A 144,179-nucleotide genomic window follows, 5' to 3' on the forward strand; every position below is an offset into this window, starting at 1 on the left:
TGCACAACAGGAAGAGGCGGGTCCTCTTTGTTAAAAGCATTTGTATGTTCTCACTCAAAATGCTGGACTTACCCTAGTTAGGAATCCTACCGAACCACACGGGAGGAGGAGGTAGCACGCCCCTGTAATCACACACTATAGGCGTTTGTCGTCAACACTTGAAAACTGTGTTGAAGAGGTACATCCTGATGAAGGGTGAAATCAATCAATCAATCAGGTGCTTGTGTAGCACCGCTAGTCACCCGTGAGGGTCTCAAGGCGCTGAATGAAAGGAGACAGTGGTTAGAGTGCGATAACCTCCAAAGGTATCCCTCCGCCATGAAATACCCCGGTATGGCAGGGCCGGACTCACTTCTTCAAGGGTAGCATGCTGTTGTTACCTATTCAGACTGCCTGCTGTCACCAGGCTTGCCATGCCTGTGGTTTACGGAGGGCTGATTATAATGCCATTCGCAGGGCTCTAGTCGGTGGTACACGCGGGTGGATGGCATCCACCCACTGTTTTCACAGGTTGGACGCCGTCCAAACGGCCAAGAAGTTGAGCCCTACTCTAAAATATGCTGAACTTGTCCCGGTGTAAGTTTGAGACACCGGCATTCATTCAGCAGCGCCTGCTCATCTGCTTTCCTTCTGAGCAGCAATGTGAAGAAGGGTAGGAGGATGTTATATCTCATGGTTATCATTATTCCCAGTAATATTTATGTGTGTATATATATATATATATATATATCAAAACAATTCCTCAAACCTCCACACTCCGTGGCGAAAGAAGGAGACAGACCCCACGGCTTCAGGCAAGATGTTTTTTTATTTTGAACCCTTCAAGCGACGTGTTTCGAGTAGCAAGTACTCACACACCTGATGTAACGGTCAGCTTGCTTTTTTAATGCTGTGTTTCCCTGACCCCTCCTATGGGCCACACCTCCTAAAGTGCATCACATGATCAAGTTCATGAACATAGAAATAGTGCTCAATGCAGTCGGAATTTGTTAAACAACCACATATGTTATGTTCCAGTTTACACAATTGCCCGTAAAAATACACATCTCTGTATGGAACAAATTGCACTGTAATCACGTAAAATAATTGTCCCATAAATTAATAGTGTTATATATCACATTAAAAAAATATTTTTTTCTTTTTTTGCAAAATTGCAAGAATTCCAATAACGTCCATCTTTTTATATTTATATATATATATGCTGTCATATGTGTTCACATTGTACATTGCCTAACATTCACGTTGTACCTTTTTGTGTGGGATTCTACATTCCACCTAGATGGTTGTAGTCTGCATTCCACCTGTTGGCTTCAGTTGCCACTGAAGTTCAACCTGAGCAGATGTGAAGCTGTGCTACCAATAAATCATCTTTCCTACTATTTGGACTATTTTGAATTCTTACAGAGGGTTTTGTCATTTGAGACCCCAGCTGGGCCATAACAAAGGCCGAACTCAAGGGCCCATCAGCCCTTCTTTGTCTGAGTATCCAGGCTGGGGGCTGCCTGTAGCCTCACACCTAGATGTAAATGCAGAGGAAGGGAAATAAAAGCAGCAGCTTGTTAACACTTCAAAGATTCATAAAAGAGACAAGATTTTGACTTTGTTCGGACCCCCATATATAATAGATATTCATGCACTGTAAGAATGTCAGATGTGTTACTCTGTCCCAGTGCAAAATGCCAAATTTAAATACCAGTATTTTTTATTTGTTTTACAGCACTATTCATCCCAATGTAGGGTGCCGGATCACTTTACAGCAAACATACGTATTATATTGTCAATAAATCACACAAGTTTGTGAATCATTGTACAGGATGTGTTACATAAGACAGTGAGGGTTACTAGGTGTAGGAGTCACATATCATCCTTCACAGCTCACTGCTATACTAGAAGGATTACAATGCAACTGTGTGTAACAAAGGGATCTCTGTGTTCAAAGCAGTAACCCACTTACCTATCAACATAAATTAAAACCTGCCATCTGCATGTTACATGATGTGCTTCGCAGGAGGCGCATTAACCCTGTATGCTACTTTAAGTCAAAACTGGGACTAGACAAAAACAGATCTTTCTATCAAATGTGTTAACCACCCGGCAGCTCAAGCAATCACATCTACATGGAAATGTGCTGCCTGGTGGGGTAGGCTGACAGCAGAATTGGTTTGTCAATCCTTGGGTAAAGGAACTGGTCACTTCCTGTGATGTCACTTCCTGTGATGTCACTTCTTCCAATGCCACACGCTGTGATGTCACTTCCTGTTATACTACCTAACATGGAGAGCCCCCCAACTTCTTTTTTTAGGACTTGCCCTGGCCATACGTATATACGGTGGGCTGTGTCACGCCCCCCCCAGTCGATGACGAAGTAATGTCTATCTTATTAAGTGGGCTTATGGGAATTGGAGTCCCGTCCCTGTCCGGGTCATCATCGGATGGTGTTTCATTACAAGTGCAACTTTTAAGATCCATGTGGCCGATGCGAGGACAGAGTGGATAAATGCGTGAGGATACTCCAGGAAAATAGAATCCCGTTGTCAACAGTGCAACCTTAAAGAATAGTGCAGCTATTATTGTTATCCAATGTGTAAAAACCAGAGGGTAATCCTGGGAAATTAGGGGTAGATTAACAAACATTTTGCACTGGGTTAGCATCACAAAAGTGACACTAACCAGCACAAAATGTTTTTTTCCAGTGCAAGGCTTGTTTTGTATTGGAAAGTACCCTGGAAGTAACGCAAAGCAGCGCGAAGCACTACGGGGACATTACATGGGTGGTACATGGGCGTTCCCATGCGCCCACCCATGCTTTTTGATGCAAAACCCTATCTACAAACAATAGTAGTGAGGCTTTGATGCCAAAAATTAGCACCATTTGAAAGGAGACGTTAAGAGGAGAAATGTTTTCATTTTCCTTTCTTTTCTGACTTTGCATGCCTGCTGCACTGTGCAGCAACAGACAAAGTATGAAAAGCCTTGAAGTGTGTCTAGGCCTAGTATTTTGTACAGGAATGGTACCCTTCTTGTACAAAGCCTATGGTAGACTCAGGCTAAGGTGTGTGCCTGGAGCACGACCGCTGAAATCAGCCCCCGCTAGTGGTGGTCGGGGGGGGGCGACAGTGCCACATCTCTGCGAATATGGAGCTCTCCGGCACCCTCCCTGTCACGCAACGCAGCGCTGAATTTTTGTCTGCTGCGTTCCGTGATACCTTTGAGAATCTGAGCCGAAGTCTCCTCCCGATCCAGATTGTGTGTAGGACAGTAATATGTTGTGGAAGCAGCCTCCAGAAGTAATGGGGCCAGACTTAACACAATGGGCAGACATAGAAGGATTCATGGGAAATGTAGTCCAGTCCTCATCCTGAGAGTGACAGGAAGTTATTATGCTATCAATGGTATGAGAAGTTGGCCTGGCACATGCTGTCCACTAGTTATAGTGGGCACCTTACACCAGTCAAAACGACCCTTATTGATGATTAGGTTAAAGACAACCTTTATTGAAAGCTATCCTAGTGGTAGCTGTGGAGAGCAGCCTTCAGGCTAAGTCTCGAAGGAATGTAAAGCAACATGTTTTACCAGACTGTAACCTCCTGAATGACCAAATGAAAGGAGAACCGCACAGGTGTTATTATAAAAATATGTATTTATTACTAGACACTCTCTCCTAATCTCTTTATGAGATTAGAGCACAATTATACTCAATATTAAATCACTAGAACAACAGTAAACAGCACAATATACAGTGGGCTCCAGGGGGAGACCAAACCATATACTAAGAAAGTGGTATAACAACCACGACTTGACTAGACACAGTGCCTAGGGCACGTAGAATCGCTGGGACCCCAAGGAACCACCCAGGGTAGTGGCACAGGGAACCATCAGCGCTTAGAGACCCCGGTGGTTATAACGCGCTATATAAATTAAATAAATAAATAAATAAAAATAAATAAATAAACCCACGGGGAACGTGTCCAGTGTGAGAACACAGCCGCGAGCTCTGTACAACTCTATGGGAAAGTCGCAGTTGGAATTTTAAAGTTTAAGGACACTTAAGAGAGGACTTTGATCAAACCCTTTTAAACATAGAAGGTTCTAAAGCCAGCACCCATGTGAGCACCGGAGTACTCGTGTTACCTAACCCAGGTAAGCCGGGTGCATAGGTGTTAAATGGTGTCGGGAATCTTCGTTGTTTTCAATGGCGTGATGCTGCAAAGTGCTGCTGCCGTGAAGAAGAAAAGTGTCCTGTATGATCCAATCCTGGATTGAAGCTGAGAAGAACCTGAAAGCAGAGGGGACAGAGTCTGGGTCACTTGCCAGTGACCAGTGGCACGATAGACGAATGCTCACCGATTTCGGGTGCTTCAGGTGAGAAGAGGTGAAGCTTGACTCTGCAGCCACGGGGACCAGAAGTTGAGGATGACCAAAGTTCACAGGTGAGCTGTGCCACATTGCGAGGGTGGGGGGGGCTAGGGGGGTCAGTGTCTGGATTGAACACCAACAAGCCTTGGCATCTGCAACCCAAGAGGTCAGAGAAAAGATGCTTCGGTGAGGACCAGCAAGGTCCTGAGGATTCCCCAAGTGATGGAGAGCCAGAGCACATCTGGAGCAACCAGAGAAGCCCACTGAAAGTTAAAGTTGCCTTCACAGGGACCCACAGGTCAACAGACCAGTGATCGCGTAGGGACCTCAAGAGGAATCACAAAATACTAGCCCACGGAAGACTCATGGAGTGTAGGCAGGTAATCTTTAGTGGAAACACTGCTCGGGGTCTGGACTACAAGTAGCCTAAAGCAGAGCTTCAGGTATTGCCGGAAAGCTCATGCTTCTGCAAATGGACACGGTGCCCAGGGGTTCGAGTGCACAGTCCCCACAAGGGATACGGGTCTCAGATTTGCTGAGCACACTAGTCGACCTCGGGGACACTTGGAAACCCGCCTCCTGTGTTGCAAAATTCTTCAGAGTCCTCAGGAGCTTTGGCGATGCAAACCAGTCAGAGGCGTCTTTGGTGCCTACTTAGCAGGGGAGTAACTCCTTTACTCCAAGGGAGATTCTTCAGTCATCTAGTGCAGTGTAGATCGTCGAAGTAATTGGTTTCTGTAGCAGAGTTTCGTCCAGGTAAATATAAAGTCCTGTAGTCAGGGGTTCCTACTTTATACCCAAGGAAGGGGTGGGATAAACTCTGGGGACCCACCTATGAGAGGGTCAGGACAGAGGGGTGGCTACAACCATGTCCTTTGTCCAGATTCACACCCGAGCTGGACTACGCACAGGGACACCAAATGTGCCCCCAGTGCAGACTTCAAAGCACTCTCAGAGTGCAGCCACCCAGCGCCAATACACCAAAGTGTGTCTGGGAGGTGGTTACACCTCCCTGTGTCAGGAAGCCTATTGCCAAGCCTTCCCCTGCTTAACCTTGACTCAGCAGCAGGAGGGCAGACTCAGGTCTGTGGCTGGCAGCATCCATCTTGTGATGCCAGCGTCAAGAAAGCTGGTACCGGGTAGACCGGTGCCGCACAGTAGTGGTTCTACAATGGAGGAATCATACCTCCCACACCAGTTACTGGTGTGAAGGTATGATTCCAAGGTGTTTGACATCAAACAGTACATGTTTCTGTGCAGCCATTTTAAAGTTAGCATTTACCGCGAGGTTATAATGCACTTAAGTATATATGGTATGGCTGCTTCACTAACAACCCCGGAGGATAGATTCCGAAGGCTGCAGAGGGGCTCTGCTCATGCGGGGCCCCCTCTCACACAAAACCCAGCCCCCTGCTTCAGGATTGATAAGGCCTGCCATAGGGGTGACTGATAGGTTTATATGTGTAGTGATATAAGGTAGATATAGTGAACCCATATCTAAGTAAGGGGTTCATGCACCACCATACACAGGTTGCACTAGCAGACCTGTGGTGTCAGTTTGAGTGGTCTCTCAAGGGTGGCACAATACATGCTGCAGCCCCTGAGAGGCCTCTGGGGTACCTATGACCTGGGTACATAGTATACCATATACTAGGGACTGATAAGGGTGCGCCAGAATCCAACCTGGAAGGTACCTAAAGTACATGCAATCAATTTAGAGGAGACAGCAGCTAGGTGGGGGTCCTGGATAGCAGGATCCCAGTCAGTCTTAGTCGAAAACAGTGAAACATCAGCAAAAAGTGGCAGTAACGATAAGAAGCAGATTCTACTCTCCTACAAATGCCCCTTGCAAGATATTGGGGCCCTTATTTTACCTCAATAGGTGAAAAATCATGAAAAGGGAACTACCAACATGGATATCCCAGAAAATCCTGTTTGCGTCTCGGTCTCTACAGCCTGCTGCAGGTGTTCCGGTGTCGGAAAGGGAGTCATTCATTTTCTAACCTCAGATAGCACACCCTAGGTCAAATGTACGCATGCATGTATCATTTTTTCTCAAGACTGGTCAGGTAGGCTGTGACATCTAAGAATTGGGTATTGTAGGAGAGTAGGGTCTGCTATCCTATGGTCACCCCAAATGTTTGCTTTTTGCTTCACTGGTTTTCGACTACTGAGGCTGTGGGCCTGCTGATCAGACCCCCAGCCTGCTGTTCTCTCACTAAATTACTGATACATGTGCTATAGGCACATACCACAATTGGAAATGGACTCCTTGTCAGCCCCTGTATAATGCACTATAGGGGCCCAGGGCATAGGGGCCACCAAGGCCTACCAGGGGCTGCAGCATATCTTTTGCCACCCCTGGCTGGTTCTTAAATTGACACAACTGGCTGATCACTCAGCTGGGGTAAGGTGGTGTAATCACCCCTTACTTAGATATAGTATACCTATATCTAAACCTATATCTGGACACATATAAACCTGTGAGCCACTCCTATGGAAGGCCTCATCAATCCTGGAGGCAGAGTGCGTGGTTTAATGTGAGATGGAGCTCTAGCATGAGCTGAGCCTGTCTGCAGCTGTCGGGAACAACTCCCTAAGCTGTTTCAGGATAATGCCATACCATATACTCTTAAGTGCCTTATAATCCTCGCGGTTATATAGCAACTTTGGTTTGGCTTTATCAAAACATGTCGTGTAAGGTGTCATACGATTTGGAATACTATCCCCTCGCCAGTTCTGGCGACGGGGATAGCATTCCACCCCTCTAGAGGGGTAAGACATGTTACTTTACTTAAATGCGGTTAATTTCTAAAAAGACCTTAGATCCACAAAATGGATGCCTCTGCCACAGACAAGAGTCTGGACCCCTGCAGCTGACCGAAACTCAGCCAAATGGGGCCTGGACAAAGGGTTTCCTGTCGCAGGAGGGTGTCACCACCCTCCAGACAGGAGATAGTGGATTGTAGCAGGGAGGTTTGAAAGAAACCAGACACTGCTTGGGGCGCACAAGGCTGCCCCTTGCATAATCCGGCCAAACCGGTTCTGGGGCACTCCAGCCCTCGTGCCAGGGCGGCCTGGATCAAAGTAAGGGGGTGTATCCACCCACTTCCTGGGTCCCACCCATAGGGGGGGACCTAGCAGGTAATCACGCCCCCCAGATTCGAATAAGAGTGGGAGCAGTGCCAATGTACTTTAGATTTCCTGACGAAACATAAGAAACGAAACTCTGGACCCTTGGACCTCCTACTCAATGTGGAAGCCCGAAGAATCTCCCTTGTGGTCAAGGAGTGACCACCCTGTGCAAACAGGCACCATCCAGCCCTCGACGTCTACTTTGTTGCAGTTCCCGCCGGAACTCGAGCGACAGAGATCGACGAGATCAAGCTTGCCAGCCTTCCAACAGCCCGATCCACAGTCCCTGCAGAGCTGAGACCCGTGGAGGCGACCGGAAGCGTGGGGCACGCCATCTTGAATTGACCACGAGACGCTGACCGTGCAGCCCACGAGTTGTGGTAAATAAATAATTAATTACCGGTACTATTTTTCATATAATCAATAAAACAGGTAGCTCAATAAATAAGAGTCAGGATTCGAGGTATCTTGAGTCGTCAGGCTTTAATCAGGCATAAAGGACAGGAACAGGACAGCCTGTAGGGGAAGGGAATGAAGGAAGAAAGGCAGCTGCCTGGGGACGGACAAGGGGGAATAATAGGGTAACTTTTAACATGGGTGCACAGTATATATATCAAAACAATTGCATTACATTCAATACAGTAGGCGTAGCAGTAGGCGTGACTCGTAGCAGTCGCGAAAGATAAGGGCAAAATGATGTAACAAGAAGGCGTGTACAGGGCGTATACATAGACATGTGATGTAAACGTAACAGAATATGTCATAAACGGGGCGGAAACATGGAGGGGGCTACCTGAGCAGCTGGGACCTCTAACCTAGTGGTGCGCGCAAACGGGCAATGACGTGTTACCAGGGAGAACTGGGGGCTACGACTTCTGCGCTAGAAGAGGAGACTAAAGTCTGGAGTGTCAGAGCGACATGTACCCAAGGCATATCTAGTATCTAGTGTTTAGAGTACATGTTGATAGAATCCAAAAGTTATCAGGGCAAAGGCTAATAGACTCTAAGACTGGTGCATGCATAATTCTACATGTATTGCGTGTGCAAGGAATATTCTATGAACATTAATACAGTATTTCTCTTACATGGAGACATAAAGGCTAGACCATGACGGAAACTATTGATGCGACTCAGTAGCTCAGGAATGCAGAGAAGGAGGGCTGGACTGATAACTAGAAACATAACATACTCTTGGCAGACTGGGAGGCAGAGCCAGGCCGGGCCGGGCACTGTGAGGCAGGAAGTAAGTGAAGGGTCAGGGATGCAGGTGGGGGCTGTATCGCTCCTCGGAGAGGGTTCAGGAGACAGGAACTGAATCTGAGTCCGGGCCCTTTCGAGGCCTAGAAACGGGGACAATTCAATGAATTAACGTGCACACTGTAAAATGTGGCAACGTAGGTTTACATAGGCCTAATATTCGTTGTTTTCACGAAGACTGGAAACTGGCATACTAGAGATGGACACAACTGTAATTGCGTCTTTAATCGATCAGAGGGGAATACATGCATATCGATCATGCACATATAACATAAGATGGGGAACACGTAGGCACATACAACATGGCAAAATTTACTTTTCCACATTCCCTCCTTGTGCCCTACGTTTCCATCAGGAAACATCAATATTCATGATACCATCTATCATTTCATATAGCATCATTTGCTCGTCTCGAATTGTCTTGGAACGGGATTTAGGACTAGGAATACAAGAGGTAGCACACATGCCGCAAATCGCAGGGCCACATTGTATACAGAGGCAGCAACTGAATATAATCATTACTGCAATACCTAGGAATGACAATACTTTCCATCCCCAGGCAGATATAATACTCCAGAGCCAACCGGACCATGTCCAGGTGCCTGGATTCTGGTGTAACTGATGGGCAATTTTATGAAGTCTGGTTATAGCTGAATAAACAGACGGCGCGTTATTAGGAATGAAAATGCAGCAACTAGATCCGATGACTCTACATGCTCCTCCTCTATCGGCCAGTATGACGTCAAGAACGAGACGATTTTGGAGCACGACAAATCTCATAGCAGATTGCTCTTCAGTTAAGTTACCTAGAGCAGAAGTAGTCTCATTCACTACTGCTTCAAGGGTTCTGGTTAACCTACGTATTAACTTACTATTCTGGACAGGTCCTATAAAGAAGAAGAAACCTTTATTAAAATCTTGATACTGTTCTAGAGTAGTTTCAGTTTGATCGACAATTGGGGACTCGATCTCCCTTCTAGGTCTGACGTGTACTAGATGTGTGTTTCTGTGATAATCAGATGGGGCTAGAAAAACTGGTGGCAGTAGGAAGGCAATGTAACATGTTCCATCCCAATCGAGGGGCAGACGAACATATGCGGTCTGACCACAAACAAAATAAGAATGACGTGAGGCTTTGAAAATAGATTTCCCACTGTCACTATACTCGACAGTAGTAGAACAATCACTATGTCCTACATGTGCGGAACCATTCTTTCTGACACATAATTCGCCTTTGACTGGTAGTACTGAAATAGCAGGCAAATCTGAAGTAGTATCAGACTGAACATTCAGGACCATGAAATTCGAAGAATAATTACCTAAATCATATACTTCATTTTCTAGATCTAACCCTGTTCTATGGGAGAGACCTTGCTTGTCTGGAAAACATGTTCTATTCAGAAGGGACATATCATTGGAGGATGACGTTAACGTGGACCATGCTCCACACGAACCATTATGTGAAAACGGATAAGGAAAGAGTGGCAGAACTCCCTTCGGTGTCTGGAAAGGGGGGAGTCGACCACACACCCAACAATTGGTGGCATTGCTGGTCTGGTGTGAATAATGTAACATTCTGATGAATGTATTATTTCGCATAGCAAGACGATAGGATAGCTCGTGAGGAGGCAGATCACTAAATGTGTGCTCTACTGTATCATTAGAAAACATATTTACATGTGAAACTGGAAAACATAAATGTAAAGCATAACTTGTGCAGGTAACCATTAGACTCAAAAATAGCAAAAAACTTAGAACAACGATACATCGTTTAGAGTTTTGACTAACTCTCTCACTATGGGGGTCTATCTCATACATGTCAGAAACCTGTCTAACCGTTTCACCCGAGAGGGACTTAGACAATTAAACTGGCTGACTTATTTTACTAGACCGAAGTTTCTCTTTATACTCCTGTTGCGGAGTTTTCTCTAACAGGGGAACTTTGAGTTCAGAGTCTGTTTTTAGGCAGTCTGTAGGAATGAGGTAGTCCTTAGAAAAAGTCTTTTCTGGTACTCCATGGAATTTCTTTATGTGGGACAGGTGGACCCATCCTTTCCTGCCCTCTAGTTTCACGGCGGTCCTTGTTGTAAGCAAGACGAGGCGGGGCTTCTTCCAGCGGGGCTCCAGCGAACTTGAACGATCAAAATTCCGCACCAACACCAGATCGCCTGGAATGACTTCATGCGGTTTAACCTCGGTGTTGTCTGGAAATGCGGCGGCAACCTGTGAACGACAAGAGTGTAGGGCAGACATCAAGGAAGCTAGGTAATCTGTCAGCATATTACTGGAAACATCTGTAATACTGCGGGGTCTAGGTGTACCCCACATGTTTGGGGGGCGGCCGAATACGACCTCATACGGGGACAGACCTGATCTGGAATGTGCAACCATCCTCATAAAAAACAAAGCAACTGGCAGGGCAACTAGCCAGTCTACACCTTTCTCTTTACATATTTTCGCAATGCGAATTTTCAGGGTCTGATTATGTCTCTCTACGAGACCGGCTGCTTCAGGATGGCGCACACAATGGAACTTCCACTGGTACCCTAACAGAAGGGAAACATGTTTCATAAGCTCGGATGAGAATGGCTGGCCGTTATCAGAATACACGACCCTAGGAAGTCCATAGCGGGGAAAGAACTCACGAACCAACTGCCTGGCAGTGGTCGCGGCTGTGTAATCTGGAACTGGATATGCTTCTGTCCACCTGGACAAAGCGCATACTACTACGAGGACATACTTGAAACCTCGACATCGCTCCATCTGAATATAATCCATCTGGAGGACTTCAAAAGGGTGGTCAGGAGGTTGGAATCCACCTTGTTCCACCGGGACACTTTTACCTGGATTGAACTGACAACATATCATACAGGTACGGACTTTCTGCTTGGCTGCAGCTCGTAAATGCTTGTTGAACCAAAGGTTCTGAATACTGTCTAACATAGCTTTTTCTCCTAGATGTGCTGGACTATGTGCGGTATTAATAATGACTTGAACCATAGAGTCGGGGAGAAACCATGTGGCTTTTCCCTTCGTCAACCATCCTTGATCTGTCTGGACCCCTCCTTGTTCGGACCATTTCTTGATTTCTTCGGGAGTAGCATGTAACTGTATGTCTATGACGTCTTGTGTAGGGTCCTTGACTGTCATACAAGTAGTCGGATCTGGAGTGAATGTCTGTGTCGTGTTAACTGGAATGTCTGTAGTCTGAGCTGTAAGCTTGGCTGTTCGATCTGCTAGATCGTTACCTTGGGAAATGATGTCAGTAACTTTCGTATGTGCCTTGCACTTCATGATAGCGATAGCTATCGGTAAATGTATTGCATCTAACAGAGCTTGAATGAGGAGACCATGCTGAATCTTGGTTCCATGAGAAGTCATGAAACCTCTCTCCTGCCAGAGCACTCCAAAGTCGTGTACGACTCCGAATGCGTAACGTGAATCTGTATATATGTTTACTTTCAGGTTCTTGGCACGTATGCAGGCTTGGGTCAGAGCAACTAGCTCTGCTGCTTGAGCAGACAGGGTGTCAATACGATGTGTTTGTATAACTTCAGTTTCAGTAGTCACTGCATACGCGGCTACCAGTTCTCCTGTACTTGTTCTCATACATGAACCATCCACATAAAGTGTCAGGTCGGGATTAGGTAATGCAATGTCTGTCAGGTCTTGTCTTGGCTTTGTCATAGTGTTAACAACTTCCACACAGTCATGTGTGGCAGGATTCGAAGTAACTGACGGTAACAGTGTAGCAGGATTTAGAATGTTGCAGCGTCTGATTTCTATGTGTGGCTGGAACAGTGTCAGTTCATAACCTGTTAAACGTGCAATGGTCAAGTGCTGAGTCTGTGTTCGGTTTAAAAGAACTTCCACGGAATGTGGAACTTGTACTGTCAGGGAATGTCCTAACACTATGGAATCACTCTGTCTGATAGCTAGAGCTGTGGCTGCAACTGACTTGAGGCACGCAGGCAGGGCCTGGGCTACTGGATCTAATGTGCTCGAGAAATAAGCACAGGGTTTGCACTGTCCTGCTTGATCTTGTGTGAGAACAGATAATGCAGTACCATCACGTTCTGTGACAAAAAGTGTAAAAGGCTTACTGTAGTTCGGTGTTGCTAGAACAGGTGCTTGACATAAGGCTTTCTTTAATTCATTAAAAACAAGTGTATGTTCCTGGGTCCAAGGGAGGACAGTCGATACGGCTGCCTCCTGTGTCGTTAACTGTATCAGTGGCTTGGCTAGATATGCATACTGAGGAATCCATTGTCTGCAATAAGAAGTGAGGCCAATAAAAGCTCGTACCTCCTTCTGTGTCTTGGGCTGTGGAAGACTCGCTATTAACTGGATACGGTCTGGTGTCAACTGCCTACCCCACTTGGACAGTAAGTGTCCTAAGTATACCACTTGCTGGACACAGAATTGTAATTTGGAAGGGGACACCTTGTGCCCCTGCTCGGCCAGAAAATACAGAACGGTAAGTGACGCACGCTCGCAGTCACGTTCAGAACGGGCTGTGATCAGTAGATCATCGACATACTGGAGCAGGGCAGTGTCAGTTGGCATGTGAATATTGTCTAGTTGTCTCTTAAGTGCTTGACTGTAAATACTAGGGCTTTCTGTGAAACCTTGAGGAGCTCGTGTGAATTTATTGCTCCTTCCATTTAAACAAAAACCAAAAAGGTACTGGCTGTCTGGATGAATGGGGACACTGAAAAATGCGTTCTTGAGATCGATGACTGTGAAAAATGTAGCTTCAGAATCAATGGCTGTCAATAGGGACGAAATATCTGGGACTACTGGATACTGGGGTATGATACATTTGTTAAGCTCTCGAAGGTCAATCACTAATCGATATACTGGAGGTGCATTTGGATCAGTACGTTTCAGGACCGGAATGATAGGAGAATTACATACATTGGAGTCAGTTTCTACAACCACTCCTTGAGTAATAAGCTCGTCAATAATTTTGGATAAGGCTGCTACAGCCTCAGGTGGCAATCTGTACTGTCTGATTCGTGGCAAAACTATACCTTGTTTGAGAGTCACACGATGGGGTGTGATGTGCATACAACCTACATCAGTTGGACCTTGCGCCCATAGATGCTGTGGTACATTCAGTAATCTTGGATCAAAATCACGTAATACATAATGACCTTTAAAGTCTCTGAGAAACAAACGGACTCCCTCTGGGGAGCAACAAATTACTGCACCTAATTCTTTTAACGTTTTAATGCCTAACAAATTTTCTGGACATGACTTCGTAAGTAACAAATCAGTAGTTCGGGACAATGGACCAACTTCTAGAGTAACTGGTTTCGAAATTTCATTAACAATCGGCTTTCCTGAAAATCCAAGGGAAACATTTTTAGAGCCTGAGAGCGGAGCCCCTGGAACCTCGTCATGACTGATAGTAGTCCTACTTGCCCCTGTATCAATCAGAAACTTTCTGTCTTTCCCTAATACTTGACTGTGTACGTAGGGACCCTCTTGATCTACAGGTATCTCGATGAGAGGCAAGCCTACCTCCCTCTCTAGGCTGTTTCATGAATACTGTTGATACTCTGGATACTCTGTCTGGGCATACTGGTACATTTGCTGTGTAACATGCTGTGTTGCAGCGATAGGCTGCAGTGCTGGAACTGTCTGTTGTACATTCTGGGGTGGCTGAGAAGTCTGTGAAACTTGTTCTTGTCTAGGCGGACGTGGTCTTTCTTTAGTCTTACCAGTAGCTATGTTGTGTTTCAGAACTGCACACTCGTTTATAAAATGACCTGGCTGTTTACAGTAATTGCAAGTCCCTTTAACGGGAGCTGCAGGATGACTGGCTTGATTCGGACCCCTCTTCTGACTGTCTTGTGGAACAGATTGTGCAACTAATACTTTCATTTTCGTGTCTTTCATACGTCTCCTTTCGTGTTCTTGCTCTTCCCTGATTCTATTCTGGTGATACTGGAGCATCTGTAACATTTGGGACGGAGTATTAGCTTGCCAACTACTTTCGACTTTCAATACTCGATTTTTAACTTGTGGACTTGAATTCTCGACTAGTTTGGTAACAAAAAGATGAGGGTACGATTCACTACTCGTCTTCAGACCACTGTTAATTATAAAACATTTTTCAAATCTAGAATAAAAATCACTAGTGTCTTCATCCTGTTTCTGTTTACATGCTGAGATTGCATCCCAATCTTCCTTTTTCGTGGCTAGTAACCGTGGCAAAACCTGTATCAATAACTCGGGCAATTCTTTAACTTTACCCCCTAGACAGGTACCTGGTACTCGTGAAGTATCTTCAGCTTCTAGAGCTGTCCAATCTATCTTTTTCTCTCCCACCTCCCATTCTTTTTCCTTGAGTTTTTCATATACCCCTGCGGGCAACAGGACTTTTAACATTTTAATGATATCAGGATACGTGTATTCTCCCATACGGAGCATGTCTTTTAATTCTCGATGGAACCCTGCTGGATCTTTGTCGTGACAGGGAATTAACTTTTTCATCTCTAAGAGTTCCATCTTTGTGATAGGGGTGTAAACAAATACTCGTTCTAGATCACCACCCGTTGTCCTAACTGGGTGTACTTCTCGTAACGGGTGCTGTCTATCTATGTAAAATGATTTACCTTCTGGAGGTGAGACATGAACAAAATGCGGATTCAGAAACGTTCTATATTTGTGGCGCTGTTCTAGAATGATACTAATTAAATCGGTACCTAGACCTCTCCATCTATACTGGAGTAACTCGTTCAGAACATCATGTAACGGACCTGGATCAGAATGCTGTCCCTCATACAGTGTGATGAGGTGCTGGATCATATACATACCCACCAGTCGCTGCTCGGCTGGGGGCAGTTTCAGAAACATTTGTGCCACTATTTCGTCTGGAAAAGTGGTAGAATCAGTAGTCCATCGGACTGCTGATCGGGCTAGTTCTTGTTCATGCATGGTACTAAGTTCACTATAACCAATTCGTGATTTCAGAATGTGATCGGTAACTTGAAATACTTGTTCAAGAGAACCTTGTTCTGGTGCTGGAGAAGGGAAAACTTTCTTCTTTTCTAGGCGTGAATGTCGGTCGGGAAGTCTAGTTCTACCTACATACGCTATTCTGGAGGTATTCTCGTCGTCTACCTCTTCGGTATCAGAGTTGTCTTCTTTCTCGTTTACTCGTACTGCTTCTCGTTTCTCGTGTAACTTTATTATTTCCTTACGGATTTTCTTGTACATACTGTCTATACAGTTCTGTGTCTTGTGTCTTCCCTCGGCTATATGGTCACTCCACCTGGTCAGGACTTTCATTTCTTCCGGATCTTTATCCGGATAATCTTGTTCTCGTATTAAACAATTAATTAGAAACTTTAAAAGCATGAGCTGAATCTCGACTTTTCTTTGAGCCATGGCCTCGCCAATACTTCCTGGATCTGCTCCTGTACGGATGAAACGATATATTCTGTCTAGATATTCTTTCATATTGGGTAGGGTGTCCAAATATTCGGTCACCCGTCTTACACGTAATGAATATATGACCATATCATCATCGCCTGGGACTGGATCATAACGGCATTCGGTAAGGGCTCGCTTGATATCGGCAACAGACTGGAGTTTGGGCGAACGCTGTAACGCTCGTTCATGTAGCTCGAGAAGTGTCAGACGTCTGTGTTGCGGCGGGGTTCCAGGAGGACTTCCCCCCGTGGCCCCTAGACTAGAAGCGTCGACGGGTACTGTACGTGCTGGGAGAGTGACTGATGTAGCTGGTACATGTACTGTAGGCTGGACCGGGGGTACCGTAACGGGTGCTGTAACGGGTGCCCCGGTGGCCAGGGGAACAGGAATTACATTATTTACGGGAGCTGGCGGAGCAGAATTTGCATATTCCGGGACTGTGTCGTCCAAATAGGACGAGAGGAAAATATCAGCTGCGGTCGGTTTGTGACGTAGCTTAATCGGAACTAGTGGCGGCGGAAAATTACATGGAGCTTCCGGGGTTGCTTTCGGCAGACCCTCGGCAAGAAGAGGATACATACCCTTAATAAGGGCATTTCTCTGTCTGTCTGACTGTTCGGCTTTAACTCGTTCACCTACTTCGATTAATTCCTTTTCTTGGGCTCTTTCTGAGGATTCCCTACTTAATTCTGTTTTTCTGATTTCTTTTTCGGTTCTTCTGTGAGATTCTTTGCGCCATAACTCGATGGCATCTTTCTGGGACTGTCTAGATTTCTTTTTCCATAATACTTCTTCTACTCGCATGATGCACTCGGCATCCCATGTACCTGACACGGGCCATCTATATTTCTCTTCTAATTCCTTGGTGTAATCCACCCATAAGTCTAGATATAATATGGCACTTAAGCCATGCTTATGATACATAAAATGACCTGGACTGTCCCTAGGCGGGACAGGAACTGCTTCCTCGAGCAGACCTTTTCTGGTTTTTAACTGACGTAGCCTCGAGAATAGAGGCATGGTTTAGGCTGGAGTCTGGACATAATACAATACACAATAAACACAATAATAACTGAAAAGACAAATCACTCATACCACGACATTGAAAACACATGAAATGACATTTAAAATAACAGTTCGAACAGAATATTACCTGGTATACTGAGAACAGAACACATGAATTTCTCGAGAACAGAACTTACTAGAATGACTAGATGTACTGCTAAAACAGCACGAAACTTACCGGTCCCATAAAGAGACACGTCAGGACCCGCGTCCACCTAGGTGAACACTTCGTGTTGGATTTGCGTACCCAAACCCACGGACCAGAGACAAATTAATTGACCCTGTCTAGATACTACCCCAGCAACGGTACTCACCGGGCAGCAAGAACAGAAGGCCTCGGACTGGACTGGACTGCTACGACGACGGACTACGAACTTCGGACTTCAGTTACAGGTGGGCCTCCGGATACCTCGGACCTTGGACTCTCGGCTTGGGCTCTGGTCGGGACTCGCCGCGTTCCTCACCGCCTCATCTGGACGCTGGACCGCAACCTCCGTCTCCTCCGTGGGCCTGAGGGATACTTGAAGCAGAAATATCTGCACGTGCACGGTATGGTTCCGTCACGGCTGCAGAGGATCAGGGGGCCTGCGTGGCTTCTCCGGCGCGTGGGGAAAGGGCAGGTCCCTGTTCGGGCGCCATTATGTGGTAAATAAATAATTAATTACCGGTACTATTTTTCATATAATCAATAAAACAGGTAGCTCAATAAATAAGAGTCAGGATTCGAGGTATCTTGAGTCGTCAGGCTTTAATCAGGCATAAAGGACAGGAACAGGACAGCCTGTAGGGGAAGGGAATGAAGGAAGAAAGGCAGCTGCCTGGGGACGGACAAGGGGGAATAATAGGGTAACTTTTAACATGGGTGCACAGTATATATATCAAAACAATTGCATTACATTCAATACAGTAGGCGTAGCAGTAGGCGTGACTCGTAGCAGTCGCGAAAGATAAGGGCAAAATGATGTAACAAGAAGGCGTGTACAGGGCGTATATATAGACATGTGATGTAAACGTAACAGAATATGTCATAAACGGGGCGGAAACATGGAGGGGGCTACCTGAGCAGCTGGGACCTCTAACCTAGTGGTGCGCGCAAACGGGCAATGACGTGTTACCAGGGAGAACTGGGGGCTACGACTTCTGCGCTAGAAGAGGAGACTAAAGTCTGGAGTGTCAGAGCGACATGTACCCAAGGCATATCTAGTATCTAGTGTTTAGAGTACATGTTGATAGAATCCAAAAGTTATCAGGGCAAAGGCTAATAGACTCTAAGACTGGTGCATGCATAATTCTACATGTATTGCGTGTGCAAGGAATATTCTATGAACATTAATACAGTATTTCTCTTACATGGAGACATAAAGGCTAGACCATGACGGAAACTATTGATGCGACTCAGTAGCTCAGGAATGCAGAGAAGGAGGGCTGGACTGATAACTAGAAACATAACATACTCTTGGCAGACTGGGAGGCAGAGCCAGGCCGGGCCGGGCACTGCGAGGCAGGAAGTAAGTGAAGGGTCAGGGATGCAGGTGGGGGCTGTATCGCTCCTCGGAGAGGGTTCAGGAGACAGGAACTGAATCTGAGTCCGGGCCCTTTCGAGGCCTAGAAACGGGGACAATTCAATGAATTAACGTGCACACTGTAAAATGTGGCAACGTAGGTTTACATAGGCCTAATATTCGTTGTTTTCACGAAGACTGGAAACTGGCATACTAGAGATGGACACAACTGTAATTGCGTCTTTAATCGATCAGAGGGGAATACATGCATATCGATCATGCACATATAACATAAGATGGGGAACACGTAGGCACATACAACATGGCAAAATTTACTTTTCCACAGAATGACCCTCGAAGCTGTGCACCGGGGTTTGAGAAGCCCCCACCCTGAGCCACTCTTGCAACGAAGTTCAGCCCTCCACACTCGACGAGTGCTGCGTGGGGCCCTTCTGCTCCATTTGGCTCAACGCGTTGGCCCGGTCACTTGCCAGCCGGCTAGTGGCCCCTGTGCCGATGAAACTACAAATACGACTTGTGAATCTGGTTGCTCCAGATCTACACCAGCTCCCCTGAAAAGGAGCCCCCACTCTGACCTTCCTGGTTCGAGTGAGAAGCAATCTCCCGGTTCCGCGTGGATTGCTTTTGCCAAGTGTTGTTTGCTCCAATATTGAAGCCGACAGCGCCGACGGCGAGAGCCTGCGTGGGACAGATCGTGACCTGCTCCTGGACGTTGCAGATGCCCCAGAGCCCACGTGACAGCGGAGAGAAGCTCCTCGACGACCACCTTATTGCGCCCGACATTGCCTGGTTCCGTCCTGGTTCCACCCTGGTCACTGCTGAGTGACCCAGACTCTGTCCCCTCTGCTTTCAGGTACTCTTCAACTTGAGTCCACCCTTGGACTCCACCGGACACTTCAATTTCACCCCGCCTGCAGCCCTTTCAGCTTCAAGCACCAAGAGCCTGCGTGACGAAACCCGACTCAACTTCGACCCTGTGCACCCGCTTCCTGTGGGTGAGGTAACTTTGCTCCGCCGGTGTTCCCACACTGGTACACATCTCTAGGGTCTGTGTCTTAAGTTTTGTTCCTCTAGGTTCAGCGGAAGTGTCCTTAAACTCTAACTTTACAACTTTTACGCACCATTGGTTAACATTGGTGCATGTGTGCGCTTTCCGCACTGCTCCCGAATCCCGTGGGCCGTTCCCGACTTCAGCATTGCTTGTCCCGACTGCTCCCAGTGATTCCCTAGGCCCTAGGCCTAACCACTGCTCGAGTGGCATCTCTTATACCACTTGTTTAGTATATGGTTTGAGTGGCCACCCGCCCTCATCCATAATTGTGCAACTTTGTATGTTTAAACTGTGCTTTTGATTTAACGCTTGTGCCCCTTTATTCATAAAGAATACTGGGGATTGTTTTTAGTAATAAATACATATATTTTTATAATATATACTTGTGTGGTGTCCTTTCATTTGATATTACAGGATTGTATGTGGTAAAACAGCTCGCTTAACACGACCTCTTAAGTTAAGCCTTTAGGCTGCTTAGTCCATGCTACCCCTAGGATAGCTTGTCTAATAAGGTTGACTTACAACCAGACACCATAAGGGATTGTTTGGTCTGATATCAGGTGGTTCCAGAATTGGAAACATCACCTATCAGGCCAACTTCTCACATTGGTGAGCAGCGGTGCGGATTTGAGCTTGCTGTTGTTTTACCATTGCAATCTTTTATCAAATTGAAAGATCACATCAAGTACCTCTAGGTACATATAAATCAAAAGCTTAGCATATTAAGTTCTACTGAACTTAATAGTTGTAGATTAAAGGGATTAGCACACCCTGACTACAACTCACTAGCAAGGTACAGTAGGAAAACACTTAGTGTAGGTAAGTGCACCACTTACACCTCACTAGTAGTCATGTCTGACACAGGAAAAGCCTCAGGGTCTACTCCTGTGACAGTTGACCTTACCCAGGCAACTCCCAGCTATGACAAACTAACCCGAAAGGACTTGATTGCCTTGTGCGTGTCAAGAGGGTTAAAAAGGGGCAGAAGTCCCACCTGTCCTATCCTGATAGCCATTCTAGAACAGGATGACTTAGAAAGGGCGAATGGAATTCCCCTAGAGTCAGGAGATGGAGAGAACCCACCTGTAACTGGTACCCCTGAGGAGGAAGAAGGAGAAGAAGGAGAAGAGGGGGATGAGGACTCAGATGTTGAGGACACAGAAGACCAGGATCAGAGGGGTAGCCAGGTCCAAGTTGCCAGGCTTAACCAGGCCAACTTAGACCTACTAGGGAATGGAGAGGGCCAGCACCTCCCCAGAACCTATAACATTCTCCCAGGCAACAGAAGAGTGAGATCTCCCTCAGGGGACTCTCATATTTCTAGTGCCTCAAGAGAATCTGAGAGAGGTATGACTGCCTCTCAGAAGACTGAGCATAGGGCCAGAATGAGGGCTGTCAAACTCCAAATAGAGAGGGAGGAGGTAGCCCTGGCTCAAGCTAAACTTACCTTGGCTCAAGCTAGACTTACCTTGGCAAGAGAGCAGAAATTGAGTGGCTTAGATGCCACTGGTGGCAGCAATCTTCCTAGAGAAAAAGACAGGGGCTATGATAATAGAAACCTGACAAAAATTGTGCCCCCCTACAAGGAAGGGGATGACATCCACAAATGGATGACTGCACTTGAGAGAGCCTGCATGGTACAGCAGGTTCCTCAGGATCAGTGGGCTGCAATTTTATGGTACTCCTTTTCTGAGAAAGGGAGGGATAGGCTCCTCACAGTTAGACCTGAGGATGCCAAAAACTACTCTGTCCTGAAGAGTGCTCTTATTGAAGGGTTTGGCCTAACCACTGAGCAATACAGGTTGTTGTTCAGAGACACCCAAAAAGCACAGACTCAAGACTGGACTGATTTCGTTGAGTGTGCCACTAAGGCTTTGGAGGGTTGGTTGCAGGAAAGTAAAGTTTCAGACTATACAGGATTGTACAATCTTATAATGAGAGAGCAGATCCTTAATAACTGTACAAACCAGCTGTTGCATCAATACCTTATTGACTCTGATCTGGCCTCTCCCCAAGAATTGGGAAAGAAGGCGGACAAATGGGTCAGAACAAGGATTAAGCAGAAACCCCAGAACCAAGGTGGTGACCAGAAGAAAACAGACCAGAAGGGTGGAAATCAGAAAGATAAAGAAAAAGACCAGAAGTCTTCAGGCCCCCAAACTAATAGTAAGGAGGGTGGTTCCCAAAATGGAAACAAGAAGAAGAAGAATAAAGGTCCAAAGACACCTTGGTGTAATACCTGCAAATCAGTTTCACACTGGGGCAGTGAATGCACTAAGGCAAATCCAGTCCCCACCACTCCAGCTCCTAAAGCAACTGCAACCCCTAGTCCAGTAAGCAGTGGTGGAACACAGTCCAAGGGTGTAGCTGGGTTGACCCTGGGTATTGAAGTAGGATCTGGCCTAGTCAGAACCCCTACTCAGGCAGTTCTCCTATATGATGTGGACATAGATTTGCCCACTGCAGTGAGTCCCAGTAACCTGGGCAAATATAGGCAGACGCCTTTAATTAATGAGAAACTGGCTCAGGCCTACAGGGACACATGTGCCAGTGTCACAATGGTGACACCTGACTTTGTGGACCCTGGACAGATGGTACTAGGTGAGAGTTACCTAGTGACCAATGCAAGCAACTCCATTACTTCCCATAGTGTGGCAGTTGTGAACTTCTCCTGGGGAGGGGTAAATGGCCTAAAGAAAGTTGTTGTGAGTGCAGACCTTCCAGTAGACTGTCTGTTAGGCAATGATCTTGAAAGCTCAGCTTGGTCAGAAGTGGAGTACAGGACTCATGCAGAAATGCTAGGGATTTCAGAGCATGTCCTTGCAGTGACAAGGTCTCAGGCTAAGAAGGGCCTTCCTGAACCAGTGGTGGATCTTGGAACAATAGACCAACCACAACCCAAGAGAAGGAGCAAGAGAGGAAAGGCTGAGCCTTCCACCTTGCCCCAGGTTGAGGATCAAGTTTCAGAGGAAACTGATTCTGCAGTCCAAGAGGAGACTGTCTCTGAGGAACTTGAACCTGACCAGGTTGAGTTTCTGGGGACAGGGGGACCCTCAAGGGCAGACCTGAGGCAGGCTCAATTAGATTGCCCTTCCCTTGAACCCCTCAGACAGCAGGCTGCTGCTGAGGCTGCTGGGGATGCCCAAGGTACCCATACTGTGTATTGGGATGATGGACTCCTTTACTCAGAGGCTAGAGACCCCAAGCCTGGCATGACCAGGAGGTTGGTCATACCTCTGCAGTTTAGGGGATTCCTTCTTACCTTGGCCCATGATATTCCCCTTGCAGGACACTTAGGCCAGAACAAGACGTGGGACAGGCTTGTTTCACACTTTCACTGGCCTCATATGTCAGAAAATGTCAAGGAGTTTTGTCGCTCCTGTGTCACTTGCCAAGCCAGTGGTAAGTCAGGTGGCACAACAAAGGCCCCCCTAATACCACTACCTGTGGTGGGGGTTCCCTTTGAAAGAGTTGGAATTGATATTGTGGGTCCAATGGACCCCCAAACAGCATCTGGGAACAGATTTATACTGGTGGTAGTGGATCATGCCACCAGGTATCCAGAGGCTATTCCCCTGAGGACCACCACAGCACCTGTGGTGGCAAAAGCCCTCATTGCAGTTTTCTCAAGAGTGGGCTTTCCAAAGGAGGTACTATCAGATAGAGGCACACATTTTATGTCTAGCTATCTGAAAGCAATGTGAAAGGAGTGTGGGGTAAACTACAAGTTTACCACCCCCTACCATCCACAGTGCAATGGGCTTGTGGAGAGATTTAACAAGACCCTTAAAGGCATGATAAAAGGATTACCAGAGAAGCTCAGGCGGAAATGGGACATTCTTTTACCTTGCCTGCTCTTTGCTTACAGAGAGGTCCCACAGAAGGGGGTTGGCTACAGCCCTTTTGAACTTTTGTTTGGCCACCCTGTGAGGGGTCCATTGTGTTTGGTGAAGGAAGGATGGGAGTTACCTCTCAAAAAGCCCAAACTAGACATAGTGGACTATGTACTTGGTCTCCGCTCCAGGATGGCTGAATACATGGAGAGAGCATCCAAAAACCTGGAAGCCAGCCAAGAATTACAAAAAGCTTGGCATGACCAAAAGGCTGTACTGGTAGAGTTCCAACCAGGACAGAAGGTGTGGGTACTGGAGCCAGTGGCCCCAGCAGCACTCCAGGACAAATGGAGTGGACCCTATCCTATCATTGAGAAAAAGGGAGAGGTCACCTACTTGGTTGACTTTGGAACACCCAGGAGCCCTCACAGGGTAATCCATGTGAATCGCTTGAAAGCATTTGTGGACAGGGAGGACATGAGCTTGCTCATGGCCACAGATGGGGATCAGGAGGAAGAGAGTGACCCTCTCCCAGACCTGCTTTCTCAGAACCCTGATGATGGTTCAGTTGATGGAGTAGCCTTGGCGGGCAGCCTCACTGACCAGCAACAGATGGACTGCAGACAAGTTTTGCAGGCCCACAGGCATTTGTTTTCACTCACACCCAGCCAGACTGACTGGTGTACCCATGTGGTGGACACTGGTGACAGTCTGCCTGTGAAGAATAAGATCTACAGGCAACCTGACCATGTCAGGGATTGCATCAAGGCTGAGGTGCAAAAGATGTTGGAGCTTGGAGTGATTGAGCAATCAGAGAGACCATGGGCCAGCCCAGTAGTCCTTGTGCCAAAACCTCATACCCAAGATGGAAAGAGAGAAATGAGATTTTGCGTGGACTACAGGGGTCTCAATGCTGTCACTAGGACAGATGCTCACCCCATTCCAAGAGCAGATGAGCTCATTGACAGATTGGCTTCTGCCAAGTTTCTGAGCACATTTGATTTGACAGCTGGCTACTGGCAAATCAGACTAGCTGAAGAGTCAAAAGCCAAAACAGCATTCTCTACCCCTAGTGGACATTATCAGTTTGTGGTAATGCCCTTTGGTTTGAAGAATGCACCTGCCACTTTCCAAAGGTTGGTGAACCAAGTCCTTGCTGGGTTGGATGACTTTTGTGCAGCATATCTAGATGATATTGCTGTCTTTAGCTCCACCTGGGAGGATCACCTGATCCACCTGAAGAAAGTTTTGGAGGCCCTGCAAAAGGCAGGCCTAACTATCAAGGCTACTAAGTGCCAGATAGGGCAGAGTAAGGTTGTATACCTGGGCCACCTAGTAGGTGGAGGCCAGGTTCAGCCACTGGAGAGCAAAATCCAGGCCCTACAGGACTGGGCTCCTCCAGTTACCCAGACACAAGTCAGAGCCTTCTTGGGCCTGACTGGGTATTACAGAAAGTTTGTGAAAAACTATGGGTCTATAGTGACACCATTAAATGACTTGACATCCAAGAAGATGCCAAAAAAAGGTTCAGTGGACAGTTAGCTGTCAAAAGGCATTTGATGACCTGAAGAAGGCCATGTGCTCTGCACCTATCCTGAAGAGTCCTGACTACTCCAAACAGTTCATTGTACAGACAGATGCTTCTGAGTTGGGGGTGGGAGCTGTGCTCTCACAACTTAATCAAGATGGTCAAGACCAGCCCATTGCTTTCATTAGCAGAAGGCTGACCCCTAGAGAGAAACGTTGGTCAGCCATTGAGAGGGAGGCCTTTGCTGTGGTTTGGGCCCTGAAGAAGTTGAGGTCCTACTTGTTTGGAACTCACTTCCTAGTTCAGACCGACCATAAGCCCCATAAGCCCCTCTTGTGGCTCAATCAGATGAAGGGTGAAAATCCCAAACTGCTCAGGTGGTCCATTTCCCTACAGGGGATGGACTTTACAGTGGAGCACCGCCCAGGGACTGACCATGGTAATGCAGATGGTCTCTCCAGGTACTTCCACTTAGAACATGAAGACTTATCTGGTCAAGGTTAGTTTAATGTCCCTGCGTTTGGGGGGGGGTTGTGTAGGAGAGTAGGGTCTGCTATCCTATGGTCACCCCAAATTTTTGCTTTTTGCTTCACTGGTTTTCGACTACTGAGGCTGTGGGCCTGCTGATCAGACCCCCAGCCTGCTGTTCTCTCACTAAATTACTGATACATGTGCTATAGGCACATACCACAATTGGAAATGGACTCCTTGTCAGCCCCTGTATAATGCACTATAGGGGCCCAGGGCATAGGGGCCACCAAGGCCTACCAGGGGCTGCAGCATATCTTTTGCCACCCCTGGCTGGTTCTTAAATTGACACAACTGGCTGATCACTCAGCTGGGGTAAGGTGGTGTAATCACCCCTTACTTAGATATAGTATACCTATATCTAAACCTATATCTGGACACATATAAACCTGTGAGCCACTCCTATGGAAGGCCTCATCAATCCTGGAGGCAGAGTGCGTGGTTTAAAGTGAGATGGAGCTCTAGCATGAGCTGAGCCTGTCTGCAGCTGTCGGGAACAACTCCCTAAGCTGTTTCAGGATAATGCCATACCATATACTCTTAAGTGCCTTATAATCCTCGCGGTTATATAGCAACTTTGGTTTGGCTTTATCAAAACATGTCGTGTAAGGTGTCATACGATTTGGAATACTATCCCCTCGCCAGTTCTGGCGACGGGGATAGCATTCCACCCCTCTAGAGGGGTAAGACATGTTACTTTACTTAAATGCGGTTAATTTCTAAAAAGACCTTAGATCCACAAAATGGATGCCTCTGCCACAGACAAGAGTCTGGACCCCTGCAGCTGACCGAAACTCAGCCAAATGGGGCCTGGACAAAGGGTTTCCTGTCGCAGGAGGGTGTCACCACCCTCCAGACAGGAGATAGTGGATTGTAGCAGGGAGGTTTGAAAGAAACCAGACACTGCTTGGGGCGCACAAGGCTGCCCCTTGCATAATCCGGCCAAACCGGTTCTGGGGCACTCCAGCCCTCGTGCCAGGGCGGCCTGGATCAAAGGAAGAGGGTGTATCCACCCACTTCCTGGGTCCCACCCATAGGGGGGGACCTAGCAGGTAATCACGCCCCCCAGATTCGAATAAGAGTGGGAGCAGTGCCAATGCACTTTAGATTTCCTGACGAAACATAAGAAACGAAACTCTGGACCCCTGGACCTCCTACTCAACGTGGAAGCCCGAAGAATCTCCCTTGTGGTCAAGGAGTGACCACCCTGTGCAAACAGGCACCATCCAGCCCTCGACGTCTACTTTGTTGCAGTTCCCGCCGGAACTCGAGCGACAGAGATCGACGAGATCAAGCTTGCCTGCCCTCCAACAGCCCGATCCACAGTCCCTGCAGAGCTGAGACCCGTGGAGGCGACCGGAAGCGTGGGGCACGCCTTCTTGAATTGACCACGAGACGCTGACCGTGCAGCCCACGAGTGACCCTCGAAGCTGTACACCGGGGTTTGAGAATCCCTCACCCTGAGCCACTCTTGCAACGAAGTTCAGCCCTCCACACTCGACGAGTGCTGCGTGGGGCCCTTCTGCTCCATTTGGCTCAACGCGTTGGCCCGGTCACTTGCCAGCCGGCTAGTGGCACCTGTGCCGACGAAACTACAAATACGACTTGTGAATCTGGTTGCTCTAGATCTACACCAGCTCCCCTGAAAAGGAGCCCCCACTCTGACCTTCCTGGTTCGAGTGAGAAGCAATCTCTCGGTTCCGCGTGGATTGCTTTTGCCAAGTGTTGTTTGCTCCAATCTTGAAGCCGACAGCGCCGACAGCGAGAGCCTGCGTGGGACAGATCGTGACCTGCTCCTGGACGTCGCAGAAGCCCCAGAGCCCACGTGACAGCGGAGAGAAGCTCCTTGACGACCACCTGATTGCGCCCGACATTGCCTGGTTCCGTCCTGGTTCCACCCTGGTCACTGCTGAGTGACCCAGACTCTGTCCCCTCTGCTTTCAGGTACTCTTCAACTTGAGTCCACCCTTGGACTCCACCGGACACTTCAATTTCACCCCGCCTGCAGCCCTTTCAGCTTCAAGCACCAAGAGCCTGCGTGACGAAACCCGACTCAAATTCGACCCTGTGCACCCGCTTCCTGTGGGTGAGGTAACTTTGCTCCGCCGGTGTTCCCACACTGGTACACATCTCTAGGGTCTGTGTCTTAAGTTTTGTTCCTCTAGGTTCAGCGGAAGTGTCCTTAAACTCTAACTTTACAACTTTTACGCACCATTGGTTAACATTGGTGCATGCGTGCGCTTTCCGCACTGCTCCCGAATCCCGTGGGCCGTTCCCGACTTCAGCATTGCTTGTCCCGACTGCTCCCAGCGATTCCCTAGGCCCTAGGCCTAACCACTGCTCGAGTGGCATCTCTTATACCACTTGTTTAGTATATGGTTTGAGTGGCCACCCGCCCTCATCCATAATTGTGCAACTTTGTATGTTTAAACTGTGCTTTTGATTTAACGCTTGTGCCCCTTTATTCATAAAGAATACTGGGGATTGGTTTTAGTAATAAATACATATATTTTTATAATATATACTTGTGTGGTGTCCTTTCATTTGATATTACAGGATTGTATGTGGTAAAACAGCTCGCTTAACACGACCTCTTAAGTTAAGCCTTTAGGCTGCTTAGTCCATGCTACCCCTAGGATAGCTTGTCTAATAAGGTTGACTTACAACCAGACACCATAAGGGATTGTTTGGTCTGATATCAGGTGGTTCCAGAATTGGAAACATCACCTATCAGGCCAACTTCTCACAGGTATTCTGGGAAACTCTAGCCGTAGCTCCTCAGACGTCCACGCTCCACCTCCGTCTCCCTTGCTAACACGCCACGTCCACCGGAGCAGGATCGGCGGCCGCGCCTCCTCATCCATGGCCGACAAGACCTGGAACGGCCCCCCTCCACCTGCGGACTTCCCACACCATGCAGCAATTCAGAAACGGTTTAAAGACCTGGCTGTTCAACTGACTTCACCCCGCAGCAGCAACCCCGAGCGCTTGGATACCCTCACGGGTGGTAAGCAGCGCTTTACAAATCCAATTTGATTGACTGATTGATAGTCTAGGACTTATATGGCATCAGAGTAGGAATTCATTCGTTACACAATAAGCAGAAGACATCACTTTCCTGTGTTTCATTTCTTTCAAAGAAGAAGCTTGAAATCATACAAGTAAAGAATTCAACTGCAAAACACACAAGATGATGGATGAAATGTTGCACATTGGCAAAACATTCACCCCCAGTCACAGATCTGGGTTCAATCCATCTTTATTTTACTCACCACGCCAATCCAGGTCAGACATGGCCATATGCAAATCAGCCTTGACCCTGTGCCTCATGGGAACAGTCCAGCCCGAACTGCCAAGCCATGTCTTCCCTGGACCGGAATCAAGCATCCTAGGACCGGTTTCTGGCTATCAGCCGTCATCAGCCAGGATAGCTTGACTCCAGTGGCGTAGTGAGCACGGGACCCACGTCTGGGCATACCCTTCCCACATAGGGCGAACAACAAAACAGACAAGATGATGGACGGAATGTTGCAAATTGGCAAAACATTCACCCCCAGTCACAGATCTGGGTTTAATCCATCGTTATTTTGCTCACCACGCCACCCCAGTTCAGACATGGCCATATGCAAATCAGCCTTGACCCTGTGCCTCATGGGAACAGTCCAGCCCGAAGTGCCAAGCCATGTCTTCCCTGGACCGGAATCAAGCATCCTAGGACCGATTTCTGGCTATCAGCCGTCATCAGCCAGGATAGCTTGACTCCAGTGGCGTAGTGAGCACGGGACCCACGTCTGGGCCCATTCTTCCCAGATAGGGCGAACTGCAAAACACACAAGATGATGGACGGAATGTTGCACAATGGCAAAACATTAACCCACAGTCACAGATCTGGGTTTAATCCATCGTTATTTTGCTCACCACGCCACCCCAGTTCAGACATGGCCATATGCAAATCAGCCTTGACCCTGTGCCTCATGGGAACAGTCCAGCCCGAACTGCCAAGCCATGTCTTCCCTGTACCGGAATCAAGCATCCTAGGACCGGATTCTGGCTATCAGCCGTCATCAGCCAGGATAGCTTGACTCCAGTGGCGTAGTGAGTACGGGACCCACGTCTGGGCATACCCTTCCCACATAGGGCGACCTGCAAAACACATATGGTGATGGGCGGAATGTTGCACAATGGCAAAACATTCACCCCCAGTCACAGATCTGGGTTTAATCCATCGTTATTTTGCTCACCTTGCCACCCCAGTTTAGACATGGCCATATGCAAATCAGTCTTGACCCTGTACCTCATGGGAACAGTCCAGCCCGAACTGCCAAGCCATGTCTTCCCTAGACCGGAATCAAGTATCCTAGGACCGGTTTCTGGCTATCAGCCGTCTTCAGCCAGGATAGCTTGACTCCAGTGGCTTAGTGAGCATGGGACCCACGTCTGGGCATACCCTACCCACATAGGGCAAACAGCAAAACATGCAAGATGATGGACGGAATCTTGCACAATGGCAAAACATTCACCCCAGTCACAGATCGGGGTTTAATCCATCGTTATTTTGTTCACCACGCCGCGCCAGTTCAGACATGGCCATTTCCAAATCAGACTTGAAGAATTCATCTGATTCCATGGGATTTCTTTATTGAATCCTACTTTGTGGGGTTTTAGTTTGTATATCCAAGGCTGTTCCTTCTCCAGTAGAGTCCTGATCCTATCATCACGATGCGTCACTTTTTCTTTTATGGTCCAGTGTATCTCACAATTCTTGTGTTCCTTGCCGGAGGGATACTTTAGGGGGACAGCGCACTCTCACTGATGTCTCATTTCACCTGGACTCTTCTTAAAGACATCCCTCCTCAAAATGGTTTCTCAGAGCTGACGACAAACGCCTACAGTGTGTGACTGCAGGGCGTGCCACCGCCTCCTCCCATGTGGTTGGGTAGGATTCCTAGGAAGGGTAAGTCCATCATTTTCAGTAAGAACGCACCTTTGCTTTTCTCAGAAAGTCTCCACCTCTTCCTGCTGTGTATGGTATGCTGGCTCTTTTTTAATTATCATTAATTATAATGGGGTGGCCCTGTGACCCTCAGAACCTGGGTTCCAAGTGTATATATGTAACAATGGTTCTGTTGGGAAGAAGAAATTGCTTCAATTGTCCTAATGACGGAAGGTATTTGCAATATCACTACAAAATTACAAATATCCAATTAAAAACTCAACAAACACACCATTCTTTGGATTTAATCCTATATATTTCATTCTTTTATAAATCGTTAGTTGTACAAATAACTCAGATATACATATATTTAGAAGGTTGTCCTAAAACAAAAAACAAACATTTGATTTACACGTGATTAAAGTGCATGTAAGTGAAAAAAGGGAAGTGACATATGCTGTGATTCACAAATAAACATATATTAAGACAATTAAAAACCAGTCCAAAATTCACTGTGCATTGGTTGCAACCCTATTGTAATTTTCTAATTGTGGTTGAAACTAAGTAGGGACTTTGGATTCCCGAAGAGAGACGTTCCTCTGACCGAAGAAATAGTGATCGAAAAGCGGCACTTATAAGAATAATACTTTTCAGATTCTCCACCGGCTGGTGGATGAATCATATGCATATACAGCATAAGATTTGGTGAAGAGAAAGACCTCAGAAGAGGGAATACCTTTGAGGAGTGAATATTGTCGGCTGACAGATCCTCCTTTCCCGCCTTAGAAATAGACGCAGGTCGTGGATCGCGAAAGGTTGTCCAGTCGTTTCTGTAGTCCTGATGAAGACCCGAGCTGGTTGCCAAAAACAAGCACCGTAACATAGGGTCGAAACGTCGACGTAACAAAATCTATCAGTCCCTACTTAGTTTCAACCACAATTAGAAAATTACAATAGGGTTGCAACCAATGTACAGTGAATTTTGGACTGGTTTTTAATTGTCTTAATATATGTTTATTTGTGAATCACAGCATATGTCACTTCCCTTGTTTTTCACTTACATGCACTTTAATCACGTGTAAATCAAATGTTTGTTTTTCTTTTTTAATTATGGCATCAAGAGAGCACAAAGTGCGACACAAATACCGTTCGCAAAAATGGGTTTGCGTGGATTTAGCGCGGTTGCATATTGGATGCATGTCAGTATCACCTTAGCATTCGCTCAACGTGAGAAATTTCGGGTGATGATCACCCATAATATCAAGAATACTGAAGGAACCGGGAAACCCATGATTCTTTGCGTTCCTGTGCGTCACCCCGCGGCTGACGTACAATTCTTCTTCCTACTGTAGGAATCAAGGTTTCACAGCCACTGAAAGGCGAGCAAACACTCACTGTGCACGCTAGTGAGCACTGCGTGCTTTCTCAAATGGAGTGATTGTGTATCCGGGGCAGTGTATGATTGAGGACCTGATGAAAGCCCTGGACCCATATGGAGGGGCTGAAACATGTTGATGATTATTTAGGGTTCTAGGACCCTACTATCCTTACCACAAACTTGATTTTTTTAACCATACCCAAACAATCTCCAATAAAGGAATCTGAGGTTAGTTTGAGGTATTTTTATATTTGATATTTTAGGTACCCTGGTCACGGATATATTCAAAGTGTTCCCTGGAATATGGCCGAGCCCATCCTGGTTTATAGGGACCGCGTGGAGCCCATCCTGGTTTTTAGGGACCGGGATGAGAGCTGATGATGAAGCATGACACTACTAGAGCGGGTGAGGGTCTAACATGAGAAAGGGAATCTCAACCTTTTCAGTCACTTCAGACAGGGGACTTCCTTGAAAAGTAAAGTTTTGTATGCAGGTACTTGTTTGTTTGTTTTTAGTTCATGTGCAATGGACATAACTTTAAAGAGTTGTTCTTAGGGAAGGGGCTCTTTTCGGTGCGTGACTTCGGAGGGAATGGAACCTCCTGGCCAGGTATTGTGAACACCTGGAGCATAGAAGGGCTCATTGTGTGATCGTCGGCAGCCCGGACCCGCCCTGGGGAAGGGACCGCTCCGTGCCCAGCCTGTGCGGGGTGGACTCCTGCGTGAAGGGCGTGGGGTATAAATGTCACCTCGGAGGGTTCACCTGAGCAGAGTCGAGGCAGCACCGGGAGGAGCGGAGGTACAGCGCCCCCCAAGGAAGGAACAGCGCCCCCTGCAGGAGAGTGAGGCCCTGGACCCTGCACAGCTGATGAAGGAGCATCTTTAAAAGGAGGTAAAACATCGCCGGACAGAAGGAGGGGAGACACACCCAGAGGAGGACCAGGGAGGGAATAACCGCGACTTTCATAAAAGAGAAGAAAAAACTACACCCTCCACGGAGGAGACGAAAGTACACTGTTCACCAAGGAGACAAAGCTACACCCTCCACAGGAGAAACTTACACCGTCCACGGAGGAGCGAACACTGCGCCGTCCACGGAGACAAAACGACACCCTCCAGAGGGAGAAAACTACATCGTCCATAGAGGAGAGAAGGCTGCACAGACGGGAAGGCACTTAGCAGCCGACAGGCGACCAAGGTGGGAACATCCGGGCAGTCTACACATTCTCACATCCTGGGGCAACTCACCCCACTTTTTTTTACTACTCTCTCCTCTCCCAGTGTGTATTCATTTTCTCACCCTTTCTTTACTCATCCCTCTTTCGTGTTAATGTTTAAATGTATGGTGTTGCTTATACATTCATTTCAATGGGTTAAGGTCTCGCTGCATAAATCCGGATGAGATAGCTCAGCGGGTTCAGCACTTGTTGCATAAATCCGGATGAGATAGCTCAGCGGGTTCAGCACTTGTTGCATAAATCCGGATGAGATAGCTCAGCGGGTTCAGCACTTGCTGCATAAATCAGGATGAGATAGCTCAGCGGATTAAGCACACGCTGCATAGGCAAGCTCGCAGGTCTCCCTGACGATAACTCCCTCTACAAATGCCTTGTTACATGTTCATCTTCGGGGCTTTAAGTGGGATGAAAAAATTGGGGGTCGCCCAAAGAGGCGTGGCCAATGTAATGCAGGGCGTGGCTTAAACACACATGAACTAAACATCTGTGCTTGGTATAGTGTGCTCTGCTCCCTGACTGCTATTTCGCTGCTTCTGTTATTGCGTCCAGATGTATAATGCAACTGGTAATATTGAAACGCTCGGTCTCTAGACCGCCCCCCTGGCAACAAGCGCTGCGTCTTTTAATTGGCCAAAATAAATGAATCCCGTGCCATAGCGCCTCGGGAGATCGGAGCCGAGATACGGCTGAGAGGCGCGCCTTGAAAAGGCGCCTTGTGATGTAGCGCTATTTACCTATGCGCTTCTTTTGAAATCATCTAAACACATGTATGGTGTCTCACCTAAACAAAATGGACTTGCTGCTGTCCACCCAGTTCCTTTTGAGTCCGCTCTATTCTTCCGCACTGACTGATGGTCACAAACATCCACCTGTATTTCTCGGTCTGTTATTCCTCATTATTTGTTTTCAGTGGTCCCCGCCGGTGCGCGCGCTGCCCTGCCCCCTACCGAGCCGCTTCAGTTCGCGTCAGTATGTCCATCAACCGATTTCGGAGGGCGTTTTCTTTCTAGTTCAATTAACTATTTTGCGTCTTCGTAAAAACGTCATTTTTTATGGTATTAAAATGAGAATATTAATGCTTCAAGTTTAATTTATTTGATTTAGTTCTCTACTGATAACATTTTTTTAAACACATTTGTTATTAAAGATTAATAAAATAATCGTTTCGATACCATTTTTTAAATGTTTTTAGTAATGCCGAGGCGTTCTGCATTTATATTTCCCCCCCAGTTATTTCATGATTGACACAAATGAGTCCCCGGTGGCTGTCACTGAAATAAAAGCCCCTCAATCAACGCGTCCCTCGCAGGCGCCTGTCTTCCATTGTCATGTTGATGCCGGGAGGCAGCGGGCACACCTCCAGACGGGCACTGCCACCTGCTTATATTTAGAGCCCTGAGGATGAGGGCAAAAATGGAGAGCCCGACGGGGACCCGACTATGCTCCTGCTTTTAAGGACTGTGAGGCTGAGCACCAGCAGGACCCGGCCCACTTAAAGCCCTGTTAGTATGTATTTCCTTCTCAGGGGTCTGTAGAGCGGTTCGTTAGGGCCGAGGTGTGGAAGGAGGGACCTGAGTTTGCCTTTCTTCGGCGCCCCACTGGTAGTCGCGCCCTGGGCGGGGGCCCAACTGGCACATGTAATGGCCGCATCTCTCTCTCTCTCTCTCTCGCTCTCTCGCTCTCTCGCTCTCTCTCTCTCTCTCTCTCCGCGTGATGTCTCAGGAGCAGTCAAAGAAATGTGCCTGCGAGGACTGAGCATCATTCCTCACTCGTCTTTTCCTCACGCACCAGGCGTGAGGATGTCTGGGAGCAGTCAAAGGGATGTTGCTATGAGCGTGAGACGCTTAAGGCCTCCCACCCAGTGCGACGAGCGACAGGGGCGTGGCTACCATTGGTGCAGCAGGTGCAGTGACACCGGGGTCCAGAGCCCCGAGGGGGCCATTGGAATCTAGTAATCGTTGTTTTTAATACCACAACAGTAGTGAAAGGGGTCGTTTCCTCGCTTACACCAGGACCCGTGACATCACTGCTAGGCTAGTGACAAGCCACTTCGTATCCAGCAAGGAGGATATGGAAAGGGTTGTAGAGAAAGAAAGAAAGGGGAGACGAAAAGGGGAGAATAAACAAATATATGCGCGGAGCTCCGGTGTCACCCCAGAAGAGTCACCGGTTCATTGGAGAAACAACTGGTAATGACGTGCACCTCTGGTCCTGAATTAAACCAAATATTGCCCTGGTGGGAACCCCCTAACTTGCCTTTAAAGTGGCGGTCCCGCTCATTGAGCATGGCCTTTGGCCCACCCAATCACGGCAGAGGAGGCCACGCAGAAGGCACCGGAAGTGCTCCCTCCACCGCGAACGCTCTCATGTTTTTTTCACAGTCTTTAAAAATGAAATTGGGCGCTGTGTTTTGGGGGCGCAGGTGGGAGAGGCAACACATTGAGAGGGAGAGCCCCAGAGCCAAGTTAAGGCTTTGGCTCGGCTCGGAGAGCCCAATCACGAGCCGAGCCCTGAAAACATTAACTATGTAAAATATACAACAAACATCACGTGTAATATGATAGGGTCCCCTCAAAATAAAAAATAAAGTGTATTTCTTAAACACATGGAAGCTTTGACATTAATTTGCCATAATATAGAAGTGCGATAGGAAGTACTTATTAAAAGTGATAGTTTTTAAACATGAGCCTAGAGTCATCCCTGCCCCTGACCTCACACTGGTGACAGCACCATTAAGTAAGTAAGTAGGTATTACTTTTATTTGATTTCGTTAAAAATCATAAACGCATGGGAAAAAAACACATATTACATAATAGGTATCAAAGATAAAAATCTATAAAATGCGAGAAAATAAAAACCTTATCCTATCATAAGCTTTGGTGGACTGTCAATACAGTTGTCATGTCGAGCCATCATCTTTTGCAAAATGGCAGCCAAAGAACTGGACAAAAAACATAATGGTCCACACGGCAAAGATATATGACTGGTCACTCCCTTCCTGCACTGACATTAAATATCGCTCTTTTCATATTGAACTGCGATGAAGTTCTTACAATTTGTATAGATCACATTATTGTTTTTAATTGTTGTTTGCGACCAAAGCTTCTTATGATAGGATAATGTTTTTATTTGCTCGCATTTTATAGATTTTTATCTTTGATACCTATTATGTAATATGTGTTTTTTTCCATGCTTTTATGATTTTTAACAAAATCAAATAAAAGTAATACTTACTTACTCACTTAGTGAACCTACAGGCAAGACAGGTCTCGTGCGAACCTCTTTGTGGCCCAGATTATTATAGAGCAACATTAGCCTATTAAATCAAACACAATAGGTTTTTGTATGGTTGTTTTTCTGATTCATATATTTGAACGTGCTTTTAAGCATAAATATGAAGAAAAAAAGAATTTTGGTGAAATAAAATATTTGCCCAAGATCACACAATTTAAGTGGGGAAACTGCAATTTATCCAGTTTTATGTTTTCACTTTGTAAAAATCAGCCACTAAATGGCTATCTGTTTGTACTCCTTTAAATGTTAATGATTTATTTTTCCTTCTTGGTGCCGTTTTCTTCAGTTTTATATAGTACAAACTCGACCTAGACTCGAGATATCGAAGCGCTTTACATGAGCAACAGATACTTTGCACAAGGTCACAGTCATTTCTTTTAGGTACTGGAGATTTGCCCAGAATCGCAGGATGTTGAGCCAACGCCGAGACTCAAACCTAGCTTGTTCACTTTTAAAGTTGGAAGCTCTTGCCACAATGCCACATCCTGTGTAGATTGAGGGCGGCTGCCAGAAGGTACATGAAAGCTCGGCTTGTTATGGGCTCGAAGCTCCAACAGCACCTAGAGCTGAGCTAGAGCCCGGCTTCCGGCACAAGCACGGATCAAGTTTCAGTGGCCCCATCTTTAGTTGGGAGGTGTGGGACAGAGGTTTACCTGCCAATGATGCAGCAGGTGCAGTGACACCAGGTTTGTCAGTCAGTCAGTCAATCCACTTTATTCGATTAATTAAAATCATTAAAGTACGAAGAACAAACAACAGCACAGAAAATATTACAAAACATGTAGACATAATATTTAGAACAATACCACAAATTAAAACTTCCTATCTAAATTTTCATAGATTAAAAAAATTCCAACCATCCTAAGATGTCTTGGTTAGGCAAAACTGAGTGTTTATGAATTTTAGCTTCTGTAAGATGCATGTAGTAATGTACTGTAAGATGTGGCATGCCCAGGGTTGGATTGCTATCAACAATCGGCCCAGCCACACCCAAAAAAACAGGCCCACATTTGCGTATTGCCTTTCCGCCAAAAAGTTCTTCAGCAAAGTTTTATGAAAAGAAAGGAGGTGGGGGCATGTTTTATTAACTTCACTAAGATTTTTTAAAAACTGCACAGATGAGTTCACACTGCTGAGCCCCACATGAATGCAAGTGAGACCGCTTCTGCTCCGGCCCCCGGCCCCCCACAATCAGCATACATTATTGGGCGGGCCCAGCGAGAGAAAGGGAGTGATACCTCCGCCCGTCTGCCTCTAGAAAGGCCCCTCAGGCACCCACTGGGCCGCTGGCGGAATCCTAACAGCACAGACAGCCCCCAGGCTGCCCAAAAAAGCAGCCCACAGCTGGAACTCAGCTACCGGCCCTTCGGCCATTTCCCGAGTGCCCGCGTTACCAATCCGACCCTGGGCATGCATTATACTATTCAGGTAGTAGCAGTGCAGTAACAATGCCTATAGAGAATGGGCCTCATTCACAAAGGTATGTACACTTTTGTGTAAGTTTACTATTTTTTTGTATTCTATATGCATGTGCTACAAGTTTATTTTTTACTAACAGTAATTTTTCAACTTCGGAGATGCCACAGTCGGGTGGAGAGCTCTGAACATAAAAAGATACGAAAGGCCTAACTTTTCATGTGTTGAGTCTCTGCCGCGAGTGCAGTCTCCACAGTTGTAAAATTACTATTCGTAAAATTAAAGTTGTAATTTATGTATACCCAAAAATGGTCGGATCGCCACAGCCAGGTGTTTGTCCGACAATGATTTGGCGTTTCCACCTGCTCGATTAGGAAAAGACCGCCAGCACAGCGGTCAAAATGTGTCTTTTTGTACTGCAGTTTGCGCAGAAGCCCAGGAAATGGGCACTTTTCAATCATCCATGCGCCGTGTGCCAGGCATCATGTGGTGCCTGGGACACGGTGCACGGATGTTTGGGGGGGCACCACATGTGCCCACCTGGCCACTTAGCAGTGACCCACAGGGGACATGGGCCCTGCTTGGGGCCCCCAAAGTCCTTTTCCGACAGCCTAGTTATGGCGGTGGGATTGCCATGAAAATGCTGTGGGAAATGGGTATCCTAATCCCTATGGCGGTGCCGACGCAGGCACCGCCCCCATTGTAGGGATTAGTGTCCGACCGCCGCCCCAATGTGCTCCTTGAGCCTGTTGGAGGTGGCAGTCTGTCCCCCAGGCCTCTGCGGTCCGACCGTCCGCATCATAATGCCATAGTCGGACCGATGGCCTTGATGTCAGGGGAACCACCACCGACGGCTTGTCGGTGGCAGTCCCACCAACATCAAAATGCGGCCAGGTGTTATCTCAAGTAGGGTACTGTGTTGGGCTGAATTTGTTCTCACCGGTATGGCAGAGTTACAAATATGAGCATTTCATATTCTGATATCTTGCTACGGTACATTGCACATCCCCAGGTTATAGTCAGCGCCACTGAAATTATCCAATGTTACGGCTGTGGTGTTTTCTGCAAAATTATGGATTTTCCGCATTTGTTCTATGTAATCTATCCTCTGCAACATAAACTGTAGATTAAAAAAAGAATTCTAGCTCAAAGGGATCTAAAGTTCAAAAAAATGCTACAATACATGTAGCACAGTCGAAGGCCCTTTGCAAAGGTCGACTGCTCTCCCTTCAGTTGCTTATTGCTATGTTTGTGTGTTAAACTTGTACTAATGAGATGCAACCTTAGTGTTAACAGGTGTAACAAAATAGGTATCAAGGAAACCTATGTATTTCCTAAATGGGAACCAAAGATGGAGTTTAGAAGCAGTGGTTATTTGCACACCTACGAAAATGTGGATACCCGTACGAGCATGCGAATGAGAGGATATTTTTCAAAGTAACATATTTTTTACACATTGTCTTACATTTGGAAGACACAAATGCATGAAAATACAATTGGTAATAAGACTTGTTCTACTGTTCTGTGTTGCCCCAAGTTTCCTGATAAAAATGGTACCTCACTTGTGTGGGTAGGCCTAGTGCCCACGACAGGAAACAGCCCAAAACGCAAAGTGGGCACATCACATTTTTCCATTAAAAACTGGCTATTTTTTTTTGCAATGTGCCTAGCTGTGGATTTTTTGTCCTAGCTCAGCTAGCAAACCTATACATGTTTGAAAACTAGACACCCAGGATAATCCAGGATGGGGTGACTTGTCTGGCTCTCACCAGGGTCTGTTACCCAGAATCCTTTGCACACCCCAAACTTTGTAAAAAAAACACATTTTTCTCACATTTCTGTTATGAAAAGTCCTGGAATCTGTGGGGTGCCGCGAAATTCCACCCACCCAGCATTCCCCAAGTCTCCCGATAAAAATGGTACCTCACTTATGTGGGTAGGCCTAGTGTCCGTGACAGGAAACTCAACGTAGGCACATCAGACTTTTCCAGTAAAAACTGACACTTTTTTCACAATGTGTCTAGCTGTGAATTTTGGACCAAGTTCTGCCGGCACCTAGGGAGACCTAGTAAACCTGCTCATTTTTTAAAACTAGATACCCAGGGAAATCCAGGATGGGGCGACTTGTGCGGCTCCCATCAGGTTTTGGTACCTAGAATCCCTTGAACGCCTCAAACTTTATTAAAAAAAAATCCTCACATTTCTGTGATGGGAAGTTCTGGAATCTGCAGGGAGCCACAAACATCCACCCACCCAGTGTTCCTCCAAGTCTCTCAATAAAAATGGTGCCTCACTTGTGTGGGTAGGCCTAGTGCCTGCGAAAGGAAACGCCCCAAAACGTACCGTGGAGACGTCAAAATTATTGATCACAAAAAGACTTGGTTTTGCCAGGAAAACCCTGAGTTTTTGGTCCCAGGCTTGGCAGGCATTCAGGGAAACCTACCAAACCCAGATATTTCTGAAAACTGGACACCCAGGGTAGTCCAAGGAAATGTGGCATGCGTGGATTCCCCAACATTTTCCTACCTAGAATCCCTTGCAAACCTCAAATTTAGCTAATAAAAATCACATTTTCCTCACTTTTCTGTGTGGGACAGTTGTGGAATCGCTGGGCCGCTACAAATTTCCTACCACCCAGTGTTCCCCCAGGTCTTCCAACAAAAATAATTCCTCACTTGTATGAGTTGGCCTAGTGTACGTGACAGGAAATGGCCCAAAACATACAGTGTAGACTTCAAAATTATTGATCGCAAAACTATCTGGTTTTGCGAGGGATTCTCCTGCATTTTTGGTCCCGGACTCGGCGGCCATCTAGGGAAACCTACCTAGCCCAGACATTTCTAAAAAGTAGACAGCCAGGGGAGTCCAGGGAGGCATGGCGTCTGAGGATCTTCTAACATTTTCCTGCCCAGAGTTCTCTGCAAATCTTAAATTTAAAGAAAATCAAATTTTCCTCCCTTTTCTATGTGGTACATTTGTGGGATAACTGGGCTGACACAAATGTCCTACCACCCAGTGTTCCCCTAGGTCTCCTGATAAAAATGGCACCTCACTTGTGTGGGTGGGCCAAGTACCCACAACAGTGAAGGGCCCAAAACATATTGTGGAGACATCAAAATTACCTATTACAAAACGACTTGGTTTTGCAAGGGTTACTTGCATTTTTGGTCCAGGGCTCAGCTGCCATCTAGGGAAACCTACCAAATCGAGAAAGTTCTGAAAACTAGACACTTGGGGGAGTCCAGGCAGGTGTGACTTGCGTGGATCCCACAATGTTTTCCAACCCAGAATCCCCTGCAAACCTCACATTTAGCTAAAAAGATCAAGGTTTTGTCACATTCTTGTATGAGATCACAGCACTGGCACAAATTTCCTACCACCCAGCGTTACCCTCGGTCTCCTGATAAAAATGGTACCATCCATGCACTCTGTCATCCAAGTCTCAGTCCTCGTACACCGCCAGCCAAGCGTCAGTCCACGCACGTCGCCAAGCAAGCGCCAGTCTGCACACACTGCTACCAAAGCACTAGTCCACACACATCACCAGCCAAGTGCGAGTCCACACACACCACCATTAAAATGCCAGTACACACACAGCCAACCAAACGCCAGTACACGCACACCGTCAACAGAACTCCAGCCACACACACACAGAAACTTTTCCTGGTATCTAGAGGCTTTAAGCCCCCCCTTGGGTTCAGATGTGCCTAAAAATATTGCTGATCTGCCCCCAAGAGGGGGTGGCAGAAGCAGCCAAAATGTGTCCCTAGAAAAGAAGGGGAGTGACCCTTGTCTATGGGGAAGCTCTCTGACATGCACATAAACATATCCCTGGTGTCTAGTGGGGCAGATTGGAGGGCCCCGAGGTTGCCAGAAATACTGTCCAATTTGTGTTTGGGGCCATTGGCATGTTCATTTTGGGCAGCCCTCACCTCAAAGTATAAGAAAAACATAGTCCCTGGTGCCTAGTTGGCTTTCTGCCCCCGCCAGATCAATGGTTATTGCCCCCATCTGCCTCCTGGGGGAGGAGGGGGGGCAGAAAGACTATGGCAATTATTTTAGGAGGTGGGAGGATTGGCATGCCCATTCTATGTTTATGCGCATATTTAAGATTATTCTTGTCCACTGATGAGCTTTATTGGTTCACTTCTGTTTTAGACCCCTGACGAAGGGCTCAATAGCCTGAAGGGCAAAGGGTAGATACCCACACGGTGTCCAAGGATATATAGTGGACTCTGACATGCTACAGCATAAGGCCTGGATTGGCATTTCTGTAGGAACACAAATATGGAATTAAACTATTGTCCTATTAACATCGAATAACTTCTGGTACAAATATGGATTACCATGGATTAAATGAGTTAAAATTTGGTTTGTTTTTGCTGAATTTTTGCAATTTTGCAATTGAATGTTTGCAGAGCTGTAGCGGCTTGCAACTGGGTGGTGATCACCTTCTAGTTGTTCATTCTAGCAAGCCCCTACCCCTGACCTAGAAAAAAAATAGTCCCTGGCTTCCTAGCCGGCATAGATCGGGGGCTATTTCCGCCATCTGCCCATAAAACGGACATAAAGACGGTCTAATTAGTTTTGGGGGTCGTGGGGGGACTGGAATGCCCATTTTGGGCAGCCCCCATCCCTACATATAAAAAAAATGATCCCATGTGCCTAGTGGGCTTTCTGCCCCCCTCAGGGGGGCAGATAAGGGACTATTGCTCCCATCTACCCCTGGGGGGGGGGGGGGCGCAGAAAAACGGTGGCAGTTTTTTTTAGGGGGGTGAGGGCATTGGCATGCACATTTTGGGCAGCTCCCACCCCTAAATGTACATAAGTTAATTAACCGGCGCCTAGGGTGCTTTTTGCAGAAAGACTGTTTCCAAACACATTTGGGTGGGGGCATGTTCATGCACATTGTGAACAGCCCCCCCTTTTATAACAAAAAAAATCCCTGGTATCTAGTGGACTTTCTTCCCCCCCCCGGGGGCAAGATCGGTAATAACAACCCCCATTTGCCCCTAAAAAGACTGTGGAGATTGTGTGGGAGCTGGGGGCATTGGCGTGCCCATTTTGAGCAGCCCCCACCCCTATATACAGAAATACAATTGATCCTTGGTGCCTCGTGGGCTTTCTCCCTCCCCCCAGGGGGAGGGCAGAAAGACTGACTGTATGCAAAAAAGTTTGGAGGGTGCAAAACCCCTTGCCCAAGGGGCTACCTGCCCCTCCCTGGTGCGTAGTGGGTGGATCTTTGCTTGGTGATGGCCCTGCTGCGGCAAACTCCAATTAGGGATCCACTAAGGAGTGGTAACATTGGAAAGGGGAGATTCTCCTCTTTCCAACAATACCTCTCCCATGTGTTTGGGTGCTTGGGGGGCTGAGATAGCCCCTCAAGCACTTAAACAGTGACACAGGCTTATTTCATTCTCAGTTTCAATGAAATGATGTCAGTGCGCCATATGCGTGATCGTCATTACGAATCACTAACAAAATATAAACTACAACAATATTGAGGTACAAAAATATCGTGAACAAAATATTGAAGTCAAGCATATCTACATCCTATCTACATTATGGTAAGTACAAAAATATCGAGAAAAAAATATTGATGTCAAAAATATCGTCGTAAAAAATATTGTTTTTTTTAAATGTTAAAAAAATAATGTAAACTAAAGAAAATAATGCATAGAATTAAAATGAACATAGTGAAAAATATTTAAAATGTTTAAAAATAATGACTAATACCTATAATGGTAAAATAAATAAACATATACATATACAATATGATATATATTCTTACTTAATAATATTCATAAATAGTTATTTTAATAACTTATACATTGTTAAAACATTTTTATAAATACATATATTCACATACAAAATATATAAATTAAAATATATATAACAAAATAAAAAACAACAATATTTTTTAATGTTTTTAAAATAAATGATACCCCAACATTAACTAAAACAATACAGAAAAATATTGGATAGCGGAGGAAAAAAAATTACTATTTCCACTTCAAAGAGCACAACAGTAGGGAAAATGTTGGATAGTGTAGGGGTAAAAATTACTATTCAAACTCCAGACAGTGCAACAGTATGGAAAGTGTTGGATAGCGTAGGGGTAAAAATTACTATTCCCACTTCAGAAAGTGCAACAGTAGGGAACATTTTGGATAGAGTAGAGATAAAAATAACTAGTGCCACTCCAGAGAGTGCAACAGCAGGAAAAGTGTTGGATAGCGAAAGGGTTAAAATTACTATTCCCACTCCAGTGAGTGCAACAGTAGGGAAAGTGTTGGATAGCGTAGGGGTACAAATTACTATTCCCACTCCAGGGAGTGCAACAGCAGGGAAAGTGTTGGATAGCGTAGGGGTTATAGTTGCTATTCCCATTCCAGAGAGTGCCAAAGTAGGAAAAGTGTTGGATAGTGTAGGGGTTAAAAATAACATATTTATCAATTAAATAATGTCTTTAATTAAATAATGATTTATTAATAAATTAATGATAGATTAATTATAAATACCAATAAAATAAAATTATTAATTACTTTAATAACATTAAATTACTTCCCACCCTATTCCCTAATAAACATGTTGGATAGTGTAGGGGTAAAAATTACTATTCCAACTCCAGACAGTGCAACAGTATGGAAAGTGTTGGATAGCGTAGAGGTACAAATTACTATTCCCACTCCAGTGAGCGCAACAGTAGGGAAAGTGTTGGATAGCCTAGGGGTTATAGTTGCTATTCCCACTCCAGAGAGTGCAACAGTAGGGAAAATGTTGGATAGCGTAGGGGTTAAAAATAACATATTTATCAATTACATAATTGTCTTCAATTAAATAATGATTTATTAATAAATGAACGATAGATTAACAACCCACTCTGCATAAAATTGAACACAATTGATATAATTATCAATTAATTTATACAAAATGAATTACCAATTAATAATTCATAAAGAATAAATTGATTATCAATACCAAAAAAGAAAAATTATTAATTAATATAAATAAATAATTTACTTTCCACCCTTTTCCCCTATAAACCCACAACCCACTCCAATAACAAATTAATACAATTAATATAATTATCAATTAATCCATTATTAAAAATGTATTACCAATTAATAATTATTTAACAATTCATTAATTATCAATAGCAATAAGTAAAAAACAATAATAACCTAATTACAATTAAATTACTTCCCGCCCTATTCCCCTATAAACCCACAACCCGCTACAGAACTAAAATGCACAATTTAATTAAAAATAATTCATAATTTCTAAAAATTATGAATGAATTTACTATAATTAAATTACTTCCCACCCTAGTACCCTATAAACCCACAACCCCCATACGGTACTAAAACGCAAAATTTAATTTAAAAAAAATTACTAACTTCTAAACAATTAATACACATATTTAAAAAAAATACAAAACATAACAAACATGTGGAACACATACATATAAAATACATACCACTAACATAAACATCGATATTATTAACATCAATATTTTTGCTATCGATATTAACAAAAACAATATTTCTTACCTTCAGTTCGATATTCTGGTCACCGATATTCTTGATGTCGATATTCTATCCCTACGATATTTAAAACTTGATATTAATGCAGGTCGAAATAAAAACCTCAATACTAATGTTGGTCGAAATAAAAACCTCGATATTATTAGGGGCTCATTAGGATTGCGGTTTTTCCGCATCCTCCGGGCCGGCGGAAGCCACCGCTGGCCCGGAGGATGCGGAAAAACCACAGCGGACCCACCAAAGACCCACCGCCACATTAGGATGGCTGGTGGGTCCTGGTTTCCGTCCACAGCTTTTCCGCCGCGGTTGGCTTACAACCGCGGCGGAAAAGCTGTAATATGGTGACGGTGTCTCTCAGACACCGTCCACCATATTAGGATGCACAGAAAGAAATGCTTTTACACGGCGGATATTCCGCCGTGTAAAAGCATACGGTGCTTCACTGCGGGGCCCGTTGCGGGCCCCCTGGGTGAAGGGGGGGTGGGGGGTGCACATGGGGGGTACCTATGGTACCCCCCTGCATATGTATGCAGCAAGCGGCAGGCACCGCGCGGTGCCTGCTGTTTGCTGCATACATATGCCATGTATGCTTTTTTAACATTGCGGCGGGTGCAGCTTGAAGCTGCACCCGCCGCAATGTTAAATATCCAGGATGTGACCGCCAGGGTGGCGGTCACATCCTAATTTGCACGGAGGGACCGCCGCAGCCCATGCGGACGGTCCCTCCTACTCTAGGGCGGCGGACGGACGCAAGTCCGTCCGCCATCCTAATGAGCCCCAAATGAAAAAAAATGCTTCGGGCATCTGGTGAATCTCTACCCCATGTCCCGAGGCAAAGAAAAGGGAGGGGTTTAGTGCTTGTGTGCACATGACGGAATGGTCCCGTCATGCGCACATGAGCAATGTGGCAAATGACGGCACAATTCTGGAGAGGGTTAAAGGTTTTACATTCCTCAGGCATAAAAACTGCTCTTAACTGTCAACCATACTGCTTTTTTTTCCAAATGTGTTGCTGTTTTTAAAACCTTTTCATCAATGAAAGTACACTCCAAAAGAACAATATAAAAATAAAAAGTTACAGAGCCCGATTCACAACTAACTTAAGACAAAATCCTAAACTTACTACCATTTTGGTATTCACAGAAGGCACTTACTCATTTCAGTATTCACAGAAGTTAGGAGTCCTAACTTTAGGACTCCTAAATGCCTTCTGTAAATACCGAAAGTCTTAAGGTTAGGATTTTTCTCAGTTTAGGAGTCGTAAAGTTAGGAGTCCTAACTTCTGTGAATATCGAAATGAGTAACAGGCACATGCATCAAAGGATTTTGCGATCGCAAACGGTGCGAATCGCAAAAATCGGCCGTTTGCGATCGCAAAATCTGCTTTTGGAATGCATGAAGGGTCAAGGCCCTCGCAATTTAAGAATTCGCAAATATTTGCGAATTCTCAAATTGCGATTGCATTTAAGGAATCGCATTTTGCGATTTCTTAAATGCAATGCATGAAACTTGAAAAAATTGCGATTTCGCAATTAAGGGGAGTAAATTACCATGAGGTTGAACCTCATGGTAATTTGCGAAAACTTTGAAAAATGCACTTTTGTGCATTTTTCAAAGTTTCATGTTGTGCACACACATGCCTTAAGGGCATGTGTGTGCACAACATTTGTGCACAGATTGATTTCAGGGGTGCAACAGGGTGTCCTTTGGACACCCCTGCACCCTTGAAATCGCATTCTCAATTTGCGATTCGCTAATTGCTAATCGCAAATTGAGAATGTCTTCCCATTCATTCCTAAGGGCCTCTAGGCCCATAGGAATGAATGGGGAGGTATTCCTTAATTGCGACTCGCAATTTGTGAGTCGCAATTAAGGAATATTAAGAAATCGCAATTTATTTTGCGTTTTCTTGATGCATTGCATTTTGCAATTCCTTATTTTTCGCAATTAAGGAATCGCAAAATGCAATATTGATGCATGTGCCTGTAAGTGCCTTCTGTGAATACCAAAATGGTAGTACGTTTAGGATTTTGTCCTAAGTTAGTTCTGTGAATAGGGCCCACAATGTGCACAGTATGCACAAACATAGGTGTTGGGCAAATTGTAAGGAGCAGTTAGACCGTCTTCCTAGTGTGAAATGCAAAAGGCTTAGTTATGTTAACAGGGTCCTCCTTAACCATGAACTATGGAAACAATCTGCTTGGGACCCAGGTGCTTGTGCTGAAACCTGGGCTGCTGGAAACTTTAAGGGTGGGGGCAGGGGTATAGACACCCGCTCTTACACTCAAATAACTCTCGAGATTCACGGTATGCCTTTTTGGAAGAATATATGATGCAATCTTGGCCTTATAGTCCGCCTCCAGAATTGACAAACATGGGCCCACACTGGGCCACCCAAACTTACCCTCGGCCCATCCAGATGAACACTCCTGGAACCGGTCCTGTCTCGGTACCCTGGATGTGGCTTTGGGGCCAGAGCTGTGGGGTATGGATCTGGGGAATCCAGTTTGAATCTTGGCGTCGGCTCAACGTCCTGTGATTCTGGGCACATCACTTCATTCCCCGTGCCAATAAGCAATGAATGGTGACCTTGTGTGATGTAACATGCGCGCTTGTAAAGCGCCCCAATGCCTTCGGGTTGACTCGGCGCTCTATACAAACAGCGGAAAGGTGCACAAAGAGGCCAAAACAAATCCTTAACCTGAGGAATGTCGCTCCACAATAATCTGGGCCAGTAAGTGGTTCACATGACAATTGTCTTACCTCTTAGTTCACCAAAGATTCTTGTTTAAAAATGATCACTTTTAATACAGTTCTTTCCCGTTTAGCGCTATAATGTGCCCTGTTAATGTCAAAGCTCCACATGTGAGACTTTATCACATTTCTCACGATGTTTGTTGCATGATTTACACAACATACACTTTCAGGGCTCGGCTCGTGCACGGGCTCTAAGATATGAGCCGGACCCTCGGCTCGGCTCCGGCTCGGCTCTCCCTGTTAGTTTGTTAGTTCACCCACCTCAAAGACTGGTGAGGCCTGGTGGGGAGCACCAGCTGGTCACACCTTGCCTGTAGGCACCGATGGGTCTCTCTGCTCATGCCCCCTCCAGCTCTTTACCATGTTGGCCCTGCAGCTGCCCCACCGTCCTGTGAACATCAGAGCTAGGGCCAACACCCACATCCACAGACCACACAGGAAATCTAGGGATCATCCTAGACTAGCTACAAGTTCAACATGACAGCTCAAGTCAGCGCAGTGGGCACCTGCAGCGTACAGACCGTCATCCAAGCACTCATCCTCTCCGCAAGAAGCTGAAGGCCGGGCTCTTTTGATAAGCACCTTGGGGACCACAAACATACACACCTGCCCAAGTGCCTAGATATAGTGAGTAATGAGCTATACTTTAGCCTTATAGCCCGTCGTAGAGGGCTATACCGGCTATTAAAGGCCCTCTCCAGCGTTAAAGGCCCGAGCCAAAGGCAAGGGCCTTTAACAAGGGAGAGGGACTTTCATAGCCGGTATAGCCCAGCTACGAAGGGCTATAAGGCTATTAGAACATTCTGCCACTAGAGGGCAGAATGTTCTAACAGAAAAGAACAAAGCCTTATGAGACCGTGAGGGGATTGGAATCCCCTCAGGGTCCTTGAAGCCTTTGTTCACAGCCTGAGCTGTGAACAAAGAGACATTGGAATGTTGGAGCTCCGGGCTTATACCAGCCATTATAAGCCCGGAGCACTCCATTGTCTTCAATGGAGCTCCCAACATTCCAATGTTCTAATAATCAATATAACATAACATATCATTCTGCATTGTGACCCTTGTAGGAGTGTCCCAATTAGGCGTTGGTTGTGGTTGTGTTGTTCCTGTCATTGGCAGCGCTGGCAGGGGCGGTGTGTGGTGCAGGCTGCAGCGGCCTCCTGAGAACGGCCGTGGCCTTTGGTGATTTTTAATACAAATTAAGCCATGATGATATTTCAGTTCTTGACAGGGTCACTGATGACAGTGGACACAAATGGCTGCTTTCTTTAAATACCGACAAGGACATGGAGTTTGGTAGATGAAGAGTTTTCCTCTTGAGCTGTGCAGATTGGGAGGAATGCTGATGTTAGTTGTGGGGTGACTGCACGTCTCAGAGGCAAGTGTTTAACTCACTGAGCCATCCTCCTGAGAGAAAGAGTGTTATCGGACATTATTTGGGTTGAGGCAACATGTTTTGAGACCTGGGCGGGGAAATTGGCTTTTGGGGGTGACCGGTGTTGGTGGAGATGGGGTCAGATGTGAGTCTGAGAGCCACATTGTGGCATTAAAACCTATCCGAGATTGTGGAGTGTGTTGACTCATCTTTAAGGACGGCCTTGGGACTGGTGCCCCTGCTCCCTCCTAGTTTGTCTGATTCTGAACCCTATAGGAGGAAGCCAGTCGATGACAGCCTGTGAAGCTGCACAGAGCCAGGAGTTAGTGATGCACAGAATCTCCACATTATGCTGGGAAATGAAGTTGAATAGTTCAGAAAGATGGGAACTGACTGATCCGACATTCACAGCATGAACCTTAGACAGGAGTTGCCGCCAGGGCTAAAAGTCTGGCCAGCAGGTGGCTCAGTGGGTCAATGCATCCATTAAAGAACTCTGCAATTAAACCCAAGGGTCACAAGCTTGAATCTCCGATGGTCCACTCAGCCTTTCATCATTCTGAGGTTGATAAAATGAAAACGCCTGGTTTATGAAACTATAAATAGATATTATTCTGTGCCAAGTTGTCCTTTAGGGTGGAGTGCAAAGACACACTTTATAATTTAGCCTTTAGCTGTGAGCCCCATTGAGTCTGATGGGGTTATTGTCTTGCCGTCTTTGGAGATATAGTCTTTGGGGCGAAGGTAGGAGTGGCCAATTGTAGGAACAGGGAAGTGAATGTGTTTGAGGAGTGAGTGGAACTGGAGAGTTAACTTGAGTGTGTGCTTCTGTTGTTTGTTTGTGGGTGCCACATGGGGCGCTTCGCTTCCCCTCTTTGTAGGTGTAGTGTGAAGTGGACTTCTTGGGTGGATGTGTGTGCTTCTGTGTGTTACTCAAGTTTGGTCCTAACTGTTTGGATGCTTGTGCATTGGGATACACTTCTTGTCTATCCTCTAGTCTAGACCCATGCACAAAAATACTTAACCTGCCATAAACCACCTTAGCCTTGCCTCATTGCCAGCATGTTATGTTACAGTTTTTACATGTATTGTCTGAGATTGCAATGCATGTCACATAATCGGGATGCTGAACACATTGAAAGAGCACAGGAGCAGTGTGAACAATCAGTACACAATATGCTGTTATTCACATCTCATGTGATTTTGTGTTATTTTTTAGCACAAAATACGTCCTCACATCCAAAATGGAGTTTTGCTCTACAGGCATTTTGTATTGTGTTGTATTTAGATTTATAAAGCGCATTAAGCCAGAAGGCGTTGGAGCGCTAGTGCGGTAAGAAACGACCAGAGTGAGACAAGAGCATCAGTAAGGTTGAGAGAATAACCAGGGGGCATATTAGCAACAACTTGCGAAAATTATCGCAAACCGCTCTTAGCGTATTTTTTTGTTATCGCCTCCTATTGCTGGGTTTTATCGCGGAGATAACGCAGTATTACCAACGTTTATCTCCACAGCGATAAAAAATCCAGCGAAAGCAGCGAATTCCATGTTTAACGCGAGATTTCCAGCTATAAAAATCCTTTTGCCACGGAAAATCTTGCTAATAGTCAGGTGGGGACTTAGCCGTAGAATCCACCTCCCATTGACTATTATGGCTAAGTCAGGTTCTTACCAGGTGTAAAATCCTGGCGCTAATCAGGGTTATCGAACGTTTTTTTATCGCGTCGCGGGTATTGCTAATAGGCGATAGCTGTGTTAGCGACTGCTTTCAGTCGCTACCAGTTTGGGTACGCTCACTTTGCATGTCATTAGCGATAAATATCGCTGACATGCAAAGCGGGCCCCAAACCTGTAGCTATCGCCTGGAAGCTGTCGCTAACTGCTGTTTTAGCGACAGCTTGGTAATTGGGCGATTTAAAAAAAAGATTTATCAGCAAAAAGTGCAGCTAAAGCGGCGATAACGCCCTTGCTAATATGCCCCCAGGTTTTGAGTTGCTGACAAAACACAGTGTAGGAATTCAGGCTCGCATTATGTATAGGTAACATATTCTATAACATAGGCACTACCACAGAAAAAGCGCAGCTCCCCCATCGAACCTTCCGGAACCTGAGAAGGGGGACCTTCCTCAGCCCTCAGATCGAAGCTGTCTCTTCGGAGAGTTCCGGTTGGAGGCGGGTCTGAGGTGCAACGGGCCCTGCTGGCGTAGCGCCTTGTAGAGCACGCAGAGAGCTTTGAAGGTCATGGGAGGCCAGTGCACTGAGCGCAAACCCTCCTGGGCAGAAAGATGCCCAGGACCACCCCGGACCACCCGGGACCACCAGGGACCACCGGGAGCACCCAGGACCACCAGGGACCACCGGGAGCACCCAGGACCACCCGGGACCACCAGGGACCACCGGGAGCACCCAGGACCACCCGGGACCTCCCGGGACCATGGTCCAGGACCTCCCGGGACCACCAGGGACCACCTGGGACCTCCCAGGACCACCAGGGACCACCCAGGACCACCCGGGCAGCCGCATTTGGATGACCTGAAGTTTGTTCCGAACTTGGCATCATTTATTGGCATTCCACATAGTTCCTGCAAAGGAAGCTACACAAATTCCTTCCAGACCTACTATTCTTTGTGACAATATGTCCATTTTGACAAAGCAGTTACACTTCTAAATTTCGTGTTATTCTTGTGTCCTCCTCTTACAGAATCCATCATGAGCCATCCAATCAGCAGCCAGCCTCAGAGCATGGGCTACAGCACACAGACCAGCCAGTGGCACTCAGAGGTGATGGACTGTTTTGACGACATGGGCATTTGTGAGTATTATGCACTGCACATGAACAACACATATGTGCACACACACACAGCATCTGTGAGCATTACAGACGGCACCCACATAATGCACACAGGAGCATGAGCACTTCAGCACAGGCACGGGCATCTACAAGTATCACCACTGCACATAAATGGCACACATAGGCACATGTGCACTCAGGCATGCACATATGGGCATCTGTGAGTATTACACACTGCACACAAATGGCACACACATGCACATGTGCACTCAGACACATACACATGCCACTGGGCATATCAAAGACTGCACGTGACACACACACAGGGGCATGTGCACTCGGCTCCATGCATGGACATCTGTGAGCACCAGACACTGCACATACACACAGGCATCTGGGAGAATCACACAGTGCAACACACATGACGAACACAGGTACCTGTGCACTCAGACATACACACAGGCATCTGTGAGCATCACAGACTACACATACATGACACGTACACAGGGACATGTGCACTCAGGCTCACACACATGGGCATCTGTTAGCACCAGAGACTGCACACGTATGACAAACAGACAGGTACATGTGCACAGAGAGACAGGCATCTGTGAGCATTACACACTGCACACAAACAACACACACAGATGCACGTGCACTGACTCACACACACATGGGCATCATGGAATATAACCCATTGCAACACACATAACACACAGACACACATGCACACATACATGTGTATCTGAGTGTTGCACACTGTGCACATATACACACAGATACATGCATTTAGGCACGCACAGAGGCATCTGTTCACACACATGACTAGCATGCACACACAGGTGCATGTTCACCAAGGCACATACACGGGCATCTATGAGTTTCACACCCTGCACACACACACCCACATTCACTCAGGAATTCACCCGTGCATCGGTAAGTATCACACCCTACACACACATGACTCACACACACACATGCACGTTCACTCAGGCACAAACACGGACATCTGTGAGTATCACACCCTGCACACACATGACGCGCACACCCAGGTGCATGTTCATTCCGGCACACACATGGGCATCTATGAGTATCACACCCTGCACACATATTATACACACACATGCACATTCACTCAGACACACACATGGGCATCTGTGAGTATCACACCCTTATGTGTAGTTGAGCTTATATAGCGCACAGCTACCCGCAGTGGGTTTCCCGGCGCTTGCTTAGGGAACCCTTCCTGGTATTCCCCTGTGAGATAGCAGGGTATCCACAAGGTGAAAGTCAGGCATCCCGCCGCGAGGGGCCGTAGTGGAGATTAAGCAAGCTTTTGCCCAGAGTCGCAGAGTGTGAACCCGTGAGTCGAGGAGGCCCCAGGGCGAGAAATATCGAGTCCGTGGAATTTTTAGCCCAAGACCCGCCGAGGCGGGGAATTGAACCCTGGTCCAGGACCGATCTCAGCTTCCGGGTCTGCTGCCTCTAACCCCTGAGCCACACTTCTCCACCCTAAACACACATGACGCGCACACCCGGGTGCGTGTTCACTCCATCACACACATGGGCATCTATGAATATCACACCTTGCACACAAATGACTCACACACTCACACACATGCACGTTACTTCAGGCACACACATGGGCATCTATGAGTATTAAACATTGAACACACATGAGGCGCACACCCAGGTGCATGTTCACTCTGGCACACACACGGGCATCTTTGAGTATATCACCCTGCACACATGACTCACACACACATGCACATTAATTCTGGAACACACATGTGCATCTGAATTATTTCACACCCTGCACACATATGATACACACACATGTACATTCACTCAGGCACACACACGGGCATCGGAGAGTATCACACCCTGCACACACATGACTGACACACACACACACACAAACAAATGCATGTTCATTCAGGCTCACACATGGGCAACTATGAGTTTCACACCCTGCACACATATGATACACACACACGTACATTCACTCAGGCACACACACAGGCATCGGAGAGTATCACACCCTGCACACACATGACTGACACACACACATACACACACACACAAACAAATGCATGTTCACTCAGGCACACACATGGGCATCTATGAGTATAAAACCTTGCACAAACATGTAGCGCACACACAGGTGCAGGTTCACTCAGGCTCACACACAGACACACCTCTGTTCTTGAGAATTGTGTCCACTCAGCTCTTCCCTTCCCTCCCTCACCCCCTCGGAGCCCCCGCTGCCCAGACACCAACACACGGCCAACCAGGAGGGGCTGTCTCAGTTTCCCAGTTTAGTTGGGATCCAAGGTCCAGTTGTGGTAAATACAATGCTTTTTCTTATTTACTAATTCTGTTTTGGTATTTGGAAAACTTTTTCAGACTCCTAAAATGGGATTCAGAAAGGATACTGATTCTGTGGGAGGCATCCCCCCCAAATACCGATATGTCCCAAATGAATCTATGTTTTGTGGCCAAAACCCATTTGCAAAACCTTGATGTTCTACCAACACTTCGAAGGAGGTGATAATCCATTTGCAACAGGGAAGGGGTCCCCCTTAAACACCCTTAAACACCCTTTGTGTATGTAAAAAAAAAAAAAAGTAAACAAGGAGGCTGTGGGCCACGTTACTGCTGTCTCCTTTTCAACAAAATAAAAGTTAGAAAAGAAGTTTGCCTTATTAAAAAAGACAATCACAGACATGGTGTTCTGCTGGCCCCAGCAGGCCCCCACCCCTGTGATGGCCTGTGTTGGCCTCCAATCGTAGTGAGTCGGAATTTGCAACCTGCCATATTAATATGAATTTTAAGAACTGACCTATTAGTACATAGATCGATTCTCTAAATTTAATTACTAGTCGCAGATTGCAACCAGTATTTTGCGACCGATAAATAGTGCACATGGCCCCTGCTTTGCTACTGGGGTGCGGGTGTTGGTGGCTCGGATTCAGTGGCAGCAGCATTGGCTCAGCCACTGCTCTACCTCTGATGACCACTGGACTTCACGCAAATCAGATGGGAAACAGAATTTGCAACGCAGTCTAGACCACGTAGTGCCTTTACCGCACAAGTAGTGCAACAAATGTGTTCCTTTAGCACGCAAGTCATTACAACAACTTGTCTTAGGGAACGCATTGTTGGACTGGTGTTGGATTTTAAGTCCAGCAGCTTCCTCACACAGACTGGAGTTGGAATAGAAAATTATACTATTCCAAAGTCCAGCGATTCCCGATCAATCAATCAACCAATCAGGTGACTTATAGAGCATGACTACTCACCCCAGTAAGGGTCTCAGGGTGCTGGGAGGGAGGGGACTGCTGGTCTGTCAAAGGCGCTGTGGTTCAGTCGTAGAGCCAGGTCCTGAGGTCCTTCCTCCGTTGAGGCAGTGACGGTGGGTGCCTGAGGTGCAGAGGCACGGTGTACCAGGTCTTTGCTACAAAGTAGGAGAAGGATCTTCATCTGGCCGTAGTCTTGCGGATATGTGGAACAGTAGCCAGGGGCAGGTGGGTAGAGCTGAGGTCTCTGGGGGGAACATCCTTTACGACGCGGATGTTACCCCGCGCTACCATTACGACGCGTCTCTTACAACGCAAGTCGTAACCACGACTTGCGCTGGAGGGCGCTCAAGGACAAGGAATAGTTAATTTACTATTCCAACACCTTCCCTACTATCCACGGGGACTGGTGTTGGAATAGTAAATTAAACTTTTCCTAAGTGCGCACCCTACAGCGCAAGTCGTGGTAACGACTTGCATCATAAAACACGCGTTGTAACGGTACGCGTGTTAATAGCCCGCGTCGTACCGTCATACATCCGTCTCTGGTGGGTGTGTGGAATGCGAAGTAGTGGTTGAGGTACACAGGTCCTGTGCCATGCAGGGCTTTGTAGGAGTGTGTGAGGAGCTTGAAGGTGATTCTTTTGTTGAATGGGAGCCAGTGAAGGTCTCTCGTGGCCGGTGACATGGCAGCAGCAGGGGATGTTGAGGATGAGTCTGGCGGAGGCGTTCCAAATGTTCTGCAGTTTCTTGAGGAATTTCTGTGCGATGCCGGCATAGTGCGTTGCCGTAGTCGATTCTGCTGCTGTTGAGCGCATGGTGACCGTCTTTCTCGACTCGATGGGGATCCAATTGACGATCTTTCAGAGCAGGAGTAGAGTGTGGAGGCAGGATTATGAGACTGTGTTGCTCTGGTGGCTCATGGTGAGCGATGAGTCGAGGATGATGCAGAGGTTCCGTACGTGGTCTGTGGGTGTGAGAGGGGTCCAAGTTCTGCAGGCCACCAGGAGTCGTCCCAGGCAGAGGGGGAGGAGCCCGGGAGGAGGACTTCGGTCTTCTCAGAGTTCAGCTTCAGGCAGCTGTTCTTCATCCAGGTGGTGACAGCCTTCATCCGGTCGTGAAAGTTGTTCTTGGCGACAGTGTATTCGTTGGTGAGGGAGAGAATCAGCTAGGTGTCATTGGCGTAGGAGACGATGTTGAGTCCATGGTTCCTGACGATCGCTGCGAGCGGGCCATGTAGATGTTGAAGAGAGTGTGGGTCAGGGAGGAGCCCTGAGGCCCTCAGCAGCTGATCTCTGTTGGTTCAGATAGGAATGGTGGAAGTCTGACTCTGTGTTCAGCCAGTGAGAAAGGAGCGGATCCATTCCAGGGCTTTGTCGTGGATGCCGGCATCATGGAGTCTTGTGCATAGGGTGTGGTAAAAACAGGTATCGAAGGCGGCCAAGACGTCCAGGAGGATGAGGGCTGCAGTTTCGCCTCGGTCGAGGAGGGTGCAGACGTCTAAGGCAAGTCGCTGTAATGACTTGGGAACTAATTGAATGCGTGGTAACGATGCGTTGGTTGTTTGCCCACGTTGTTACTGCATGCATGGTAAAGGCATGTGTGGTTCTGTCATACAACCGAATCACACTTCTTGAGTCCTTGAAGCAGGGACTGTCTTGAAGAGAAACTAGCCTGGTGCCCCCTGGAAAAGTCACAGGAGACATCTGTCTGTAAGTGGGTTGGGTAGAATGGAAGGAGGCCTAGAGGACTAGTGCAGGAAGCTACTTCTGTGCAGTGTACTGACCCCTCTCTCTTTCTAGGTCTCTGCGGCACCTTCGTACCCTGCATCCTGATGTGCCAGGTCTCCCAGGACTTCGGGGAGCACTTCTGCCTGCCATGTCTGCCTGGGACCTTCCTCGCCCTGCAGACTGCCATGAGGGAGCGCTGGCACATTCCGGTAAGCGGGCACCCTGACTGCTCCTCACCTCTCAGGGCCTGGTACTCTGTGGAACACTTGTGGTTCGACAACATGTGTTGGAGTATGTTGAGCCAGGAATACGTGAAGGGAGTGGGGGAGATGGGGTGAAAACAGAGTGATGAACCTGTGTGAATGTTTTTAGGTGTGTCAGTTATACTTGTATGTGTCACTAAGTGTTTGTGTGTGTTGAGTTATATCAGTGTGTTAGGGCATGTGTGTGTGCATGTGCGTGTGTGTTTGTGTGTGTGTGAGTGTCTGTGTGCTTCGTAAGGAGTGTCAGTATGTGTTTTGGTGTATATGTCTGCTTTTCTGTTTGTTCTAGGCTCTGAGTGGCATGCCTACACACTTACTCCGGGAGACCCTCTCCTTTACAACACATGGGCCCAGATGTAGGTAAATCTGTTTTACCGACTCTAGAATACCGAATTTTACCGATTCGGTATTCTAGATTCGGTAAATCAGATGTAGGTAAAAATTCGGTAATTTTTACCGAATCTGTATGAGTCGGTAATTACCGAATCGGTATTTACCGATTCGGTAATTGCCATTGATTCCTATGGGCCTACAGGCCCATAGGAATCAATGTCAATTACCGAATCGGTAAATACCGATTCGGTAAAATTACCGATTTTGCAAGGGGAACAGGGTGTCACTTTGACACCCTGTTGCACCCCTGATTTTTGCTTGTGTGCCATGTGACACAATGTGTGCCACATGGCACAGGTGTACATGCACAGATGTGCATGTACACAGAAATTTGTTATTTACCATGCAATTGTATTACATGGTAAATAACGAATCGGTAATGGCCTGTGGCACTATTTGAAGTGCCACCTACATCTGGCTTTACCGATTCGGTACATTTACAGATTCGGTATTTTACCGAATCGGTAAATTTACCGATTCGGTAAATTTGAAGGCCCCTACATCTCCATTTGCAAACACCGGTCAGTAACGGCCGAAATCGGCCGTTACTGACCGGTAATTGCCGACCTACATCTGGCCCATGGTGCTTTGGGGATCTGACAGGAGTGGGGGGTCTCATTCTCTTGGCTTCCCAAAGCTCACCCCTTGATAATGCACGTGGTGGTGTGGGGTTCACACTGGAGTTGGGGTCCCCTTCTCTTGGCCCTCCAAGCACCCCTCCTTTATCACGCACATGGTACTGTGGGGTTCGGACAGAAGTGGGGGTCTCATTTGTGTGGCCTCCTAAGGCCAAATTGACCTGAGCCGAATTTTGATAACATCAATCTAATCACTACCAGGGACTAAAGGGCTGGAGCAGTTCTGCTCCTCTCTCAGAACACCATAAAACGCACAGCGTAGTGGCTTGTGAGTTGGAGATGATGGGACCCTGTTGGTCCCTGAAGGGTTCTGTAGAACAGTAACATAAGTGCTTGGGTTTGGGGATGGAATTTATGCTGTGAAATGTTTCGTTTATGGTTACACGATGAGGAATAAAGATGTGTAGTTCCAAGCTCCACGTGTGGCGTGATCATTTACACGTACCCAGGCTGGGGATGAGATAGAGGATTACGTAAACCCTGACCCGAAGAACTGAGAGTGCTCTCCTGGAGAGTTTGCCGAAGTCCAGCAAAGTGTGCGTGCATGCCACGTGTGCCTCAGTCGAAGTGAAATCGGCAGTTGGCGTATATGGAGTCAAACGCGTCACTCCAGCCAGTGCATGGTCTGTGCCTGTGAAGAAAATAAAGGCCTTACAGAAAGTTTGTTTTTGTCGTCTAGAAATTTGCTGGTAAAATCGAGACCAGAGATACTCTGCCACAGCGTAACAGATCCATCATTCATACAGTACGACAACGCTAAAGACAGCGGCCACCAGGTACAGAAAAGCGCTAGAGGCAGTGATTGCCGATTGCAAGGAAGCACAAAAAAGCAGAAAACACTTTGAATATAACAGAATGCTAAAGGCTGTAGAAACCAGGTACAATGCAAAGAGGGGAGAGTGGGGAAGATCCCGTGCACAAAACGAAACCAACACTCACCGCCAAGGAAGAAGACAGTGCCTCACCACCAGAGAGTAGGTGCTATGACCCAAATGTTAGAGCACGGCTTGTGCTTAACCAAGGTGCCAGTCCAATTGGGTAACCAACCCTGTCGGAGTGGGCACCACTCGTGGCAGCAGAAAGTTCCACAGGGTATGATGCAGCCGCCTTCTTAAAACCACTGTTTCCCTTCGATACCACCAAACAGCAGAATATTGATGACAGGTGGACAGCCTGGATCGAAACCTTTGATGATTTCATTGTTGCGCTGGAAGAAGCAAATGACAAAAAGATTATTAAGTATCTAAAGAATTTGGCAGGGAAGGAGTCAAAGAAGCGATAAAGAAAATACCACCCAGTGGTGAAGTGATGAACTGTCAGATCAAGGAAGCGGTAAACACCAAGTTCCGTCCAATGTCAAATGTTGACTACGAAAGATACATTTCCAGTCAGGAAACGGGGAGAGAACTGGCGAAACGATGGATGAGTGTGTAGAAAGACTTGATTCACTCATCAAGCATTGTGAGAACAACGAGTTCAATGATGAAGAGGCCATGTGTCTCAGAGTGATAGAGGGTTGTCTCTCCGATTCTTTCAGACGATAAATGCTGAAAGAGGCACTCAGCTCGGAGTGAGGACTCGTGCCTGCGAGAGCGGAAGAACAAGCTGACAGACAAGCTGCTAACATGGAGGCTGGAACAGCCCAAATGAATCAGCGCTGAGTGTACAAGTAAGGTAAAATACAAGGTAAAAGGCCGGAGAGCAGTAGGGCAGATTTACAACCCCCATGCTCCACATTTATGTCGCTGTTGCGTCACTTCTGTGATGCAGCGGCGGCATAAACCATGCACCACCTTGCGCCTTATTTACAACGTGACACATTTAAGGAGATGCCTTACATTATAAAGCCCTGCGCCACAGGAAACCTGTGTTCGGTTTTATATGGGCGTTCTGGAACAGGGTGGGGGTTCCGTCGCAGGAACGCCTTGTAAAAGTGACACAGTGAAATCTACAAGATTTCACTAAGTCACTTTTGCGTCCATGCTACGTGAAAATCCTGCACCTGCTTGAAGCAGGTGTAAGGAGTGACGCAGCATGTTAGGCATAGGGTGCTCCAGACCATTGTTGAAGCTGCGTCACGCTTGCGACACAACTCCGGCAATGCGCCACCCTTACGCCACTGGATGGGACACGCATCGCCGTATCCTTGCGCAACGGTGTGCCGCATTGTAAATGCGACGCATTCGTGGTGGCGCAGGGAGGGAATTGCGTATTGCATCTTTTCTGGCGCATCCCTGCTGATTTGCAGAGATGCGCCAGAACTCGTACATCTGCCCCAGTGTCTCCAAAGAAAAAAATATTGTGTTTTCGATGTGGATTTTCTTGTCTGCATGAAGGTAAAAGTCCCGCTATTGGACAGATATGCAAAGGCTGCAGTAAAGAGAACTAAATTGTAATGGTTTTCAAAATAAGGGAAAGATCAAGTGCATCACGTCGAGGAAACAACATGGAGAAAAGATCAAGTGTGTCACTTTGAGAAAACAAAATGGATGCCAGATAGTTCCAGAATCGTTCCAATCACTTCCATAAGACCAAGCGCAACATCAAAAATGGCAAGCAGCAAGTAGAAACTGAACAACGTCGATTGTCATCAAATTCCTTGTCTAAAGTTAGTCACTGTCAGTGTTGAGCGACATTGAGGAAGATCAGTGCACAATTTCAATCTTGCCCACTGAACAACGTGAGCATGTAGGATTAGCTTCCTGCAAGAAAGAATACCGGTCGAAGCTAGATCGACTATTGAAAGTGCGAATTTAATTTGGACTTTGCCCCAAAATCACACTTAAAGTGAATGGGTGCTCCATACGTTTTACCATGGACCGTGGTGTGTTGATAAGCAGTATGCCAGTGGAAAAGTACAATGAATTGTTTCCAGTGCCCTGTTAAACCCAGATGACCATCAAAGTGTATACATGGGCAGCTCCGACGGCACTAAAAAGTCAAGGTTCATTTATAGCAACTGTGAAACATAAAAAGACGAAAGTACAAGCACCAACTCAGGTGCTGCAAGGCACTTTATCGAGTTCATGTTTAATCAGTTTCAGCACTGCTGCTGACATGGGGATGATTTCTGTAATCCACATAATCAGTGCCTTCCCTGAGATAGTGAATCAGTTTCCATCCTTGTTTCATGGACTGGGAAGCCTTCAGACAATGCAAGTACAGCTTAACATAAATGAAGACATCCGTCCTGTTGCCCAATGGCATTGTCAAATTGCATTTAATTTACAGGAGGCTGTTGAGAAAGAAATTGAGACATTATTGAAACATGACATCATTGAGTGGTCTACCGGTCTGATGTTATGGGTAACCCTGGGCGTAGTGGGCGTAGTGGGGCTTCGTGGAGCTACGTGAAGTGGGCGAGAAACTACGCCCACCTCCGCACTCCGCGTAGCCCCACTACGCACCGCAGGCCTCCCTCCCGCCCTCCCTAAATACTTTAAATTAAAAGTGTAAAAGAATTAAAAGGCACTTACCTTGCCCGCCGCTGCCCGCCGCGTCCCCGGGGCTCGCTATCTTCATGGCTTCCGTCTTGTGTATCTAATGCGCATGCGCGGCCGCTCGCGCATGCGCATTAGATACACAAGACGGAAGCCATGAAGATAGCGAGCCCCGGGGACGCGGCGGGCAGCGGCGGGCAAGGTAAGTGCCTTTTAATTCTTTTACACTTTTAATTTAAAGTATTTAGGGAGGGCGGGAGGGAGGCGGGTGGCGGCCAGCTACGCTCCGTCTGCGGAGCGTGCATAGTGCCGGATTCTACGCCTGCTACGCAAAATGCGTAGAAGCCGGCACTACGCACACTCCGTGCACGGAACGTAGCCGCCCGCCCAGGGTTAGTTATGGGTATCCCCCAGACGGGAAGTGCCCAAGAGGATAGTAGAGGTGCTGCGTGCATCTCTGTTGATATGCGCCAAGCGAACAAATCAATTGAAAGAGACTGACACCCATGTCCACACATTGCTGACATGATCAAGCAGCTGAATAGAGAATTTGTGGTATATTTATAAGGAAAAGTGCAGCTTGATGCTGCACGCAATTTAGCAGCGCTGTGTCATTTCAAAAACACAGGGATGTGCCGTATTTACGTAGTGCAATGGCGCCTGCATTGCCGGGATGATTCCCTGCAATGCAGGCGCCCTTGCATCATGGTGCAAAGGAGCCTCTGTTGCAGGGTTGATTGTTTATGTGCTGGAAAGGACACCTTCCCGCACATAAACAATATTTTAAGGTGATTTGCTCTTACTATGTGTACTGCAGAATGCAGCCCGCATAGAAAGAGAAAAAACAAGAAGAAATTAAAGTCTTTCTCCTCGTTGTGCCAAGCTAACGCCTGCTATTGAGCGGTGTTAGTTTTTGGTGCTGCATCAGATTTACATATCCTTGTAAATCTGGGGGAGTGTAAAAAAGCAATGGGTGTTGCGGTGGAACGCTCACAGCAACACCCATCGCACACCCCCTTCACACAGGTACCTGCGTGAAAGAGGGATGATATTTACAAAGCGGCGCTAAGCCATACAAAGTGGCTTAACGCCACTTTATAAATATGGAGCAGGGCATTGCGCCACGGAATGTTGGAAAGTAGACGTTCCAGTGGCGCAATGCCCTTGTAAATATGCCCCAAAGTATTTCCGATCTCGATTTGAGCAAAGAATATCACCAACTCGAACTGGAAGAAAATTGCAGGTACATTACTACCTTTAAGACGTCTGTTGGTTTTTTTAAACTTTTTTTATGAACTTTTACAAATGTATCATCCATGCATTATAACAAGGAATCATCATGTGCGTTGCATCAGAGCTTACGGTACATATCCGCGCAACTCAAAATAACAGAGCAAGTTATGGCGATTTGGATAGAGACCCCTCTACAGTTAATGATCCAGTGTACACATCAAAGATCATCAGCACATTCTCGAGTGCCAGATATGGACAGTGAATAGGGAACAAAGGGATGCCATACATCTTTCGGGCGCCAAGTCGCAGGTAATTCTTCCGCACACACCTGTAACTGTGCTTTACGATATACCATGTCCTCCATCGAGTGTTGCAGTTTAGGAGGTTGTTTACTCCCCCATTTCATAGCCGCTCTCCGTTTTTTTTTTTTTTTTTTTTTTTTTTTTTTTTATTTGCAAGACTTGTAATGTAAACAGATGAAAGAGAAGATTCACACTGCGTCACGCCAACAACCCGGAGGCAGGCCGCTATCAATAAGAGCATACATAAAAGTGCAAAGAAACAAACCAGGGGCCGACATCCGACCTGGTCAGTCAAGCAGATACAAACATGAATTACAATAAAATCTATAGTGTGCGCAGTGCAGTATCAGCAAGGAAATGGTCATGCTTTTCTCATAGTGCCTCAGACAATTAGAAGATAACAACAAATGGGGAGCCGCTCCTAAAGAAGCAGCGGTCAACTATCCGCTGCAGCGGCCCGTGGATAGGATATGTCTATCAGCACCATTGTTTCTCCCAACAGGACCCCCCCAACAAGTTAACCCAAAAAACCGTCTAAACATAGGTGCAAGTACTAAGAAACAGCATACATACAACACTTCAGTCCACAAAAGAGACGCGCGGGCCCACAACGGATCACTCAGAGAGAGGGCAGGTCACAGTCAGGGCGTGTGTGCAAGATCATCTCCTCTGTGCCCGTATTAGCAAAAGGGCGTGTGGGGGGAGGGGGGGAAGGGGCAATCAATAGGCTACAGGAGGGTCAGCGGGAGGGGGAGGTCAGGGACACGGTCGGGTCCAGTGGGGGCAGCAAATGATGTGCGCGCGCCAGGGTAGGACCTGACCACTACTGCGCCACCACATGGGACGGCAATCGACAACCCATTCAGCGCGCACCCTCAGCCCATGTCGTCTGAAACACTCGCAGCGCTTGGAGTACCTGAGGTGTCCGATCTCGCGCGCGCTGCAGTCCACTGCACAAACGGGCCCCATATGTCAGTGGGTCTGGAAGCGGTGGGCATGGTCTCCCAGTAGTGTGCCAATTGTGTGTGGCCATAAGTCACATCCCTAATCCAGCTCTCGAAGGAGGGGAGACCCGGCCTGCCCCAGTGTAGTGCAATCTGACGTTTGGCATATAGAAGAAGCAACGCATGCAGTTTCCTGTCGCAGGGTGCAGTGTCTTTAACATACCCCAGCAAACCCAGCAGTGGGGACGGGGAGTCATTTCTTTGTATGATGTGATTAATGGCAGTAAAAATTTCCAACCAGTACGCGCACAACTTGGGGCAGCTCCATGCCATGTGAATAAAGGTCGCATCCTCACCCCCACATCTCCAGCAAGAGGCGTTCTCCCGGAGACCCATACGGTGTAATAGTGTCGGAGTGCGGTAATATCGATGTAAAAATTTGAAGTGGATAAGCCTTAATCGATAATTAGGGGATAGGGCTGTTAGTTGTGCACAGCAATATTCCCATGTGGCGTCCGGTAGCTGATTCTCTAGGTCAGCAGTCCAAGCGTGTTTGGCCGTAGCCTCTGTCACCGGGGCCTGGTCCTGCATGCTGTTATACAGTCTGGACACCAGCTTTTTAGGGGAAGGTCGTGATAGCAAGTTTTGGAGGGCGGTTAGTGTGCAGGGTTCCTCCGGGAAGCTCGGTCCCATCTTCTTGCAAGATTCCCTAAGTGAGTGATGCAATAGTGTGTCAGCAAATGAGCAGGGCTGGTCCTCTCCACCAGCGGACACCTCGAGGAAAGTACCGTCCGGATATAAGTCAGCAAATGTTAGAAGGCGAGTGTCACGGATGGAGAGGACACCGCCCCGTGCCGTCAAACAAGGCAGCATCGGGTTACCCCTCAAGGGGATGGCTGGCGCATAAAGCAGGGGGAGACCGGCTCTCTTCTGGAGCTCTCGCCAGGACCAGCGGACCATTTCCACCGTGTCCACCTCACGCGACGGACATGTGACTTTACCATACAATGCCACCTGTAGGGGCAATGGGGCGACCACTGCTAGTTCCACCGCCACATGCGGCTGGTACGGGGTGGGGTAGGCCCAGAAATGCAGGAACTGGGCCTGCGCACAGAGGGAATACAGCTTCAGATCAGGGGCACCCAGGCCCCCTTGACGGAGTGGAAGCGTGAGTAAGTCCCAGGAGACTCTGGCCTGACCGCCGGCCCACACCAGCTTCAGCAGCAATGAGCGTACACGAGCATGGAAGGCCGCTGTCATAGGCAGTGGTACGTTGACAAACAAATATAAGAATTTGGGGAGAACCACCATTTTAGTCAGTGCAATCCTCGCGACCAGAGACAGCGGTAGTTTGTTCCAAACCTCGACCTTCCCTTCCAGCCAGTCCACCGCTCTCCCGAAATTCAGTGACCACAACTCCTGTATATCTCGGCTGATCCAGACACCCAGATATTTGACCGCCTCCGTCTCCCATCCGAGGGGGTAATCAGGAGCAGGGCGATCAGTGCTCTCCGTCAGTGGGAACGCCACCGACTTTGCCCAGTTGATGGAGATCCCCGCCAGGCCCTCAAATCTCACAAACTCGCGGAGTAGCGGATTTAGGTTATCTTTAGGATTCAGGACGTACAGGGTGACATCATCCGCGTATAGCGAAATCAGTAAGCTCCTAGCACTAAATCCAATGCCTCTGGCGGTGTGGTGTTGCCTTATACGGGCCGCAAGCGGCTCCATTGCTATCGCAAAGAGTAGCGGGGATAGAGGACATCCCTGCCTAGTACCTCTTGAGACATTGAACGGTTTGGAGATGAGACCATTAACGCTCACTCGGGCTCTGGGTTCTGTGTACAGGAGCTTGATCAGTGTCATGAAATTCTGGCTGAAGCCCATCCGTCCTAGGACACGGAAGAGGTAGGGCCATTCCAGGGAGTCAAAGGCCTTGGTGGCGTCAAGGAACACCACCGCCGCCTGTACAGATGGGTGTAAATAGTGAAGGACAGAGAAGATGGTTCTGAGATTATGTGATGTCGCGCGGCCAGGGATGAATCCCGATTGGTCTGGAAGCGCAATCATGGGCAACATCGGTTGTAACCGATCTGCAATGACCTTCGCGTAAATTTTAGCATCCACGTTTATAAGCGATAGGGGCCTGTAGGAGTCCAGCTGTCGCTCATCTTTATCCGGTTTGAGTAACGTGATAATCAGAGCTTCCCGCATGGAGTCCGGAAGGGTATTAGATTCAAGAGCCTCGACGAATACAGAGTGTAGTCTCGGCGCCAGTTCAGCTACATAGGTTTTATAGAAGGAGGTTGTCAGGCCATCCGGGCCAGGGGCTTTGTTGGCCGGCATGCTTTTAATTACCTGGGTGATGTCTTGGATTGTGACTGAGAGGTCCATGTACTGTCTGTGGTTATCGTTGAACCATACGAGCGCTATGGAATCAAGAAAGTCATTTAGTGAAGGCGGTGCTGTGGGTTGTCTTGAGGTGTACAGGGTAGCATAGAAGTCAGCGAAGGCGCCCAACACTGCTTCTTGGCCCGTCACTAAGTGTCCGGATGTATCATAAATAGTGTGTATGAAGTTTGAATTTGTGCGAGGAGTAATCAGCCTGGCAAGGGTCCTGCTTGGTCTATCCCCTTCCCCGTATCTGCGCGCCTCAGCCTGTTTCCCCAGAAATTTCACCTCCCGTTCCGCTTCCTCATTGAAAGCCAATAGTTTGGTTTTTAGAGCGCCAGCATTCTCCAACGACGGATCCGAGCTAAAAGCAGCATCAAGATCCTTCAGTTCCCCCTCAAGTTTAGCTAGCGTGTCCCTTATGGAGCGAAGGACCCCTGCTTTCCGTGCTATACACTGACCTCTGATTACAGCCTTGAAGGCATCCCAGACTATAGCCTCGGACGGGACAGATCCAGCATTCTCCTCAAAATATGCAGTGATGTCCTCTCTGATCTCCTCCACGAACACTGGGTCTGTGAGTACGTGAGGGGGAAGGCGCCATTGAAACGCCCTGTGGAGAGTGTCGGGAGGGCTCAGTTCTAACATACACGGAGCATGGTCCGACAGCGACCTAGCCATTATATCTACATTTGACACCCATGTCGCAACTTCAGGAGACACCAACCAGAAGTCAAGTCTAGACCAGGCAGCTTTGTGGCAGGTGTAGCAGGTCCCCACCCTGACCCCCGGATTCCTAGCTCTCCACACATCCAAAAGCAGACCCTCATTCATGACATCAAATATCGCCTGGCGCGCTCTAGCATGCTGTGGCCTGCTCACACCCTCACGATCCATGTCATCATTTAATGCAACGTTGAAATCTCCCCCCAGTACAATCGTCTGGCAATGTAGTAACTCAATCTTCGCCCAAACACTCCTGAAAAAATCAGGATCGTCCACGTTGGGGCCATAGATTGCAGCCAGGACAATGGGACGCCCCTGTAGAGACCCATGTAGCAAAACATACCTTCCCTCCGCATCACGTATCTGCGAGAACTCCCTCCAATCCAGCCCCCTGCGAATGAGTATGGCAACGCCCCTCGCATAACTGGAGTAGATGGAGGAATAGACATGTGCCCATCTGGAATTTTTCAATCGGGCCGAGGGGATCACATTTAAATGAGTTTCTTGTAGGAAGCAAATATCGACATTGTGTCTGGATAACATGCCATGCAGTAAACGGGCCTTCTTGTAGTCCCCAAGGCCTCTAATGTTCCAAGTCCAGAGTTTGATACCCCCCATTAGAGTGCAGTACAACAGAGGATTCCCCCTACGTATCCCCACGTACAGAGGCCAAACGAGTGCCCAGCCATCACATCTGCAGACCCAGCGCGCAAATATATAAGCATGTGTAGTAGTACATTGCACTTAATACGAACAAAAACTCGCAACTCGAGAAATCCCCCCCTCCACCCCCCTCCCGCAGCAACCCCCCAATTAGGTCGTGACATATCCCAGAAACTCACACGCGTAGCGTGGAAATACCCCTACATCCCTAAAACCAACAGCAAAAACAACGGGAGGCACCCCATGGGGCGTGGTGTGCCCAGCGTACACCCCCGTGTGAACAGGGTGGCTACAAATTAGGGATAAGGGTCCATGAGTTCCGCGAACCCCCCGCCCCGGGATCCCCCGGTCTTACCATATTTAAAATGTCCAGAGGAAGTAGGGCACCATTAAATGCAGCCGGAAGTCCGGGGACAAGACAGGGCCTTACCCAACCCGCATCCAGGTTGCACGCAACATCTGTGAACGGGAAGTGTCTGCACCAACCCATGTAATACACGAGGTGGTAAACCCACGACGTCTCAGTTCCGACACCAGAACAACATTCAGTCAATGTCACTTAGCTGGTCCGTCGTGTCTTCATGTCTGGGCGATCTTCTCCTAGTCCCCACTCCGCCGATGTGCTTGGCGAACTTGAGCGCCGATTTCGCATCCGTAAAGAAGTGGGTAGTGTTGTCATGTAGTACTTTCAATTTTGCCGGGTACAGCAGAGAGTACGGCACACCTGCCTGTAGGAATAGTTTTTTCGCCGGTAGGAATTCCTTACGGGCCGCTTGCACCAGGGGGGTGAAGTCTGGATAAAAGGAGATGTTGTTCCCTTTATGGGTGATTTTGCCCTTCTCTCTCGCCAGACGTAAGATCAAGTCCCTGTCCTGGTAATTGAGCAGTTTAGCTAGGATGGGCCGAGGTGTAGCCCCTGGTGGTGGTTTCTTCCCTAGCGATCTGTGCGCTCTCTCGACCGTGAAGACTGAAGACAGGTGTGGGTCAAAGAGTTCATGCAAAAGGTCCGCCACATATGTCTCCATCTTGTCGATGTTTGTCGTCTCCGGAATTCCCGTTATGCGTATATTAGATCTACGGGAACGTGCTTCCAAATCGTCTGACTTGGCTCGCAAAATGCCTATCTCTCGTTCCAGAGATGTGATATGTTGCTTGGTTTGCTGCTGGAATTCACAGCATTCAGTTTGTCTGTTTTCCAAGCAGTCTAGCCGAGTCTCATGCACGTCAACCTTGGATTTCACAGATTCCAGTTGCGCAGACATGGCGTCAAGCTTGGTATCGATACTTTTCAGACCGGATCTCACCTCCATGATAAGCGCACCAAAGTCTATATCGGCCGGCAACCCTTGCGACGATGCCACGCCGCCTCCCGCTTCTGTAGTAGGGTTCTTCGGAGGACGACCATTGTCAAAACTGATCCTGGACTGCCTGGCTTCATTTTTCCCCATCGCGGCGGTGGGACCCCAGCAGTGGTTGGCTTGGGAACACAGCGGCCCACTGAGTAAGTTGCGTCGATCTGTGTGGTGCAGGGATTATACAGGCAGTTTCGGGGGGTCTTGAAGTTGCAGCCTAGTGTCCAGGTCCCAGTGGAGTGTGTGAACCGTACACGCGGTGTCCGCAGCGTGCCAGGTAGACCCACCACAAGTCTCAAAATGGCGGGCTGATTGCGTAGTTTACTGCAGCGGCGCCGCGCTTAGTTAGGTGGCAGGGCAGGTGGCCGGCATATAATGACAGGGCTGGAGCCCCCCAGTCTCGCAGTAGTGTAGGTATTGCGCCAGTTACATTAGGTATGCACACCGGTACCACCGAAGCTTAGTTGTGAGGGCATGAGGGCGCCAGCGGGGGCTCCGCCACACGCACCGCTGTCCGCTGTACCCCGTCCGCCTCTGCCAGTGGTTGTAGCGGGGTGCTCACCTGTTTGCCCCAGTCACGGTCACCGTGCGTCTTCTCTGCGACAGTGACGGGCCGAGTCCCGCGTCTCAAATAGATCTGCCGACAAGCAGGGGATCCGGCCGACGTCCGTGTCCCAGCCGACCCCAGTGCCTATGACCTATCCAGGGCTCTGCAGGGGTCCGCCTAGGATCGTTCAAAGCTTCGGCGCCGCCGTCGGCAAGTTGTCCCTACTCCGGTCGCCGGGTAGCCAGAGGCCCGCAAAGCCGCGGGCTGTAGTGCGCCGCGTCGCCCAGGGCTGATCACTTCCGCCCAGTAGCAGGTCGGGCGTGCAGGTCGGCAAAAAGCGGAATGGCTCTAGTCCCCGTGTTGCTTCCACGGTGTGTCCCAAACTTTCACTCCGGGACTATGGAGGTGTCCGCTGTCGAACCCCGAGGCAGCGGGGGTCCGCAGTCGCCAGGAACAGGATTAGAGCAGGATTAATTATTGTAGCCGGCGGAGCTCACTCAACGAGCGGCCATCTCGCAGCACGGCTAGCCACGCCCCATAGCCGCTCTCCGTTTAGCAACCTTCAAGCTTGGGAGAGCCAATGGAACCAAGTTGCCACAATGGACCACTGAAAAATCTATTAACATTGATAAACTTTGTGCTACTGATTCATCTTACAGAGAATCAAGAAATCAAGATGCTGGTTGTTAGACGGGGACCTGGAGGGTCGGCCGAGCACAAGGGGAGAGGCCTCCGGTGAGGGCCGTCTCCAGCGATCGTACCGACAAGTAACTTCCCCCCCCCACAGATGGACACCACACGAAGATCAGATTAACACCTTTTATAGGCAGTTCTGGAAGTAAGGTAGTACGATACAAGGAGGTCAGGACACGATGATCCTCTCAATTCTAGTCTCTAGTAGGGAAAGGGGGTAGCGGGACAGTCTTGGTACCGACGGGTACTGAGGTGAAACGGCGGTAGCTCACAATCCTCGAGCTCGGTGTTCGGACGGGTCGGACCGCGGCAGCGCCAGCAGGTCCCGAAGAGGTCGTAGATGGCAACGGGCCACGGCAGCGCCAGCAGGTCCCAACATGGATGACGGTTACAACGGGCCGCGGCAGCGCCAGCAGGTCCCACGAGGATGAAGGTTGCAGAAGGCCGCGGCAGCGCCAGCAGGCAGGGCGATAGTTCACAAGGCAGGGCTGCGGCAGCGCCAGCAGTCCCCAACGATGAGTTCTGCTCGGTGTCTCTCGACTTCAGGATACAACTGCCCTCCTGCTCTGGGGCTGTCTCAGTTATAGGTCTGGCGCCCTTTGATGTCCGGACCCACGCACTGGGAGGTCGGGAGGTCCGGGATGAGGGAGTCCAGACACCCAGCAGGGGGGTGGAGCCAGCACCCGGGGAGGCTGGGGGCGATCGGCACCTGGCGGGGGAGAGCCATCGACACTTCTTTCTCCCATTAGCCTGCCAAGTGGTCCGTTCACCTCCTGGGTGGATGGTGGTGCCGGGATGGCGGGGCCTGGCCAGGTCCAGGGTTGGGGTCGAGCTGAGGCCACGCGGCCGCGTGGTGCAGTGTCCAAGATGGCGGCTGGGCCGGGCAATGGGGCTGACGGGGGCCCGGGCCCGTGACACAGAGACATCCGGGAGCAGGCGTCCCGGAGGGGACGGGTTGCGGGTTGGCTCTGTGGGTAGCACCCAGAGAGCCGGTGTCGGGGCCCTGTCATGCGGGGAGGGAGCGAGCCCTTCGTGGGGCCTGTCCAACATGCGTCCCCCCCAGCTGAAGGCGGGGAGAGTCACCCATCCTCTTGGGGACTCTCCTCGTCGAGGCGGACAAAGCGGGACAGGCCATCCGCGTTGGCGTGGTCTTGGCCAGGGCGATGCTCCACAGTGAAGTCCATCCCCTGCAGGGAGATGGACCATCACAATAGTTTGGGGTTCTCCCCCCGCATTTGCATTAGCCATTGCAGGGGCCGATGATCTGTTTGTACCCGGAAGTGGGTTCCGAAGAGGTAAGGCCGGAGCTTCTTGAGGGCCCATACTACCGCGAAGGCCTCTCGCTCAATGGTGCTCCAGCGCTGTTCTCGGGGCAGTAGGCGTCTGCTGATGAAGGCCACTGGTTGGTCGACTCCCTCGGGGTCCAGTTGGGAGAGGACGGCCCCGATGCCATGGTCTGATGCATCAGTCTGGACGATGAACTCACGGCTGTAGTCGGGGGCCTGGAGCACAGGAGCGGTGCACATGGCGGCCTTCAGCCTCTCGAAGGCCGCTTGACAGTCGGGAGTCCAGTTGACGGTTCTTGGGTTGGTCTTGGATGTGAGTTCCGTGAGGGGCCTCACAATGCTGCCATAGTCCTTTACGAACCGCCGATAGTACCCGGTGAGCCCCAGGAAGGCTCGGACCTCGGTTTGGGTTACGGGGGGGTGCCAGGATTGGATGGCAGCGATCTTGAGCTGGAGGGGGGCCACCAGACCGCTCCCCACTTGGTGTCCGAGGTAGGTCACGGACCCCTGGCCGATTTGGCACTTGCTGGCCTTGATGGTGAGGCCGGCCCGTTGGAGGGCCTGCAGGACCCCTCGGAGGTGGCGGAGGTGGTCTGACCAGTGGCGGCTGTACACCGCGATGTCGTCCAGGTATGCGGCGCTGAACTCTTCGAGGCCCGCCAATACCTGGTTCACCAGTCGTTGAAACGTGGCTGGAGCGTTTTTCATGCCGAATGGCATCACTCTGAAATGGTAGTGTCCGTCCGGGGTGGAGAAAGCGGATCGTTCTTGTGCCCTGGGGGTGAGGCCGATCTGCCAGTAGCCCGCCGTCAGGTCGAAGATGCTTAGGTAGCGGGCCGCCCCCATGCGGTCAACTAATTCGTCGGCTCGGGGGATGGGGTGAGCGTCGGTGCGGGTGACAGCGTTCAGACCCCGATAGTCGACGCAGAACCGGAGCTCGGGTGTGGTGCCCGGGGCCGCAGCTTTGGGGACCAGTACAACCGGGCTGTCCCAGGGGCTGTCCGAGGGTTCGATGACTCCGAGTGCGAGCATCTTGGAGACTTCTTCTTGGATGCAGGTGCATACCCGATCTGGTACTCGGTATGGCCGGTGTCGGATAGGAGGACTGTCGCCAGTGTCCACGTCGTGCAGGCACCAGGGGGTGACCCCGGGTATGAGGGAGAATAGGTTTGCAAATGGCAGCAGGAGGGCCCGACAGTCTTGGTGCTGCTCTGGGGTCAGAGCCTCGGAGAGTTGGACCCCGTCCACCGAACCATCTTTTTCCCCGGTCCCCAGTAAGTCAGGGAGGGGCTCGGAGTCCTCTTCCGCCCCACTGTCTGTAGCCATCAGCAGGCTGAGCTCTGAGCGCACGAAGTGGGGTTTGAGTCTGTTGGCGTGGAGGACCCGGAGGGGGTTCCGGGGGGATTCCATGTCGATGAGGTAGGTGACGGGGCTCTTACGCTCGATCACCTTGAAGGGCCCCGTCCACTTGTCCTGTAAGGCACAAGGTTCGATGGGGGACATCACCCATACCTGCTGGCCAGGCTCGAATTCGATGGAGGAGGCATGTTGATCGTACCACGTCTTCATGTCCTCCTGACTGGCTTCAAGATTGGCTTTGGCGATCTCTCTGAATCGCCGGGTCTGATTACGGAGGGTCAGGAGGTACTTGTAGACGTCTGGAGGGGTCTTCAGGGGGGCCATTTCCCACTCCTCTTTAACTAGGCTGAGAGGCCCGCGAACAGGGTGTCCGTACAGGAGTTCGAACGGGCTGAAGCCGAGGGACTTCTGGGGGACTTCTCGGTAGGCGAAGAGGAGGCACGGTAGTAGCACGTCCCACTGGCGGCGTAGGGGTTCTTCCAGCCCCATGATCATCCCCTTGAGAGTGCGGTTGAATCGCTCGACCAGTCCGTTTCCTTGCGGGTGATAGGGGGTTGTGAATCAGTAGGTGACTCCGCACTGTTGCCATAAGGATTTCATATATTTTGAAATAAAGTTCGTGCCCCTGTCGCTGACGACTTCCCTGGGGAAGCCCACCCGAGAGAAGATTCCCATTAAGGCTCGACCCACCACTGGTGCGGTTACAGTTCGAAGGGGAACCGCCTCAGGATAGCGGGTGGCGTGGTCCACCAGGACCAGGATGAATCGATGCCCTTGTGCTGTTCGGGGGTCCAGGGGCCCCACAATGTCTATTCCCACCCTTTCGAACGGGGTGGTCACAACGGGGAATGGTTTCAGGGGTGCCTTGAGTTTGCGGCCGCTCTTCCCGCTGGCCTGGCAGGTCGGGCAGGACCGGCAGTGGTTGGAGACGTCATTTCTCATTTTCGGCCAGTAAAAGTGAGTCACCAGGCGGTTGTATGTTTTGTCTTGCCCCAAGTGTCCAGCCAGGGGGACATCATGGGCCAAGTTCAAAAGGAAGTCTCTGAAGCGGAGGGGCACCACCAGCACTCGACTGGCCCCCAGCTCCGCTATTCTTTGTTCACTGTACAGTAAGTCATTGTCCCAATAGATCCAGTGGGCTCCTGCGGTGTCTCCTGCGCTCTGGGCGAGCGCTTGCTGTCGCAGTCCCTCGAGGGAGGAACATGTCTTTTGCTCCTGCCGGAATTGTTCTTGGGTGGGCCCCCCTTCCTGACGCCACTGAGCCAGGTCGGGAAGGTCTTGGGGCTGAGCGGCTTCTCCTTGGGTTTGTTCCGGGGGGTCGGTAGGGATGGAGCTTCCCTCTGGAGCGATCGGGGGAGGCGGTGCTGGCCATTCGGGTTCTTCAGTTCCAGGGATGGTGTCGACGGCCATGGACCGGGTTGTAACACACGCCCAGCCCGGGAGGCCCAACATCCCCAGGTGCTCTCTTCTTTCAACGGCTGCCCACGGGGAACTCTCGAGATCGTTCCCCAGGAGGCAGTCCACGGGGGCATCGTCGCGGACAGTCACTCTTAGCATACCGGACACTCCTCCCCATTCGAAGGGGACGCAGGCCATCCGACACAGGCTCTCCGAATTGTCGGCCGATCGGACGGGGCAAAGAACGTTTGGCAGGATTTGTTCTGGGGTCACCAGGTGACAACGGACGGCCGTCCCACTGGCCCCGGTGTCACGCAGGGCTTCGGCCTTACGCCCATTTATGTTCACCCACTGACTGTATTTCCTGGTGTTGGCTGGTAGGGGAGCCCGCGGGATCAGGTCTCTTCCCCCTAGGCAGGCCAGGGTCATGGCGGCGGGTTCCCACTCGGGCTGCTCCTGCTCGTACTCGTCAGGCTCTTCGGAGACTTGCTCTTCCCCTAGGGCGGCGGCAGTCATCTGGCGGGGCCCGGGGGTCTGGTTCTTTGGGCAGGTCGGGTCACTGGCATAGTGGCCGACTCGTTGGCATCGGTGACACGTAACATTGGCTCGGAACCCCGGGCGCATCGGGGGGTTGCCCCGGCCGGCCGGCGGCGGGGCGTTGTTTGCGGGAGCGGCCGGGACGGCGTCTCTGCCCCGGCCCTGTCCTCCTCCTCCTCCTCGGGGACGATGATGACCTTGGTTGGTTCTGTTCTGCTTGTTTGGCCCACTCCGGGTCACTCGGGTGCTCTCCCATCGGTCAGCCTCGGCGGCGAGCTGCCGTGGGTCAGTCAATTTGCTGTCGAGGAGGTGCTGCCTGAGCTCGACGAAGCAGTTGTTGGAGAGGTGCTCCCACACAATGAGGTTGAAGAGCTGCTCGTAGGTTGTTACATTGCTACCCTTGATCCACCCCTCGAAGGCTCGGCTGAAATAGTTCACATATTCTATCCAGGTTGTACCCGGGATCCGGGTGCAGTTGCGGAACCTCTGGCGGTACATCTCGGGCGTTAGCCCATATCGACTGAGGAGGGCGGCCTTCATGTGGTCATAGGACGTCATTTGATGGTCCGGAAGCTGCAGCAGGGCATCCCGGCCTTCATTGACGAATCTCCCCCATAGACCGGCTCCCCAGTCACTTCGAGCGATCCGGTGGGCAGTCATGGCGATCTCGTAGGCCTTGAACCACTGCTGTATGTCGTCGTTCTGATAATATTCACGGACCACATCTTTGGGGATGTGGACCTTCTGTTCGGTAGTCCCTGGGGGGCGCGGTTGCTCGGGCACCCCTAGGTCTTTGTTCTGTTTGCGCATTTCTATCTCCGCCAGCTTGCACTCGTGTTCGTATGCCAGTCTTTTTTCTTCGAGTTCTCTCTGTCTCTGCTTTTCCTCTCGCTCTTCTTGGAGCCGTAAGTGTTCTAAGTTCATCTTTTGTTCTGCCAGTTTCAATTCTCCGTCTAATTTGAGCCGTGCCAACTCTAACTCGTGTAGTCTATTTTTCTCTCGTTCTCGGATCTCTTCCCGGGAGAGATCCGTTCTCCTTTCTTCCGTCAGAGTGGTGTTTGTCTCCGGGGCTTCGGGGTCCCGGGGTCCGGCGATATTTGTCTCTGCCCAGGATTCTAGGGCGTGTTTGAAGTCCTCTTTCGTGCTCAGACCGGTGGTGGCAATGCCTAGTTCTATGCAAAATTGTTTTAGCTCTCGGTGGTTGTACTCTTCCAGTTTTTCCATCTGGAATTTCTCTGCAGATCCGCTCTCTCTGGTCGTCATTGTGGATTATTCGTAGGGTGAGTTACTCTCTTTACGGTTACGCGTTGGTTCGGATCGCGCCGCTGGCCACCAATGTTAGACGGGGACCTGGAGGGTCGGCCGAGCACAAGGGGAGAGGCCTCCGGTGAGGGCCGTCTCCAGCGATCGTACCGACAAGTAACTTCCCCCCCCACAGATGGACACCACACGAAGATCAGATTAACACCTTTTATAGGCAGTTCTGGAAGTAAGGTAGTACGATACAAGGAGGTCAGGACACGATGATCCTCTCAATTCTAGTCTCTAGTAGGGAAAGGGGGTAGCGGGACAGTCTTGGTACCGACGGGTACTGAGGTGAAACGGCGGTAGCTCACAATCCTCGAGCTCGGTGTTCGGACGGGTCGGACCGCGGCAGCGCCAGCAGGTCCCGAAGAGGTCGTAGATGGCAATGGGCCGCGGCAGCGCCAGCAGGTCCCAACGAGGATGACGGTTACAACGGGCCGCGGCAGCGCCAGCAGGTCCCACGAGGATGAAGGTTGCAGAAGGCCGCGGCAGCGCCAGCAGGCAGGGCGATAGTTCACAAGGCAGGGCTGCGGCAGCGCCAGCAGTCCCCAACGATGAGTTCTTCTCGGTGTCTCTCGACTCCAGGATACAACTGCCCTCCTGCTCTGGGGCTGTCTCAGTTATAGGTCTGGCGCCCTTTGATGTCCGGACCCTCGCACTGGGAGGTCGGGAGGTCCGGGATGAGGGAGTCCAGACACCCAGCAGGGGGGTGGAGCCAGCACCCGGGGAGGCTGGGGGCGATCGGCACCTGGCGGGGGAGAGCCATCGACACTTCTTTCTCCCATTAGCCTGCCAAGTGGTCCGTTCACCTCCTGGGTGGATGGTGGTGCCGGGATGGCGGGGCCTGGCCAGGTCCAGGGTTGGGGTCGAGCTGAGGCCACGCGGCCGCGTGGTGCAGTGTCCAAGATGGCGGCTGGGCCGGGCAATGGGGCTGACGGGGGCCCGGGCCCGTGACACAGAGACATCCGGGAGCAGGCGTCCCGGAGGGGACGGGTTGCAAGTTGGTTCTGTGGGTAGCACCCGGAGAGCCGGTGTCGGGGCCCTGTCATGCGGGGAGGGAGCGAGCCCTTCGTGGGGCCTGTCCAACACTGGTGTGCTAGGAGCAATGTGTTAACAAGAGGAGACCAGGTCATTGTGAGGCAGAAATGCAAATGCAAGTCTGATGCACAAGTGAGAGCTCACACTCCCTGGCCAGCACACCTGAGCACAAGTGTGAGCTCACATTCCATGGCCAGATCCCCAGAGCACAAGTGAGGAATTACACTCCCTGGACAACACCCCTGAGCACAAGTGAAAGCTCACACTCCCTGGACAGTACCCCTGAGCACAAGTGAGAACTCACACTCCCTGGCCAGTACCCCTGAGCACAAGTGAGAGCTCACACTCCCTGGCCAGTACCCCTGAGCACAAGTGAGAGCTCACACTCCCTGGCCAGTACCCCTGAGCACAAGTGAGCGCTCACACTCCCTGGCCAGTACCCCTGAGCACAAGTGAGAGCTCACACTCCCTGGACAGTACCCCTGAGCACAAGTGAGGAATTACACTCCCTGGCCAGTACCCCAGAGCACAAGTGTGAGCTCACACTCCCTGGCCAGTACCCCTGAGCACAAGTGAGGAATTACACTCCCTGGATAGTACCCCTGAGCACAAGTGAGAGCTCACACTCCCTGGCCAGTACCCCTGAGCACAAGTGAGAACTCACACTCCCTGGACAGCACCCCTGAGCACAAGTGAGGAATTACACTCCCTGGACAGCACCCCTGAGCACAAGTGAGAACTCACACTCCCTGGCCAGTACCCCTGGGCACAAGTAAATGTAAATGTGGGTGTACTTGTAAAGCGCACTGCGACTCCATGGAGTATCCTGGCGCTGAAGACCGCTGGGGAACCCGTCCTGGTTTTCCCTGTGAGATGGTCCCTTTCTGGGTATCTCCAAGGTGAAACCAGGCATCCCCGGTGTCTGTGGGGGGCCGTTGTAGAGATGAGGCAAGCTTAATGCCCAGAGTTGTCGAGTGTGTTCCCTGGTTAGAGTAGGCACCGAGGCGAGAATTATCGCGTCCATTTTTTGACCCTGGTCCACGACCCTGTTGTGTCGGGAATTGAACCCTGGTCCCGGGCCGTTCTCTGCTTATGGGTCTGCCGCCTCTAACCAGTGAGCCACACCACTCCAAGTGAGAGCTCACACCCCCTGGCCAGTACCCCTGGGCACATGTGAGAGCTCACACTCCCTGGCCAGTACCCCTGGGCACATGTGAGAGCTCACACTCCCTGGCCAGTACCCCTGAGCGACAGTGAGAGCTCACACTCCCTGGACAGTACCCCAGAGCACATGTGAGAGCTCACACTACCTAGCCAGAACCCCCGAGCACAAGTGAGAGCTCACACTCCCTGGACAGCACCCCTGAGCACATGTGAGAGCTCACACTCACTGGACAGAACCCCCGTGCACAAGTGAGAGCTCACACCCACTGGACTGAACCCCCGAGCACAGGTGAGAGCTCATACTCCCTGGCCAGTACCCCTGGGCACAAGTGAGAGCTCACACTCCCTGGACAGCACCCCTGAGCACATGTGAGAGCTCACACTCCCTAGCCAGAACCCCCGAGCACAAGTGAGAGCTCACACTCCCTGGCCAGTACCCCAGAGCACATGCGAGAGCTCACACTCCCTAGCCAGAACCCCCGAGCACAAGTGAGAGCTCACACTCCCTGGACAGCACCCCTGAGCACAAGTGAGAGCTCACACTTCCTGGCCAGTACCCCTGAGCACAAGTGAGAGCTCACACTCCCTGGCCAGCACCCCTGAGCACATGTGAGAGCTCACACTCCCTGGCCAGGACCCCTGAGCACAAGCGAGAGCTCACACACACTGGCCAGTACACCTGAGCACAAGTGAGAGCTCAGACCCACTGGACAGTACCCCTGAGCACAAGTGAGAACTCACACTCCCTGGCCAGTACCCCTGAGCACAAGTGAGAGCTCACACTCACTGGACAGAACCCCCATGCACAGGTGAGAGCTCACACCCACTGGACTGAACCCCCGAGCACAGGTGAGAGCTTATACTCCCTGGCCAGTACCCCTGAGCACAAGTGAGAGCTCACACTCCCTGGACAGCACCCCTGAGCACATGTGAGAGCTCACACTCCCTTGCCAGTACCCCTGAGCACATGTGAGAGCTCACACTCCCTAGCCAGACCCCCCGAGCACAAGTGAGAGCTCACACTCCCTGGCCAGTACCCCTGAGCACAAGTGAGAACTCACACTCCCTGGCCAGTACCCATGGGCACAAGTGAGAACTCACACTCCCTGGCCAGTACCCCTGAGCACAAGTGAGAACTCACACTCCCTGGCCAGTACCCATGGGCACAAGTGAGAACTCACACTCCCTGGCCAGTACCCCTGGGCACAAGTGAGAACTCACACTCCCTGGCCAGTACCCCTGAGCACAAGTGAGAGCTCTCACCCCCTGGCCAGTACCCCAGAGCACAAGTGAGAGCTCACACTCCCTGGCCAGTACCCCTGAGCACAAGTGTGAGCTCACACTCACTGGACAGAACCCTGAGCACAAGTGAGAGCTCACACTCCCTGGACAGCACCCCTGAGCACAAGTGAGAGCTTACACTCCCTGGCCAGTACCCCTGAGCACAAGTGAGAGCTCACACTCCCTGGCCAGTACCCCTGAGCACAAGTGAGAGCTCACACCCCCTGACCAGTACCCCTGAGCACAAGTGAGAGCTCACACCCCCTGGCCAGTACCCCTGAGCACAAGTGAGAGCTCACACCCCCTGGCCAGTACCCCTGAGCACAAGTGAGAGCTCACACCCCCTGGCCAGTACCCCTGAGCACAAGTGAGAGCTCACACCCCCTGGCCAGTACCCCTGAGCACAAGTGAGAGCTCACACCCCCTGGCCAGTACCCCTGAGCACAAGTGTGAGCTCACACCCCCTGGCCAGTACCCCTGAGCACAAGTGAGAGCTCACAATCCATGGCCAGTACCCCTGAGCACAAGTGAGAGCTCACACTCCCTGGCCAGTACCCCTGAGCACAAGTGAGAGCTCACACCCCCTGGCCAGTACCCCTGAGCACAAGTGTGAGCTCACACTCCCTGGCCAGTACCCCTGAGCACAAGTGAGAGCTCACACTCCCTGGCCAGTACCCCTGAGCACAAGTGAGAGCTCACACTCCCTGGCCAGTACCCCAGAGCACAAGTGAGAGCTCACACTCCCTGGCCAGTACCCCTGAGCACAAGTGAGGGCTCACACCCCCTGGCCAGTACCCCTGAGCACAAGTGACAGCTCACACCCCCTGGCCAGTACCCCTGAGCACAAGTGAGAGCTCACACCCCCTGGTCAGTACCCCTGAGCACAAGTGAAAGCTCACACCCCCTGGCCAGTACCCCTGAGCACAAGTGAGAGCTCACACCCCCTGGCCAGTACCCCTGAGCACAAGTGAGAGCTCACAATCCATGGCCAGTACCCCTGAGCACAAGTGAGAGCTCACACTCCCTGGCCAGTACCCCTGAGCACAAGTGAGAGCTCACACCCCCTGGCCAGTACCCCTGAGCACAAGTGAGAGCTCACACCCCCTGGCCAGTACCCCTGAGCACAAGTGAGAACTCACACTCCCTGGCCAGTACCCCTGAGCACAAGTGAGAGCTCACACCCCCTGGCCAGTACCCCTGAGCACAAGTGAGAGCTCACACTCCCTGGCCAGTACCCCTGAGCACAAGTGAGAGCTCACAATCCATGGCCAGTACCCCTGAGCACAAGTGAGAGCTCACACTCCCTGGCCAGTACCCCTGAGCACAAGTGAGAGCTCACACCCCCTGGCCAGTACCCCTGAGCACAAGTGAGAGCTCACACCCCCTGGCCAGTACCCCTGAGCACAATTGAGAGCTCACAATCCATGGCCAGTACCCCTGAGCACAAGTGAGAGCTCACAATCCCTGGCCAGTACCCCTGAGCACAAGTGAGAACTCACACTCCCTGGCCAGTACCCCTGAGCACAAGTGAGAGCTCACACCCCCTGGCCAGTACCCCTGAGCACAAGTGAGAGCTCACACCCCCTGGCCAGTACCCCTGAGCGCCAGTGAGAGCTCACACTCCCTGGCCAGTACCCCTGAGCACAAGTGTGAGCTCACACTCACTGGACAGAACCCTGAGCACAAGTGAGAGCTCACACTCCCTGGACAGCACCCCTGAGCACAAGTGAGAGCTCACACCCCCTGGCCAGTACCCCTGAGCACAAGTGAGAGCTCACACCCCCTGACCAGTACCCCTGAGCACAAGTGAGAGCTCACACCCCCTGGCCAGTACCCCTGAGCACAATTGAGAGCTCACACCCCCTGGCCAGTACCCCTGAGCACAAGTGAGAGCTCACACCCCCTGGCCAGTACCCCTGAGCACAAGTGAGAGCTCACACCCCCTGGCCAGTACCCCTGAGCACAAGTGAGAGCTCACACTCCCTGGACAGTACCCCTGAGCACAAGTGAGAGCTCACAATCCATGGCCAGTACCCCTGAGCACAAGTGAGAGCTCACACTCCCTGGCCAGTACCCCTGAGCACAAGTGAGAGCTCATACTCCCTGGACAGCACCCCTGAGCACAAGTGAGAGCTCACACCCCCTGGCCAGTACCCCTGAGCACAAGTGAGAGCTCACAATCCATGGTCAGTACCCCTGAGCACAAGTGAGAGCTTACACTCCCTGGCCAGTACCCCTGAGCACAAGTGAGAGCTCACACCCCCTGGCCAGTACCCCTGAGCACAAGTGAGAGCTCACACCCCCTGGCCAGTACCCCTGAGCACAAGTGAGAGCTCACACTCCCTGGACAACACCCCTGAGCACAAGTGAGAGATCACACTCCCTGGACAGTACCCCTGAGCACAAGTGAGAGCTCACACTCCCTGGACAGCACCCCTGAGCACATGTGAGAGCTCACACTCCCTAGCCAGTACCCCTGAGCACAAGTGAGAGCTCACACCCCCTGGCCAGTACCCCTGAGCACAAGTGAGAGCTCACACTCCCTGGACAGTACCCCTGAGCACAAGTGAGTAATTACACTCCCTGGACAGCACCCCTGAGCACATGTGAGAGCTCACACCCCCTGGCCAGTACCCCTGAGCACAAGTGAGAGCTCACAATCCATGGTCAGTACCCCTGAGCACAAGTGAGAGGTCACACTCCCTGGCCAGTACCCCTGAGCACAAGTGAGAGCTCACACCCCCTGGCCAGTACCCCTGAGCACAAGTGAGAGCTCATACTCCCTGGACAGCACCCCTGAGCACAAGTGAGAGCTCATACTCCCTGGACAGCACCCCTGAGCACAAGTGAGAGCTCACACCCCCTGGCCAGTACCCCTGAGCACAAGTGAGAGCTCACACTCCCTGGCCAGTACCCCTGAGCACAAGTGAGAGCACACACTCCCTGGCCAGTACCCCTGAGCACAAGTGAGAGCACACACTCCCTGGCCAGTACCCCTGAGCACAAGTGAGAGCTCACAATCCATGGTCAGTACCCCTGAGCACAAGTGAGAGCTCATACTCCCTGGACAGCACCCCTGAGCACAAGTGAGAGCTCACACCCCCTGGCCAGTACCCCTGAGCACAAGTGAGAGCTCACACCCCCTGGCCAGTACCCCTGAGCACAAGTGAGAGCTCACACTCCCTGGCCAGTACCCCTGAGCACAAGTGAGAGCTCACACTCCCTGGCCAGTACCCCTGAGCACAAGTGAGAGCTCACACCCCCTGGCCAGTACCCCTGAGCACAAGTGAGAGCTCACACTCCCTGGCCAGTACCCCTGAGCACAAGTGAGAGCTCACACTCCCTGGCCAGTACCCCTGAGCACAAGTGAGAGCACACACTCCCTGGCCAGTACCCCTGAGCACAGGTCTGTACAAATCTCGGTCTGTACACAACCTAAGAGCAGAGCAGAATCCTGCCACCGTGACACACTTACCAGGCGCTACGTATGTCACTGTGTGGGTTATGTTATGTTATGTTAATGCTTTTTGTATAGCGCTCGACTCGCCCAGGGGCATCTCGGCGCTGTCTAGCATTTTTCCTGCGACTGAAAGGGAGCAAATGAAACTAGAATAGGAAGGCTTTAAGCTGTTTCCTGAGTGTGCCGTAGGTGTCCATTTTTCGAAGGAAATTCGGTAATTCATTCCAGTGCCTTGGGGCTAGGTACGAGAAGGGTTTTCCTCCAGAGCGACACAGCCTTATGCGTGGAATTTGAAGGATCTTGCGCCCCTGACCTCAGGTTTCTATGAGGTACATATTTGTTACGTCTCTTTTGGAGGTATTTGGGGCCTCTTCCTTTAAGTGCTGTGTACGTGAGACAGCAGATCTTAAAGTGTGATCTTTTTCTCACTGGAAGCCAGTGGAGTTCACGCAAAAGTGGAGCCGATGCAGTGCCTGAAGTGCAATTCAATAGGGGAACATCGTTTACAACGTGGTGAAAACACAGCGATGCCTTTACAACGATGCCATTACAACGCAAGTCGTTACTACGACTTGCGCTGGATGGCGCTGTTGTATAAGGAATATTGCAATTTTATATTCCGACACCTCCCCTACTGTTACGTGAACTGGTGTTGGAATATAAAATTATAATATTCCACAATCCACGCCCTACAACGAAAGTCGTTGTAACGACTTGCGTTGTAATGGCAGTGTTGTCATGTACCGCGATATAAAAGATTGCGTTGTACTGACATACATCCAATTCAATACCATTCTAGCAGGAGTGTTTTGAATCACCTGCAGTTTGTTCAGCAGGGTCTCTCCAATCCCTGCCAGCAAAGCGTTGCCATAGTCTAGACGGCTGACAACCATACCCTGGACCAGGGTTTTACGATGGGTAGTCGGCATAAAGGGGAGGATTTTGCGCAGCAGACGCAGGCTATAGTAGCATGCACTGGTTGTTGCAGCAATGTGGTCCTTCATGGATAGGGTCTGATCTAGTTTCAGCCCGAGGTTTTTAACACATTGGGTCGGGACTGGGGCTGCTCCCAATTGGGTAGGCCACCAGTCATCCGACCAACTAGCTGTGGCTTTGCCCATTAGCATTATCTCAGTCTTGTCCGGATTCAACTGGAGACAGTTCTGCGTCATCCAGTCGGAGATTACAAGCATCCCTTTTGCAAACCGTGCTTTCTCAGCTACTATGCCCGTGCCGATCGGGAACATGAGCTTAGTATCATCTGCATAAGAGATGATCTCGAAGCCCTGTTGTTCTGCAATCCTTGCTAGAGGAGACATATAAATGTTGAACAAGGTAGGGCTTAGACAGGAACCCTGAGGGACCCCTCTGTCCAAGCTGATTGGGTTAGAAAGATGAGAACCAAGCATGACAGTTTGTGTTCTGCCGGACATGAAGTTTCGTAGCCATTTTAGAGCTGTTCCCTGGATTCCACAAGAGGCCAGTCTCTCCGCAAGCATTGTATGTGAGATGGTGTTGAATGCTGCGGAGAGATCTAATAGCAGCAGTATTGCCGATCCACCTTTATCTGTTTCTAGTCTGAGTGAGTCAGTGACTACTAGTAAGGCTGTTTCTGTGCTAAAACCCGGTCGGAATCCTGATTGTGAGGGGTCTAAGATTTCATTCTTCTCCAGGTAGTGGCTCAGTGGTTTGTTAATCATGCTCTCCAGCATTTTAGCCAGTAGAGGCAGGAGGGAGATTGGGCGATAGTTGCCCAATTCTCGTGGATCTGCCATTGGTTTCTTCAGGATAGGACGCACAAAAGCTTCCTTCCAGGGACTTGGAATAACCCCGGTTGAAATGGATGAATTAAATAGTTGAAGAATAGCTGGCGCACAGCTAGCGGCTAAGAGAGCCAGAGTCATAGGTGGGCAAAGATCAGTTGGTGAACCTGATTTAGCTGCGGCCAGTGCTATTAAGGCATTCTCTAGGGTGATTGGGTCAAAGCAGTCCAAGGTGTGTCCTGTCTGTATATCCCGCTCCCCAGACCAGCTTGGGCTCTCCGGTGCTTTGAGCGCTTTTCCCTGGGAAGTTCTCATAAATTCTAATAATTTTGTCTTGGAAGAAGCTGGCAAGCTGGTTACAAAAGTCTTGAGATTCTAAAGGGGATTGTCTGCACGCATGTGGAGACACAAAATCCTTTACAATGTTAAAAAGGGCCTTGGGCGCGTCTTTTAATTTCTTTCCACAGGCTGCTAGGAAGCCTGTTCTCCTTCCCCCTGGCCTGCCCATTTCTCAACCCAAGCAGGGCTTTTTAATTAATGCGCGGTCTCTGATCAAACATAACATAGACTTCCATGACTTTGTAAGCACTAGACAACCTGACTGGGTTTTTATTACTGAGACTTGGGCCTCTGAGTCTTCTGGCCACGACCTCCTTTTAGCCATTCCAGAAGGTTATGCCTTACAGAGGCTAGATAGAGTACGACGCAGAGGAGGTGGACTGGCCATTCTTTTTAAGTCCACACTCTCCTGCACTATAAAATCTCTTTCGACTCCCACAGACTCATTTGAGGCCTTATATTTTTGTATTGTGAATGCCCCCTCGAGCTCCTTCACTGGAATTCTCCTATACAGACACCCAGGATCTAGAGCTAACTTTTGCTCGGAGCTCTTCAGGATCTTGGAACCATATTTTGGCAGATCTCTCTTTACCATCCTAGGTGACACGAATTTTCATCTAGAGGATTTGGCATCTAAGGACACATCCTCCCTAGTTAACTCTTTGGAAGCCTGTGACTTTGTCCAAAGAGTGATGCACCCTACCCACAAGGCGGGCCACATCCTTGATGGGATATTTTCTAATGATCAAAGATTAACTGTCGGCGTTCCTGTGCCGATAGTTTGGTCGGATCATTTAGCCATTCCACTGTCCCTGGATATACCCCGTTCTGAGGTCAAGGTGGGGACTATTAAGAAATGCCTCAAAAGAAGCTTTAAGAATTTTACGAATGAGGCCTTGGCCCCCTTTATTCGTAGCACGAATATCACATCCCAGCGGATGGTAGATGAGACGGCTCTAGAACTCGCTGACTCTATTACTAAAGCAGTCGATGAGTTAGCGCCCGCCTCACTCAAACACGTGGCACGACATAAGCCGACGGCTCCATGGTTCACGGAAGAATTGAGACTCCTCAGGCAAAAATGCAGAAGGAAGGAGCGATGTTGGCGCAAGTCTTGGGATCCTAGAGATCGAGAAGTCTACAAGGACCTGTTACGAGTCTACAAAAAGAGGGTCATTAAGGAGAAACAGGATTATTTTACCAACTTAACCTGTTCCCTCACGTCCTCTAAAGAGCTTTTTAAGATCGTCGACTCCTTATGTACACTCCAGGTACCCGACCCCGTGGTTGCCTCACAGGAGCTATGTAATAACATCTCAGATTTCTTCTATAAAAAGATAGATGACATCTATGTGGCTCTTCAATCACAGAGGAATACTCTTAGTGAAGAAGACCTCTCCCGAGTTAAACATCTGGAATCCTGGGATGTGACTTCTCCCCAAGTCCTGAACCAATTTCCCTTGCTCTCATTGGGGGGTCTCAACCTCCTGTTAGACAAAACGAAATCTGCTTCTCCTTTGGACCCGGTCCCTTTGAGAATACTAAAGGACTGTAGGGACATTATTCTTCCTCCAATGTTGGAAATTATGAATGGAGCTCTGGAGCAAGGTATCTTCCCGGTGGCATGGAAGAGGGCCATTGTAAAACCACTCCTTAAAAAGCCCACCCTTGACCCTGGTCTATTGAAGAACTTTAGGCCTATATTCCTTTTGCCGGCTCCTGCTAAGATGTTGGAGGCCCATCTGAATTGTCATCTCTCCAACTTCCTGGATGTATCAGGATTCTTGGATGGGTCCCAACATGGCTTTAGAAAGCTACATAGCACTGAGTCTGCACTGACGAAGGTCGCAGATAACATCCGTCGGAAAGTCGATCTTGGACAGACTACCGTGCTAGTGCTGCTGGATCTTACAGCAGCATTTGATACCCTGTCTCCCGTTACTTTAACATCTAGGTTAAGGGAGGCAGGGGTAGCAGGACCGGCCCTGAGTCTCCTGAATTCCTTTCTACATCAGCGAGAGCAACGAGTGATGCTTGGGGATCACCTCTCCCCTGTCAAGTCGTTGCAATGTGGGGTGCCACAGGGGTCGGCATTGAGTCCGACCCTGTTTAATATCTACGTGGCCCCCCTTGCAAGACTTGTAAGATCTCAGGGGATGGAGGTAGTGTCGTACGCCGACGACACGCAGATTATGGTGTCCCTGACTCACTCCGTGAATGTCACCGCGTCCAACTTTAAGTCCTGTATGCAACTTGTTGCAGACTGGATGATTCTCAACTCATTAAAGTTGAACGGTGACAAAACGGAGGTCCTGGTCTTCGGCAAAGACCAGGAAATGTGGTCAGGTGAGTGGTGGCCTTCATCTTTAGGCATCTGCCCCACACCCACACAATCTGCTAGGAACCTAGGCGTCATTTTTGACACCCGGCTCTCCATGGAACTGCAGGTGAATAGGACAGTGGCCACCTGTTGGGGTGTTATCAGGATTCTGAAAAGAATTGCGTACTATCTTTCCCCACAGGCACGAAAACAGGTTGTGATCGCCCTTGTTGGCTCAAGGCTGGATTATTGTAATTCACTCTATGCCGGGGCCAACAAGGGCCTTCTTCAACGCCTGCAGGTTGTGCAAAATGCCGCGGCGCGCTTCGTTCTGGCCCTGCCGTGGATGTCCTCTGCGACCTCGGCAAGGAAGAGTCTCCATTGGTTGCCCATCCCTTTCAGAGTCTCTTTTAAACTTCTCTGTCTTACCTACAGCGCCCTGAGGGCAGGCCCGATTGTTGCCTTGGGTTCTTTGCTCTCTAGGTATGTTCCAACCAGATGTCTTCGCTCGTTAGAGCTTAATCAACTGGTAGTCCCACGCGCTAAGATGGCAAGATGGGGGAGCAAGGCCTTCTCCATCCTTGCACCTCAACTTTGGAACACTCTTCCCTTGGAGATCAAATTACAGCCCTCACTTGATCTTTTCAAGAAAGCTCTGAAAACTTGGTGTTTTTCCAAAGCCTATCAGTGAGCTCGTGTCTCTGTCTGCCCGCAGCTAATTTTTTGAGTTAGGCGCCTTGACGCCCACTGGGCATAGTAGCGCGTGAATAAATTACATTTCATTCATTTCATTCATTCACCTTCAATTTGGTTGAAAATAAATTGGCATCTCGCCAGTTTTAGGTTAGAGTGGTAAGAAGTCAAGGCTTGCTTGAATTGTATCCTATCAGGTACTGTTTTACTGGTGCGCCAGGCTCTCTCCAGTCTTTTGCATTTGGATTTTTCGGCCCTAAGTTCGCTGGTGTACCTGGGGGCCGATGGACGGTTATGTGCCTGGGCCATCTTTTTTTTAGGGATCACAACATCCAAAGCCGTTTCAAACGCCTTATTGAAGCCCTCCAGAGTTAGCTCATTGTCCCTAACTTTTTTGTTCATTTCTGATTGGAACACCTCCTCAAAGGCTTTGACTGGGAGATTGCGCCAGGGTCTGCGCATGAGTCACTTCTTACCAGAGATTTGAGTGATGATCTTGGGACAGGGCAGTTTAATGGTATGTGCAGGTGTGATAATGTGCAGGTGTGATTACGGGCCCGATTCACAGAATGAACTTAAGACAAAATCCTAAACTTACTACTATTTGGGATTCACAGAATGAACTTACTACTTTCGGTATTCACAGAACAGATTTAAGACTACTAACTTTACGTCCGCACTCGGGCCGGAAATTCCGGCCCGGAGGCGGAGTTTCCGGCCAGGAGGTGGAGCTTCCGGCTTGGGTGCGGAGCTTGCGGCCCGGAGGCAGAGCTTCCGGCTTGGAGGCGGAGCTTCCGGCTCGGAGGTGGGGATTTAGCCATGGCTGAAATCTCCACCTCTGGGCCGGAAGCTCCGCCTCTGGGCCGCAAGCTCCGCCCCAAACCGGAAGCTCCGCCTCCAGGCCGGAATTTCCAGCCCGAGTGCGGACGTAAAGTTAGTAGTCTTAAATCTATTCTGTGAATATCGAAAGTAGTAAGTTCATTCTGTGAATCCCGAAAGTAGTAAGTTCACTCTGTGAATCCCAATAGTAGTAAGTGCATTCTGTGAATACCAAATAGTAGTAAGTTTAGGATTTAGTCTTAAGTTCATTCTGTGAATCAGGCCCAATGTGTCTGGAGGGGGAGGAGGGAACCGTGTCTGGAGGAGGAGGGGTGAGGAGGGAAATGGTGCCTGGAGATCGTATGTGGTGTCTGGAGGAGGCAGTGGTGTTCGAAAAAATTTCAGAGTGTGGGTGCTGCCAATAATGTTACATCACAGAAGGCAGGGACAGGTTGCTGCAGCAGTGAGAGGCGGCTGGTGAGTCGTGGCAGCAGTGGGACGCACCCAGTGAGATGCAGCTGGGTGGCAGTGGGGTACTCCCAGTGAGACACAGCTGGAGGGGGTGGCAGCAGTGGGGCATCCCCAGTGAGAAACAGCTGGAGGGATGTAGCAGCAGTGGGGTACACCCAGTGAGATGCAGCTGGAGGGAGGTGGCAGTATTGGGGTACACCCAGTGAGATGCAGCTGGAGGGAATTAACATAATTGGGATGCACCCAGTATGATTCGGCTGGAGAGGGTTGGCAGCAGTGGGGCACACCCACTGAGTTGCTGCTGCAAGGGGTGGGAGCAATGGGGTACACCCAGTGAGATGCAGCTGGAGGGAGGTGGCAGTATTGGGGTACACTCAGTGAGATGCAGCTGCAGAGAGGTGACAGCATTGGGGTACACCCAGTGAGATGCAGCTGGAGGGAGGTGGCAGCATTGGGGTACACCCAGTGAGACGCAGCTGGAGGGAGGTGGCAGCATTGGGGTACACCCAGTGAGATGCAGCTGCAGGGAGGTGACAGCATTGGGGTACATCCAGTGAGACACAGCTGGAGGGGTGTGGCAGCAGTGGGACACACCCAGTGAGATGTAGCAGAAGCGATTGGGAGCAGTGGGCACACCCAGTGAGACGCAGCAGGAGCAGGTGGGAGCAGTGGACTTATCCTGTGAGACACAGCTGGAGGGGGTGGTAGCAGCAGAGGAGGACAGCCAGTGAGACACAGCAGGGTGGGTGGAAGCAGTGGTGGGCACACCAAATGAGAGATAGTTGGAAGGAGGGTGAAAGTAGTAGGGCACATCCAGTGATAGGCAGCTAAAGGGAGTGGGCAGGAGTGGGGCACACCCAGTGATACGAGGCTGGAGCGGGGTGGCAGCAGTTGGGCACACTCAGTGAGACACAGCTGGAGGGAGGTGGCAGCATTGGGGTACACCCAGTGAGACACAGCTGGAGGGAGGTGGCAGCATTGGGGTACACCCAGTGAGACACAGCTGGAGGGAGGTGGCAGCATTGGGGTACACCCAGTGAGACACAGCTGGAGGGAGGTGGCAGCATTGGGGTACACCCAGTGAGACACAGCTGGAGGGGTGTGGCAGCATTGGGGTACACCCAGTGAGACACAGCTGGAGGGGTGTGGCAGCATTGGGGTACACCCAGTGAGACACAGCTGGAGGGGTGTGGCAGCAGTGGGGCACACCCAGTGAGACGCAGCAGGAGCAGGTGGGAGCAGCAGAGGAGCACAGCCAGTGAGACACAGCAGGGTGGGTGGAAGCAGTGGTGGGCACACCAAGTGAGAGATAGTTGGAGGGAGGGTGAAAGTAGTAGGGCACATCCAGTGAGAGGCAGCTAAAGGGAGTGGGCAGGAGTGGGGCACACCCAGTGATACGAGGCTGGAGCGGGGTGGCAGCAGTTGGGCACACTCAGTGAGACACAGCTGGAGGGAGGGTGGCACCTAGGTGACACACTTGTTCACCTCCTCTGTTTCCTTCCACAGGGCTCCATCTGCAGAGACTTCTTCTGCCAGTGCTTCTGTGGGTACTGCGTGCTGTGCCAGATGGCGAGGGAGCTGAAGAGGAGGCAGTGAGGCCACCAATGGCCCGAGGGGAGCCTTGGCCACCTCCATCCGAAGAATGGCTCTCTCCTGCTGATTTCTGATCCAAAATGCCCACTGTGCCAAGGCTTGCTGCCCACAGGTCTTTCCTTATCATGAAGAAATGAATGAAGAATAATCCAGATGCCAGCATCTAAAATGATCATCTCCTTCCAAAGGGGGTCAGACAGGGTCACCCCAGCCCTGCCTACCCCTGGTCCCAGGGTCCCCAAGTTGAGGCATTGAGCAAGACCCGGGAATCCTTGTGTACTTTCAGCAGTTTCCCTTCCTTCCCTGCCCAGCCCATCAGTAGTACATAGGAGGCAATGGAAGGAGTCAACAACGTGATGTCGTACGGGGTCAATGAGTGCGTGATGTCACTTCCGGCACTCCTGGCGTTTGGCTGAATCGAGGTCCACGCTCTCCTCCCATCAAAGGGGTTCATTGTTGGGTGGCACCCAATGGGGAAGTCCATACACTACCATAGAGGAGTAAGCAATGTGAGGGATATGAAGAAACCCCCCATCCCCCACAAACCGCTGTCCATCGTCTTACGGCAGAGACACTTCCAAGACGACCAATGCTCCCCCGGCACCCACCGAAGCACCCTCTCCCCAACCCACTGCCCGTGCATCCAGGAACCCTTAACCCCCCCCCCCCATCCTCTTAATATAGAGAAAGAGGCCACCTTCCAAGACCCCTACTCACCCAGGACCCACTGAAGCACCCCGACCCTTTATTTAACAGATACAGATATACTTTGACCCCCTTAATAGACCTTTCATGCCCTTACTCCCCCATACATCACCCAGAACCCTGAATTTACAGATGCAGATCTGCTTACAAGCTGGAGGGGCCCCTTTAAATCACTGTTATTACCGTATTCATGCAGACCTGGGGCCCCTAGAATCAGTGCTATCGTATCACTGTATGCATGCAGACCTGGGGCCCCTAGAATCACTGCTATCCTATCACTGTATGCATGCAGACCTGGGGCCCTTAGAATCACTGCTATCGTATCACTGTATACATGCAGACATGGGGCCCCTAGAATCACTGCTATCGTATCACTGTATGCATGCAGACCTGGGGCCCTTAGAATCACTGCTATCCTATCACTGTATACATGCAGACCTGGGGCCCTTAGAATCACTGCTATCGTATCACTGTATGCATGCAGACCTGGGGCCCTTAGAATCACTGCTATCGTATCACTGTATACATGCAGACCTGGGGCCCCTAGAATCAGTGCTATCGTATCACTGTATGCATGCAGACCTGGGGCACTTAGAATCACTGCTATCCTATCACTCTATGCATGCAGACCTGGGGCCCTTAGAATCACTGCTATCGTATCACTCTATACATGCAGACCTCGGGCCCTTAGATCATTGCTATCGTATCACTGTATGTGTGCAGACATGGGTCCCCTAGAATCACTGCTATCGTATCACTGTATGCATGCAGACCTGGGGCCCCTAGAATCTCTGCTATCGTATCACTGTATGCATGCAGACCTGGGGCCCTTAGAATCACTGCTATCGTATCACTGTATACATGCAGACATGGGGCCCCAAGAATCAGTGCTATCGTATCAATGTATACAAGCAGACCTGCTTACAAGCCCCTGGGGCCCCTTGAGTCACTGTTGTCTCATCACTGTATCCTTATAAAAACCCTAACCTCATAATCTATGGATCTAGATCTGCTTTCCAGCCCCCGGTACCCCTCGAAGCACCCCTACTGCTTTAATGTACCCATTCATACCATATTAGCCTCTGCAGGTCCATTATATACCGACATAGGCCTGTTTTTCCAGCCTCTGCTACCACCGTGCCTGTACGCCTCTTATGCACCCCCACCACTTTAATATGCTGATAAGGACGTCACACAAGTCTTTGCTTTACTAGTTTCCCTTGAGATATGGAAATGGTGATGAGACCCTCGTCTTCTTCCGTCCTTAAACCTCCTGCCCTGCACCCCATGGATGGAGACCCCCGCAACGGTACAAGGAACCCGACTAGGACAGCTTCTGGTAGTACGGTCATTATATGCAAAACTGTTGTCACGTTCTGAGTGACGTCACTATGTGCCTGTAAAACTGTTCTTTATTCAGGTCAATAAACTCTTTCGGAAGAAGCCTGTCTGTGTTTTCCTAGTACCCGAGACACTACTTTTTAAGGGTCTGTGATAAGCTGGCTTGGTATATGGTGTACACTTATGTGAGTGGGCACCTTGCACCAATTCAGACAACCCTTATGGTGATATAAGAGGTCTTAGACAACCTTAGAAAGCTCTCTATGTGGTACCTGTGGAGAGCAGCCTTCAGGCTCAGTTCAGAAGGAGTGTAAAGCAACTTGTTTCACCAGAAAGTAATCTTATAGGTATAGATTAAGTGAAAAAGAACCACACAGAATATTTATAAAGAATATGCATTTATTATAATAACATATTCTGGTATCTCCTACCCGGAGATATACACATTGCACACAATACTTTTCAATAGAAACAGGTAAGTAGCACACAATACACAGTGGTCGCCAGGGGGAGACCAAACCATATACTAAGATAGTGATATGCGAACCACGACTCGAGTCAAGACTATCCCCATAGGACATAGAAGTGCTGAGGACGCAAGGAACCACCCAAGGTATGTAATCAGGAGCCCCACGGGGCCATGTGCTCAGTGGAAACACGACCGCAGAATCAATGCAAGTCAATGGGTAAGTTGCGTTTGCAATTTTAAAGAAGGACCCTTCCCAGTGGGCCCAGAAGAAACCCCGTGGAAGACAAAGTTGGAGTGCCACCCCACTTGTTGATACCTTAGGAACCAGGATCCGTGCCCCAGGGAAGCCGGGTGCATAGATGTGAAGTGGCGTCCGAAACTGCGTCAAACTCAATGGAGGACTTCAGGAAGGTGCCGCTTCTGGGGAAGGTGAAAGTGTCTGGTAGAACCCAAAGGTGGATTCAAGATGTGAAGAACCTGCAAGCAGAGGGTACAGAGTCTATGCCACTCAGGAGTGACCAGGTGGCACGGAAGACGAATGCCCACTGATGTCGAGTGTTGCAGGAGAGTTGACGGTGACCTTGAGACTACAGCTGTGTCGACCAGATGATGCTGTGGAAGACCAGAAGCCATACACGAGCTGTCCCACATTGTATGTAAAGAGTTGAGGGGTCAGTGTCCGATGGGTGCACCAACAAGTCTTGGCAACTGCAACCAATGTGGAAGTTGAAGAAGGTGCAATGTCGGGACCAGCAAGGTCCAGGAGACACACCACCAGCAGGGGAATCAGGTCACACCTCCAAGCAATTAGGGGAGCCCAAAGAATACAAAGATGACCCTCAAGAGGGCCCACAGACCGAAGGCATCGGAGTCCCAAGAGGACCTTGAGCAGCTCACCAAAGATGCAAGCTCATGATGCAAGTGTTATGGTGAGGATAAAGATGTTGGTCACTGGAGATGCTTGAGGGGGAGTATACCTGGAGCCTGAAGACCTTGGTGCAAGGAAGCAAACAAGCCTTTGCAGCTGCAAGTTGACATGGTGCTCTGGGGTTTGGGTGCTGTGGCTCCAATGAGGGATACCGGCCTCAAACCTTGTGAGAGGACAGGGCAGGCCTCAAGGGATGTGAAGAACCACCACCTGTGTTTTGAGCCTTCTGGAGTCTGAAGGGAGCCCAGGATCAGCAGACCGGTCAGATTAGTTGCGGTGCCTGCAGATGTAGGGAAGTGACTCCTTCACTTAAAGGGAGATTCCTTCAGGTGTCTTGGATTTCCAAAGGCCTTGGAAGGTTCTTGTATGGTGCACAGGCATGGACGTTGCAGCAAACAAGCAGGGCAATGAGATCAGGAGCAGCAGGAGTCTTCCCGGTTGCAGCCTTGATGCCTACAGCAAAGTCCAGAGTGCCCAGACGGTTGAAGAAGTGGTGTCTGGAATATATCTTATCCCACGACGAACCTAGGGACCCACCCACTGGTAAGCCATTAAATACCCTAAGGAAAGGATTGGGATGATTCAGGGGTCCCTCCCTAATGAGGGTCTGGACAAGGGGGAGGATACTCCTTTGCCCTATGTCCAGTTTTACGCCAGAGCAGAAGCCAACAGCTCCCTGAACTGGTTTGAACTGGACTATGCATGGAGGGCTGTCAAGCGCCCTCACCCTGCCCCAATACACTAAATCCTATCTGATAGGTGGTCACACCTCCCTGTTACAGGATATCTATTGTTCTGCCTTCCCCTGCCCGAGCTTGGCTCAGCAGCAGGAGGTAAGAAACGTGTGTCTGGTCAGCAGCAGCCCTCGCTTGCTGTCCAGGTCTCGAAGACTGGTAACGGGAGCACTACAAGCCAAGGGCATAGTCCACAATATCCTGTTTAGGAGGTTAGAGAGGTTGCTCCCAGCCTTCCTTCACTAGACACAATGGACCCCTAACTGGATGTCCAAACAGAAGCTCAAATAGATACTAGACAACCCCCTTCTAAAGAACCTCGTGGTAGGCAAAGAGAAGGCAGAGTACTAAGACATCCAATTTTCATCTAAGCTTTTCTGGGAGTCCCATGATCTTAACTTTGAGGGTCTCATTGAACCTTTAAACAAGCCCATTGCACTGTGGATGGTAGGGTGTGCTAAACTTGTAGTTTACTCCACACTCTTTCCACATGGTAGTGATATAACAAGACATGAAGTTTGTACCTCTGTCTGTTAAATCCTCCTTAAGGCAGCCCACTCTGGAAAAGATTCCCAGGAGGGCCCTGGCCACTGCAGGAACTGTAGTGATTCTGAGGGGAATAGCTCTGGGAACCTAGTGGCACTGTCCACCACCACTAGTATATAACTGTGCCCAGATGCAGTTGGAGGGTTCAAGGGACCAACAATGCCAATACCTACCCTTTCAAAGGGGACCCCAATAAATGGAAGTGGAATTAAGGGGGCCTTTGTGGTGCCACCTGACTTACCACTGGCTTGGCAAGTGGCACAGGAGCGACAAAACTCCTTGGTGTCTTCAGATATATGTGGCCAGTGAAAGTGAGGGGCAAGCCCATCCCAAGTCTTTCTTTGCCCTAAGTATCCTGCAAGAGGTATATCATGTGCCAGGGAGAGGATGAAACCTCTAAACTTCTGGGGTATTACCAACCTCCTGGTGGCATCAGGCTTAAGGTCGCTACCCTCAGAGTACTGTGCCCATCTTCCCAAAAGATCCCATGGGACCCACTGATATTCCCTGCTTCCTCAGCAGCAGCTTGCTGTCTGAGGGGTTCAAGAGAGGGGGAGGTTTGCTGCTCAAAACTCAAGTCTGCCCTGGAAGGGCCCCCTGCCCACAAGAACTCTGCCACCTGGTCAGGCCCAAGTTCCTCTGGGACAGTTCCTTCACATGGGCTAAGATCATCTCTTTCAGGAGCCTGATCTTCACAGAGAGTTTGTGAGGAGGGCAATTCCTTACACTTCCTGCCCCTTCTCTTGGGAAGCACCTGGTTCATTTTTTTAGGATCCAGTGCTCCTTCAGTGCTGAACTGTTTGGCCTGAGTCCTGGTGACAGAAAACACACTGGCAGAGATACCCCTCATCTCTGCATGAGTCCTGCACTCCACTTCAGCACAAGCTGAACGAAGTTTCTAGATCGTTGCCCAGTATACTAGCTACCGGTAGGTCTGGAGATACCAGTTACCCCTCCCCAGATGAGGCTCACAACTGCCAAGGAATGGTCAGCCCTGACATTGCTAGCGTTAGTTAATTGGTACATTTGTCCAAGTATGATTTGATCAGGAGACACAAGTTTCTCTGCTACCATAGTGACACTGGCCCATGTGTCCCTGAAAGCCATTGCGTCTTTTCCATTTATCAAAGGCTGTTGTCTGTACTTGCCCAAGTTGGTGGGACTTACCAGTAAGGTGGCAAGTTCTATGCCACCATCACAGACTAGAACAGCCTGAGCTGGGGTTCTAACTAAGTCAGAACCCATCTCAGAACCCAGTGTTAACCCCACTAATCCCCTGGTTGCTGTACCACCACTTGTACTTGTGCTTGGGGGAGCAAGTACCTTAGGGTCAGCGGTAGTAGTAGTTTCTGTGGCTTTTAGACAAGCAGCATCATTTGTCCAATGGGTCTTCACCTTACAAAGGTAGCATAAAGGTTTATTTTTGCCTTTCTTGGAATTTTGGGACTCACCCCACCAGATGCAGGTTTTTGGGGCCATTGAGAAGACTCTTTCTTATCTTTGCCCTTGTCCCCACCCTTATCCTGGAATTTAGAAGAATCCTGCTTCTTCTGGTCACCTTCATTGCCATGGTTCTTCTGCTTAACCCTGGTTCTGACCCATTTATCTACCTTCGTTTCCAATTCTTGGGGAGAAGTCAGTTCTGAGTTCAGCAGGTCCTGATCAAAAGCTGGATCTGACAGTTATAAAGGATCAAATTGTACAATCCCTCATAGTCCTGTACCTTGCTTCCATGAAGCCAGTGTTCCAGAGCAATAATAACACTGTCTACAAAATCCATGAGGCCTGTGCCTGTGCTTTCTAGGTTTCTCTGAACTTAATCCTATACTGTTCAGTGGTTACCCCAAACCCATCTAAGAGAGCACTCTTCAGTTACTGATTAGTTGTCGGCATCCTCTTCTCTAACAGTGAGGAATTTATCTCTACCTTTGTTAACAAAGAAGAGCCACAAGATAGCTGCCCGCTGCTCTTGAGGGACCCTCTGAACTTTGCAAGCCCTCTCCAGAAAACAGTGATCCATTTATGGGTATCACCCCCTTGCTGGTAAGGAGGGACTATCCTGCTCAGGTTCCTATTATTAAAAGCAGTAACAGTGTCCCTGATTCTAGGGACACTGTTGCTGTCATCATGGGACTGTAGTCCCAATTTCTTCCTAGCCCTCTGGACTCTTAGGGGCTCTTGAGTCAAGGGCCAATTGGTCTTTCCTGAACCCTTGCCTTGCTGTCTCGAGTTCAAGCAGATGGTATTCCCTATCCAAAGAGCTGTCCCTCTTACTAAATATGGAGGTCCCTATAGAAGTGCATGAAGCATTAGAATCTGTAGAGGAGGGTCTCGACCTCCTTGGTGTACTCTGGATCCTCCTGGGAGGAACAAAGGGTGTCTCCTCTGTTCCATCTGCACTCCCTGAGGGGTCGGAGTTTCGCAGGTTGGACTCATTGAAGTCCTCCTGCCCATACTCCAAATTGAGTTAATCAGGCAGAGCTCCTGATGCTCCCTCTTCAGGAGTATCCCCACCCATATTTTCCTGTTCTTCTGCCCTCACAGGGTGACCATCAGCCTTATGCAGCAGCTCTAAGAGCAGCTTAATGGTGGGGTCGCCACCTGTCTTTATCTTTCTAACACGACACAGGGTTCTTAGTTCAAGGAACTTGAAACCACTGTACTTGGCAGGCTGGGGGACACTAGCATCCTGTTGAAAAGAGTCCAATATCCAATTGATTTTAAAGTAGATTTATTCTCAGCACAGCAATGTAAGTCCATCCATAAACAGCTCCAGATGCAACTGGGCAACAGACACGATTCCAGTATAAAACAAACCTATACCTTCCCCTATTGGCTGATCTAGCAGAAAGGTCTGGACTCTCCTTAATGACTTATGCGGACGATTCGCAAATCATTTTTTCATTATCGAAAGCCGATCCCCTTGCCCCTTCCCCACTTAAACTCGGTCTGCAAGAAATCTTCGGCTGGATGTCTAACAACCAGCTGAAGCTTAATGGGGAAAAAACTGAGGTTCTCCTTTTGGGGAAAAATAAAGATTTATGGAGTTCTTCCCACTGGCCGCCCATCTTAGGCAACCTCCCCACACCAGCCACTCAAGTTAGAAATTTGGGGGTTACCATCGACAATGCACTTTCTATGAAACAACAAGCAAATAAAGTCGTTGGCCTATGCTTTACCATCATGAAATGGCTGCGTAAAATCTTGTGGATGCGGCCCCCTGCTACCCAGAAGACCGTAGTCAATGCACTAATTACATCTCGGCTTGACTACGGCAACATCCTTTACCTGGGCTCAAATCAGGCGGTCCTAAGACGCCTGCAACTTGTCCAAAATTGTGCCGCAAGATTACTGTGTAAAATCCCGAAAACCGCCAGGGTATCGAAACACCTTAGGGAACTTCACTGGCTCAGGGTCGAGAACCGGGTTAGGTTCAAAGCCCTAAGCTACATGTTCAGGATTAAAGCCGGTACGGCACCTAAATATCTGGAAGAGCTAGCCAGTCCCTACCTTCCGACACAAAATCTGCGCTCCCTATCAGCAGCCAACTTTGGGGTGCCCAGAGTTAAACTGGCAAGAATGGGAGGGAGGTCCTTTTCCCATCTAGGGCCCACCCTATGGAACTCACTCCCTTCTCACATCCGTAAAGAGGACAATTATGCAAGATTCAGAAGAAACATTAAGACCTGGCTTTTTGAGAAATGATTTGTCCACTTTTCGCTTTCCATACCTTTTTGCTCATCTATAATGTCTCGGCGCCGGGAAACCCTTTGTGGGTAGCTGCGCGCATTACAAATGCAAAAAATAAATAAATAAATAAATGCAGAATCTAGAATGTGGATGGAAAGTAAACATGGCACACGCCAAGGTTGGCAAGCAGCCAGATGATGTAACAAAGAAGGAAAAGGTGGGGACGAGAGGTAGGAAAACTGATGGAAAGATGTAACACATCCCCCTCATTAATAATTAAAACACAAATGAGCACCAACATGACTATACAAAATCATAAAACCTTTTTGGCATTTGTTTCATGCAATCAGACAATTTGACTCTTGAAGCAACAGTTTCATTGTTCATTTAATCAATTATATTTGTATTGGAATAATTAGTTTTTCTAAAATTGTTACACTGAGCAACATCATTACAACGACACGTAGCTATTTTTTTTACATTTCAAACTTTTCTGTCTTGGGTAATTACAGTATTGCTAAAAGCTTTCTTGATCTGGATAGGCTTTCCAAATGTATTTGAACTTTTATTCATTAGACCAGCCTTAAGAATTCTAACCCAGTCACCCACTTGGAAGTCGTGTACCTTGGTTTTCCATTTGTCATTGTACCATCTCACGGTTTTGTTCTGTTTTATTTCAACCCTTTTTGCAGTATCATGCACACAATTCTTATCAGTAAATTTGTTTTGGCATTTGTTCCTAAACCACCAGGCAAAGTGGTGCTGGCAAGCGCCCCCACCCTGCCCCAATACACTAAACCCTGTCTGGGAGGGATTCACACCTCCCTGTGACAGGATACCTATTGTTCTGCCCTCCCCTGCCCAAGCTTGGTTCATCAGCAGAACAGAAGCGTGTCTCTGGCAGGAAGCAACCCTAGCTTGTTGTCCGGGTCTGGAAGACTGGTACCGGGAGCACCGAGGGCTTCCCAAAGAAGCTTTATGGTGCATCAAATCATACCTCCTACACTGTTTATGGTGTGGGGGTATGATTCCAAAATGTTTGATGCCAAACATGATAGGATTCGTTACAGCCAGTTTTGAGATGGTCACCAGGAATGACGCTGTGCCCCTCTATATATTAAATGACTGTCTCACTTACAACCCAGAAGAATGGACTCAGTAGGCTGTAGGGGTGTCCTGCTCATGCAGGGAAACCCTCACACTTAGAACCAAGCACCCTGCCTTCAGGATTGAACCGCCTACCTTAGAGGTGACTGATAGGTTTTAAGTGCAGAAACCTTAGATATAGGTAAGTCTATATCTTTTGTAAGTGGTGCTAGCACTGGCTTACACAGCAGTCTCTGCCGTATACGATTACCTTGGGCGGCTCAGGAGCAAAACCGGCAGCGTAACTGGCCCCGGCCCCCTCTGGGACGCTGACGGGCGCAGAAGGGCTAGCCTTTGCGCACCCGCTGCACGCACGCGCAGTGTCCCGTTTTTTAGTGGCCAGCATTAAACAACTAGACCGCACCGTCCAAAGAAAAGATGGCTGTGTTGGTGGGGAAACATCTAAAATCAGGGTTTGATTCCCCCTCCCACACCAAACTAAGGGGTCGATTACGATGGCGGACGGACCTGCGTCCGTCCGCCACCCCCGAGGTGGTGGAACCATCCGCAGGGGCAGCGGCGTTCCCTCTATTGCAATTAGGATGTGTCAGCCACCCTGGCGGTCACATCCCATATATTTAACATTGCAGCGGGTGCTGCTTTAAGCAGCACCCACAGCAAAGTTAAAAGTGCAGGCTGTGCATTTGCATGCACAAAGCGGCAGGCACCGCGCGGTGCCTGCCGCATTGTGCAAGCAACTGCAGGGGGGTACCATAGGTACCCCCCATGTGCACCCCCACCCCCCCCTTCAACCTGGGGGCCTGCAACAGGCCCCCAAAGCAGGAACCGTATGCCTTTTCGTGGCGGCATTGCCGCCACGGAAAGACATAGCCCCCAGCACATCCTAATATGGCTGGCGGTGTCTGATATAAACCGCCACCATATTAGAGCTTTTCCACCGCGGTCGCAAGGCGACCGTGGCGGAAAAGCGGCGGACGGTCTTCCCGTCCACCACGGTCCCCCCCGCCATTGTAATATGGTGGGGGGGAAATAGGTGGCGGACGGGCAACGGTGGCGATCTGTCGGCCATCCTAATTTACCCCTAAGCTTCTCAATTTAAATTCCCAGACAAATTAAAATCAGTACGGGAAAAGGATTAAAACAACGATAACATTTTAAAAGATGATTCCTGGCAAAGTGCAAGATGTGCAAAGTTAGCAGCAACATGAGCATGAAACAGACAGTTTTTTCAAAATTACGGGTTCTGGCGCGCTTGTGCAACGTCCCTTTTTGTAGTGGCCAGCGTTAAACAACTAGACCGCACCGTCCGAAGGAAAGATGGCGGTGTTGATGGGGAATTATCTAAAATCAGGGTTTGATTGCCCCTCCCTCACCAAACCAAGCTTCTCAATTTAAATTTCCACACATACGAAAATCAGTAAGAGAAAAGGACTAAAACAACAATAAAATTTTAAAAAGATGATTCCTGGCAAAGTGCAAGATGTGCAAAGTTAGCAACAACATGAGCATGAAACAGACAGTGTTTTCAAAATTACGGAACACCCTTTCATTTGTATTTCTCATATAAGTCCACAACATGAGTAATCAGAGACACAGTAAAGTTTAAAATATTTATTTCAACAACGTTCTCTAAGATGCTTTATTTTGGCTAACATAAGCAGGCATATGATTAGAAATAAAACAGTCAGCATTGTTACAATTCCATAAAACACAAAGGGAGAAATCAATTATACTGATAGTGGAAACAGGTCATCCTTCTCACCTCAAGTAACAGACTAATATCCACCACTGAAATTACCTCATATTTCACCATATTAATTCACCACTTGTGGGTCCCGGAGTAGCGTGCTACCCGCCAAAAAAGCGCTTCGACGACTCATCAGGGGTAGTAAGTGCTATATAAATGTAATTACAATACAATACAATACAATATAGCACCTTGTGTACCACCCTTCCCTTGCTCAAAGCTGTTTTATAATAATAGAAGGTTTCTAGGTTTCAACGGGGAACCCCATACCTCAAAGATCAGCTTAGGTGAATTACATCAAAAGGATCAGCCGGCTCTCTTGTAGATGGAAAGGTTTTTCTCCAAGTCTCTGTAAAGATGCATGCAGTGTAAAGGCACTCGAATTTCAGCTTCTTGCAGCTGGATGCATGTTATGTCTAGAGCGTGGGCCGATCACATTGAATCAACAGCATACATTGTTATTTGACCTTGACGCTGTGAGCACAAGCTGTACAGACAGAGGCTACAGTGTACATCTTGGGATGTGGATAGCAGACCGTTCTAATGTGAAGAGAATCGGGGGGCGTGGCCAGGATGGCGGAGTAGAAGGACGTGTCTGCCGGAGCTCCTGACCCCGTCCAAGGCCCCGAGCCCTACCTGTAGCTGAATTCTCCCCCCCGGAGCTGCACTGTGTCGCAGGAGGAGCGAGGGAGTCGGGGGCTGCCTGACTGCCGCCGGCGGAACCCCGCAGGGCGCGAACTCACCGAGTTCAGAGGGCCGAGTGTTTGGCCGGTGCCGACCTGAGCTGGCGGGGCGCCTCCGTCCCGGCGGTGTGGAGGACTGCGGGGCGGCGGAGAAGCGGAGACCTGCCCAGCCAGAGTGGACGGAGCTGATCGGAGCTGGCGGGCCTTGGACCGGGGGCCCGACCGTGCCTGCACGGCACTGCGAGGTGCCTGAGGAGCTTCCGCCCCTCCCCCAGCGGCCCAAGATGGCGGCAACGTGAGACCGGGGTTCTTCGCCCAGTCCCGCGTGGAGACCGGGATTGAGACTGCCGACTCCCGTCAACAGGTTGGTGCTCTTCGCGGCGACCCGGACGGAACGCCTGAAGCAGCGGACGCATTAGCTGCCGGCTGGTGCTCTCTACGCCCGGGGTGCTGCCTCTGCGGGGGAGGGACCTACGAGAGTGCCCAGCTTGGCGGCCCTCTCCGAGTAGTGCGGAGGGCCAGGATCGGCCGAATGCGGAGTCGCGCCCCTGACGGGCATTGATCGTGACCAAGAGACCGCAGGCACGTAGCGGATCGGCGACCCCCACAGCCCCCCGGCGCCAGCTTGCTCCTGTGTGACGCCGCCAGGGGAGCCGACAGCGGACCGTGCCGGGCTACGGACGTGGGTGTGGCGGGTCCCCCCACCCCCCCGGCGTGGCTCTTACCACCACGGACTTCTTGAAGGTACATGCGGCGGGCCCCGACTGAGGGAGCTACGACTGGGGTGCAGCCTGGGAAGGAGTGGGGGGAGTTGTAGTGCAGCACTGCTGGGAGCCATGATGGTGGGGTGAAGGCCTTGGCCCCGGGTTCCGCAGACTTCGACGCCGCATTGGGACCTCCGCGCCGCGACCCGCCCCCGGGGGTGCGGCGCCGGGAGCAGATTTAGAACGAGGGGCGCCCCGTCTTGCACAGTGGTTCATCACCCGACCCTGGTGGCTACGGACTTTAGGAGTGGCACAAGCCAACGTCCGCCCCGGATTGGAAGCAGACTTCTGGTGGAGCGTGGACCGGTGGTGCGCATCGCGGCGACAGGCGCACGGGTCGGCGGAGGGACCTGCATCATGGCCAATCAAAAGGGTGGTAAAAGGAACGATCGCACGCTGCCGGAGATGCTCGGCAGACCTCAGAACAGAGGAGATAGGGCCTCCTCCTCACCTGGAACAGCTGGGAGCTCCCAGTCTGGCGCAGTGGCGGAACCCCCGGTCACCAGATCCTTTCTGGAATCCCTCTTTGGTACGTTGCGGGAGGACTTCCAGGCCCTGAAGCAGGAAGTAGCGGGAGAGGTGAGAGAGCTCCGCAGGGAGGTGGACGGACTGGGCGAGAGGGTGGCCACGGCGGAGGAATCTACGCACAGACAGGATGAGGAGATCACCTTTCTGCAGCAAGAAGTGCTGACTCTCCGGGAGCAGCACTTGGACCTCCAATTGCATACTGAGGATTTGGAGAATAGATCACGCAGAAACAACATACGGGTCCGAGGTGTGCCATCCTCAGAGGAGACCCCGGACATCGTTCAGTACCTACAGGAACTCTTTCGATCAGTCCTAGGCGAAGGGGATGATTTCCCCATCAGAATTGACAGAGCTCACAGGGTGGGGCCCGTCAGAAGGGCTAATGGCCCCCCTCCGGACATTCTAGCGTTCCTCCCGGACTTCCCATTGAAAGAGAGGATAATGGGGGAGGCAAGGAAAGCACGTTCACTCACCTTTCGCGATCGCCCTGTGGCGCTGTATCAGGACTTGTCCACACTCACGCTTCAGAGGCGCAAGGCGTTTAAGATTGTGACAGACTTCCTCAGGCAGCATGACACGCCCTACTCCTGGGGTCACCCCTTCCGGATAATTTTCAAGTGGCAAGGTGAGACTCACCAATTGAGATCCCTACAGGACACTTGCGACATCCTGGGCATTACTGCGGCGGAGGAGGAATCCCACACGCCGAGGAGGCGGCGCACGACGGACGGGGGATGGCACCGAGTGGCACGTAGGAGGACGACGGGAGTGTCGAGAAGACCGGGATCTCCGACTATTAGGGCTGCACAGGAAGATGCTGTCCGGACAGCCTCTGAGGAGCTTGGAAGCGTGGAGGAGGTGGCATTGACCGCTTGAATGTGCTCCGGGGGGAGTTCGCCATAGCACCGTTCCAATCGCTGGCTTGGGGTGGGGGGAGGGGGCGCCGGATTGGGCACGTGTGGCTGGACGTCCACTAAGGTAACATTCCACGGATTGGTCCGCTTGGGCCTGTCTGGGACTATTTGGAGAAGTTCTGGGGAAGTTGGGGTGTGAGTTGAAGGGTAGGGGGGGGGAACTGGGGAGGGGAGGAATGTGGGGGGACAGTTCGGGGGTTGTTCCGGGGGTAGGGGGGGGGATCCGGGAGTTGGGATGGGGAAGGGGGGTCGTCCAGTGCACAGTGCGCCTGTTGGGAGTTTTGCAGGTGGCCCTACACTTTGGTTTGCCCGCGTCGCGAGGCTGCTTCTGCATTTGTGATTTTCTTTCTGCTTTGTTGCTTGTGTTCATATTGTGGGCTCTTGTGCTCCATCCCCGCGGGAGGGGTCCCTATTGCTTGCTGCCTCTCCTCTTCTATGCCTCCTTCTTCTTTTAAAGTGGTTACCCTGAACGTCAGGGGGCTGAACAACCCTGTCAAACGGCGGGCGGTGCTCTCCCTCCTAGAGAATACGCACGCTGACATTTGCCTCCTGCAGGAGACACACCTGCTGCAGCACGACACACATAGACTACGCTCCCGTAAGTTCCCGTCACAGTTCTTCTCATCTAGTTCCTCTAAGTCTGCGGGGGTGGCTATTTTGGTGTCCAGTCGTTTTAAGGGGGAGGTCCTCCACAAGCTTACAGAAATAAAGGGTAGACTGTTAGCCTATAGATTCAGAATAGGGAGTCTTGCGTTTACGATTGGATCCCTGTATAGCCCCAATGAACGACAGGAACGCTTCCTGCGAACGGCGGTCGAGGATATCACGGCCTCACAGGATAGACATGTTATTCTGGGAGGGGACCTTAATTTGGTCTTTGATTCGGCTATGGACAGGTCGGCACAGCGCTACCCGCAGGTCGGGGAGCTCTCGGCCGACGGCAAGGAGTGGTTGGCGGAGGTGGGGCTTTTAGACATCTGGCGCAACATGCACCCAGCGGATCGGGATTACTCGTATTACTCCCATGCGCATAAGACGTATGCACGGCTGGACCACTTGCTGGTCACTGCCCCGGTTCAGGCACTGGTCTCAGGCTCGGACATAGGAGTGCTGTCCCTTTCGGATCACGCTCCGGTCGACGCCACGATGCGTTTGCCGCCCGTGGCCCTCCCCCCCGCACGTGGCGCCTGCGAGATACTTTACTGCACAGGAAGGTGGTAGTGGAACGCATAGAGGGAGCTCTCCGGGAATTCCTGGTGCACAATGACAATCAAGACACCGCCCGGGCTACGCAGTGGGCAGCCTTGAAAGCGGTCCTCCGGGGGGAATTCTTAGCGATCTCCTCCGCCGATAACAAGGAGAGACAGGCTAAGAGGGAGGAACTCACTGATAAGGCTCGCGAGCTTGAACAGATCCATCGCAGGACAGGGGCCCCTAGAATATGGCGACAGCTTAAGGGGGTTAGGAAGGCCCTGGCGGCTCTGGATTTGGACCGAGCGGAATACGCCGCACTCCGGCTGCGCCATACCTTTTACACGGGAGGTGACCGCTGTGGTAAGCTCCTGGCCAACAGACTCCGCGCGGCGCGTCAGAGTCAGCTGGTAAAGGCGATCACTAGCAATACGGGGACCACGGAGACGGAGGACGCCCACATCGCGGCCGTTTTCCGTGGGTTCTACGAGGACCTCTACACTGGAGACCCTCCGGATGAACCGGCTGTGGCCGCTTACTTAGATACGGTCGCATTGCCCTCCCTAGATCCCCTGCAGGCTGAACACCTGGACAGGGCCATTAGAATTGAGGAAGTGATCTCGGCCATCGCTCGGCTTAAGCATGGCAAGGCGCCGGGCCCGGACGGGTATATCGCGCTTTTCTACAAGACGTTTTGCTCGTCGCTGGCCCCTATCCTGACCCGACTTTTCAACTCATTTGCCGAGGAGGGAGCTATTCCACCTGATCTTTTGCGGGCATCCATCTCGGTGATCCCCAAGCCCGGGAAGGATCCGGTGCACTGTGGCTCGTATAGGCCGATATCCCTTCTCAACGTCGACCTGAAATTATATACTGGGATACTGGCGGCTCGTTTGGCCCCGCACTTGTCAGGTCTTATTGACCCTGACCAAGCAGGTTTCGTCCCGGGGAGACAGACGGTTGACAACACGAAGCGGATTGTTCATCTGCTCGAAAAGGCCTCCCGGATCCCGGGGGAACGGATGATGTTAACGGTAGACGCTGAGAAAGCGTTCGACCGAGTGCACTGGCCCTACCTGGAACAGGTGTTAGTGAAGGCAGGCATAGGGGACAGGTTCCGCACTATGGTCTTCAACTGCTACAGGCACCCGACTGCAGTGGTTCGGGTGAATGGGTTCGCCTCCCGGGCCTTTAACATCGAGAGGGGCACCAGGCAGGGGTGTCCACTCTCGCCCCTGCTCTTTGCTCTTTATATGGAGCCGTTCGCCCAGCGTATACGTGATAACCAGGCCGTGACCGGTATCAGGATGGGTGGCTTTACACACGCCATTAGCCTCTACGCTGATGATGTCATCCTATCGCTTGATGAGCCGCGGACTGCCCTCCCGGCCTGCGTCGAGGAGCTGGCCTCCTTTGGCGCGGTTGCGGGGTTTAAGCTGAATCTGGGGAAATCGGTGGCCCTGGATGTTTCTTTAGAGCCGTCCACCAGGGCGGATTTGCAGAGCCGATTCCCAATGATCTGGTCATCGGCGGCGGTACCCTATCTTGGTATCCAGATAGCGCCCACCTTACCGGCCATGGTTACGGCCAATTATTCGGCCCTGGGTGTTAAAATTAAGGAGGAGCTGCACCGCTGGAGCCGTGGTATCCTTTCCTGGTTGGGCAGGATTGCTGCGGTTAAAATGACTATTCTCCCGCAGGTGCTGTATTTGTTTCGGGCTCTGCCACTCCAGCCTCCGGTCGGGTGGATTCAGCAGCTGCAAGCGGACGTTTCACGTTTTGTTTGGCAGGGGAAAAAGCCCAGAATGCGTAGACCCCTCTCCTTCTTGGCCCCTGAGATGGGAGGGTTGGGGATCCCGGACTTTCGTAGATATTTCCGAGCGGTGCAGTTACGTTGTCTTGTAGAATGGAGTAGGTGGGAGTCCGACAAGAACTGGCTCTTTCAGGACCAGGCGGTGGCGGGGCGACCCTTGCAAGAGATCCCGTTCTTGCGCCGGATTCATCGTCCTAAAAATCTGTACGCCTCCTTTGTTACACGAGTGCCTTTGCGGGTTTGGGATGCTACCGCCACTACGTGCGGTCTCACCTCCTTCCCGTCGCCGCTTACGCCGTTGGTGGATAACCCTGACTTTACCCCGGGCATGGAACAGGGCGCGTTTGCGCACTGGCGAGGGGCAGGTTGTAGGGCCCTGTGCCATATGTACGATCAGGGCGGGGTGATCCCCTTCACGGAGTTCCGACAGGAGTTTTCCCTCCCTGAGACTGAGAGACACCGCTATATGCAGGCACGCCACTGGGCCCTCCAGCCTCAGGTGCGGGAGACTGCTGACAGGCGCTTTCTACCTTATGAACAATGGTTGCTTACACGCACTTCAGACTCTAAACTGATTACAGACCTGTATAAATTATTGCAACCTCCGTCCACACACTTCTATAACCCGGGTAGGGAGAGGTGGGAAAGGGAATTGGGGAGGACACTGAGCCCTAAGGAATGGGAGAACATCTCTTACAGAGCACGGCATTCAGCGTACCATATGGGCCTTACTGACACTCTAACTAAAGTCTCCACCTACTGGTACTACACGCCGGAGCGAGTACACGAATTCGACCGCAGCAAGGAGGCAGTGTGTTGGAGAGGGTGTGGACACCGAGGTACACTTACACACATTCTATGGGACTGCCCTCTCCTGGCTGCATATTGGAAGGAGGTACTGGACAACATTGATACGCATTTTGGCATTGAACTGCCGCGCTTCCCTGCCTACACACTACTAGGGCTCCCTAACAGCCTAATGTACCCACTTAGATCCCGCAGGAGTAGGCAGATTGCCATTGCACTAGGCTCAGCGGTACAAAATATCTTGATCCATTGGCGCACGGCCACGGTACCTTCGGTTTCGGGCTGGTTCCATAGGTTGTGGCATGTGTTAGGCATGGAGAAACTGTCGCTGATGGTGGCAGGGGATATATCACAATTCTCTGAGCTTTGGCAGCCATTTCACTCCCTGCTGTTGATGGAATTCACGGAAATTACCTGCCCCAAATACCTCCGCCTCCTGCGGCTCACGAGTCCTGAGGCACAGGCTCTGTAACTTAGTGGGAGGAGTACTTCCCCGGCGAGTGGGGGTCTTGTGATTGGACTGAATTGAGGTTGGTGCACTGGACGATGTGGGTGGGGGGGGGGGGGGGAGGTTGGGATCCGGGAGTTGGGTTGTTGGGGTCCGGGGGGGGAGTTTGAAATGGAACATTATCTCATACTGTGGACTGGCGCTTCAGATGTAGCTGCAAGGGGCTGATAACATTCACTGCATGTAACCGGTTCAGCCAGAATTGGGGTTCTCCCCACCCTAATAGAACGCCCTGTGTTGATGTTTGCTGGTCTTTGTGTGAGATGCTGAATAAAATACTTTAAACCTAATGTGAAGAGAATCAAGCAAGTTAACTTACAATAACGGATATATGAAGTGTTGACATTGGTCTTCACTACTCCCTCCCCTGATCAGAACACGAACAAAAAGGGAAATAATTTGGAAATGCAGAGTTCAAGTTCGAGTGAGACAGAACTAAGTTCAAATTTCGTCAAACCGCGTAATTGGAAGTGATAAGTTCGAAGTAGTATGCAAGATATATTACGTACAGCGTAAGCAGTAGAAATAAATAATATTGCAATAGCATTGTCTTTTAGCTATGACACATATTCATATACATAAATAACACAGGCTAAAAAGTGAATACTCGTCTGATGCTTCTAACTAGTTCTACCCCAGTGTATCTAACCTAAGTGTAGTACAAGGTAAGAAGTAGGTGCTGTATTCTATAGTATGGTAAGCTATAATTTGGTATGCCAAGAGTCCCTCTAGGTTCCAGTCAGTTCCATACCTTAGAATGAGAGAGGTGGGAATCTCTTTCTGGGTCTCAAACTCTAAGACCCTGCGAAGAGAGTCAGAACACTGGAAGCTGGCTCTGCGAGCAGGGATGACAGCATCTTGACGGTGCATCAGGCTGGAGCACAAATTCCTCTGAAGTCATGGTCTCTTCCAAACTTGCCATGGCGAGCCGTATCGAGCTGTGTAGCCGAGCTGAGCCGTGGTTTGCCATGGTAAGGGAAGGTATATTTATACCTGGAAAGTGTTTAGGAATGTTTGCATTGGCATAAAGTCGGGCAGAGGAAGACGTCATGAATGAACCCTTAAGTAATAGCGGTTCATGCATAATAAATGAGTTCTTGGAGAAATCAATAGTCCTAGGCTAGGGAAACTCCCAATGGCTTAAGGGTCTGGTTTCTAAGAACTCGTTGTGAAGTTGGGGTGGACAGATGTAGGTGACCATGTCTGTATTTGGATAGAATGGCTAATGCCTAAGTAAGGACTGGGATTCTATGCCTAAATAAGGGCAATGCGCATTGTGCCTATAAAAGGACATCATTCAGGGAAAACGATATACGGACATCTAAAGCGAAAAACAACACCAACTCCACTAACAAATAAACAATAGTACTAAATGCTAAACAATAAAATGCTAAACATATAAAATTGAGTACCACATGTTGCTAAAAACAATTGTAAAAGCATACTAAAATAAGTCTTTGTTTAAAAACTTTTGCTAGACATGAAATGCAAAGGTGCTGTACATATTAAAGCAGTGGTTCATTCCAAGCATATGTTTACAGTAAATGCTAAATAAATGAACAGAAATATATACATATATTGAAATGGTTGACAATTATATAAGAAAAGTTCAAAGCCATTTCATGTCATGGTACGTAAATGAATTTGTGGTGAATAAAGGTGCCAATGTGTCCCTAGAAGAAAGAAGTCTGTTCTCTATGAATAGCTCTACTGTAAGCAGATTACTTTGCCATAAAAAAAAGAAAAATTCAAATTTAGGAAAAAAAATCAATTTTAGGAAAAGTTCCAAGCTTTGTCTTTGTTTTGAAAATATGAAGGCCAAATTTATAGATTTCCCTGTACACTATGAGCCGAATCAAGTCAGTATATTGGGCTGGTGAAAACATGAAATCCTCTATTCCTGTAGACAAAAGATCGTCTACCGATGTCGGTGACAGTTGGAATACCTTGTTTAGAAGATTAACTGCACATAGATGTGAAGCATCGCCAGTAGCAATGTTTGTTTCTGATGTTACCTGTGTGCCTGTTGATCCATTTCGTACCTCAGTAGTATCATGTTGCGTCTGTGAGATCTCAACGAATGCCGTCATCAGGATTGGTAGCCTCTGGGTACAACACAGAGCATGGGCCGTTATCGGGTCCAGCAGAGTATCGATATCCATTGGCATGACTGATGGGAGTGTTAGGCAGATGTCTAGCATGCATTCTTCACCGCAAAGCAGGCACCGTAGAGCAGGTAAGATGCAATCTTGCCAGATTGGTCTGAATGACAGAAACCATGTTGTATTTAATTCTCATAGATGAGGTAAGCCCAAAAGTTGCACTATGCGCTCATGACACTTCCGTTCTAGGAGAACTTTCTCCAAGGTGCTGAGAATGACGCCGGTAGATTGACTTGTCATAGTAGTAGGAATAAAAACAGGATTCCTGCAACGAGTGCTAGAATTAGTGGCAGACCACCAAACACCGAATGCACAAAGTTTGGAATGATTCCGAGGACTGCCTGAAAAGGTGTTAACAGTCCTGAACATATGGTCTTAAATACATGTACAGTACTGCTCTTATCAGACATGTTTGAGATACGTCCCATCATTTCTACGAAATGTGTAGGGCAGTTTGTACTTATTAAAGCCTGTATCTGAGCAGAAGTCCTTGCAATTTGCAGATCATAGGTTTCTTTGGCTGAGGTCAAAGGCACGGTTTGTTGTAAAAGCATTGGCTTTCATTCTGCTTAAAGTATCAAATCGTATAGAAGAAACATTCAATGAAGGCCATAGATGTGACTCCCTGACTGTGTCTATTTGGGGGAACAATACTTGCATACAGCAAGTGAACCTGGAGTTAACCGTTATCAGATATGGGATTCCTGGCAAGATGCCACAGCAACTCTGATCATTCAACATGAGGTAACTCCCATTTGAAAGTTGGCCAAATGTTGGATTAATCACAGCAGCCGGTGAACCTTGCAGGTAGCAGGATAGGTTTGCCACAGTGCTGCTACAGTAGTCTATGCAGTCATTGATGAAGATGTGAATCAGTGTATTCATTCAAGGCCACCAGTACATCTCTATTAATGTTAATATTGTTTTAGAGATCCCCTGATGTGACAGACCCTCTCCCAGATGTGCTTCATAAATCAAAGCTGCTCTACGTTCCCTGTTTGGAATTACCCTATACCCCACTCTAGGGATTCGAGCAAACGGAACGTTCGCATCGATTACATGAGTACTTGAAAGGACATTTCTTGGGTAAAGCTACACCACTGCCTTTGCTTGAAGCATTGACAGCCAACAAGACCTCACTGTCTATTCCTGTTTTAGAACTAGTGATCACAGCTACGGAAGCTGTTTCTATAGCCCCCTTTGTGGCTTCGTCAGCCAATGAATTCCATGCAACGTGAACGCCATCACGTTGATGACTCAGCGTGTGTATCACGTGAGCTTTTTGTAGTCCGTTGTTCTACTGAACTACTTATTGTGCCACCTTTTGCATCTTCGAAACCATTTTGAAGTCAATTCTGTAAATGTTCATTATATGATGATCACAGTAAAAAGAACTGCACACTATAAGTGTGGTTAGTTCACGATCTGTATTTTCAAGTGCACTGCCAATTTGAATGCTTGTACTTCAGCTCAATCAGGTATTTATCAATCAGGTATTTATAAAGCGCGCTACATACCCGTGAGGGTCTCAAGGCGCTGGGGGGGGAGCTGCTACTGATTGAAGAGCCAGGTCTTGAGAAGTCTTCTGAAGACCAGCAGGTCCTGGGTCTGTCGTAGGCTGGCAGGTAGATCGTTCCATGTCTTGGTGGCGAGGTAGGAGAAGGATCTGCCGCCGGCGGTGGTTTTCCGGATACGGGGAATTGTGGCGAGGGCGAGGGTGGCAGAGTGGAGGTTGCGGGTGGGGGTGTGGAAGCTGAGTTGGTTGTTGAGGTATGATGGTCTGGTGTTGTGTAGCGCTTTGTGTGCATGGATGAGGAGTTTGTAGGTGATCCTCTTGTTGACTGGGAGCCAGGGCAGGCCTCTCAGGTGGGGTACAATGTGGCTGCGCCGGGGGACGTCAAGGATCAGTCATGCTGAGGCGTTCTGGATTCGTTGTAGCCGTCTCAGGAGCTTGGCTGTTGTTCCTGAGTAGAGGGCGTTTCCGTAGTCGAGCCTGTTGGTGATGAGGGCCTGGTGACGGGTTTTCTCGTGTCAGGAGGGATCCACTTGAAAATCCTGCGGAGCATTCGGAGGGTGTTGAAGCAGGACGCGGAGACGGTGTTGACTTGCTTGGTCATGGAGAGGGAGGAGTCGAGGATGAAACCCAGGTTGCGTGCATGGTCGGTGGGTTCCGGGGGTGTGCCTAACGATGTCGGCCACCAGGAGTAGTCGCAGGCTGATGGGGTGGGCCCGAGGATGAGGACCTCTGTTTTGTCTGAATTCAGCTTCAGTCTGCTGTCTTTCATCCAGTCGGCGATGGCCTTCATTCCTCTGTGGAGGTTGGCTTTTGCGGTGTTGGGGTCTTCGGTGAGGGATATGATCAGCTGGGTGTCGTCGGTGTAGGAGATGATGTTGAGGCTGTGTTGTCGTGAGACGTGGGCGAGTGGAGTCATGTAGATATTGAACAGCGTCGGGCTGAGGGAGGATCCCTGTGGGACGCCGCAGATGATCTCGGCGGTTCTTGAGCGGAAGGGAGGGAGGCGGACGATTCTGCTGGAGAGGAAGGATGTGGTCCAGGCCAAGGCCTTCTCTTGAATTCCGGCGTCGTGGAGGCGCGCTGATAGGGTGCGGTGGCAGACCGTGTCGAAGGCTGCTGATAGGTCAAGGAGGATGAGGGCGGCTGTTTCTCCTTTGTCCGTCAGGATCCTGATGTCGTCAGTGGCGGCGATGAGGGCGGTCTTGGTGCTGTGGTTGCTGCGGAAGCCAGATTGGGATGGGTCCAGGACATTGTTGTCTTCGAGGTAACGGGTCAGCTGTTTGTTGACAATCTTCTCTGTCACTTTTGCCGGGAACGGGAGCAGGTATATGGCCCGGAAGTTCTTGAGGTCCTTGGGGTCTGCCTTGGGTTTCTTCAGAAGGGCGTTGATCTCGGCGTGCTTCCAGCTTGCCGGGAAGGTTGCTGTCTCGTTGTCTGTTGATTGTTTTCCAGAGGTGGGGTGCGATGGTTGTGCTGGCTTTGTTGAAGACGTGGTGAGGGCAGGGGTCGGATGGGGATCCGGAGAGGATGGAGTTCATGGTTTTGATGGTGTATTCGTCGCTGATGTTGGTCCAGGCGGTCAGGCGGCTGGTGCGGGTGGTGGTCGCGGGGGTGGTGGAATCGGTGGTGGGTGTGGGGGTGTCGGAGTTGAAGCTGTCGTGGATGTCGGCGATCTTGCGATGGAAGAAGGTGGCCAGGGAGTCGCACAGGTCCTGCGATGGTGGGATGTCGTTGGTGTTGGGGCTGGGGTTGGAAAGTTCTTTCACGATGCTGAAGAGCTCTTTGGTGTTGTGTGCGTTGTTGTCTAACCGGTCCTTGAAGGCGGTCCTCTTGGCGGTCCTGATGAGTTGGTGGTGTCTGCGGGTGGTGCTTTTGAGGGCTGTGTGGCTGTCTGGTGTTCGGTCATGGAGCCATTTCTTCTCCAGCTTTCGACAGGTGTGCTTGGAGGTCCGGAGGTCTTCGGTGACCCAGGCGGCTTTCATGTTGGTGTGGTTAGTAGTGGAGGTCTTGAGAGGGGCGAGGGTGTTGGCGCAGTCATTGATCCATTGTATGAGGTTGGTCGCGGCAGTGTCTGGGTCGGTGGGGTCTGCGGGTGGTCTCAGGGCGAGGGTGGTAGTCAGTTGGTCCTTGGTGACCTTGCCCCAGCAGCGACGTGGTAGCTGTTGGGTGCGGTGGTGTGTGGTGGGTTTCCTGAAGGTGAAGTGGACGCATCTGTGGTCGGTCCAGTGAGGTTCGGTGGTGTGGTTGAAGGAGACGTGGGGGCTTGTGGAGAAGATGGGATCCAGTGTGTGTCCAGCGGCGTGGGTGGGTGTCGTTACGAGTTGTTTAAGTCCGAGGTTGGCGAGGTTGTCGAGCAGGGCGGTGGAGTTGGCGTCGTTGTTGTTCTCGAGGTGGAAGTTCAGGTCCCCGAGGAGGATGTAGTCTGTGGAGGCGAGGGCGTGGGTGCTGACGAGGTCGGAGATGGTGTCGCAGAACTGTGGTCTTGGTCCGGGTGGTCTGTAGACGAAGGTCCCTCTGAGGGTGGTTTTGGGGTCGGTGTGTATCTGGAAGTGCATGTGCTCGGCGGTGGTGAGGGTGTCGTCGGTGTTGGTTGAGACTCTGAGTGTGTCCTTGTGGATGATGGCGATCCCCCCTCCGACTCCGTTGGTGCGGTCCCTGCGGGAGATCTTGTAGCCCTGTGGGATGGCTATGGCGATGTCTGGTGCTGAGGTGGCGTTCAGCCAGGTCTCTGTCAGGAAGGCGACGTCGGGAGCGGTGGAGTCTAGGAGGTCCCAGAGTTCGATGGCCTGCTTGCGAGCGGAGCGGGTGTTGAGGAGGATGCAGCGGAGGTGGTTGCGTTCGCTGGCTGGTGGTCTGTAGGGCTGGATGCTGGTGTATCTGCAGTTCCGGCAGGCAAAGGGCCCTTGGGTGCGCTTCGGGGTGTCCTGGTAGCTAGGGTGGTCTCGTCCGGTGTTGAGTACGTGGAGGGTGCTGGAGTCGTAGTGCAGTCTGGTGTTGCGGGGGGCACGGGGTCCAGGGGTTCTGGCACTGGGCGTGGTCCAGGCGTGGACGGGCGCAGACGGGCTTGCCTTTGGCAAGCCTGCTGCGCGCATCCGCTGCGCTTCCGCGCTGCACCCTCCATAAGAGGCGAAGTGGGAGGGAGGAGCAGCTGGGAGGCGGGAGCGGGGCAGCCAATGGGCGAGGGCACGGGGCACAGAAGTGAAAAAGGGGGCAGGCCGCAGGGGAGCAGCGGCGGGAAGCGGGGAGCGGTGGGGGCACAGAGGGCAAGGGCAAGGGCGCAGAGGAATGGCAGTCAGAGGAACAATAAAATAACAGTCAGGTATGGGGAAAAACAGAGCAACAAAACTATGACAATGAAACAGGTACCAGGGGCACACCAGCGGCGAACCAGCGGCGGACCTCGGCAGCAGCAGCAGTGGGGCAGTCACGGGCAACCAGGAGGAGCCGTGCGGCGTGGGGAGTGACCAGAGCTCGCTGAGCTGTACAATCTCCTATAGATTGTGTTTTAGTGACCATCGGTCGGAATTTACCATCACGCATGCGACCTTTGCTTGCTGCACTGCAAGCTTGCTTACTTCACGTAAAGGGTTCTGCTGATCCGTCAGTAGAAATTATAAATTCGTACTGATCAAGAGGGAGAATCTCAATAGGCAGAGGACATTCATGGTCTTTTTTTTTTCTTTTTTTTATTGTTTTATTTCAACAATCAATCGTACAATGAGCAGTATAAAAAAGAACAGGAATAATACATATAATAAACAAAGGAAACATAAAAAAGGAAAAAAACAACACCAAAAGAACAAATATCTTAAATCCATTTAGAAATTGGATCCCAAATTTTTAGTCCTTGTGTGGTATATAAATAAATAATACCGGATCTAGGTTTTACTGGACATAGTAATAACAGATAGCTCAATAAATAAGAGTCAAGATTCGAGGTAGTAGGAGTTTGCAGGTTTAATACAGCATAAGGACAGGAACAGGACAACCTGCACAGGAATAGGATGACAGGGCCCTGCAGGGGGGACAGGGAATGAGCTGGCAAGGCCCGACAGCTGCCGGGGCTGGATCTGGGATGAGCGCGCTGACTTTAATAACAATACACAAGCATATATACTAAAACAGTTGCATTGCAATACATATGATAGGCGGAGCAGTAGGTGTGGTCAATAGCAGTCGCGAAAGATAAGGGTGAAAGTAGGTGTAACAGGAGGCGTGTACATAGACATGTGATGTAAACGTAACAGAATGTCATAAATGGGGCGGAAACAGGGAGGGGGCTACCTGAGGAGCCGGGAGCTCTAACCTAATGGTGCGCGCAAACTGACAATGACGTGTTACTAGGAGAAGCTGGGGGCTATGAATTCTGTGCTAGGAGCAGAGACTGAAGTCTGGAGAGTCAGGGCGACATGTACCTAAACCCTATCTAGTATCTAATGTTTAGAGAACATGTTGATATAAACTAAGAGTCAGGAGGGGAGAGGCTAACAGACTCTAAGACTGGAGCATGCATTATTCTACATGTAGTGCGTGATGAAGAATATTAAATGACCATTAATACAGTATTTCTCTTACATGGAGACGTAAAGGCTAGACTGTGACGGAAACTATTGATGCGATTCAGTAGCTTAGGAATGCAGAGAAGGAGGGCTGGACTGATAACTAGAATCATAACATATTCTTGGCAGACTCGTAGGCAGAGCCAGGCCGAGCCGGGCACTGTGAGGCAGGAAGTAAGTGAAGGGTCGAGGATACAGGTGGGGGCTGTATCGCTCCTCAGCGAGGGTTCAGGAGACAGGAGCTGAATCTGGTGTCCGGGCCCATTTGAGGCCTAGAAACGGGGACTTTACAATGAAATAACGTGCACACTGAGAAACGTGGCAACGTAACTTTACATAGGCCTAATATTCGTAGTATTCACGAGAACTGGAAACTGGCATACTAGAGATGGACACAACTGTAATTGCATCTTAAATCGAACAGGGGGAATACATATGCATATTAATCATGCACACATAACATAAGATGGAGGACACGTAGGGACACAGAACATGGCAAAATTTACTTTTCCACATTCCCTCCTTGTCACTACGTTTCCATCAGGAAACATCAATATTCATGATACCATCTATCATTTCATACAGTATCATTTGCTCGTCTCGAATTTTCTTGGAACGGGATTTAGAACGGGACTTAGGACTAGGAATACAAGAGGTAGCACAAATGCCACAAATCGCAGGGCCACATTGTATACAGAGGCAGCAACTGAATATGATCGCTACTGCAATACCCAGAAAAGACAATACTTTCCATCCCCAGGCGGAAATTATATTCCAGAACCAACCGGACCATGTCCAGGTGCCTGGATCTTGGTGTAACATATGGGCAATATTATGGAGTCTGGTAATAGCTGAATAAACAGACGGCGCGTTATTTGGAATGAAAATGCAGCAACTAGATCCGATGACTCTACAGGCCCCGCCCCTATCGGCCAGTATGACGTCAAGGACGAGACGATTCTGGAGCACGACAATTCTCATAAAGGATTGCTCTTCGGTTAAGTTACTTAGAGCAGAAGTAGTCTCAATCACTACTGCTTCGAGGGTTCTCGTTAATCTACGTATCAGTTTACTATTCACGACAGTACCTAAATAAGGGAAGACACCTTTATTGATATCTATATATTGTTCTAGAGCAGTTTCAGTATAATCGACAATCGGGAGGTCTCTCTTGTGTCTCGTATGTACTAGGTGGGAATTCCTATGATAGTCAGGTGGGGCTAGAAAAACTGGTGGCAGTAGGAAGGCAATGTAACAGGTTCCCTCCCAATCGAGGGGCAGACGGACATATGCGGTCTGACCACAAACAAAATAAGAATGACGTGAAGCTTTAAAAATAGATTTCCTACTGTCACTATACTTGACAATAGTAGTACAATCACTATGGCCTACATGTACGGAACCATTCTTTCGGACACATAATTCGCCTTTAACTGGTAGTACTGACATAGCAGGTAAGTCTGGAGTAGAATCAGACTGAACATTCAGGACCATAAAATTAGAAGAATAATTACCTAAATTATAAACTTCATTTTCTAGATCTAACCCTGTTCTGTGGGGAAGACCTTGCTTGTCTGGAAAACATGTACTGTTAAGAAAAGACATATCTGTTGAGGATGACGTTAACGTGGACCATGCTCCACACGAACCATTATGTGAAAATGGATAAGGAAAGAGTGGCAGAACTCCCTTCGGTGTCTGGAAAGGGGGGAGTCGACCACACACCCAACAATTAGTGGCATTGCTGGTCTGGTGTGAATAATGTAACATGCGGATAAAAGAATTATTTCGCATAGCGAGACGATATGAGAGTTCATGAGGAGGCAGATCACTAAACGTGTGCTCTACTGTAGCATTAGCAGACTTATTTACATGAGAAACTGGAAAATACAAATAAAATGCATAACCTGTGCAGGTAATCATAAGGCTGAAAAACAATATGAAACTTAGAAAAACGATACATCGGATTGAGTTTTGACTAACTCTCTCACTATGGGGGTCTATTTTATACATGTCAGAAACCGGTCTAACCGTTTCACCTAGGGGAGGACTTAGACAATCAAACTGGCTGACTTATTTTACTACACCTTAATTTGAGCTTATACTCCTGTTGCGGAGTTTTCTCTAACAGGGAGGGTTCAGTATCATTGTCTTTTGCGGGACAGTCCTTAAGAATAGTACTTTGGCAGTCTTTAAGATCCTCGGAAATGTTCTTTGAAACAGGCTTTAGTCCAAAAAATCTTTTCACATGAGACAGATGCACCCAGCCCTTCCTGCCTTCCAGCTTGACGGCAGTACGGGTGGCCAGGAGGACCTGTCGGGGTTCCTTCCAGCGAGGCTCCAGCGGACTTGAACGATCAAAATTCCGGACAAGAACCATGCATCCGGGAACGATGTCATGCGGTGCCACCTCGGTATTGTCTGGAAATGCGGCAGCAACCTGTGAACGACAAGAGTTGAGGGCAGACATCAAGGAAGCTAGGTAATCTGTCAGCATATTACTTGAAACATCGGTAATACTTCGGGGTCTAGGTGTACCCCACATATTTGGGGGGCGGCCGAATACGACCTCATACGGGGACAGACCTGATCTGGAATGTGCGACCATGCGCATATAAAATAAAGCGACTGGCAGAGCTACTATCCAGTCTACACCTTTCTCTTTACATACTTTGGCAATACGGATTTTCAGGGTCTGAATATGTCTCTCTACTAGACCAGCTGCTTCAGGATGGCGTACACAATGGAACTTCCACTGGTACCCTAACAACAGGGAAATATGTTTCATCAACTCGGATGAGAATGGCTGGCCGTTATCAGAATATACGACTCTAGGGAGTCCATAACGGGGGAAGAATTCACGAACCAACTGCTTGGCAGTGGTCGCGGCTGTGTAATCTGGGACTGGATATGCTTCTGTCCACCTGGACAAAGCGCATACAACTACAAGGACATACTTGAAACCTCGACATCGCTCCATCTGAATATAATCCATTTGGAGGACTTCAAAAGGGTGGTCAGGGGGCTGGAAACCACCTTGTTCCACCGGGACACTTTTACCTGGATTAAACTGGCAACATATCATACAGGTACGGACTTTCTGTTTGGCTGCAGCTCGTAAATGCTTGTTGAACCAAATGTTCTGGATACTGTCTAACATAGCTTTTTCTCCTAAATGTGCTGGACTATGTGCGGTATTGATAATGACTTGAACCATGGAGTCGGGGAGAAACCATGTGGTTTTACCCTTCGTTACCCATCCCTGATCTGTCTGGACCCCTCCTTGTTCGGACCATTTCTTGATTTCATCGGGAGTAGCATGTAACTGGATATCTATGACATCTTGAGTGGGGTCCTTAACTGTCATACATGTAGTCTGATCTGGAGTATGTGTCTGTGTCGGGTTGACTGAAATGTCTGGAGTCTGTGCTGTAAGCTTGGCTGTGCGATCTGCTAGATCATTACCTTGAGAAATAGTGTCAGTAACTTTCGTATGTGCTTTGCACTTCATAATAGCAATAGATGTCGGTAAATGTATGGCATCTAACAGAGCCTGAATAAGGAGACCATGCTGAATCCTGGTTCCATGAGAAGTCATGAAACCTCTCTCCTGCCAGAGCACTCCAAAGTCGTGTACAACTCCGAATGCATAACGTGAATCTGTGTAAACATTTACTTTCAGGTTCTTGGCGTGTATGCAGGCTTGGGTCAGAGCAACTAGCTCTGCTGCTTGAGCAGACAGGGTGTCAATACGGTGTGTTTCAATAACTTCAGTGTCAGTAGTCACTGCATAAGCGGCTACTAGTTCTCCTGTACTTGTTCTCATACATGAACCATCCACATAAAGTGTCAGGTCGGGGTCTGGTAATGGAACATCTGTCAGATCTTGTCTTGGCTTAGTCATAATGTTAACTACTTCCACACAGTCGTGTGTGGCAGGATTTGAATTAACTGATGGTAACAGTGTAGCAGGATTTAGAACGTTGCAGCGTCTGATTTCTATGTGTGGCTGGAACAGTGTCAGTTCATAACCTGTTAAACGTGCAATTGTCAAGTGCTGAGTCTGTGTACGGTTTAAAAGAACTTCCACGGAGTGTGGAACTTGTACTGTCAGGGAATGTCCTAATACTATGGAATCACTTTGTCTGATAGCTAGTGCCGTGGCTGCAACTGACTTGAGGCACGCAGGCAGAGCCTGGGCTACAGGATCTAATGTGCTCGAAAAATAAGCACAGGGCTTGTATTGTCCTGCTTGATCTTGTGTGAGAACAGATAATGCTGTACCTTCACGTTCAGTGACGAAAAGTGTAAAAGGCTTACTGTAGTTCGGTGTAGCTAGAACTGGAGCTTGGCATAAAGCTTTCTTTAACTCATTGAAACTAAGTGTATGTTCAGATGTCCAAGGGAGGACAGTCGATACGGCTGCCTCCTGTGTCGTTAACTGTATCAGTGGTTTAGCTAGAAATGCATACTGAGGAATCCATTGTCTGCAATAAGAAGTAAGGCCGATAAAAGCACGTACCTCCTTCTGGGTCTTGGGCTGAGGAAGACTCGCTATTAACTGGATACGGTCGGGTGTCAACTGCCTACCCCACTTGGACAGTAAGTGGCCTAAATAGATCACTTGCTGGACACAGAATTGAAGCTTCGAAGGGGACACCTTGTGCCCCATCTCGGCGAGAAAATACAAGACTGTAAGTGATGCTCGCTCGCAAGCACGTTCAGAACGGGCTGTGATCAGTAGATCATCGACATACTGGAGCAGGGCAGTGTTAGTTGGCATGTGAATGTTGTCTAGTTGTCTCTTAAGTGCTTGACTGTAAATACTAGGACTTTCTGTGAAACCTTGAGGAGCTCGTGTGAACATATAGCTCCTTCCATTTAAACAAAATCCGAAAAGAAACTGGCTGTCTGGATGAATGGGGACACTGAAAAACGCGTTCTTGAGGTCTATGACTGTGAAAAATGATGCTTCGGAATCAATGGCTGTCAATAGGGAAGAGATATCTGGGACAACTGGATACTGGGGAATAATACATTTATTAAGTTCTCGTAGGTCAATCACTAATCGATATACTGGGGGTGCATTTGGATCAGTACGGTTCATGACTGGAATGATCGGAGAATTACATACATTGGAGTCAGTTTCTACAACTACTCCTTGAGCCATGAGCTCGTCAATAATTTTGGATAAGGCTGCTACAGCCTCAGGTGGCAACCTGTACTGTCTGATTCGTGGCAGGACTACACCTGGTTTGAGAGTCACACGATGGGGTGTGATTTGCATATAACCAACATCAGTTGGACCTTGCGCCCATAGATGCTGCGGGACATTAGACAATCTTGGATCAAAATCTCGTAATACATAGTGACCCTTGAAGTCACGTAGAAACAGTCGTATTCCCTCGGGGGAACAGCAAATAACTGCACCTAATTCTTTCAGTGTTTTAATACCTAATACATTTTCTGGACATGACTTCGTAAGTAACAGATCAGTAGTGCGGGACAATGGACCTACTTCTAGAGTAACTGGCTTAGATATCTCGTTTACAATAGGCTTTCCTGAAAATCCAAGGGAAACATTTCTAGAGCCTGAGAGCGGAGCCCCTGGAACTTCGGCGTGACTAATGGTGGTCCTACTTGCCCCTGTATCAATCAGAAACTTTCTGTCTTTCCTAGTACTTGACTATGAACATAGGGACCCTCTTGATCTACAGGTATCTCGATGAGAGGCAAGCCTACCTCCCTCTCTAGGCTGTTTCATGAATATGGCTGATACTCTGGATACTCGGACTGTGCATACTGGTACATCTGTTGTGTAACATGCTGTGTTGCAGCTATAGGCTGCGGTGCTGGAACTGTCTGTTGTGCATTCTGTGGCTGAGAAGTCTGTGAAACTTGTTCTTGTCTGGGCAGACGTGGTCTTTCTTTAGTCTTACCAGTAGCTATATTGTGTTTCAGAACTGCACACTCGTTTATAAAATGACCTGGCTGTTTACAATAATTACATGTCCCTTTAACGGGAACTGCAGGATGACTTGCTTGATTCGGACCCCTCTTCTGACTGTCTTGAGGAACAGATTGTGCAACTAGTACTTTCATTTTCGTGTCTTTCATACGTTTTCTTTCGTGATCTTGCTCTTCTCTGATTCTATTCTGTTGGTACTGAAGCATCTGTAACATCTGGGACGGGGTATTAGCTTGCCAGGTACTTTCGACTTTCAGAACTCGATTCTTAACTTGTGGACTTGAATTCTCGACTAATTTAGTAACAAAAAGATGAGGGTATGACTCGCTACTTGTCTTGAGGCCACTGTTTATGATAAAACACTTTTCAAATCTAGAATAAAAATCACTAGTGTCTTCGTCTTGTTTCTGTTTACAGGCTGAGATTGCATCCCAGTCTTCCTTTTTAGTGGCTAATAATCTTGGCAAAACTTGAATTAACAGCTCTGGTAATTCTTTACATTTTTCTCCCAGACCGGTACCTGGTACTCGTATCTTATCTTCAGCTTCTAGAACTGCCCAATCGATCTTTTTCTCTCCCACCTCCCATTCTTTTTCCTTGAGTTTTTCATATACCCCTGCGGGCAACAGGACCTTTAGCATTTTAATAATATCTGGATACGTGTATTCTCCCATACGGAGCATGTCTTTTAATTCTCGGTGGAACCCTGCTGGATCTTTGTCGTGACAAGGAATTAATTTCTTCATCTCTAAGAGTTCCATCTTTGTAATCGGGGTGTAAACAAACACTCGTTGCATTTCACCATCTGTTGTCCTAACTGGGTGTACTTCTCGTAACGGATTCTGTCTGTCTATGTAAAAGGGTTTACTTTCTGGGGGTGAGACATGAACAAAATGCGGGTTCAGAAACGTTCTATATTTGTGACGCTGTTCTAGAATGACACTAATTAAATTGGTACCTAAACCTTTCCATCTATACTGGAGTAACTCGTTCAGGACATCGTGTAACGGACCTGGATCAGAATGTTGACCCTCATACAGAGTAATGAGGTGCTGGATCATAAACATACCCACCAGTCGTTGCTCGGCTGGGGGCAATTTCAGAAACATTTGTGCCACTATTTCATCTGGAAAAGTGGTAGAATCAGTAATCCATCGGACTGCTGATCGGGCTAGTTCTTGTTCATGCATAGTACTTAATTCACTGTAACCGATTCGTGATTTCAGAATGTGATCGGTAGCTTGAAATACTTGTTCTAGAGAACCTTGTTCTGGTGCCGGATGATGAAAAACTGTCTTGTGTTCTAGGCATAAATGGCGATCTGGAAATCTAGATTTTCCTACATACGCTATTCTAGTGGGATTCTCGTCGTCTACGTCTTCAGTAGAAGAGTCATTCTCTTTCTCGCTTACTTGTGCTGCTTTACGTTGTTCATGTAACTTTATTATTTCTTTACGAATTTTCTTGTACATACTCTCTATACTACTGATAGTCTTGTGCTTACCCTCGGCTATATTATCACTCCACCTTGTCAGGATTCTCATTTCGGCCGGATCTTTAGTCGGGTAGTCTTGTTCTCTTATTAGACAATTAATCAGAAATTTTAATATCATGAGCTGGATCTCAGCTTTCCTTTGAGACATGGCTTCGCCAATACTTTCTGGATCGTTCCCTGTACGGATGAAACGATATATTCTGTCTAGATCTCCTTTCATATCTGGTAGGGTGTCTAAATACCCGGTCACCCGTCTTACACGGATGGAATATATAACTGTACTATCATCACCTGCAACCGGATCATAGCGGCATTCAGTAAGAGCTCGTCGGATATCTGCAACGGACTTAAATTTGGGCGTACGTTGTAACGCACATTCATGTAACTCGGCCAACGTTCTACGTTGGTGTGGTGGCGGGGTACCAGGAGGACCTCCTCCTGCGGCCCCTAAACTGGAATCGTCGACTGATACTCTTCGTGCTGGCAGAGTGGGAAATTGTAATGCAGGCTGAACCGGGGGTACCGTAGCGGGTACTGCAAAGGGTGCCCCGGTGTCTGGGGGAGCAGGAATTGCCTGATTTACAGGGACTGGCGGAACAGGATTTGCATATTCCGGGACTGTGTCGTCCAAATAGGACGAGATGAAAATATCAGCTGCGGTCGGTTTGTGACGTAGCTTGGTCGGAACTAAGGGTGGCGGAAAATTACTGGATGCCTCCGGGGTTGCTTTTGGCAAGCCCTCGGCAAGAAGAGGATACATACCCTTAATGAGGGCATGCCTCTGTCTGTCGGACTGTTCGGTTTTGACTCGTTCACCTATCTCGATTAATTCCCTTTCTTGGGCTCGTTCTAAAGATTCTCTACTTAATTCTGACTTTCTGATTTCTTTTTCGGTTCTCTTATGAGATTCTTTGCGCCATAACTCGATGGCATCTTTCTGTGACTGTCTGGCTTTCTTTTTCAATAATGCTTCTTCTACTCGCATGATGCACTCGGCATCCCATGTACCCGATACGGGCCATCTATACTTTTCCTCTAACTGTTTGGTATACTCTACCCATAAATCTAGATATAATATGGCACTTATGCCATGCTTTTGATACATAAAATGACCTGGACTGTCCCTAGGCGGGACAGGAACTGCTGCTTCTAGCAGACCTTTTCTGGTTTTTAACTGACGTAGTTTAGAAAATAAGGGCATGACTGAACTGTAACCTAGACACAATACGCAATTTCAATACACAATGAACACGATAAATACTCCACATTCATACCACGACATTACAATACATGAAAAACATTTAAAATAACAGTTCGAACAGAATACTACCTGGAATACTGGAAACAGAATACATGAATTTTCTCGAGAAACAGAACTGACTAGAACAGAAACTAGATGTACTGCTAAAACAGTACGAAACTCACCGGTCTCATAAAGAGACACGTTAGGACCCGCATCCACCAAAGTGGACACTTCGTTTTGGGTCTGTGTACCACCAACCCACGGACCAGAGTCAATTTAGATTGACCCTGTCTAGATACTACCCCAGCAATGGTACTCACCGGGCAGCAAGAACGGAAGGCCTCGGACTGGACTGGACTGCTTCGACGCCGGACGGACGAACTTCGGACTTCTGTTACGGGTGGGCCTCCGGATACCTCGGACCTTGGACTCTCGGCTTGGGCTCTGGTCGGGACTCGCCGCGTTCCTCCACCGCCTCGTCTGGATGCTGGACCGCCACCTCCGTCTCCTCCGTGGGCCTGAGGGATACTTGAAGCAGAAATATCTGCCGGTGCGCAGAAGAGTTCCGTCACGGCTGCAGAGGGTCAGGGGGCCGGCGTGGCTTCACCGGCGCGTGGGGAAAGGGCAAGTCCCTGTTCGGGCGCCATTATGTGGTATATAAATAAATAATACCGGATCTAGGTTTTACTGGACATAGTAATAACAGATAGCTCAATAAATAAGAGTCAAGATTCGAGGTAGTAGGAGTTTGCAGGTTTAATACAGCATAAGGACAGGAACAGGACAACCTGCACAGGAATAGGATGACAGGGCCCTGCAGGGGGGACAGGGAATGAGCTGGCAAGGCCCGACAGCTGCCGGGGCTGGATCTGGGATGAGCGCGCTGACTTTAATAACAATACACAAGCATATATACTAAAACAGTTGCATTGCAATACATATGATAGGCGGAGCAGTAGGTGTGGTCAATAGCAGTCGCGAAAGATAAGGGTGAAAGTAGGTGTAACAGGAGGCGTGTACATAGACATGTGATGTAAACGTAACAGAATATGTCATAAATGGGGCGGAAACAGGGAGGGGGCTACCTGAGGAGCCGGGACCTCTAACCTAATGGTGCGCGCAAACTGACAATGACGTGTTACTAGGAGAAGCTGGGGGCTATGAATTCTGTGCTAGGAGCAGAGACTGAAGTCTGGAGAGTCAGGGCGACATGTACCTAAACCCTATCTAGTATCTAATGTTTAGAGAACATGTTGATATAAACTAAGAGTCAGGAGGGGAGAGGCTAACAGACTCTAAGACTGGAGCATGCGTTATTCTACATGTAGTGCGTGATGAAGAATATTAAATGACCATTAATACAGTATTTCTCTTACATGGAGACGTAAAGGCTAGACTGTGACGGAAACTATTGATGCGATTCAGTAGCTTAGGAATGCAGAGAAGGAGGGCTGGACTGATAACTAGAATCATAACATATTCTTGGCAGACTCGTAGGCAGAGCCAGGCCGAGCCGGGCACTGTGAGGCAGGAAGTAAGTGAAGGGTCGAGGATACAGGTGGGGGCTGTATCGCTCCTCAGCGAGGGTTCAGGAGACAGGAGCTGAATCTGGTGTCCGGGCCCATTTGAGGCCTAGAAACGGGGACTTTACAATGAAATAACGTGCACACTGAGAAACGTGGCAACGTAACTTTACATAGGCCTAATATTCGTAGTATTCACGAGAACTGGAAACTGGCATACTAGAGATGGACACAACTGTAATTGCATCTTAAATCGAACAGGGGGAATACATATGCATATTAATCATGCACACATAACATAAGATGGAGGACACGTAGGGACACAGAACATGGCAAAATTTACTTTTCCACACTTGCCTTTTTTTCCTTATCCCGTTAAGCCTATACATAGCCATTTCTAGATGATATATAGAAAGCAGCTTACACTGCCATTGATGAAAAGCTGGGGGTTCGGTATCAATCCAGTGAGAAGTTAAACAGAAACGGAAAACGGACATACAGATAAACAGAAAAGCTTCTTCAGCAGTAGATCTAACCCCAGACTGATCTGCTTGAGGCCAAAAATTACTAGTTCGGGAGAAAATTTCACAACCACCCCTAGAATATATTTTTTTTAAATATCTGTTTATTAATGCACACAAAAGTAAATCATAAACACATACAATAAGTACACAGGGTTGAGTCTCACATACATTACATATATAGATATGACCTCCTGATCAAAGAAAAACATCAGAAATAATAACGTACGGGTTCATGGGTTCATGGGTTCTCCGACATTACTGGATCTTCCGGCATGACGGGGGGAGCGCAAATATCACTGCATTCCAGGCCCCCCAGATCTTACCACATTTCTTGGGTCTTCCCCTGGCCACATACACCGCTCGCTCTCTGAATATGCACCAATCCAAATCATCCATCCATTTCCCAACAGTAGGCGGCTGATTCGCTCCCCACAGCTGTGCGATATTGCGCTTGGCAATCCCGCAGGCCAACGTGGCCCAAATCTTTCCATGGGACGAGAGATCTGTCGGTTCCCAGACGTTCAGTAGACACCGCCGTGCCTCCAACTCAAAGCTCACACCCCAAACCTCACGTACCCTGGCATGAATAGCAGACCAATACTCCTGATTCAGAGGACAGTCCCACAAAATATGAAGGAACGTCCCAGCCACACCACAGCCTCTCTTGCATGCATCACTCGCAGCCAAGCCCATTCGCACCATCCATGGGCCGGTCACATAGCAACGGTGAAGAATCTTTAATTGGACCAGCCGGAGCCTCATTTGAATTGCAACGAACCCTCGGGGAGGCCACAGCCTCCCTCCAGTCCTCGTCATCTAGCATCAGTCCATCAGCTGTCCACTTGTCCCTAAGGACCACCAGGACCAGGGGATCCTCCGTGTGGTTAACTAGTTTCTTATAAATCAAGGAGATCGTCTTCGTGGGAAGAAGACCGTCCAGTACTCGGTCCTCCAAAGGGGAGGCCACTGGGAGCGTAGTATCCCGGGGGATACCGGCACGCAACGCATGTCTGATCTGGAGGTAACGAAACCTCTCGCTCCCTTGCAGTTGATACCGTTCCTGCAGAGTTTCAAACGGAAGGATACCGTCTTTACCCCAGAGATCCCCCACTCGGGAAATCCCAATAAGGTCCCATTTGTCAAAGCCCTTGGACTTCCATAGACTGCCCAGACGTTCAGAGTTCCAGAGGGGTGTAGCCAGTGTAATCCTCCCCTCGCACCCAAGGGAGCGGTTAACCTCATGCCAGACCTGCACCTCAGCCGCCGCCGGTCCCACCAGGGGAAAACGTCCACGCAGCGCATATAATGCCCTAGTCAATTCTCCCCCGGGAACCTGGCCGCGGTCCATGATATAACCGGGGTCCAACGGCGAGCCATAAATGGCCTGATTAACCGCCGCCAACTGTGACTCCCAGTAATACTTACGGATATTAGGTAGACCGATCCCCCCATCATACCACCGCAATGCCAGTTTCGCAAACGGAATCCTGGGCCTACCGTCCCAAAGGAGCTGTCTCTGGAGAGACTCGACCTCCCTGAAGTATGCCGGAGGAACCGGGTCCATGGATTTCTGAAGCGCATACAGGAAACGAGGAAGAGCCATCATTTTAAACAGTACAGCGCGACCGAGGAGAGAGAGCGGGAGCGATTTCCAGCGGGTCACATCACGCCTGAGTCGAACCAGGGGCGGCAACACATTCTTGGAGTATCTGCTCTGAGGGTCCAAGGATATAAAAATACCAAGATACTGAAATCCCTCCGTTACCATTTTGACCGGACACCCCGGAGGGACCTCCGGGAGGTCACCACTCAAAACAAAAAGAACCAACTTCGTCCAGTTAATGGCGAAGCCTGGGTACCTTCCAAACACCTCCAGAACGTCCAAAAATGCTATAAGCGAAGTCCGAGGAGAGGTCAAATACAGCAAAATATCATCTGCGTAGAGCGATATCTTGTCCTCCCAGTCAAGTGTCCATCTGAGCTCCTTGATGGACCTATCCCAACGGACCCAAGCCGCAAGTGGCTCGAGCGCCAATGCAAATAACAGCGGGGAGAGAGGACATCCTTGCCTGGTGCCCCTCCCCAACGCAAAATCTACCGATCTATGGTTATTGACAACTACTCGGGCCAGCGGACCGGAATATAAAAGGCGACCCAAGAAACAAACTCCGAGCCTATGCCCATCTTGCCAAGAATGGCAAAAAGATAGGGCCATTCCACTCTGTCAAATGCCATGGTGGCATCCAAGGATAACAAAATCGTCGGCTCGTGTATCTGTGATGCCCCTCCAAGAACCCCATGCAACCTGCGCAAATTAAGAGCCGTATTTCGGCGAGGCATAAAACTGATCCGGATGAACCAGCGTCGTGATGACCTTTACCAGGCGAGATGCCAGCAGTTTAGCCAAGATTTTGGGTTCGGCATTTAGCAGGGAGATCGGTCGATAGGAGGAACACTCGGTCTTTGTCTTACCTTCCTTATGCAGGACTATGATGTTCACAACACGCTGATCATATGGCAGCAGACCCCTCTCCCTACTCTCCTCAAACATGTCCCTGACGAAAGGGGCCAGCTTATTCGCATTCACTTTGTAAAGCTCAACAGGGAGTCCATTGGGGCCAGACGCCTTACCCGAACGAACTCCTCTAATCGCCTGCGCCACTTCATCGTTTGTGAGGGGAGAGTCGAGGAACTTCCTGTCCTCCTCCGAAAGAGCGGGCATCGGAATGTCACGAATCATGTCTGCATTCTCAGACTCCGGATATTTACAATCAGCCGCATACACCTTCTTGTAATAGCCAGCAAACTCATCCACAATCTCCTGCGGGTTCGTGATTTCTGCTAACCAAGCTGGTTGCAGCACCGGAACCAACCGCGACGCCCACTCCCCTTTCTCCAACCAAGCAATGAGCTTCCCGGCCTTGTCCCCATGCTCGTACACCCTACTCTGGGTATTGGCCAATTGCGACTTTGCGTTGTCTCGGGCCAGACTCCGGTATTCATCCTTGAGGAGGCTCAAGCGATGCAACCCCTCCGGTGTAGAGGCACGCGACACCTCCCGCTCCAGCGCAAGCAACTCTGATTCCACCCTATCTATCTAAGCGCGCTCCTTCCTCTTCTGTTCGGAAACATAAGATAGCAGTTCCCCTCTAAGGACAGTTTTAAACGCTTCCCATAGGGAACACTTGGAGTCTACAGAATCCGTGTTCTCACGAAAATATCTGTCTGCTACACGCACGATCTCCTTCTTTGCCACTGGGTCACGGAACCTCCAAGCGCTTAATGGTGCTACCCGGGCCACATCACGCCCCCCAAGGTCTAAACTGATCCAAACCGGTGAGTGATCCGAAATCCCCCTGGCCAAGTGCCGCACCTCTCGGAGTCACACAGCCTGGGCCGCGGGCACCAGTACATAGTCTATCCTAGAGAGGGATTTGTGGGCAGCTGAGACATGTGTGTACTGAGGAACACCGGGGTTTCTAAGCCTCCAACCATCAACCAGGCCAGTGGTGTCCACAAAGTCAGTCAACCATCTACGGGACGGTAACAACTCTCTAGCCGGGCATCTATCAGCACACCTATCCATAACTGCATTGAAATCACCACCAATAATCAACAACCCCACTGGCAACGTCAAGAAAATCCTGCACAAATCATGAAAGGTATCAGTCTGAAGGGCCGGAGGAACATACACAGACAAAAAAGTTACAGTCCTCCCCTCCCACAACCCCGAGATACCAGCATATCTACCCCTGTTGTCAGACCATGTGGCCTGTATGGCCAGCGGAAAGGAGTTTTTAATCAAAATCCCGACCCCTCTCGAGCCTGCCGTAAACTCAGCATGTGCAACCAACTTGTAGCCCCCTCTGTGAAGAGCCATACACCTCTTGCCCATTAGGTGAGTTTCCTGCAGCAACACCACATCTGGAGAATGTCTCCGAATGAACTGGCCAACCATACCCCTCTTAATCTTGTCCCCTAATCCGTTCACATTCCAACTCAATGCGGAGATTCCCACCCCCCCTTTAATGGAGGACATGGTTATTCCAGGAAATCACAGGATAGCATGTTGACACCCAGTGTGAAAGAAATGACATACAAAAATACAAAATGCAATAAAACGCAAATCCACCCAATTCCCCCCCCACCAACCCCCCTCCCTGCACCCCTGCATAAGGCTTTCGCTCATCCCCAACTAGCAGTTTGCCTGTCACCCCCGCCTAGACTACAAAAATCTAAAAGTAGAATACAGAGGAGGGCCTACGAATCAACCTGCCCCCCCCCCCCCACCGACTCTTTACGGATTCCCCTGCACCCAAAAATCTTCAACAACATGACACACACATTTCTGCAGGGAGTCCAAACTCGAACCCCGTCGACACACCCCCGGGAACAACTGTCCAATGCCCCTCGCTGAGCTCATGCTGCACCAAGTCATTGTTCCTCAGCTTCCTCCTGATCGCCTGGCTCCTTGTCCGGGTGCTGCACACTTTCCAACCAGTCCGCAGCCACCTCCGGGTAGTCAAAGAACCAGGCCTTACCCTCAAGTTCCACTCTGAGACGGGCAGGAAACATCACGGCATATCTCATACCTTTGTCTCTCAGGTTCTTCTTGATCGAGACAAACCTCTGCCTCTGCTTCTGCACCGCCTGAGTAAAGTCCGGAAAGAACAGGAGCGTTGCATTTTCGAATTCCAAAGGATCAGCCGCACGAGCCTCCTGCAGGATAGCATCTCTGTCTCGAAAATTAAGGACTCCGGCTATGATCGGTCTAGGATTCGCCCCAACACGGAGCCTGCCACCAGGCACCCTATGAGCCCGTTCCACCGTGAAAAACTTACTGAGGCCCTTTGGTTTAAGGTGGTTAAGGATAAGTTTCTCCACGAAAGGATCCGCAGCCTGCCCCTCCGCCTTCTCCGGGACACCCAGGATGCGAACGTTGTTGCGTCGGGCCGCCCTTCGTACCCATCCAGCCGCCGATCGGTGCTCTCTCTATATGTCCGAAGATCACGCACCTCCTGCTGCAACTGGCTCACATCGTCTATGAGACTCTCTGTCTTTACCTCCAGTGATTTGACCTTTTCGTTCGCCTTTGAGAGGTCAGCCCTGATCAGCCCCCTTTCTAGCGACACTGTATCAAGCTTAGTCTCCAGAGTCTCCATCTTTTGGCCCAGGGACGTCCGGACCCCATTAATAGCTGCCATAAGGTCCATTAAGGTTGGCTCTTCCGCTGCAGATCGATCTTCGGCGACGCGACCCGGTCCCCTTTTAGACTCCTGGGGCGATCCCCTAGGCATGGTATACCTATCCAGCTTGTTAGATTGCACCTGCCGTCCTCCCCTGGAGGTCCTGGGCGGTTGTTTGTCCGAGTCCGTCTTTGTCGCCATCTTATCGCACACCAGGAGATCACCGTCTGGAATGAAGCTCCCAGCCGAACAATGGGTATACCTTCCTTTCAACTAAGGCCTGACCCAATCCAGCGCCCCAGTATCTGGCGCACAGCTGCCAAGACCCCAAGGGCGAAAATCCACGTGGACCGCCTGCGCCCCGACCAGCCCCATGAACGACCCAAGCAGAGGCTCACCGGAAATGGAGGTCCGTCGCAGTTCAGTTTCCAGCCTCTGCAGCCCACCTCAGCAATCCAGGAGACCCGTTGGCCCCACGATTGCTCACCGGGATCCAATGGGTACCCCCACCAGCTCGTGGGACACCACCTGGGCCTCCGGCACACTGGGCGAGATCAACCGTCCCACTCCTCCACCACTTCAAAAATGACAAGGTCGCCTTGGCCGCGGCGTCTTCAGGGCGTCCCAACCAGCTACCTGCAGGCAGGCCTCATTGCAGCCCCGGGCCCGGCCACAGAAATCACAACTTGGGCTGACAACCCCACCAAACCGGCTCCTCGGGCTCGCAGGGGGACCATCACTCATCCAGGAGCGTTATTCTGGGAGCCTCCCCTCCAGTGGGGCTCCAGGAAGCAGGCGAGACAGCAAGTGGGCATCAACCGGCAACCCCCGCGACCGCCGACCGGACCGGCACAAGGCCGTTCCGGCGGCCGATGTTGACAGACTTCGGCCGGGGGGCGCTGTAAATCGAGGCCCCGGCTCCCAGCCGCCGTAGGCCGCAAACTTACGGGCGGTGCAGCAAGGTCACCGGAGCACCAGGAAAGACCGGGGACCCCGCTACGGGCTCCGCTTGAGTTCCCCCGCCCGATTCTCGGGTTGGGGGACAGGATTATAGTCAGGATCATGAGCCGGTGGAGCGGAGCCGGCCGGAGCCGATCTTCAGGCGGCCATCGTGGTTGCCGGCTCGGCTCCTCCCACCCCTAGATTATTATTAATAAAAAATTCGATATCAGTTATGAAACGGGAGAGTTTCTCACATTTGAAAAACATATGGATAGAGTCCGAATCCATCTCTTCACAACGATTACATCTCGAATCACCTCCAGCTTTCCACCTTGCTATTTTGACAGGAGAATAATAAAGATCAAAGATCGACATATAATGTTGACTTTGGAGCGATCCATTAAAAAGTATCTTGATGGATAGCTCGATTGATCTGCCCATATCGATATTTAGAGAGTCTAACCTCCTTTGCCATTTATTCTCTATGAGAGATAGATCGTCTTCTAGTTGATTAATGGTAATTTGATAAACCAAACCTATTTTCTTGGCATTCCTAGTGGTTTCTAATATCTTATTAGGGTTCATGCAACAAAGAGTAAGAAGACCTTTAGATTCAAGAAAGCTCCGGATCTGAAGATACTTAAAAAAGTGATTCTTCGGTACACCATATTTAATTTGAAGGGCAGAAAATCAAAAGAATTGAGTATCTTCGTATAGATCACCCAGAACCTGAATTCCTAGAGGGAGCCATCTTCTTAAGATTGGATCATGAAAAACGGGTGATATGGAATGATTATTAAACACTGGGGAATAATGGCTAATTTCACCCAAACAGAGAATTTTTTTCTTAATTTGTCGCCAGATTAGAAAGCCAGCTAAAATGATTTTAAATTTGTTTTTTTTGTAATAGCTGGGTTCAATAATTTTAACTAAACATTGAGGAGCCGCCTTGCCTAACAATAATTCATAAACTGAGGGATGACATTCATGGTCATATTGCAGGAATACTTGTGTTTCTAAATAAGGATCAAAAACATATTCAACATCCGTTGCAGCAAGAGAATTAACCCATTGTATCAATCTTGGATGTAAAGCTTTTGCATTTGGAATGCTCACTTTTATAACAGCCTCTAAGGCTGGTAACGGAGTCACAACAATAATGCGTTTCCCCTGAGCTAGTGCTCTTTCATTTGCTACAGGTGTTTGAACTGCTGTCAGATTTTTTTCTGTTGAAGTGACGCGCATTTCTGCTTGTTTATACAAATGTGATTTGTATGCAATTGGAACTTTTTCACCTTCACTAAAAGTTAAGTAGGTGAATCCACATTGACCTGAAATTATTCGGATCATAAATTGCGTTCATTTCTACGTGTTTGTAAGTGATTTATTGCTAACATGTTAGCTTGGAGTGAACACAGAATATCTGTGTGTTCCTGTGTCCAATTTTTGATTGAGAAATCAGGTTTGATTAATTCGTAGAGAGGTTTAACCCCTTATGCGTAATTTAGAATATAAGTTCTACCAAAAGTCAAGAAACCTAGAACCGACTGTACATTTTCAGTGTTTGTGGAGGTTGGAGCAGTGCACACTTTTCAAAAATGTTAGCTGCCAGGCTTTTGCCTTCACTTGAAAGCTCATATCCGAGGAAAAGGACATTGAGATGGGCAATTCTGGATTGAATTTATAGCCCTCAGAGGTGAAGCCCAGTATAATGGTATTCACCCTGTTCAAGTGCCTATCTAGGTCATCGTTTGTCAGATAGATGTCATGGACATATGACAATGCCGCCTCATCATAAATTTGTAGTAACTCTGTTACTCTTGCTGAGTATAACCCCGGGCTGTTCTTAAACCCTTGTGGGAGTCGACAGAATTGACACTGGGTCCCCATTATTGAGAAAGCTGTTAAGTACCTACTTTCAGGTGCTATGTTTTGACAAAAGAAACTATTTGAAATGTCTAATGTGGTTTTATATTTTTTTACGCACAATGTTATTCATTAATGCTGCACTATGTGCATTTTGCACTGCAAATGTTTTAGAACAACTGTTTAGGTGTCTGTAATCCAAAACTAGACGATATGTATTGTCTGGTTTGGAAACAGGAAACAAAGGATTGTTCATTGATGAGGTGCATGTTATATGTCAATTCAAGAAGTCTTTATTCGATTATACATCATAAAAGACGGCATACAAGTATACAACAACATAATACATAATACATAAATTCCCTTTAAAAAGATAAAACATTATTAAACAGTCAAAGAACGTATAAATCAATTATGCAAGACTTCATTGGAAAAATATTAAAAGTTTCAGTCCATAGTGAGTAACCATAATAGCATATACTCAGAAAATTGTTTAGACAGTAACACATAAGCTATGTGTCTTAGCATTTAGGATGGGAAATCTAGATCGAATTAATGAACCTTGTTCTTAGTATCCAGGTCCAGCCTAAATATTTAGCTATACCAGTAACTATCACGGGCGACATATCTGTCCTTAATATCCTACTAGCGTGTGCAGCAGAGCGCGTGCCCAGAGTCCTACATACAGGACTTAGCCACTTGGATCTCGGGGCAACGTACAATGGGCAGACAAAAAGAAAGTGATTTATACTTTCAACCTGACCTGGACACCTGGGGCAGTATCCTAACCCACCCAAACCCCACGATTTGGTAAACTCCTTTAAGGGCAAAGAACCGCATCTAAATTTATGGAATAATTTGCGGTCCAAAGGCTTGGTTATGACATCCCAATATTTTTCAAGGCAAGGGACATCCTTTATGACAATAAAAGAGCCAGTAAGATTGCTAGCAGACAGCCCCGAATGTCTTTTTTGTATAACCCAGTCCCAATAATGAGTTTTCAAATCTTTCTTGGAGGGGAAGGTTGCAGTAGCAGGGTTTAACCATAGTTCTTCAAGCCCCAGGGAACCAAGCGTAATTCTTAAGTCCTTGAACCAGCCCAAATTATGTGCACCTGTAAGCTCTCTAACCTCAATGCAAGCCTGCGCATAGAGATGAAGTTCGGGTGTTGTCCAAAGACGGCGCCAGAGTGCTAATGGACGCAATCTGGCTATGTCCTCCACAGGCTGGCACCCAAGATCATACAGAAGTGGGATCCGCGGTGTAGACTGTGGGAGGCCAGAGGCCACCCTGAGGAATTTATTTTGTGCAACTTTTAAAGGGTCAAGGTTGCTATAACCCCAGAGCTCTGCCCCATACAGGACAGATGGTAATACTTTCGCTCCATATATCTTCATAAGAGGGGACATGGGCCGGGTGAAGGAAATGTTATGTTCTTTGATCAGGGCACCACCTATCTGTGCGTGTTTTAATGCCAGTATATCAACCTGTTGAGACCAACTAAGGGTCTCACTTAGCGTAACTCCAAGGTAGGTAAAATGTTTAGTCTGTTCAAGTGGTGTGCCCCCCATGGTGACCCAAGCTGAAATAGGAGTATGACCTCTAAGTATCATAAATTTTGTTTTTGACACGTTCCCCTCTAGCTCATGCTCGCTGCAAAACAATTCAAATCTTGACAGGGCCAGTTGGAGACCCTGTCTGGTCTTAGAGATTAGAAGGGTATCGTCAGCGAACATGAGCAGAGGGATTTTCATACCAACCAGGGACGGGGCATCAGTGGGATAATTAATAAAATAATTTATAACCCCATTGATATATAATGAAAAAAGGGTAGGGGCTAAAACACACCCTTGCCTTACACCTTTCAGAACTGTGAATTTATCCGTTACCTCCCCTGGTTTACCCCAGCGTACTTGAGCATAACTATAGGCATGTAAATTCATCAAAAGGTGAACAAGGGGGACTGGCATACCCAGCTTTGCTAGACAGTTCCACAACCTTGCCCTTGGGACAAGATCAAAAGCAGACTTTAAGTCCACAAAGGCTGCGTAAAGTATGCCTTTACCTAGGATAACTGTCTTTCAATAAAGAAGGATGAACCGTAGGACCTGATCTAGGGTACTCACATGGGCCCGAAACCCTGCCTGGAGTGGAGTAAGAATATTGTATTCAGAGATCCAGTCCTGAATCCTGCTAAGTACAAGGCGGGCTATGATTTTTTGGACCGCATCTATAAGGCTGATCGGCCGATAGTTGGAAGGAATCGACCGATCGCCTTTTTTGTAGATTGGCAGGATTTATGCCCCATACCAGGACTCAGGGACCTTAGCACCAGAGGCTAAGGCATTTGCCAGTTGGACAATATAAGGGACCCAAAGATCCTGGTTATTCTGAAATATATCGGCTGGTATACAATCCGGGCCAGGGGCCTTACCCCTAGGTATAGATTGCAAGACAAGTTTGACCTCACTGCTCGTGAACTTAAGAGGAGCAGCCATCAAGGGGCATGGAATATCTACCAGGGCAGTACTATGATTCCTAAATTGTTCCTCAAAGTAACATACCCATTGATGTTGGCCTACTGAGGCGGGGCTAGGACGGTTTTCCTGGGATAAACCCCATTTCAATAGATGCCAAAACTGTCGCATGTCCCGCGAGCCACAAGCTTCAGTTAATGATAGCCACCGTTCCTCGTCCCAATTTTTCTTGGCTTTAAATTTGGCATCTTTATATGCCTTTCTACAGGACCTAATTAGACTAGGGTTTTTTTGCTTAATTGCTGTAAACAAGTCAACGTGGGTCTGGCGACACTCCTCATTAAACCATGTTTTTGTTTTCAGTTTCCCCCTCCTACCTTGTTTAGAAATTGACTTCACGAACAGCTTTTTTAGTTCCACAAATAAGCTGGTGTAAATGTTGGAAATAGAAACATTGATAACAACCTGTGACTCGCATTTAAGGATTTCCTCCAGAGAATTAGCTACCAGAGTTCTAATCACTTTACGAGCCTCATCAACAGAAATTTGTGGCCAGCGTACCCTTCTCAAGTCGTTACCAAGTATGACTTCATCCTGAACAGCATTTATAATAGGACTTTTTGACCCATTAAAGCTCTGATCCCTAAATTCCACAACCAACGGGTCATGATCACTTTCCGGGCGAGGCATCACCTCCATATCCTTAACTGCAGCCCACAGCGTAACATCTACTAAAATATAGTCAATGCGACTACTGTGTCTGCCGTTATTAAAGGTGTGTCTGCCCGTCCTATCTGATTGCATTCTACCATTTAATGCACGCAAGCCCTGGTCCAGACACAACCCTTTTATGAACGTAGCAGCTTGTGTCCATTTGCCAATCGGCAATAGCTCAAGCTGAGGAATCCCCCATATCATATCTTCAGCCTCAGTAAGTGAGGCATCATCTGCACTCAGGGGTTCGAAGCAGGAATTAAAATCCCCCATCACAACCCTAGGCCCCTCTGCCCGTACACCAGACAGAAAATCATCAAGAAGACGAAGGGTAGGAGTAACCCTTCCACCCTGGATGCCCCTAACGTAGGTGTTAATTAAGAGAAAGTTAAGGCCTTAAGTAGATTTTACGCTAACTATTAAAATATCGGGGCTATCAATCGAGACTTCCTCCACAATGACACCCTCAAACTGACGCACCCAAATAGTCAATCCTCCCATCGCACGACCTCTATGTCCTTTGAATGCCGGCTTACTAAAATTTAAGAAGCCAACAAAAAACACTGGTAAAAGAGCCCAGGTTTCTTGGAATGACCATACGTCACCTTGTTGTATAAATTTCACCCAATCCGGAATACACATACGGGACTCAAGCCCAGCTATGTTCCAACTGCCTAACTTTGTGCCACTTACGGCCACCTGATCAATAGTTATGGCCTTAGAATGTGGAGATATGACATCACAGGGTGAAAGAAGTACATTGTCATCAAACAACCCCCTATAGCTAGGTGTAACCTGTAGGGGTATAACATCACTCCTTATGTCCATTGTAACCAGACCATCCTCAACATAGTCTATCAACACTGGTTCCCGGCTACCAACAAGGGACTCCTCATTGGGACCAGTCGTCTTGTCTGCAGCCTCAAGAGTCGCTACAGTCTGAACCTCCACATTAGTTCCCAATTTCGTACCCCACGCCTCAACCAAAGGGTCGAGCTTCCCATTACCACACTATAGAGACTTGACCTTTAACGCTTTATCACAGGGAGTAGGAGTACCTAGGGTAAAAAGAATACCCGTACAATCTAGGTTGCCCACTGGAACTATATGTGGAATATCAAGTCAGTCATTGTAATCCAACCCTGATAGAGGTTCAAACAAATTATGAAGCGGGATATTCCAGTGCTCATTATAGATGGAATGATTAGTACGATTATATGGTAAGGTAAAATGACATGGGGGTTGATAACTGGAACTAGGTGGAAAAGGAGTAGTAGGATTATTAACCGGATAGGCAAAACGGGATGTATGGTCAACCAAATTTTGGGGGTGGACATACCTACTTGATCTAGTGTAAACAGGGCGACCAACCAAGGCCTCTGGATAGAAGTAGCTTAAGTTCCGTGTAGTAATGCCACCTTCCTTATTCCCTGAGTACCAGTCACTAATGTATGTAACAACTCTATGATCTTTAAAGTTGATAATCACGATGTCTCCATCTATATCTTTTGGACGTAGACCTACCCAGTGACATCTTCTTACTGAAATAATCACTCCATTTAAGTGAGCAGGGATGGGTCTATTTCCTCTCAGCCAATGGATGACCTTGTTTTTAAAATTTTCATTTTGCTCCAGGCCACCATTTGAGATTGGAGGAACACCAGTTAAGACATTCACAAATTTGGCCGACTCGGGGGGTAGATCCACTGTATTTCTACGACTAAAAGATGCTCTTTGGTTTGAGGTTTTACTTTTATCTACCCCAGGAAACATGGTAACCTTATTTGCGGATGGATTAGGATTCTTAACAGCCATAACAGGCTTACCTTTAACTGGCTTTGGTACTAACATTGGTTTAGGAATTTTAAGGGGGGCATTTCGGTTGTTAAGAATTTTATTATCAATCTTTTTTACAACTTTACTTGGGGTTGGGGTGGAAGTCAAAGTACTGGGCTGACCCTTCGGATGGAACTGGACCTTGGGTTTGGTTGAAGGGGAATGTGCTGAGCCCAATAAGCTATCTATTTTTTCCCCCAAGATCCTTACTCTCTCCATTAAGGGAAGCATATACGCTTTTAGAAGTTTATCGAAAAGATCAATATGTTCTTGTTTAGATATATACAATAATTCATCAGGGAGAGTTGATGAAGGGTGAATACCCAGTGTTGTCTCCCCCACTGGAAGATCAGTTTTATTGGTATTAAACTTTGCAGGGGGTGGAGGAGGAGAGGAACCCTGATAGTTTGGGCCTTTTCTTTTAACACCACCCTTTTTCCTTTTTTTCCTAGGCGGGGAGCAAACAACCCTTTCAGAGTTCCTTGAATTAGTCCCGGTATCAATCTTAGTATTTAACGGGATCTCCTCCACGGGAGCTACACTGTCAACTGAATGATTGGTAAGAGTAGAATGAAGTTGTGGAGCTTCATATAAGGCTGTTAGAAACAACAATAGGAGGGCTAATTAAAATACCTTCACTATTTGAGGCTAAGTGAGCAAGCGTTGTATTTTGCACACGAAAAATACTGGGAATTTGATCAGTACTAAGTGGATTGATATCTCCATCCAGCCTACCTATACTGCCCAAAATCTGTGAATTACTTAAATCTGGTGGAGTAGACAAAAGTTTATTCTGTTTAAGATGTTCTATTGAGCGAAGGCGCTCGGCACGTCGCTCCGCCAGAAGGAGTTCTTTATCAATTTCCTTGTGAGCTTTCCCGAAATATTTATCGAGCGGGCCAAGGATCGAAACTCCGACACAGGAGGGCAGTGAGCTAGGCATAACTACGTTGGCACCAAACATATAAAAAAAAAACCTTACACTCACTAACCTGTGCACAACAAAGCGGGCCTCAGAGACCGGGCTCAGGCCAACCTCGATCAACCACGGACGGCCACAGACGGTCCCGCCCTTGTCCCGGGCTTCTCCCGGGACGCTCCCGCGCCACCCGCGCAGCGGATATCTGATAAAGCTATAAGGGGCTGGGGGGCGTGGCCAGCAGGGAGAGCGGACCAGGTGTGGGCAATGGTCTGAGCAGGGGCTCCTGGGAAACGGAGTCCCTCCTGCTCTGCTCGCAGCCCTGCTGAAATCCTTCAATGCCCTTCACGCTAAAGCCCAGATGATTGACAGCTCTCCCCTTAACTGCGATGCGGGACCCGCGAAGCGGGTCCGGCGAGCAGTTCGGTGTCCAGAGGGGTCAGTGGAAACAAAGACAAGTGGCAGCCTGCTCCTCGCAGACCAGGAACACAGCAGCAACTGTCACGAAAGGTCCCACGAAGTTAAAAAAAACGGAGGTTTTCACCACACAGGGGCGGGGGACGTGGCCAGCAGGGAGAGCAGACCAGGTGTGGGCAATGGTCTGAGCAGGGGCTCCTGGGAAACGGAGTCCCTCCTGCTCTGCTCGCAGCCCTGCTGAAATCCTTCAATGCCCTTCACGCTAAAGCCCAGATGATTGACAGCTCTCCCCTTAACTGCGAAGCGGGTCCAGCGAGCAGTTCGGTGTCCAGAGGGGTCAGTGGAAACAAAGACAAGTGGCAGCCTGCTCCTCGCAGACCAGGAACACAGCAGCAACTGTCACGAAAGGTCCCCAGAGGTGCATGTTTCATTCACCCCTTGGTATTCAAGTTGATCTAATATCTCCCTG

At 49.3% G+C, this 144,179-nt stretch overlaps 1 protein-coding gene across 1 annotated transcript; it reads left to right on the top strand.

The window, feature by feature from the left end:
• Window positions 1-32,850: 32,850 nt before the first annotated feature.
• Window positions 32,851-92,414, top strand: LOC144766595 (cornifelin homolog A-like). Its single transcript, XM_078650386.1, has 4 exons — window positions 32,851-32,921; window positions 52,359-52,469; window positions 57,550-57,686; window positions 91,802-92,414. Exons 2-4 carry the CDS (start codon window positions 52,367-52,369, stop codon window positions 91,889-91,891), a joined length of 330 nt encoding a protein of 109 aa, XP_078506512.1. The 5' UTR covers window positions 32,851-32,921; window positions 52,359-52,366; the 3' UTR covers window positions 91,892-92,414.
• Window positions 92,415-144,179: the final 51,765 nt, after the last annotated feature.

The sequence above is a fragment of the Lissotriton helveticus genome, chromosome 7 (assembly GCF_964261635.1).
Source record: "Lissotriton helveticus chromosome 7, aLisHel1.1, whole genome shotgun sequence".
NCBI lineage: Eukaryota > Metazoa > Chordata > Amphibia > Caudata > Salamandridae > Lissotriton > Lissotriton helveticus.

Excerpts from the sequence above, each read along its gene's own strand:
- LOC144766595 (XM_078650386.1), top strand. The coding sequence starts at position 52,367 with ATGAGCCATCCAATCAGCAGCCAGCCTCAGAGCATGGGCTACAGCACA. Across the intron at positions 52,470-57,549 it reads TTTTGACGACATGGGCATTT|GTCTCTGCGGCACCTTCGTA; the intron begins GTGAGTATTATG and ends CTCTCTTTCTAG. Across the intron at positions 57,687-91,801 it reads GGGAGCGCTGGCACATTCCG|GGCTCCATCTGCAGAGACTT; the intron begins GTAAGCGGGCAC and ends TTCCTTCCACAG.